This window comes from Anoplopoma fimbria, chromosome 16 (assembly GCF_027596085.1).
Source record: "Anoplopoma fimbria isolate UVic2021 breed Golden Eagle Sablefish chromosome 16, Afim_UVic_2022, whole genome shotgun sequence".
NCBI classification, from domain to species: Eukaryota; Metazoa; Chordata; class Actinopteri; order Perciformes; family Anoplopomatidae; genus Anoplopoma; species Anoplopoma fimbria.
The window spans coordinates 11,526,857-11,650,391 of NC_072464.1; the positions used below are offsets into that span (position 1 = coordinate 11,526,857).

Genomic DNA, 123,535 nt, shown 5'->3' on the forward strand with positions numbered 1-123,535 from the left:
GTTCAAATGGTAAATGTTACCTCCACCGCAGATAACAACCCCAGACACATAATGAAAATGTAGACACATTGTGGTAATGTTTTACCACAAATGTCATATGGGGTATTTGTAGATAGAAGTTTTTTACTACTGTATTTCTGCAGCTCCAACATGCAAGTGAGAAAAACTTCAGCCAGTCGAGCTGAGGTCTGAGGTGTGAGATCCTTCCTGGGGACTCACATGACCAAGCCGTCAGATTAAACCCACAGTAAGGAAGTGCCTTGCACTGTATGCAAACCTCACTCCAAGTCTGTAATGAAAATCACATTTTCTGTGTGTGCAAATATCCAACCAGCAGTTCATTCAGGGACAATAGTATCTAAGATACCGTCACAACAACATCAATGAAGTCAGTCTGATGATGTTTCCCCCTTTTGCACATAACACTGCAGCACCTCCGCCCAATAAAAGCAAGATTCTCCTTTTATGAGATGTACTATTATATGCCTTGTAACTCAGACTGTCCAGGACTCTCGTAAAAAGAAAATGTAACTGTATTTGTTTTTTGAATGCCATCCAGTGAATATTTATTGTGCTAAGCAAAGAGTAAAATTCACATAAGCAACCACCGGTTATGTACAAGACATCCCTGGTGCCACAGCGCTAACGATGAGTCTATAATCAATGGAAATACATTATAGTACAGTGTTTGGTCATAGTGTATCCTAATCAAGGTCTGTTGTCTACCCTATGCTCTGTTATATGTTAGGGTACGTATGATTCAAATGAACACAAGGTGGTAACTTATTGTAGCATGATCTTGGCATAAAATCACATCCTGTTCCCTGTTTAAAAAGCAGTGTCAGATTGGTATTTTAGATCTATGTTACAAGTGACCTTGTATTTTCCATAGGTTAAACATCACTGTGCTCTAATAGAGGTGTACTCACTCGGGGTCTCGGTAGTCTGAGCTGAGATGGAAACCAGAGACATCTGGTTTACATGAAGAGAGCATCAACTCTTATTTCTCACAGTAGAGCAGCATGACCTGTTCCTTGGCTATGGTCCCTCTGGCACATATTTCTTCCCACAGGAGACTGTCCGTTTGCATGGCATGGAACTAAACCTGCTGGTTTTACACTGCAGCACCTTAGCATCCACCTCGTGTCTGATAAGAGGACAAATAAACAGTAGGTGAAATGTAAACATAGGTGGTAAATCATTGCAAATCAATTTAATCAAATGATAACAGGCATTTCTGATCAGCTACTTGTCAAAGGGTATTCCCAGCCTCAGTAGCAAGAAACCTGCAATGAATCATAGAATTCAGTTCACATGAGAATCCACCATGTGTCTCCACTCCAGTCAGAAAGTGTTGGCATACAGTGTGTAAAACACTTAGTTGGAGTGTTCAAGGTGTCATTTAAACTGATAGAAGAAAGGGGTATGAACAGTCTTGGGCTTAGTTATCATATAGACAACGTGTCCGTCTTTACTCTTCCCCCTCTGTGTATCACATTCAAAAATGCAATTGGCCATCAAATAAGAGCAATATGTTTACATTGTTTCAAATTAAATGGACATGCTGACCTGTGGGAGAGGAGATGAACGCGGTTTTATGAGATCATTATGTATTATTTATGGTTTTGAGACACCCACAGAAACAGACATAAACTTTTCAAACTTGCTTTTAAGGCATCCTTACAATATGCACAATCTAGTTAATTTCAGGCATTTTATTAGCAACCTGCAATACCAACAATCTGCCTTGATCTCCTGTTTACATGCTGGTATATTGCACTCTAGAAGTGATCTTGAATTATTTTGGACGCCTGTCATCATCATGACACAAGGCATATGACTGCCCCACTGCAAGTCAATTACTGTGTAATATGACAGGTCGAACCCCTCTCTGATTAATTTGATATAAAAAACAACCATTTAGAGAAATGACTTGGCTAAATACCTGGCTATTTAGAGTAAGTCACTGTAAATAGCCAGAACTGATATGCAACTATAAAATATGTCTCCATTTGCTCAGGTATGTCTTAGGAAGCTAATAAATTGCAGGAACTTATAAAGCCTTTAGAGGGAGCCATTCATCATTCTGTTAATCACTGGAATTAATCACTGGGACAATGATTAAGGTTTAACAGCAGGTGGTATCCAAATATGTGTGCACTCATCTTGTATCAAGCCAAATTGTGACTTACAGTTGTATGTTTTATAAAATGTACATGGCTATTCATTTTGCACTGTTGCAATATGCAGTATAGCATGTAACGTCAACAATAGGTTTTGTTACATGTTAAAGCAACATAGCTTTTGGCCACATATTTCAAATTCATGAATTCACAAATACATAAAAATCTCTTAACCATCCAGGTGTTAGTAGATTCAGATTGATAATTCCACATCATTGATCAAATTTAGCTTTACATTTACATTTTGATTTTGAATGATATGATGCAAAGCTGCAAATTTAGTCCTATAATTGAAATATTTGCTCTATTAAATTTAATTCCATGAAGTATCCCATCATTGGTCCTTGAATATAGTGGTGGAATCAATTGATGATGCAGAGAAAGAAAGTTTGTGCTCAGAGCGCTATGGAGGAGAAAACAGTTTACTGTTCTGGGGAGCCTAACTAGCTCTTGAATTGAATGAGGATTTCTCCACCCAACTATCCCTTCAAAATGGTTTGTTTCTGTTGGACATGCTGTTTCCTGTTTATCATACCCATGCAGAGCATTAACAACCTCATTCCAGCGCTCCAGAAGGCAAAAGCCACTCAAAGCTTCTCCAGAACCGAATTGAAGAGAAATGTCCAACCAGACTCGTAAAATTGTCCTCAGTCTCACACATAATTTAGAGGAAATCAAAAGTATATAGTTTAGTCATTTTTTTCAGGCTACAGGTGTTCTTAAACATAAACCAGAGGGAGGAAACGCAATCTCTATGGGGAAGGATGACTGCTATTATAATTCTGGTCTCCCATAGCTATATAAATGAATCTGCTGGCATAGCTGTCTGACTGTAATCCATGGTCCTCCTGCACAGGTGTTTTCACTTATGCTGCCTGATTAGACCTCCTTTTAGGACAGGTTCGGTGGTAGACTGTGTCTATTTGGCATCTCCCTCACTGTCTTTTTGCACAAACTGAGGCTCCTATGTGACAAATTAAATCAACGATTTAGCCATCAATTTTACACCTGTAACATCCAAATGTGACGTGTCAAAATGTCTTCCATTAAAAGCCCCCTTTATACTTTTTGGCAATTTTTTACATAGAAGACATTTTGACATGTCACAGTAGAAATCCATTTAGCAGCTTCACTTTCACGGTCTTGATATTGTGCATGCTGGCTCACTGTCACGCTCACTTTTGAAAACAGGGACGCTATTAATGTTATGAGTTACACCTGTGTGTTAACGATTATGACAAGTAATAATATTTGCTGTGAAAACAAAACATTTCCTCTATCTATTTTCAACTTAACAAGAGAGGTCGAACAAAATATCAAACCAAATCACTTAAAACAACTATGTGGATGTGCAGAATCTATAATTTATGTACAGCTACACTGATGTCAATATTTGAGAGTTAAAAAACAATAACTGATAACAGTACAGCAACCAATAGTTGTTCTTTAACATTAACAAGATGTGTACTGAGCAGTTCATTTTACAGTTGAATAAATAACCTTGTCAGTGCTCTCTGGTGGATTAACTATAATATTCATATGTTTTACAGTTCTTTACTGACACCCCTTGTTACTTATAGGACTAGTTTAAATATATGCAGATTAGGATGCCTGCAATAAGCTTAATTATCACCAATACCAGCCTAGTGGATTTAGCAAGCAGTTTTAACTCTTGCTCACTCAGCTTCCATATGACATAATATTATAACCCAGAACACTCCCCACAGTACAGATAAAGACTTATGAGACTTCCATAAACAGTTAGCTATCTGAGTAATAGCAGCAGTTATCTTTTCTTTAAAAGATATCCTTTTTCAGTTCTTTAGTCAAATGTCTGTGTTCAAGACCAGCTGTCCGTTTCCCAAAATTACAGTACCAGTCAAAAGTTTGGACACACCTTCTCATTCAATGGTTTTTCTTTATTTATTTTTCCTACATTGTAGATTAATATTGAAGAAATCCAAACTATGAAGGAACACATATGGAATGATGTGGTAAACAAACAAATGCTCAACAAACCAGAATATGTTTTATATTTTATATTCTTAAAAGTAGTTGAATGAGAAGGTGTGTCCACACTTTTGACTGGTACTGTTCGTGAATACGTGTTCTCACGTAACTCTCTATTGGTGTCTATCTTTAGTAAATGCAGACTGTTAACCTTTTTCTGTCTCTGGACATTAGCCCAGAACTTGCTGTGATTCGCGCGTTTGTTCTCCATGGCAACGGGGTGCAAAGGCTCATGGGAATTGTAGTGTTAAATACTTAAACGCTCTTTCAGGTACCATGATCATATCTCTGCGCTGCTCATAGGCAATACATTGATTTTTTTTTTTAGCGTGACCATGAACCATCGCGTCACGGGAATGTGATGTTCACGTTTAGCTTATTACAGATATTAACATTCAGCTGTTTATCTCTCCAGAGGGGTCACTTTTGTTAACTTATGCCCGTCCCTTCAACCCCTCCCAGTCCATTAATCAGCGCTAATGTTACTCATTTGGACTCCGTCTGTCACCGGGATGTAGCTTAGTGAACTGAATCAGTCTCTGGACCAATTGTAACTGCACGTGGTCTTGAGTGCTGTGTTTATCGGTCATATGGCGTCGGGTCATTTGGTGTCATGATGGATCCACTCCTCAAGAGAAACATCACTTTTCTCGTGAGTAGATGCTGTTTGTCGGGTTGTCTCAGTAGCTTTGCTGTGTGGACGATGAATTAGTTGGCTTCCTGAAAGGTTTCCCAGTAACACAAATAGTTTAGAAAAGTGGAGGAAATAGTTACAGAGATAGTAGACAGGAAAGGAATCCAAGGTTTATTAACCCCTTGCATTATAAGTTGTGATCTGAATTGGTATCTTTCTTTATTCAGTGATTTGTGTATTTTTTTATTTTATTTAAAAGCCTCCCTGATGAGCTCATCCAGATATTAGGCTACTGCATTGACTGAGCTTTTCTGTATTACTGCACACTACTCTGCATCTCCACTTCCTCCCACAGTATGTGTCATACCTACATACCTAGTTCAGTCCTACAAGAACCTTGTTATTAATTATTTGCTGTTGTTAGTTGCCAATTGTTGTTGACATTATCTTGAAAGCAAAGAAAAAAAATAGTACGCAAGTCATGCATTATATGCACCGTGGGTTACTCTGTACATCAGAGGACATTTATCAGTTTACTTATTTTAAGAATAGCAGGATGTGAGTAATTGAAAGATATTTTTTTTGTGTTTGTGTTGGTCTTTTTCAAGCTTTCAAGGACACCCCAATGTTATTTTGGTTTTGTCAATGCTGTTACACATATAGTTGTAAAAAAAAAAAGAGAGGAGAGTGGCTCAAATGTCTGCAATCGAGTGCAGTTTATATACATCTGATACAAAATGGACTGTTAAACTACAAAGTACAGGGGCTCTTGTGGAAAAGTCTTCCCACTGTGCCTCCATTGAACAGCTTCCTGAGTACTGAAGAATATTCATCACCTCACTGGATCCAGTTCAAGTATGGTTGAGTGTAATCTGAGTTTTCAATCTTGCTATTTTGTATGAACTACCTTGCACGTTTCCTCTCATTGTATTCCAGTTAGCACTAAGACAAGCATTGTGTTACAACAAGGTCTCAAATTAGGATGCTGCACAGCCAAATAAGTGTATGATGTGTTTGGCATGTATTCACTTGCACAATAGATTGTTGGGATAATTTGCGAGTTGATACATTTCAATATCTATGCTTACTTTTTTGCTGGCTTTGGTGTTACAGTATAGATGAATGATGAATACAACAAAAAAGGAACCTAAGGAATGAACAAGCTTGTTTCTGTTCAGATGACTCTTGAGGTTGTAGAGAGGCAACCAGGACAAATCTGGTATTTTCATTTTAAAGTTATAAAGCACTGGCTTCATCACTGACCGTTGTAATCGTGAGCTCAGTGCGATAACAAACAATAACTTCATCCATCTTCAGCAATGACCGCTTCTGTAACAACTTGGAGCAGCTGTTTGGGTCTGACTTTCTTCCACTGTGAGAAATATAAAAAACATATAACAAGTTGTGTCAAAAGCCATCCAGAAGTAAAACAAAATATTATTATTTATGATTATTACATTTTCCCATTCACTTATCCATCTTCTGACAGTTATAATAAGTAAAATAGTGGACAATGAGTTTTAATATTGCAGCAAAGTGATCGTGTACTCAAATGTAATGTCTGGACATTGCAAAATCGAGCTTAGATTATGGAATAGCTAAAGAGGTATACATCAAAATGCTGTCGGCCACACCGGTGTTTCCCAAACTCTTACTCTGAGGACCCACTTTTTTAAAAATGATGTAATCGCAAACCCAGTTCACAATAGGCCTTATCTTTATATTATGAGAAGAGCACAATTGTGTGCAAATGAATGTTCCTGACCATTTTTACTGCCATATCCAAATCACCTTATATTATATTGAATGGATAAAAGTTTCATAGAGATATACACTTGACTAACTGCATCTTTGTTTTATGCATGTGATATTGAAAACATACATGTTAATTACTTTTATAAATGAGACCAAATACATGTATTTAGTTGGAGTTAACAGGCTCTCTTTATCAGTAAAATAAACAGAATGTAAGAATATTATATTCATTGTTAAAAGTGGGCTACAATTATCAGTGTGGCTCAAAGATGTGCTGCAGATATAAAAGACAATAGCAGCAATTTAATGGAATAAATTCTGCAAAATGATTTGGCAACCCTAATAAAATCTAGTGCGACCAACCCGTTGGTTGTGACACAGTCTTTGAGAATAATTGGGCAACTCATTCTTGGGATTTCACAAAGAAAGCATAGTAGCTTTTCCTTTGAGTCACAGAGTTTCTCTCACTTCACTGACAGAGTGAAACTGTGGGAACCCAGCTCACCCAACATCAGATAGGGAGAAAGTTTCCACCCCCATACAGTCAAACAAGATGCATGTCTGAACAAAATGTGTAGATAACTGCAAACATGACAATATGGCACTTCTCACAAAACTTTACAGAATTGCAACACAAAGATTGGCACACAGTAAACACTGTTGCTGGTACTTATTTACATTCTTGGCTGTAGAAGGTGCCCGCTTTTGCTTTTATATTCTGATCATCTGTTGCCAGGCTTAAATAACAGTTGTGACAGATTTATGCTGTGTGTGCCCAATATGCCAAGCTTGTGTAGATTTTTGTCCCTGTTTCAGTTTATAAAAATCATTGATACAAAACTGTAGAAACAGAAATAATTTCCAAATATCAAAAGTAAAGCTATTCATCAGTGCAGGGGTTATTATACACGTCTTTAGTATTGAGTGGTTTTTCCTATCCTTTTTTTTCTGATGATGAATAAACCATTTTAAATATGTGATGCACATTTACAGTAAAAAGTGATGTTAGACTGTGTCTGCTGCCAAACCAAAGAGGATGCAAAATGTTGAATTTAACAGGAATCTCCAATGAAAGAATCTTTGCACAATTAATATACAGCACGATCATCATTGCATATAATGTAATGATCCAATCTATCCCAATGTTTCTTAGATACACTGTTTTAAACCAAACTGGAAATGAAAAAGCCTGGGACAGCAAACTGATCTATAAAATGTTTGTTGCTTTTTATTATTATTTATTAATATTTGTCAATTTACAAATTACAATTTGTCACTTTTTTTGAGAACGCAGTTGTTACTGTTATCTGATAGGTCAGTGCCAGGCTGTTAACAGTTTTTTATCCAATCCTCTAAAGTTAACCTGCTCCAGAGCAGGTTACAATGGTGATCATTATATGTATATATCTTTTATACAAACACAAATATTCTAGCTGCATTGTGTCTCTAAATCCTGTCTTTGTGCAGTTATGCATTATTTTCTTGCCAACAGTCCTGATAGAAGACACCAGTTGCTGATCTATTGCTTATTATTTGTCACTTGGTTCACACATGCATATAGGTATAGGTAGGATACTGTACTTTGTCTTACTGTATGTGTAATAGAAAACGGTATGCTACTGTAGCTTAGCCCTAATTCTCCTTTAATGTGAGTGAGCCACTTCGGTGTAAGCCTTATCCTGATAATGAGTTACTAAGCCTCTTTGGAACATGGCTCATATGATTGACTTGACCGTACTGGATCAAAGCTCTGTAATCTCCAGCAACGAGATGCTCAAAGGTGGAGGATTTACAGATTATTTGCCCTGTCATTACCACTGTACTAAATCTTCAGATTTACTCATTTGTAGCAATGTTTACTGATGAATTATCCATAAATCAATTGATATTATGCAGCATCATGCACTTTATTAAGTGGAGCAGGGATAGAATTAAGATGGGGTATTTAACATCTAGGATCATATGATATAGTGTTTGCATTATTAATAAGCCTATTCTTGCTACTTGTAAAATAAGATAATCTACATAAGCAGTATTCTTGCTCCTTTCTCTGATTAGACGGCTGGCCAAATTCTGGGACACAGATGTTCTGTCAGACGGTGCTACTATTGTCAACAACTTACAGTCCTTGCTTCTACACAGTAAAAAAAATTGTGTTAGATTACGTTATCCAAAAAGTACAGCACAAATACTGCATTCTAACATCAAGTAGATCTGAAGTCTTAAACTGTAAACCCTCAGTTTTTGTCATGGGAAACAGATGATCAATGTTGTCATGACTTTTAGCTGGCAGGTGCAGCAAAGGTATTCTTCAGTTCACACAAACTGAGGGTCTGTGGAGGACGGGATTGGTCATAAACGTAGAAGGTGACAGCCTTGATAGATGTAACTGATGTGTGATGTGTGTGTGTGTGTGTGTGTGTTTACAGGGTGACTTCACCTGGAACAGCGTGTCAGGATGTAGCGTTGGCCTGAAGCCCGTCCCCCTGCAAGGCCTCTCAGAGTTGGAGAGGGTTCGTCTCCAGGATGTGGCGTTCAGACGATTGCTTCGGGACTGCGACCCGGGCTGCCACATCACCATCCCTAAATGTATTAAAGCACGCACTCGCACTAACAGCCTCCTACCTTATTTATCAAGTTTCTATTCTGTCTTAAGAAAAATGTTTTCTGAAACACATGCAGACTAACGAAATGACAGAAAGTGTTTTTCTCCGTTTATTTTACATGAAAATAATTATTTTCCTTTTTGTGTAAGGATTTCTTACTTTCCTATTGATTGCAATAAATTCTCGCGGCTTAATAGATTTCATGGTGTGAGATTGTATACCAATGCAATTGCAGACAATTTTTTTGTAAACTAGGTTATTTATTTAGTAAATAGTCTCTTTTTCTGGTTTTGTAGTCTTTTGTTTCATTTATACTTTGTTCTAACAGAAATGATATTGTCAAAATTAACGAATGTTTTTGAAATTTATGATATCATTGTCTTTGCTAAAGCTAATGTACACCTGTATACACCTGGGTTATGAATTAATATTCCAACTCTATTCCTTTATTTTGCCGGTTGGTCAGAATTTGTTTGCTCTTTTTGTAATGAAAATAACTATTATGGAAATGAGCCAAATAATGTCAAAGGGAGCAAGCAAGAGCAGGGGCATATTAACCTTTTTTATTTTTAACTGTGACACCTCTGCTTTGTTTCAGATGGCCACAAGCACAAGAAGTTACTTAGGCGGAAGTTGGATTCATTATCTAAAGAGAAGAGTAAAGACAAAGGTATTGTGGGATATACTGAATTCACTCCATACTGTAAGGGGAGTGTTAGTGCTCTCCATTGGAAATTATATTTAGATAAGAATTTCGAACACTCTCAGTTATATTTTTGTTAGTCTTTCCAAACCAGTGAAGGTAAACAGTTATTTTTAGGCCTGTCGGAGAGCCACGGAGTCCTGTCAGTTTATTCCTCCTACAGTTTCTAATCTAGTCTGCCTAGCCAAGACACATGAAAACATACTCTTTGATCCTTTTGGCTTAAGCGGTATAGACTCACTGAAGCAGACATTCTCAGCTGCTGAGTGATCAGAATCTACAGTTCAGTAAGGAAGTCTCAGAGGGAGCTGTGATCTTCAACCACTGCCCCGCCCCGCTGCAACAATCTAGCAGCAAAGGGATGTTCTCTGTCAGCCAGGCAGTCCAGGGAAATAACAAAAACAATCTTAAGTGGTCGCTCATTCATTACAGCCTGTCCTCCGGCACGGCCAGCCCCCTCTTTCCTCTTTTCCCCTTTTGTTTACAAAGGCACCTCAGAAAGTATGTGCCTTCTGGCTCTGAATGCAGTGCACTGCACACTACTGGTCTAGGCTTTTTTTTTTCTTCTTCTTGTCATATTCATTTTGAGCAGCATTTATGTAATTGTTACTCAAATATTTCTATTGGATTTTTTCCCCTTGATATGCAGACATTCAAACCAAATATAACAAAAGACAGAATGGATTTAAAAGATCAAGTTTGAATATAAAGATTGAATGCAGAGACAAGATAGTTGTAGGCTTTGTACAGAAAATCCAAGCTCCAAAGGTTAACATATATAACGTGCCGACATGAATGTCACATCTTAAATCTAATTCAGCATCTCCCAGTTGACTCGGAGCCAACAAGATGAACTTTGAATCTGTCTGTCTCGCCTTTCTCCTCACACAGAGACTATGCCCCAGGCGTTTGGCATACCACTGTCGCAGGTCATATCCAACGACCGCACACACAAGCAGCGGCACGATCCCCCGCGGGAGGAGCACAGCGAATTGATGCTATCCTTCCTCCACTTCAACTCCAGCTTCAAAAGAGGGAACAAGGACCTCTCCAGCAGCAACTCATCCCTTAGCTCCACTTCTGAGACCCCTAATGAATCACCTCTGCTCGGCACGCCAGACGCAGCCCCGCGGACACGCAGAAGGGTAGGCTTCTCCGTCGATAAAGCCCACAGGCTGTTGTAGAGCAAAGAAAGAATCTGTCAGATTACACTTGCACACTAGATTATTCAGGGAATTTTTGACCTTTTTTGGGGGATATTCATTCAGTGGGTAGCCATTAAAAGGAATGCACCACATGTTATCACAAATATCACTGTACGGGTTTGTCACCCATATGCTCAACAGGGTGGGGTATCAGTGGACTGCATCACTGATCTTGATGATAACCAGTCTCGGCTCTTGGAGGCCCTTCAGCTCTCTTTGCCAGAGGAGGCAGCTGGCAACAGGAAGAAGCGACACGACAAGAAACTCAGCCTTAACCCTATTTACAGGCAGGTGCCCAGGGTAGTGGATCTCTGCTGCCAGCACCTGGAAAAATATGGTACACATTATCAAAGTTGAACAGTAACACTATAGTGTGTAGTATGTGATATAGAAAAATGCCTAACATATCTCTGTGGAATGTTAGGATTCAGTAATAGTGTGCTCATATCCTTGTGAATACAAACAATTTGAATGTCTTAGAGGCTAAATGTATTATCCACAATACTGGCACTAAGTGAGCGTCGTAATCTTTGTTTACAGGCCTGCAGACAGTTGGAATTTTCCGTGTTGGAAGTTCCAAGAAGAGAGTACGACAGGTACAATTTAAACTGTAACACACATCTCGACTTTGATAAATTGTCTCCACTATGAGCAACATTTTGCTATAATAAATGTCACAATGTTTCATCCAGCTTCGCAAGAATTTTGACCAGGGATGGGAGGTACATTTGGGTGAGGAGCCCAGTGTCCATGATGTAGCTGCGTTGCTTAAAGAGTTCCTCAGAGACATGCCTGACCCACTGCTTACAAGAGAACTCTACACAGCCTTCATCAACACAATGAGTGAGGAACACACACATACACACGAACAAACACAAAAATATCACCAAAAAGTCACCATGCTTGTTGAGTTTGATAGAATTTACAGTTTTTTTAATTGACATCAATCTTGTGGCCTTTTTTCTCAGCAGTGCTGGATCATTCATTCCAAGAGAGCGCCATCCAGCTCCTGATATTTCTGCTTCCTCCGTGTAACAGCGACACGCTGCAGCGCCTCCTCTGCTTGTTGTCAACAGTGGCTGCACACGCTGATAACAGCTTGGACAATGACGGACAGGTAAAGAAACTGTACATGCAATGTTTTATGGTAGTATAAAAACAGCTTTTGGTCTGATAATATCAGGTTTACATACACAAGACACAAAACAAGTTCAATATTTTGGCATTGCATCGGGATTATACGGCCATGGACAAACTTTGGCAGTATGTCACACATTTTTCCCACAAGCAAGTACAAAAAATATGTGAAAAAAGTGAGCAGCTATTTAAATAAACTGTTTACAAGTTTACGTGATTGATATGAATCCCAGCAGCCAACTGATTTCAGTAAAACAGACACCTGCAGCCTCTAATTTGAATAAAATGATGTGCCAAGGCGCGGCACATTATGCATGATGATCCATTGTGGGTGTCTTGATTAAATGATGCTCAACTAACACTAACCACACAACACTGACGCTGTGCTTCTACATACATCATACTGTTCAATCATAACTTATCTCCCCAGTTTATGTGTTTCAAACAACAAGTAGTGAAAGTAATTTGCAACGGAGATGCAAACAGTTAATTTCAAAAGCTACATGCAGTATTTGCACCGACAGAAAACACTTTTTTCCTACTCCATGAAGCCAGTCTGGGCCCAACTCATCTTTTCATATGAATTTTACTTTTTAATACAAATCCTCACAGTGGAGAGGAATTGTCTCCCAGGGATCTACAAGCAGTTTATTTTTGGCCTCGCTCCATAAAAGCATACATACTGTAACAGTGAACAAGAGGACTGCTTGGTCTCTTTGAACAAAAGTAGGCAGAGCTGGCCTTATTGATGGTGCAGGGCTGTTTTATGTGCACATTCCCAACATTTCAAGGGTGATAAGGAGGGTTTGACTGCAGAAAAAGACTCTTGAAACCATGATTGCAGTACTCTGTGTGTGTACAAGCTTTCATTCCTGAGTGTAATGTATAAGCAGATTAAAAGATAATGAAGGGTAATTTAGTTCCATTGTTAACTTTCATATAAATTGTTTCCATCTAGAAAACATTTCTTAATAATTGCAAGGGTCAGATATATAATATAATTGCATAAAATAACTTGTGATGTGATGTGAGAGGTTTTGCTTTGAGCTGAAGATTCTGGTTCAAAATTGAAGAAATTTGAAATTAAAGCAATCCTACTAATTTTCTACCATGTAGAAGAGATGCTGGAATTCCTTCTTTACTGAAGCTGAAAAATATTTGACGCCCACAATTTAAAAATATCCTGTGATAGTGTCTGTGAATGTGTGTGTCCAGTAGACTGTCCACACAAATAAATTCTGTCCTCTGTATCGTTAAGATCACAGGAAACAAGATGACATCACTCAATCTAGCAACCATCTTTGGACCCAACCTCTTGCACAAGCAAAAGAACTCGGACAAAGAGTTTGCAGTCCAGAGTTTTGCCCGAGCAGAGGAGAGCACAGCCATCATCAGCGTGGTCCAAAAGATGATCGATACATATGAGACACTTTTTATGGTAAGCCATCCTTACTGCAAACAAAAAGGCATCTTAACAGTTAAAGTTAACAATCTCAAGGTCTTGGGCAGGTCTGGGGGTGATTCTTGAGCTTAATAGAGTGGAGCCACCAAATGAAATGTAAACATTAGCTTTATGGGTTCTGAGAAGGGCTGCGCTCTTATAGTCACCTATAAAACAAAGTAGTGTCACAGTAAAACAGTGAACCTTATGAAATTAAGTTTAGTGAATACTCTTTTTAGTGCATGGGAAATGAGAAGCCTCACTGGAAAGGTCAATGACTGGCATTCCGGCCTCTGTTTTGTTAATAGACAATGATTTTGAGTGATGGCAAGAACCTCATCTGCATTATGTTTTCTGCTTTTCACCAGAAACTTAAGTGCAGATTCACTTAATTGGAGAGTCTTCAAATGAACTGTTAAGGAAGCCAGAGGGCAAAAAAAAGCTCATCACACATTTGCTCTGCGACATTAGTTCAGCCGTTCTTAACTGCTGTTGATTGTTTTCACCTTATACCAAACAGAAATGATGTCTCCGCAGTTTCAAAAACAAAAAAAAGTGCTCTGGTGATATAGTAATGCTGTCATTTGTATGTAGAACAGATGCATTGTATACACTTCTCCATGATATATATTGAGAAGTGTATAATTTATTTTGGGTTCAATACCAGTGTGGTTAATTATTAGGCACAGGGAAATGAATGTACTAAAGAATACAGTTTTACAAGTTTGTCATCCCTTTATCATGAGCTTCAGTGAAACTGGATTTTGACTCTCCTAGGTTCCTGCTGAACTGCAGAATGAGGTGCTGATGAGTGTGAAAGAAACTGATCCTGATGTTGTGGATTACTTGCTGCGGAGGAAGGCCTCCCAGCACTCGTGAGTTTCCACTTTTGTCTCACTGTGTTTGTTTTTGTGGGCTGTCCATCTGCCCAAGCCTCCGAATCATCAAGATGAAAAATGCATTATCCCCCCCCTGGTGATGACGATCTCTAATCTTTATTGCGTGTTCTCTGTTTCTGCAGTGAGCCAGGCCTTCATAGAGCACGGGATTCCTTCTCTCTGGCTAAGAGGTGCGTTTCTAATGACTCCATCAAAGCGTTGAGTGGAGAGGTGTCTCCCTATGACAACAACTCTCCTGTCCTGTCAGACCAACAGCTGTTTAAATACCCAGAGGATAGCAGTCCCCTCTCAGACAGGATGGCCAGACTTTCTGGCCAGTTCAAACTCAGCAGCCATTCTAAAGACGGATCTGGCAGCACCTCTCCTACACTTTCTACAGATAAAGGTGAACAAAAACGTATTGCAACATTTACTTTAGTTTTATAGTTTTTATATCCTATGTTGAATACACTTCCTGTAAGTCGCTTTGGATAAAAGCGTCTGCTAAATGACTGTAATGTAATGTAATGTAATAAAGAATAATTTAAAGGATAGGTTGACATTTCAGAAATACTTATTGACTCTCTGGCTGAAATTTAGATCTAGCTGCTGGCTAGCTTAGCATAGAGACTAAAAACATGGGGAAACGGTTAGCCTAGTTCTGTCTAAGGGTTTTATGAACTCATATATATATATATTAAGTCAGTAATCACTCATCTAAACGTATGTGTGAAATTGTGTGAAACAAACCACAAAAACAGAGCAAACTCAAATATTTAAACAAAGACAAAAAGAAGCAGAATGTTTTATTTACATTTTAAATAGTTTGGCCCCGAAAAAGAATGAAATGATCAAATGGTGTGTTTAGTCAATGTCCCCACAGTGTTGTAACTGCTGCTGTGACCATTTTTTCTTCTTATTAGAGGCTTCAACTGACAATTTCTGGGACACCTGGCATGGACTATTCAGCAAAGAGTTTACTGGCCATCATATCACTGGTAATAAAATCCTCCGCACATGTTGCTACAGATGGTCTTGAGATATGTAATGAATGCTGGATGTTAATGAGTGGTTTCTCCCAGGCTCCCTCGGAGACATGTCGGAATGTGAGTCGTATGGCTCTTCAGAGGGGCTGAGCTGTCACCAAGGTAACAACAAGCTGCCCGTCAGACCAACACAAACCTCATTGGGCGTGCTGGAAATCAGGCCACACCCCCCAGTGACTCGCAGCTGCAGTGGTCCCGATGACCAGAGAGGACAGAGACAACCTCAATCATCATTACATCAGGGATTGAGCAGCCAATCAGCGGCCCGCAGCTCTGATAACTTAGCAGAAAGGACAGGACACCCAGCATGCTCTTCACTTAAGGTCAGGAAGGAGGGTTTGTCTCCCCTTCACTACACCGGACAGCTGAGGGAGACCCATATTTCTTACTCCACACCCTCCCTCTTCACGTTTGAGTCTGACACTCAAACCCCACAGCAGTACCAGCAAAGTCCTGCCCCGCAGACCGTAAATAAAGCAGACACCTCTGGGCCTGGACAAAAAAAGAGCCCAAGTACACCAAACTGGCAGACGGAGAGGTGGCATATATGGCATATACTGTCAAAAGAAAATGCAGACGCCCTGCCTGAGACATTGGTGTGATGCACCCTGTGACTGTGTTGAACAATTCTGAAGAACACTTCAAATAACAGGGGACATTTTCCTGTCACATCATCAGTCACTGAAATGCTACTGTTTGTCCGTATATGCAGTATTAGTTAATGTTTCTCATTGATTCACTGATGGGACTTTACACCAACCAATATTTTTAAATGGTGATGATAGTTCTGTATTATCGCAGGGCAACTGTTTATATATTCATATTGTTGTGTATGTAAACATGATGTAAATTATGTATTTTGTAGTTTATTTTAATAAATTGTAGTCACACAGAGATTATTTGAAATACAACCATCAAAACGAGTATTTAGACCTGAATGTCATAATTACACTTGAATGGTATTCATTTTTTATTTGAGAACATGAATGTTTATAAGCTGAATGTAACTATATAAATCTGTTTATGTTGTCATTGCTTTAGATGTGTACCGTTTTATATACTTTAGCTACTTAAACATTTAGTTTTGTTACCAGCTCCAATTATATGCTACTTGTGGAAATGCTGCAATATGAGAATTTAAGAATTTGTATATCTTCTAAACTGTCGACACATCGTACGTGTAGGAAAACGGCTGAATGAAATGAATTTGAATCAGTTCTGTGGTGTGGTGTTACTAAATGTAACATGAATGGAATAAGTGATTGTAAAGTAATGTAGGTCACATTGTACATTTTTGTTCAAGTTATACCTTGTTTGATATACTTTGGAATTCAGTAAGACCCTCTCTTCCTTCAGGGTTATTCTTTGTTGCCAGTTGGTATTTTTGCCCATTGCCATGTGATTACCTATATCAACAGCTACAAAGTAAAAAATATAATCACCAATGTAGGAAATAAATGTGAAAGTCAGTAGTGTGCATTTTGAATTTCTATAAGGAGCGGTGTTTTCTGGTGCATTGTAACAATCTAATTTGACACTTTTACATAAAAGTTCATTTAGAAATCAGCATGAAGTTTAATCAAATGTTAACTTAATTATAGTGAGCGGGACAGATTCTGCTCTCTAGTCAGAAAAAACTCAAACAATTACCTGAAATGGCCACAAGAGGGAAGTATAAGACCAGGAAATGGTTTTCAGTTTCCTTTTCTTCCCCAAACTGTAATCCTTGTGCATTGTGGGTATACAGTGGGTTTTTTAATGACTCATTACACACTGAACAGCTATTAGTTCAGTTTAATTCTTATTAGACACCTTTTCCCCACTATGATAGTGATGGTGCTGATTTCATGTGTTATGGATGATGACTTTTTTTTATCTAATCTTTCACTCTTGTCTTCTATTGCTACCACTGAGGAGTACATTTTCTTTTATCAACAGTAATCTTGCTTTATCTGAATAAAAAAGAGAGATCAAAGCTGAGACAATAACAGTAACATTTACCACTATGTGCACTTTTAAAGTACTGGAATTGAAAAAAGTACCCACACTAAGTATGCAATTACGCACGAAATGGCTACCATTGAAATCCGGCACAGATTACAGATAGTATATAACAATCTGGGAAAGCAGTTTTGAGGATACAACCGTCTGTTTATTTTCCCTAAAGTGATGGGAATGATCGAGATTACTGAAATTGTGTAATTTAAGTGATTGTGTTATAAATTTGTGTTTTAGAGTGAGTAATCTCACTATGTCTTGACAATAAGCATCCTCTCCCTAATAATGAACTCGTCCCTTGTTAAACAAAGCCTGAAGATTACCTCAACACCAAGACTTATGGTTAAACTTTCGAGGCCATATCAGTCTCCACAGCTGTGTGAGTCAAGCTGCATTTGGCTGCCACACAATCCCATTCTGACGAGACCAAAGAGATGGAACAGGATGTCTGGTCGTGTTTTGCAGAATCATTGCCATTTGCCTACAATTCTGCATCTGCACTGCAAATGTAGCCGTTTCACTAGTTCACTGAATGTTCTAAACACTAACAGGACAAGCGTTGGAAAAAAACAACCTGGAGATGATTTTCTTTTCCCTCCATTTGTGACCTGCCTCTCCAAAGCAAACAATCAAGATCAAATATTTAATTTCCAATCTTATCTTTACAGCACTGATGGATGTAAGTTGATCCTTTGGCAGAGAGCTGCAACTGTTCCCAACAGGGGGTCCATCCTGTCTGAGTCTGCTCTCTGGCATCAGGAGCAGCTGTAGGGAAGACAGAGGAAGGTCACAACCAAAATGAGGCTGCATGTCCAGAAACAAGGGAGCGCTGCCCCTGGTGTTTCAAGGTCGAGATTGATACACAAATCTCTACAAAGGAAAGATAGAGCTGAGTGAGAGCTCATTAAGCTGTTGGTTTTGGCACAAAAACACTCTGAAATCCAATGCTACAAAGCCTCCGTCTATTTCTGTCACTTTGGATACCAACTCTGAGCTACTTAATATGCTGATGTATACTGACATCTTAAGTGCTGAAGGATTTACTCCACAGCCTTCATTTTTTATTCGACTTTGTAACAAAATCGGTGAATTTATCTTTAACAAGTCAAATACAATCATTGCCATCAATCACTGTCGCATCAATGTTGAGTTAATGTGTTGCATTTACATTTCTAAAGTTGAAACAATAAGCTATGTTGTGGTGATTAATGATTTTACTTTTCCTCCACTGTATTTGGAAATGTGCATCCGAAGCCTTTAGTAGTGAGGGACAGTATATGTAAATAATGAGTGAATACAATGGCCATTATTTCACTAATGGAAAAATGTGCAAAACAATGGTCAGCAGACTATTCATGAATGCAAGAGTGACCCAGGACCCAAATGTCAATAACTGTGGCTTATAGGAGTCACGGCCATGACTGGGTAATGAAGTTTATTTCAAGAAAGAGAAATGTTCGAGATTAAAGGATTAACAGTGATTGCATTAAGCCTCTCAGCTTAGTCCAGTTCGACACTTTATGAACAAAATGGGAAGTTTTAGATATCAAGTGTTTCACTGATAAGACAAGTTTAAGCAAGTTGGTGCATTGTGAATTCTGAGTGGTGTAACGCTTGATTGCGACATTTCCAAAATTTTTGATTTAAGTTTAAGACTTTCCAAATCGATTTAATTATATCTGTTTGCAGATAATCAGGCCAGTAAACGAAGAAACATTTTCTCCACTCGCTTGTTTTCTGTCAGTGAAGCACTGCACCCCCCTAAATCTTGTTTCATTCACCTCATCTGCTCTGCCTGCATGCTCCAATTGGAATAAATTTGATCAGTATTTCTCCTTTTGAATCAAGGCCCATATTATACCCAGAAATGTTAGAAAACATGTGGAATTTGTTCATTTTCATGTTTGTGATCACCTGACCAGTGTACAAGAATAGGCTATGAAACAGAGTATGCATGAGGTTGTGCTGTCCCAAATACACCATGGCTTGTAGGGCCCTTCTCTCCTTGAATCTACACGATTAAGTGTGTGTGTGTGTGTGTGTGTGTGTGTGTGTGTGTGTGTGTGTGTGTGTGTGTGTGTGTGTGTGTGTGTGTGTGTGTGTGTGTGTGTGTGTGTGTGTGTGTGTGTGTGTGTGTGTGGGCGGAGGGGGGGCCAAAAGGCACCAAAAGGCAGTTTTCAACAGGCAGTTTGGTTCAGCCTACAAACTTGCGCAACAAACAGAGAATTATGTGGCTGACGCATGACTCCCATGCAACATCAGGAATTTAAGCATCCAGATGTTTTCCTCTAAAGCTTGTTGTTATCAAACATATTTTATGGGACAACTATGAACACATACTGATGCTACCTTCTTAATTTAGCATAAACTTTGCATATATTTTGAGATGTCTGTGAATGTGTTTCCTGTTGTGTTGGGAAAAGGGTGTCAAGTTTGAAAATGTCCATTTTGCAACTGATTAGAGACTGCACTAACAGGTTACATTTGTTTCATAGATGGCTGTGCAACTCTCTGTTCTTTTTATATATTTTTTGCAAAATACAAGCAATCAACCAGAAAATATTCAAGTTGTTGATTTCTTGTAGAGAAACTCAACGTGCTGTAGGCTACATTTGTTAAAATTCCCCTATGTGCGCTGATTGCAAGAGAAGACATGTAGCATTAAGTCAAGCATCAAACGTATAATCATGTTTGTTTTGAGCTTCAAAGAAAATGCCAGCAGTTAATACTTAAGCAGAGGATCAACCTAGGTAATCATCACAGAGTGACTTCAAAAAGGAAACAGTTCTTAGACTTAAAATTCAAACACTTTGGCAATATGGCTGCATTCCCATGAGAGAAGAAAGGCTTTAATCAGCAAATGGAACATTTCACACCATTGTCCGGAGGAAGACAGTGAGCAGCAGTAGAAGTTCTCTCTGAACATTTTCCCCTCCAATCTCCTGCTGACAGATTTTTCTCTCTAGCTGTCTTGGTTTTGCCTTTATTCCCTTTGGTTTTAACAGAATAGATGTTTTCAGAAACATGCTGATTTAGCAGCTTCCTACAATGTGCTGCATCATGCTTGTCATTCTCTCTTCTCTTAGGTTGCTGCTTACCCAACAGTTGAGGATAAATGCTAATTAGGTAATGATCTGTTGTATATTATAGGCAACCATCTAGCAACAACCAATGATGGGCAAAGAACCCCTAAGGCACCCACACTAGAAACCGTTACTCCCTCTTCCCTATCTGAGTCTCAGATAACACATTGAAAACACAAAAAGCATGCAAAAAAAAGCATACAATAGTAAAAAAGTATTGTCAGTTATTTATAATTAAAAAGCGATGAAGGGCGTTAAACTAGTAGTAACAGTAGCTCAACAGTTTGGAAGGGAAAATAAAGACAGTCAAAAAAGTGTTTGAAACATTCCTGTGTAATAATCAACCATTTCATTTTTAAATCTTTAGAAGTTAGTGCCAGCTTTACAGGAGCACAGGGTTTAAAAGCTGTCTTTTCTTCATCGAGTGTGAGCTGGTATTGTGTGGCCGTTAAGGAGGATTGACTTTCCCAGTGAACAGAGAGTTCAAGTATGAATGCAACTCATCACTACAAAAGCAGATACTTCAGTTTACAGGGGTCAAATACGAGAGCACAACACTGAACACTCGTGGGGTATGCAAAACTAAACAGAAACAGTGTTTTGGTTTATTTATTTTATCTTTATTTGAATTTGAATGGTTATCCTTATTGCATTTCTGGCACCAAAAGCATGAAATTGCGAATGTTTCAGAAGTGACTTGTGAATGGTGCTGTGGCCTTCTGGGAACCTTTCTGAAGCTTTCTCTTTTTACTTTTTGTTCTCAGAAAGCCAAAGTGCCAACAATCTTCTATGCAGTCAGAGGCACATTTGTTTCGATCTTCAAAGCTAATGATCGGAAAACGTTCCATTATTCAATCAATCTCAGCAGTGGCAGCCTCAATTCTGTATGATATCTGTATAAAACAAAATGTCAAGTGCAAAGTACAGACGCACCATTCTGTTTGTATATCATTCCCCATCAGTATCAGTCTGATATTGTTTTTATGGGAAAAATACATACACATAAAATACATTTAAGACTATTGGCCCTCGATGGCACATGATTTGATGCTGCAGATTTCCAGTTAACGTGTCAGAGCTCTGCACACCCAAACATTTCAGTCCGACCCATCAGACGTCTGCTGAGGTGGATGTTGGTGGTAAACTTTCCTGGAAATGTGCTGAAGTCATCAAACTGCATATAAATGAATCATGCTGTAAAGGTGTAATCATCCCAACATAACAGGTGTGTCTAAAGTCCCTCTAATCCCCAACTTTTTTTGATTTTATGATATGAAGGCAGAGCCTGGTATCTTAAAAGCTGTGCCAACCTCTTTATGAACAAAAGACACAGTTAGGCCGCATGTGGATGCCATCTTTTCCCTTCAATGATTTAAACTGTAATAAGGCTGAAAATACAAAACAAAGGGGACATTGAAGTTATGTGGAAAAAGTTTTTACCATTCAGCTATCAGGATGCCCCAAACATTGAGGTTGAACAAAAGTGTAGCACTATTCAGGGGTTTGACATCCAGGGTAACTTTTAAGACTTCTGCCACAACACAGCAACACATTGACCTTATCTATAAGGCTTCCTGTGCTGTGACTGGGGTTAATAAGGTAAGAAGTACCTGAATGTGTCTGTGATTTTGTTCACTTCACGAAAAACTACTCATGCACTGCCTTTGTGATTGTGGCAAAAGGTCCCTTAAGCTCATGATGTTGGACTACCTACACACCTTCAGCAGCCTTTTTCCTGAATCTACAAACCAGATTAGGTGTCGGTCAGGGAGAGACCACATTGAGTATCCGTTCAGTAAAAAGTTGCTGAGTTGGTGTTCACTTGTTCAGGTTACCTGCTTTTATACAGCATTTATAGAGTCAAGGGTATAAAGGACGTCTGGCTGTAGAACATGTGCTTTTCAGTGTGACATCCTTTGTTTGAGTTTTACTTAGAGCTTTTGCAATTGATGCACATGATCATTGTTCACCTCATTCACCATTCCATTTTTTCTTATAAAGAGGCTTTAGCAGTTTCTAGATTTCTCAAATCCATTTTTAGTTTAGTTTTTAGTGTGTGTCCTGGCTAAGGCCATCAGACCAGATGCCGAACTCAAGAGCTTTGCCCCAGAAATGATTTTATCCATGTAATTTTTCTGATGTGGTGACTGCTACAGCCTTGCAGCACACTTTCTGACACATAGACACAATACATCTTCATATCCAGCCATTTTATTTTATTAGGAGTTGGAAATTCTTGGTAACCTTGACTTTTTTTCACTTGAGAGATGAACACCCAATTCCTCAAAAATGATCTCATTATTGCAAGTATGGAATTGTGTTTTCTTACTGACTCATCCATCTCACAGGATGAATTCTCATTAGGGTGGAGAAAACCAATTCTATCTTGCTTAATAGCAACGGTTTTTTCCTTGTCTGCCTGCTGGCTGCTGTGGATCCTTAAGCTTGATCCTCATTTCTCTCTGCCCGGTAACGCAATGGAGCTTCCTGCAGTAACAAAGAAAAGCCTGTCATCCCTATTATCTTATACTGACTTGCAGTATATCAGTACCAGGTCCAGACACACAGTTTCACCCATTTTTCTTTCTCTTACATGCACAAAATGTGGAAAGCTTCTCATTAACAGTACCATTACCAATGCTAGTGATATTGGTGCAAGAAAAGAAAAATTCCCTAACTTTTTGTATGATTTGTATGGTAATAAATGGAGATATGAATGTCTTCCTTTATCATTCCATTATTCTAGCCTGTGTAAGGGTTAAGTACTCATCTCTGGAGCTTTCCATACTCTTGTGTGAACCTGTACAGCAGATGAGAAGCAGAGTGTATGTCAGTGAGGTATGTGTGTGTACACACCCCAAGAGTGTATGCGCAGACAGAACACCTTCAACCTCCTGTCTCCTGTCTGTTTTACCTCAGGGGAAGTACCAGCTGCCTAAAAGTCATACTGTGTATTAGCATAGTTTTTATTCACAAGGAGAGACACAAACCACCGCAGCCATGGGGAAGCAGGTAAGATCTGATAAAGAAACACTTAATGGCATCGGTTAAAGGGAGTTTAGTGAGCGCTGTATCGTAAATTTAGTGTCTGTTGCTCAGAGTAGAAATGCTTATCGTTTGAGAGTGAGCAGTGGGACACTTGAGAGAACTACTATCACTTTTTTATTGAGTCAGAAAAAGGTGACTGTGATGGCCTAAATCTTTACACATAAGGTTTCCGCTACATTTAATCTTGAAAAAGATAGTATTACAAATCAATCACTACACGTTATCTATTATACTTTGATGCTGATTTCTCCTACATGAGAATCAACAAACTGCAGGCTGCAAAGTCAGGAATACGTTAGAGACACGCATGCATGGATGCACAAGAGTGAACAACCAGGTTTGTAGGAGAAGAAGCACTGCACTGTATGTGTCTGTCTGTGAGAATTGTAATTTAGAGGTGCGCTGGAATAGGTTGCCTTAACAACAAGTTCATTCTTGTGCGCACATGCAACACATCTGCTGACAGTTAAATATACTCATATCAGCTTCCTCATTAAACAACTCCTGGCAAATTATTGAACCGGCAAAACAATTTAAATATTTCCTGTGCACAGAAAAATAAATATATAAATTGTCATGCTTTTGTCATCCAAGATTTTTAAGTTTTGCATTTTTCACAGAATTTTTTTTTTATGAGTAGCATTATTCCCCTTACTCTTGTTTTGGCGTGAGCTAAAGCAACGCCATGTTGTTCTAAGAAAGAACAGAATGTGTAATTGTGCCAAATAACTGTGGATAGGGAACGCTGGTAAATTCGTTTTGGTTTTCTTTCCCTCCTACAAGCATCTGTTTCTGCTATTGCTCCTAACCGCCCTCCGTCCCACCGGTTTAAGAGACTCAAAGTAAAGCATTCTTTCTTTCTCTTATCAAACTTTTGTGCCTCGGTATCAAATTATTATTGTTCAACCATCCTTTTATCATATTATAAACTGGACGGAGAAGACGCTTCATCTTAAATGTATTGTTATTTCTTTGAGTGCTTTGAATGTGTGGCGATATATTTTACAGTTGCTCTCATTACAAAACTCTGATTCTTCAATCTTCATGCAGAATGTTAACAGAGCTGTCTCCGTCCGGTCAGCAGTGCCAGCTCTACCAGCAGCTGTGAGCTCTCTGGAACTGCTTGTTGTGACAGCCAAAGAGCTGGTTCAGTCACATTGTCAGAGCCAATGAGTGTGGACTGAAATGAGCTGTTTGAGTGTGAGTGTGTGTATGTGAACTCGCCACACTGTACAGCTGAAGAATATTCTTGTATCAGCGATACCCCTGCAGGAAAAGTAAATGTTTAATCCATTTCAAACTCCAGAGAATGTGCGTCACAGGCCAAGATTGAGGAATGTGTCCTGGGCTGTCTTGGAGGAATGCTTTGTTGACATGTGAAGTGAGAATAGTAAGGCCACTCTGAGCCAAGGCTCACAGCAAAGGCAGAAAACTGATCGGTTTGACTGCCTCTTAACCTTTGGAGCATCTGAGACACAGCCCAGACAGGCCTCTTGTATCTCTGTGCATCAAACACTGCTGGTTATCAGTGACAGAGCTAACTGTAACCGTGACAACTCTGTCAAAAGTGTCTCATCCTGAGCGAGATAGTGTTTTTGAAAACCATCCCTCGGTCCACATGCAGCCGACCCAGATCCAAACAGCTGGGCTTCCGCCTTTGGCTCTGACAGTCTCCTTGGACACATGAACACAGGACACCAAAGCAGATGTTCAGTCCTCCTCCAGCATGTCTTGGTGTAGGAGTGCAGTGTAGTCTGTGACTGCAGGATGGAGGAACTGCACAGGTGTTAAAGTAAAGCTTTATACGTCCTATACTTAAGATTAGTTGTGTCTTTAAATGCTAGTGCTACTTTAAAAAAACGCTATTTATTTTAGGGGCTAGGTTTTAGGTGACGTTAGCAGTTGGGAGAGTAATTGAGTGCTTTACTTACGCCATACCGATAAGATAAGTTTAGTGTTGCTGAAGGGAGATTCTTGATAAAGACGTGACAATGTTTTTTTTTACTGTAGATCCCTCAGAAGCTGGAAGCAATTACAGAATGCAGCAGGCGTTCACCGCACCCTTTTAGAAGGATTCATTTCTTCAGGAAGAAATAAAAGCCAAGACTTTCAGGCAACAGGGCTGTGGTGTGGACTAAACATAACACATGACCATACTTTCCCAAAAACTCCTTCACTGTCTTATTTCAGTGAGAAAACACCACGCAGAGGAGTGTTTCATTCTGTTGCTTTCAGCCACAAAGTGTAACTGGTTTTTCGTGAAGAATGATTTTTCCTTTGGTCTTAATTTTCTTTTCTTTTCATAAGATAAAGATTTCTCATCTAATCTTATCTGAATTATCAAAATGTACATCTACATTAAAAAAATGTTAAATTAAATAGTTTTTAGCTTTATGCTAATTCAATCCCACCAGTTAAGTTCATATCTTTTGTTTGTTTACTACACCATATTAGAGAGGACAACTACAAGGACATTTGATTCGGTTATTGGTGAAAACATGAACTCAGCACCAATAAAACTGGAGCACACTCAGAGGAAAATCCATTCCAGGTCAATGCTCACAACAGCCCTATATGTTCTGCCAGCTAATCATAAGCCACATTAAATGCATGCAGACGTTGACTGAAGCAAAGTGCACAGCAGATATGTTATGCACTAAAGCACAGCTGTGTGATAAAAAGTTTTAATAATTAAAAGGGGGGGCTTTTCTCCAAAATTGCACCAAATAACACTTCTGTTGAAAGTTAACGATAGATTGCAGTATGTCTTAATTGGCTTTGTGGTAACGTGTTCATTTATTTTCTTAATGTTTGGATTGATTGCTTAGTTGAGGGCCGTTTGCCTTGGGGATGAAAGCAATTAAAATATTGAACCTTTGCCATGGTGAGGACAGACTACGTGTTCATCTTATTGTTTGTTGGCATAAGGCGGGATGGCTGTTTTGGACTGTCCTAGTTAGTAAAACATTAATTGATGATTAAATCATCGTTCAAAAAGACAATGTTGTTGCCAAAGCATGCTTAACCAGCCAGGTGATTTAATTACAGTAGTTTCTGAGGGCTTACCAGCAAACATAACATGATAAAGATATAATATTTTGTGTGGTTTTGGATGTGGTCTATGATCTGATGAGCCTGTGTAGTGAGCAGCAGAGTGCACCGTTTATTGTGAGGATGCATGGAGCTGTGTATTAAATGCAAGCATACAGCAGGGGCCCTGGAGACTGATCCCATCTGTTTGGGGCCTGGTTGTGTAGGCAGAAACTCATCAAAATGGTCTCCCCAAGGTTCACGCACCCCCCCTTTGTTTCTCCATTTGCTACATCGTAGTCTTTTTGCCGAGAGGGTGGGGAGCCAGGGGCTAGAGCTCAACCCTGGAGAGGACAGGGGGGGAAGGGGGGCTTGATGGACCCGTGCATTAATGAAGACAATATCCATGAAATGACCCAGTGGAAGTGACGCTTCCTGGGCATGTTTTACGCTTGCATGAGCACACGGCTTGGGCTGGGGTAGGGTGGGGATCTCTAGCAACGAGGGAGGGAGTGTGTAAAGAGACTAGCCAGGATGCTACTGAATATTTTGTTTAGTCTTTCAGCCATGTGCTACTAAGCTAGAGTGCTGAGCTGTCAATTGGAGTTGCATCTTCTTGCTGTGTTTTAGAGGATCACACTGGACAAAAGCACGTAAGTAGGGCTAACTGCCTTTCTGTTTGGCTGCTGAATTGAATGGAAAAGTTGTGATGATTTGCTTCAGTGAGCAATTCTGGTGATGTTGTTTTGTCCATATCCTCGTCCTGATTAAATATGACTCTCATCCAGTATAAAACAGTTTTCTCATGCTTTGTTACCTGTTTAAGGCAGTTTTGGGACATTTTCAGGATTCCTTTGTTTAGTGCAAGATGAGTTTGAACTAGCTAGTGGCTGATTACAAAGGTGAAACTCAACCTTCTAACATTATGATGTGTATATACGAAAATACAATAGCTTACAAAGGTCTGCTAGCCTTCTCCCTGAGAGAAATCCTATTTCTTTTTTCCCTTCAAAGTTTATGTAACATCAAATTTCACAGCCTATTTTGTTCAAACATCTTATCTGCTCCTTCAGTAAGGTTCTTCTGGCCCTTTTCAGGTCTTTGTCCAATTAATCGTCTTGATGTGCCAGCCGCCACCAAGAGAACTGCCTCAGGCAGCAAATGGCCTTATTTAGTGGGGATGAATATTCATTTGTTTTGAATAATTATTGTGACAGTGCTGTTACTAATTGATAAAGGGATATCATGTACAGTATAATTCAGTAATTTTTACCAGGATTCTTCCAGGAACTTCAACATTTTATTGTTACTTATACAAATACATAGACAATTGGTATTGCCAGTTTCCCGACCTCTGGACTGGATTTGAATGTGGTTTTGGATTTTATTTTATGCTATGGCCATGATGAAAAATAGTTGAGAAAACAGATGAGAAACAGCCAGTTTCTTTTTTGTCAAAGTTGATATGTTGTGACATAGTAGATGTCACATATTTGGATTCAAAGAATATCATATTTGTTTGGATTGGTGGAAGTTAAACTGCCAATGAGGCACATGAATAAACAAAAAAAAATAAAAATGTTTTTCTCCCGTTTTCCGGACTGGAAGCCACAGAAACTGTGTGTGTGAGCCTGGATCAAGGATCAGATTGTGTTTCCAGTGGGTAAAGTGGGAACAGTTACCTCAAACCGCAGCCCAGACAAGTTTTCTTTTTTGGAATTGTTAAAACAGAAACAGACATTTTTCCACTTTTATTCCACATGTTTATTGCAGTTCAGAAAAGGGGCGTGACTTTGAATTGACCCTGGAGAGGTAAAAGCATTTTCACCTTTAAAATGCACTGGCCTCAAATGTCAGTGTGACTCCACAGTCCATGTAAATGTCATGAGTTTAATGGCATTTTATTGCACTGAAATTAATCTTAGTGCGAGACAGGGACGAGGCAAAGTCATTATTACAAAGTCAATTTCAATGGGTGGCCTTGGGCAGTGGCAATAATGCTCTCTTGTAGATTTTCTTGCTGTTGTAAATTACCACAGAGGTGGCATACATCTGAGGAGTGATGTGAGAATAGTGAAGCATTGCTTTCAATGTGTGTTTTACTTAGGAAATTGATGTGTGCTGTGCTGTTTACAAATCCATTAGTGTGTGGGTAATGTGCAGAATGAGGGGAAGTCATGCTTAATTTGTCTATTGTCTCTCCTTACTTGTCAGCCTCAAGAGTTTAGTTGTGGTCAATGGGAGCAGACCGACCCGTCTCAGGCATTGTTTCCCGGCTAACAGTGTCTTTACACGTTCCTTTTCCTTACAAAATGCAGCAGACTTCAGACTGGATTGGGATGCTGGAAGGAACTGGAGAGTGACAGACAGCAGTAGGCTTGACTGAGAAACAAACAAGCTGTGAAGAGAGAGCTGAAGGTTCGCCAATGAAAAGATTAGAGTGGCATTTGGCACCAGCGCCAAGATGCATCGTTGCTTTTGCCACACTGCCATAGCAACTGAAGCTTTATGCTTTCCTCCCAGTCCCTCCACTTAGTGTCCTGATTGTACCAAAGAGTCATTTAAAGATGTTGTGATTCCTCATGTCGACCCTAGCATATAGCTAGTTAGCTGTGCACAACATAAATGACATTTTCATGAATTCAGCTGTGTTAAATAGACATTTTGTTATGTCAGCTTTGATAACTCACTCATTTGCATAGCTTTATTTTCTTTTGAATTACATGTAAATGAGAGAGCATAGCATTTTATAAATGTGCACATAACCTCAGCTGAGCATCTCCACAAGGCCCATCCATCCCAGTGCTCCCATTTGTCATGCAGGGCACCTCTGTTCCCCGGTGACCAATCAGGACCGCCTCCCTGGCTGCTAAAAACAACCCCCCCCACTCCCACCCTCCCACCACCTCATCATCAGTTGTGATTGACAGCCTCCCACAGGAAGGAGGGGGGTTATTTACCTCCTTATGTTCTCATGGGACTAAGTTAATGATCCCTGCCAACAAAATAATACAAAGAAGGGAAAAAGCTTGAGAAGTCGGTGCCTGGTTGAACCGTTTGGAGCAGTTTCGGCTTCCTTTAGAGAGGATTAGAGAAGAAGAGGTTGTGTGAGGAGAATTTCAGAGATAGCAGTGAGACAGACGAAGCAGCAGAGCCCAGACAGAAAGTAGGAGCTAAAAGGAGGCTTCTGAGGAAAGCCGGTGTTTTTTTAGAAAAATCTCTTCCCGGTCTTTATTTCTGTATTCATCTGTCACCGGGACTATGGACTGTCTGGTTGACTGACTAACAGACTGCAAGGTAAGAGACCATCTGTATTTCCAATGGGCGACTTTACAAGTCCCCTCTAGGTCTCTTTTAGACTTTGAAGTTAGGCTTTGAGAAAGTTTTGGTGTGCTAAAATAATTACGCTTCACAGTATTATGCATGCTCTTTTTTTTATATGTTTGAAATTTAGCAAATGATTCTTGGATTTACAATAAAGTGGAAACAATATATAAATGGCAGCTATGGTCCTTTTTCTAATTAATTTTCCCTTCATCTGAATTAAATTATATTTAAGGCTTCATTGCACAAGATGTACACACTGGCGTAACCTTTGCATTTGCATTGGGTCCCATGCAATTACCAAGATAATTGATAAATATGTTTATTATTTGAAGTTTCTATCTGGCTGAAAAATCCTTAGAATCTAAGTTGTTTTCATTGCTCTCCCATTTATTTTCATATATTGAACCCTGCAGGCTAACCATGAAACACAGGGAGTCCTGGCAGGGGCATTGGGTTACTTCTGATCCAAATCTGTCCATGCCTTATGTGCTATGGTTTTACCGCATAACTTAAACATTTGCTTTACACAAAGATATTGTATCAATAACAGACTTGATGTCTCTAACAAGGTCGTTTGAGGTAATGGCCTCAAACTAAAAACCTCAAACCCTATATATAAACAGTGAACGCAGGCTCGAATCCAGAGCTGAGAATGTGATCAAACTTTATCAGCAGCGCTGTTTGGATGCCAGTCGTGTCGGCCAACACTTTGTGCTGGGAACATATTCCACGTAGCCAAAGAAATCTGAGACAACTTTCAACACTATCTAAGTCAATTGTCACAACCACAATACATTCCTGTGTGTTTCCATTTCAGTGACTTTATTCACATGGATAAACAAAAGGGCTGTTATGGCTCTGAGAAACAAGGTTGCTGAAGATTGTAGATTCCCAACCAAATGTGGTGTGCATGATCACCTTCTGTGCTAACGAGCATGACAACTTGCCAGCAGAGCTTGGTTGCTGTGTGGCAAAGTTAATACGTCTCCGTTCATCCATGTTAGCATGTGCACTGGGACATTGACTCGGAAACAAAGCATTGCTGTCCTTCCTGGAGAGTATAATCATCATTGATTCCAGTGTTTACTTATGCACTACTTCATTTGGCTTCATGGAATTTCGCCTAAGGCATAAATCAATAGAGAATGTGTTATCAATGCACTGAATAATGTTTGGTGTGCAGCTTCAGCTATGTGGATTTTGTTTAGTTGAGGATGATACAAAAAAGAAGGCTTTGTTTAGAGTTATGGCAACACTCAATGCTCTAATAGCCTCCAGTGATAGACCAAACCAGCAGAAGTCCTGCCCCTTTCAAGTGATTGGCCGTTGCAACAACTTGCATCCCACTGTGTGTACATGGGATAGGTACAGAACTCAATGAGAGGAGAGTAGAGGGTGGAAAGTTTCGATCCTGCTGCTGGTTTACAGTGAGCTCAGAGAAAAAGGGTTAGAGGGTCAGAAACTCACAGACAGTGGGAGATACGAGTCATACTCAAAGTTCAGACTGCACTGGATGAGCTTTGGCGGAGCCCAAATCAAATTTCAACGCAGACTTACTTTAAAGGTGGCTCTTTCCTCTCCTGGATGTAATCATGTGGCGGGTAAGTCAGAGGGTCATTCTCAACTCAGTCTGTATTATATGTTACTGCTCCTCTGTGTTTAGCTCCCAAAACATTGAGTCATCATATGTTTCCAAGCCCCAAGGTGGATCTCTGCCGAGGTTGTTTGGCCTTGTTTTGTTCACAGATCCCTTCATGTTTTGAACTGTGAATAATACTTGAGGGATAAGATGACTAAGTGAGAAGGCCGAGGGGTATTTTGTGATTAAAAAGCGTCAACGAGAGTGGGAGTAGCTGAATTAGGTTTCCAGTGTCAAAGCAGCTATTCGGTGTAAGCTTTGTAGAATTTCTTAAGATATATGCATTTGCACAGGCTCTATCTAAAAGGATATAATACAATTTGTTAGAACAATCACTTGAGTGTAGCTCGCAATTTTGTTTCTGGCTTTACCTTTTCTCAGTCCTCATAAAGGTTATTTTTTGTATTATTACCTTTTACTCAAACAGAGAGATCCTCTGCGGCACTGAGGGAGATAAACGCTGCCATTCATCCAGAATCTGCTAGCCTCATCATGACCTACAGAATACCATTAACCCCACTGATAAAATAAAAGATACTGACTTTTCTCTGCTGCTACATCCATATATACTCTGGTAATACATCTGGACACAGCTTGTGACAGGCCTACATGCATAGGAGTGATTTTACATGAAAGCTAATGAAGAGTAAGACTGGGGCACTGCTGTTTGGTCTGTGGTCTCCCTCATTAATTAGTAACTTATCTTGTTCCTGTGAGGAGGAATGTTAGACATCCTCCCACCAGCGTGGCTGCCTTTGATCGCTAGTGTGACAAATATATATAAATCAGGCTGTCTCCATGGCAACACATGTGGTGGTCTTTATTAATAAAAGTTGCACTGGTTTCATTGAGATTGATCGCAGGGTGGATCTGTGAATATTAATGGTTGTCATTTTTGTTGTTGTTGTTGTTCCAATTACTTTGCTTGTAGAATTTGGATTCACATGAAAATAGGATATAATTGCACTGAACTTAATTTAGATTTTTAAATTCATGTTTTCATTTTTTCAATATTATTATGAAAAATGTCACAATATTTTTGGGCATTTTTTTTATGTTAAAAAAATATATATATATATATATATGAAAATACAAATAAACGTGTTTGTTGTATTTTTAAAAATCCACCACATGGTGTCGCTCTTACCCGGCAAAAAAACAAAAAAAAACTCATTCTCATTTACAAATCACTTCCACACACGAGGGAAGACGGATACATCTGCTCGGAACTGATTTGTGCGATTAGATGCTAACCAAACTTCTTCCTCATGATGCTTTTGGGCCCGGTGAGACATTTCTTCTTCGCGGACTAATGAGCAGCAGGCTGCACCGGCATGCTTGGAAAGTCACATTCTGTGAAGTTCCTGTGGTTGGGGAAAGGATGCGGGGTTTTCCCGCCTCTGTCACCTGCCAAGCCGCGGGGAGGAAATGGGAGCTTGGTGAAACTTGCGATGCTGATCAGGGTGACCTGTTGAGCTCAGCCAGTAGAGGAGGGGAAAAAAGCAACCTTAAGACCTCTATTCAAGTTCTCTGTCTGTGTGAAACTCATAAACTACAAACATTATGTGCATTATACATCCTCATCTGGAGCTTCATTATAAAACATCCATTTTCACTCATGAGAGGAAGTTGGAGCTTCTTAATGGATAGTTGATTTGAGTCATCTTTTACTTTCATAACAACTTTTACATCTGCTCACATCAGATTGCCACACTTCTCATAGTACTCCTGTTTGACTGATGAGTTCTAAATGTAGAAGCCTAAATGTTTTTGTAATAAACTTGTCCTCCACAATCCTTTAAACGGTCAGTAATAACGGTCAGGGCCAGGCTTAATGCAGCTTATCTCAGTAATGTGTGCAGCCACAGATCAGGTAGATTTGTCAGTCTAATCAGCTGGCTTGTACTGCCACAGCCGGAAATCACATTAGTCCTGAGTGGGCCGCTGCTGAGCTGGCTGCTTTAGGGAGCAGCAACAGGCCACACATTGGTCACAGCCACGCTGTGAAGACAGGATTACAGATAAATATGTTAGGTGTCTGCCCCAGGAAAGAAGACAAAGAGCAATCACACTGTCTCAGTCGCTGAGTACATGGTTCAGAGCCATCATTAAAGGTGATAAAAGACCATAACCAAAAGGATTAGAAAGTGCTTGAGCAGGAAAATTGTCTTCCTATCTGAGACGATGTAATTGTTTCATCTCCAAATGAGCCATTACTTCCTAATCAAATAAAACTCCAAATGTTAAGTCGGTGCTCAAGTTCATCACTTGACAAAGAGCCGCGCAGTTAAGAGCATATGTCTCACACATGTCATATCTGCAAGTAATAAGCATTAAGCATGTTGAAGCAAGATTGTGAAAAACATAAGCTCCACTTCCATTAAATGGAGCAATTTGTATTCCAAAGATTATTCCTCTAACTATATGCCCACAGCAAACTACTAAAGTATAAAGACATAATTGTTTTATTTATTCATTAGAGACTATTCCGTATGTGATCCTGGGTATTTAAACCATGATATATCTTTGTGTTTCTAGGGGAATGCCTGACACATTCCCATGTGCATCTCCCAAGCAATGTAATTCACTCCCATTGCTTTGTCTGAACTTCGGGCGTCTTTAATATTTACATTGTGTATCTGTCTCTCAGAGAGGATAGCCACTTAGGGGAATCCTTTTGAATGACAGGAGGATTGAAATGGAGCACAGTGGGGATGTGCACATGGCAAGCAGATGGTACATCGGTGATTCCCACATGAGGGCCAACTGGGACCGAGTTGTTCGTAGCAGATGATGTTTGTCAGTGTTTGTCTTCATTTGCAGCTGTCAGAGAGGAGACATAGAGACCTTCAACTGTTGCTGTCAGGAAGTTGAATGGAGATTTTATAAAATATACATAGTTTTACGTTACTAGTATTTTGAGCAATGTCTATTTTTTTTTTTTAATGAGGCGTTTTACATACACCAGCCTCTGAAGACACAGACAAACAAATGTGATGCAATTCCAACTCATTTTGCTCACGGAGTCGCAGGCCTCTGTTCCACGTTTACAGATTAATCTAAGGGCGCCTCCCACCTGTGTTTGTGTGTTCAGCTTTCCTCTGTGAGTCCCCGGTAGCATAGCCAAGAAAAGTTCCGATCTACAGCATTGTTCTGCTAGAGAGTAGAGAGACGATCACACAAGGAAACCCGAAACTGATCCCGACCCCTTTGAATTTCTGAATGGGCAGGGCTGAGAGGACACTATCCTGCCTGTGAGGGCATGGGCCGGGGCTCTGCACAATCCTGTGCCTCCGCTTTGCTGATTTTGCCCTCTCTCTCTCCCTCTCTCTCTCTCTCTCTCTCTCTGTGTCTGACTCACACACACACTCTCGCTGTTGTCTGCTCTCTCGCTCTCTCGCTCTCTCTCTTCTTCCAGTACTGGCCAGCGCTCCAGCTGTAGGTGGAGCTGGCTTTCCTGGAATTGTCGGGCAACTTTTCCTGTTGTGCTCTCTACCTCTTGCTCAATCTCTCGCTTATTGACAGCTCTGCTGCAGGACTACTGGGGCCGTGAAGACTTGTGTCATCTGGAAGCCCATTTCCACAGACAGCTGGGGTTTTATGGCTGGTGCACGTGTTGTCATAAATATGTTTTCATGATTTAGGACAGAAGTTTCCCTTCAGCAGAAATGTCTCGGCATTGCAAAGTGGGGCGAAATCCATCGGTGGGTAAAGTAAACTGTGTATGAATGGAGGAGCTTTCAGGAGTGCGTAATGTACTTGGGGGCTGTAATGCAGTTTGCAGCGGCTCTTAGCCATAGTGTTGTTTTACGAGTTCTTTGTAACTTATGGTATTTAATACCCCAGGCGATGACATCAGAGTATTAGCGTTTTTGCATTGTGTTGGTCATACAAAGCTCTTTATTCATTTTGTGTTAAGGACAGCCTGGTTGAAGTAACAACTAAACCTGTTTGGCCGGTACAGTAAACGCTATACTGTAGCTGGCTGCTTTGCTAAAAATTATATAATTCTAGTCTTGTGTGTTAAAGTAAAAACATGTCAAACCAATGGCTAAAGTTGACATGTAGGTTTGTAGTTTCATGTTTCAAAGTTTGGTTACTCTATAGTTTGGTTTAAGGCTACTTATATATATATATATATATATATATATATATATATATATATATATATATATGCGCATGTTAAGCATTATCACTTCAAGCAGTATCTGAAACTTTAAAGAGAAAATGTTAATGAATGATAAAACACAAACTTTTAAACAATATCAGTGCCAAAATGCTTGATATTTAGCATATTTGGTTAAAGACTGAAGGGCTTGCATAGTGCAGAGGTTGTGTTTGATCCCCTGTGATAACTTCTACTTACATACATTCGCCGCTTTGTCTTTAAAGAACAAAAAAGCAAAGAAACAAAGGCCCACAGATTCATCACCGTCACTAGAGACAAGCGCAACAATCGCCTCTTGTCTTGGACAGTGCAGTGCAATAGCTGCATGTCTGTGACGATTTGAATAGAATGGAAAGAACAAACCCAGGTCTGTAGCTTTCAGTATCCTCACAACTTCAAAAGGCTACTTGTGCCCGGCTGTTCTGATAATGAGCTTTTGCCTTCTTCACACATAATGAGTGGAGGTAGATAGACGCTGTGAGCACAGTGTGTCCACTCGCAGCTGGGGTGTCTGACTGGCCGGGAACAAAGGCTCAGTGTCTGTGATAGTGTGGAGCCCCAGCCATCAGCAAGCAGGCCAATACACTTCTGCTTGGCTGAGCTGTCAGTCCTCGCTGGCCTGCTGGCCTCCGGACTACAGTATAGAAAGGAACACATGGGGATAGGCTAAACTATTCCTGTGCCAAATTGAAATGAGCCACTGCTTCACTCTCAAAAGTTGTAAGTTCAGCCAGATAGACGATACAGAAGTTTGATACATGTATAAAATGCAGACAAATGTTGTTGTCTGAGATTCCGCCTGTTTGCTTGTTTTATTTTCCCAGTTTGCTTCATTTCCATAATCAGATATCTCTTACAAATATTTACACAGTGTAATATTTAAATTCATGTTTTCATATTCAATTTGCAATGGAAATCGAATTAAACTCAAGCTAGGGATGAATAATTTTGGTTCTATTGTCACAAGTAATTATGATAATAAATATTGACAGAATATGCATATGTCTCTTTTTATTCATTTTCACGCTGTCTGAACCTAGGCAAGGATTATTTTCCTCATTAATCGGTGTAAAGAATCTCTGAAAATAGCGACAAATGCTGGTTACAATTTCCTAAAGCCAAAAGTGATGTCTTAAGATACCTAGTTGTGTCAGACCAGCGGTCTAAACACCAAAGATATTCATTTCACGATCACATAAGATAAACTAAAGCTGAAAACCCCCACAAGTGACAAACTGAAACAAAGGAATGTTTGGTATTTTTTACTTGTTATCATTTACACCTATTCGAGGAGTGTTTACAACTTCCCATTTTCTCATCATCTTTACAGATAGCTGATCAGCTTCCCTGGATTTCGCTGACGACCCCACTTTGTTTCGCCTGAAAATGGAAACGCTGGAGTCTGAACTGACCTGCCCAATCTGTCTGGAGCTCTTCGAGGACCCGCTGCTCTTGCCCTGCGCTCACAGCCTTTGTTTCAACTGTGCCCATCGTATTCTGGTCTCACACTGCACGCCCAGCGAGCCAATTCACTCCATCAGCGCCTTTCAGTGCCCGACCTGTCGCTATGTCATCACCCTCAACCAGAGGGGCCTAGAGGGACTCAAACGCAACGTAACATTACAGAACATCATCGACCGCTACCAGAAGGCTTCTCTAAGCGGACCTAATTCTCCTAACGAGACCCGGCGCGAGCGCGCCGTCCCCGACAGCAAAGCCATGACTTGTCCCGGTGACCGGGTGCAGTGTCAGTTCTGTGAGCAGGATCCTCCTCAGGAGGCCGTGAAGACCTGCGTCACCTGTGAGGTGTCATACTGTGACGAGTGTCTCAAGGCCACCCACCCCAACAAGAAGCCTTTCACGGGCCACCGTCTAATCGAGCCCCTGCTTGACTCCCATCTGCGAGGGCTTATGTGTCTTGAGCATGAGGATGAGAAGGTCAACATGTACTGTGTGACAGATGAACAGTTGATCTGTGCATTGTGTAAGCTGGTTGGCCGACACCGGGACCACCACGTTGCAGCCCTCGGTGACCGATTTGACAAACTCAAGGTAAGAAATGATCTGAAGTTTGAGGAATGCTTGTAGGATTAAGATGCACTGAAGAAGACTGCTCCTACTTATTGTAGTCCCACAGAATCCAAAGCTGATTCATATATTTGCTCAAAATCTTGGTTCGTCTTATACAGTTATTAAAGTAAAGTATGACATTGTAACATTGTAACATTGGTCATTAGTTGTTTTTCACTGCAACTTAGCTGAACCATACTTTTTTTTAGGGAACAGTTTCAAATGCTCATTCCATTTAGGATCCGCTCCCCATTCCAAAGGGAATTTGACACAGAATTTGGACTCTTTTATTTTGTTAGAATAACCCCTAAAATCCAATGTGATGTTCCTTGCAAGTACAACCTAGTTAATACTGCTCAATGTTATGGCAAGTGAGATGCATTTGTGTTTATTATCGTAAATCAAATGTGAAACAAGCATTATCTTTTAGCAAATCTGCGCTCTATATGCTAATAACTTCAGATAAGAAACTACAAAATGACCTCACTCAATTAGATTTTTACAATAATGTGAGCAACTGGTGATATTCTATATTTTTCTCATTTTAAACAACATAATGGGGAATTCATTGGTTCTTCTAACAAGTCTGTGCCTGATATAGCTTAGTCGTCAGCTCCTCAGACCTCCATTGTTGTCCAAACACGCATAAATGAGCCACTCCATTGCACTGGGTGCCTTCTTCCCTCGTAACGATGAGCATGAACTCTGAGTTTGTTTTTAATCAAACTTGAACAAATCGTCCCTCTGCTGTGAATAATCGCAGGCGTAATTAAAATATTTTCTGACAAAGACACTATTTCATCTGTTTGAGAAGAGTTTAAACATTTATTGTTGTGTAAGGAAGTTATCTTGACTTGTTTTTAAAGATTTACATATTCAATATGGGCTTGGGGCTTGATTCTAAGCCTTTTCACAGGATTTGTTTACAATACAAAAGTATAAAATATTGCCAGCCTTATCCTTTTAGACCAGATGTATCATAAGCCCTTAAAAAATAGTATAAATGAAGTGAGTTTGAGGTGTTTTCTCTCTCGACCAGTCTAAATATAATGACACCCGATGCATGAGAATGCTTTCATAGTTTTTAGGTTAAGTGGAAGTGCTCACTTTCAGCAGATGGGCCGATATCAATAAGGAATGAGAGGACGCTGTTAGCTGGAGCATATGAAAAGGTGGCTCCGCATTCCTTCCATTATACGTGAATCAGCTTTTATCATAAGACTAAGAATTCGGCTTAGCGGGTCAGTGCTTTGTCTACACAATGTTGGTCTCTATCATGTCTCCAGTAACCTCAGGAGATGATGTTATATTCAGCAACAACGTAATCATGCAGCAGAGCTTTATGCGAACCCTTTGACTTGGCAAAAACAACTTTGACCTACTATATGTAACGTAATTTAAGCAAGATAAACTCTCTGCTCATCAAAATATTTATCATCAAATATATCGTAAATTTTGAGCTTTCCAGTTCCGTCAAAGTTCACCCTTAAGTGTATCCTAAACATTGCATGGCATCTGCTGCATGAAATAAAAATGAGGGTTTATGTTTGCACAAACACTCACTTTGTCCATGCATGACACAAAAGGGGGGGTTTACTGTATCACAGGTAACACTCCAAACCCTTTTGTGTGCCTTCCCCTCTCTTTCACAATGCCTGGGATTGCAAGCATCTTTTGCAACAGTTTTGGAAAGTTAGGTCAGAGGACCAGTCTTAACCCGTCTCCTTTGTCTGATCATGCTGTCATTGTGCAGAAATCTTCTGGCCGCTCTCTCTGTGTGGTGGGGCGTGGTCATTCACACCAGGAGGAGGACCAGGTGATCAGCATCATTTCTTTAATTCCACATTCAGGGACAGATTAATTTTCATGGAGAAAAACAAAACAAAACAATGTTGCTTTTCAAGGGCTTAATCCTTGAAAACCAACAGAATTGCATCTGGTCAGCCACAGAGTAATGTAGCCTTGGTGGTTATTAATGTGACAGTTTTAGTATTCTGCTTTGTTTTATTATTATCGGTTGGAGAATAGAGTCCTTGATCCTTTATCTTCTTAAAATACGAACTAGCTTTGTATTGTTTCTCTTCTTTAATATCCTCAGTTGCTTGATGTCATTTTGGCAATGAGACATATTCTACCAATTAGTTTTTTTTTTCAAATGATCATTTTGCTTGTATTTTAATCTTGTTGCCCTCATATTACATGCACTTAGCTGCATTGTTAGAAGCCTCAAGTGACAGAAGAGGAAATAGCATTTCCAATCATAGAGAGAAATAGTTTTTTTTTCTCATGGCACGCAGGATAGGACCCAGGTGGAGCGCAGCTGAGCTTGTTGATAGTTGCTGGTTTTTTTCTAAACACATGTTTACAGCAGCAGTGCCTCAGATTTCTCAGAAATTCCCGCACAAGGGGATGTTGTGACAGTGTGTTTGTGTATGAAAGCATGCATAATGCAGTAATTATTTCAGTCTGTTTTGGCACTATGTGACATGATCCTGGTCTGATATAACATCTGTTATTATCCATCCATCATACATTGTCAATGTTCAATGTATATATTCATATTTAGGGTCAGATAAGTGGCTCGGGGATATATCCCAGCATGCAATGGGGGAAATGCCTTTATTCCGTTCAGAAAAAAGGTGGCCAGTTTTTTTTCTGTTGAAAGGCTGATTATGTAAAATAAATGAAAATAGAAATGTCATAGAGTAATGTGTATACCACTTTATAAAGTGTTATTCAAAAACACAGAAGAAGAAACATACACTATATTAACAAGCTTGACCTTTCAAAAGGTGGGGAACCACAACATTAACAGGTTTGGAACCCGCCTTCATCCACACCCTAACTGACAAGTCTTTTAATCACTGGTGTTTTTCACAGGATACTTTTTGACTTGTCATAGTTGGTAAAGCACAGATGTTACTACAAATGTTTCAAGATGGCTCTGTTCTACTCAAGTATCCGAGTAAGGAAGACATTTGACACTCAAACCATGGTTCATTTTATTATTTAAAAGAGTGATTTTTCCTACTTTGACATGTCAAAATGTCCTATACTAGAGAATATAAACCAATTTATTGATGTTTGTTTGGATAAGTAATGTTTTTGAAACAGAAACATATTTGAAATTATTATCAGATGAGAAGATGCAGCAAACTAGTCAATTACAAATGTAAATATACCTATAATATAACAAACATAAAAATACCAGCTGGGCCTTTTATGAAGTGCATTTGGTGTTGAGTTAACGGATACTTGATAATAGTGTGTATTTGCACACTAGAATATTACACTATGATGTGTTTCTGATTGAATGAAAGCCTTTAAAAGCCCTCCAACAAAGTAAAAACCACAGATGTGTACCGGGGCCTGTGGTGTTCACAGGATGAAGTTACAAACTCTGACAATGGATAGAATTTCTAATGTTGACACAGGATAAAACTCAAAGTCCTGTCAGTGACCTGACAGGACTTTGAGAGGAAGGAAGAGAGACTGGCCAAAGCAAAGGTGTGGGACCAGAAGCATTCACATACAAAAGGAAGCTGCTATTCTTTCCTCTCATCAGCTGTTAATGACTCTCGGAGAGTGACCTCCATTAGATAGAGCTGTCTAAACACAAGAATAAGATTATTAATGTTGCATGAGAAGCCGTATTTTAGGAGCAGTGAGAAATACAGGACACCAAAAATGTCTCTTGCGCTTTCTTCTTTTTCCATTTGCTCTGCCTCTCTTTGGCTTCATGTGATACTTGATATATTCAAACAACACCATTGTAGGGGGAGAGTTTTAACCGGGTACATGTGGCTATATTCAACATTGGTTTAAATAATATGTTATGTTTCATGCGTCCATTTTAAAAGTTTTGAACCCACCTCACCTGTACCTTCATCTCAGCATCTGTAAAAGCTTTCATCACCTTCTCTTCCGTATAAATAAATCATATTTGTGAGAGCGGTAAAATAAAGCTTCTGCTATCTTAGTACACAGTGACGCACCCACCTTATGAAATCACAATGTGAGACGTCTAAGCTGAAAGAGGTCTAACCACTATGGGTCACAGACTTTGGCTCTTCACATGCCTCTCCTAACCATTTGTTCTTTTCTTTTGACTGTTTTCATTTTTTTGTCTTTGATAAAGGGAAATCAGGCACTATGCTCACAATTATATTTTTTCTAATTGGTTCATTAGAAAAGTTAAAATACTAGGCTGCGTTTTTCATTTGGATATACTTACTCTTGCTTTTTTTCTCAAGATTACCAGCCCTAGCTTTAGCAATAATTCAAGGCAAATATTTTCTGCTTCTAACTTTATCAATTAAAATGTGGGCCTCTTACTGTGTCATACATAACTAATAATTAAGACACACCTCTGCTTTTAATGGGACGACACGTTTGTTTTAAATTAATTCATTGATAGCACAATGTAATAACACATTAATCTTCTATTTTAGAAGAATAATTGGTCAAATATGAAGATGTTGTGTACTACCACAGTACACAGTCATCAATTACAGTAAGAGATTAAGTGTGAAACATAAGCCTTTGATCTCAGTCAGTGATTAACACAGCCGGGCTTAGTTGTCGAAATCACTGGCAGATGCTCTGCTAAGCTCTGTGGCCTCAGCAGGCAGTATGATGGGATCTCTGGCACACAGGGAGGACTGGGGCCCCTACACGACCGGAGCCCAAATGGGACCAGTCATATCCAGTGGCAGCCTTGTGTGTCCTCTCCTGTGCCCGTTACACTCCAGCTGGATACGCTCCTTATGTTCCCATTCACCTAACTCTCCAAGTTGTATTCAGCTATTTTCAGTTTGATGGGGGGGGGGGGGGGGCAGTGGGTAATGAAATACTCATTTTCAATTTTGTTTTGCAGCAAGCTTTGGATTCCAACCTAAGCAGTCTAATCAAGAGGACCAGTGAGTTGGAAAGTCTTATGGGGAAACTCATCCAAACCTGCCAAAATGTGGAGGTGAGGGTTTATCTGTTCGCTTTCAGGTGCCTCTTTGCTTCTGTGGCACTTCATACAATTTATTATATTATTAACACAGTGAAGAATTACTGTATCCGAGTGTGGCTTTTCATCACGTCAAAAAGCTCTTTAGTCTATAGATTAATAATTTCTGTAACGTGCATGCAGTTTGCTCCAAATTGAGTATTTTCAGAACATGAACTTGGAAATAAACGTATAAAGTAGATATTATGTGAATCCTCAAAAAGCATATTATGTACATGTTCATCGCAATGGCTGTGATTGGGATAAAAGACGAACTGTGCACAAGGTGGACTAATTGCCGCTCTGCTTGCCCAACAATAAAAGCCATAATTATCCTCTAATGTAGTTTTCCTGTCAAATGTAGTTTGCATAAATGAATTGTCCTGTGTAATGTATTTAAAAATAATTTAATCAAATGAACCTGCAGCAGCGCAGTTAAACATTTTGTCAAAGCAATTGAATTACAAAAACGCTTCCAGAATTGACACTGTCTCTAATATTTGCTTCTGTCCTGTCCAGCTAAATGCGTCCCGACAAGAAAACAAGCTGCTGGAGGAGTGTGACCTGCTGATTAATATCATACAGCAACGGAGACAAATCATAGGAACCAAGATAAAGGAGGGAAAGGTTCTGTTTATAAGCTTTTGTGTCTTGATAAACTTTGTTTGTTTATCACCTTGTGCGTGTTGATAACCTTGCCTCCCCCCAGGACAACACCGCAAACAACCAAAGACAGTCCAGATAGGAGAGAGAGTCGCTTTCCTGTTTCTGTGTCATGTTGGTTTCACCCCTGAGTCTATAACTCCAATGGGAGAAGTGAACGTGAGCATAGATTATGAGTGATTATTTCACCACATAGTTTCCAAAGTACATATTGAAACAATTTTTCACAAGCCACATATCTTCCTATCATTTTGACACTAAAATAACAATTTTTAGACAGTCAAATCTGGAGAACATTAACTTTGTTCAAGACCTTTCTCTGTCTCAGCAGACTCTCGAAAGATCTGGCAATTTATTAGCAACTTTTACATCTCTTGTGGACGTGTGCTACACTATGTCCCAGATTAGCTCCAGTTTACATTTGCGTCACAGAGCTAAACTTCCTATCTTCCTCAAAATAAATACCTGGTGATCTTTAAAAAAACAAAACAGTTCATTTCAAGTAATTTACTGCTGTTCTGCAGGTATTTCTAACTTTGTTGCCCTGGGTAACCTACTGTAGGTGGTATGAAAAACATACAATGCAATAATGTTTCAGAAAAAGCTTTCTGACATCTCAGCTGATTTAAAACTGCTCATCCTCTTTTTCTGACCTTAAAGCTCAGACTGGGGGCTGGTGGCAACACGTCCTCAGATCTGTTTGTGGGTTTTTACAAAACAAGCTACGTACTCTGAATTAGTCACCAGACTGCAGAGTCTATTGCTGTATTTTGTCTTCAGTATCAGCCCTGAGCGCCAGATTTCTTCTGGCACAGTGTCCATACATTTAATGAGCTTATTATGTGCCTCTTAAATCATTTCCCTTGCTTTTCCCATGTTATATGCCATTAGAGAGGCAGTGGCATGCTGTGCCATGCTCAGTGTCAGAGTAAGATCAGCCCTGCTTCCTGTGACCGCCCTCTGAGGAGGGGGACTCTTTCCTTCCTCACCCCGTGCCTCATGTCAGGTTCTGCTTATGCTTTCAACCTCTAAGCCAATATGGCACAGATGCGGGATAGGAGGGTCTGGTTACTATGGCAGTGTCATAAAAACACTTCTCACGCCAGAGTAGCTTGTAGAACAGGTCGAAGATCAAAATATTGTGGGTATTACACAACTGAAAAATCAAAAGGTGTAAATCACATTTTCCCCAGTAGGATGTTCTAATTGGTGAGGTAAAATCAAATCTAACATCTGGCAGGTTGGTGCCTCATACAGTAAACAGGACATTGGTTGGGTATTTACCAAGCTTTTCATCACCAACATTTCCTTATTTTTTTTCTGTCTAGTCTATGCGGCTGAGGAAGCTAGCCCAGCAGATAGCCAGCTGCAAGCAGTGCATCGAGAGGTCTTCCTCCCTCATCACTCAGGCCGACCAAACTCTCAAGGAGACGGACCACACTCGCTTCCTCCAAACGGCTAAAAGCACCTGTGAGAGGTGAGGCTACAAAGATAGCCAACACTACCAACTGACAACAGATAAGGTGTATACAACTGTGACTATGTATTAATATACTTCTTTATTACAGAGTTTCCATGGCAACGGCCTCCTCTCAAATCTTTTTACCAGAAATCAACCTGAATGACACCTTTGATACTTTTGCTTTGGACTTCACAAGGGAGAAAAAAATGCTTGAAAGCTTGGATTACCTCACAGGTGAGTGTGGTCTTATACTGCCAGATACGTTTAATCACATTACAGCTTTTGGGTAGTTTCTCCCTTTGTAATTTTAAAAACTAGATGATTTGTTAGGTATGTTTTATCAAAACAAAGCATTTTAAAAGATCTTAATTTTGTCCTTCAAATAGGGATTCCTCGATTCGACTTTTTCAGTCCCAATATAAACACCTCGGCTTTGGGGATTGGCCGATACCAAGTGCTGACCCCGTACCAGTGTTTCATTAATAAGCTGTATATCTCACTGTGCTGAATGACTGAGATCTTTATTTTATGTGAAAGGCATAAATAGGCTTGATTCAAATATTACTTAACTTTGTAAAACTAAATGTAACAAATATAAACATAGTTATAAATGTACAAATTGTTATCTATTAAAATAATAGTATCCAGCTATTTTCGTTAGTATTGGACGGATATCCGATATTAGTATCGGTATTGTTGCTTCTTTGCCTTCAAATATAGATTTATGTAATTAAAAGCCTTTGGCAGGGATATGAGTAGTAACTTTACATTATAACCGCATGCCTCTTAGCGACAGAAAACTAAAAAGCTTACAAATGTGAGGCTTCAATTTTCTGCCAAATGAAACAGGTTTGATTGTGCTCGGCTCCTGTTGTGCAGCGTGAATTTACCTCTGCATGGGGGCTGCATGGGAGAACTGCAACCTAGGTTAATTACACTTGTCAGAATAAAACGGCACAAATGGATAGTGCTATCATATTGTGAGTGTTTTTTTTATGTTTTTGTGTGCAGAAGATAATCCGCTCAGCTTTCATTCCTGTCTCAGAAAAACATTTGTCTTTTGTTTTCTGATTGCAGCACCAAATCCACCAGTAATCCGTGAGGAATTATGTACAGCTTCATACGACACGATCACAGTTCACTGGACATCAGATGATGAATTCTCTGTTGTATCATATGAACTTCAGTACGCCATCTTCACCAGCCAATCCAATGTTGTCAGTAAGTCTATATGCAGCTGTCTGGTGGAGAGCAGTGTAATGTTTGTGGTGGGAAACAATGATGGAGAGATTTGAAAGGGATTTTACTTAAGGACTTTAAATTGTTTGGGGGCTATGCCACAATATCAATACATAATATTCTACTGTAGCAGCAGGAGAGGCTGGCGCTGTCCTGCCTCTCCTGGGTAATGAGATGTTACCAAAGTTCACTGCAATTTTTGCAGGGTCTAGGAGGGGATTTTGGGAAAGAAATACCAGCTCAGTCAGCCTGGATTTGCATCAGGATGCACATCATAAATTCAATCTTATCTTGGGGTTGAAATGAGCAGCAGACTGGTTGAATTGATTGCTCTAACAAGGTCACAACATGCTCGATCAAGCAATCTATTCTCATCTGCCTCAGTGCTCAATCATACTGGATGAGTTGTAATGCGACTGTATTTGATGAGTTAAAAACCGCAGCTATAGATTGCAAGACTGTATACAATTACACTGTATTGTCCAATTGAATGAGGCTCTAACTCAACAGTTAGGGATATTTTCAAATTGGTTTGTTCTTTGTCAGTGACTATTTGTTTGTCTGGGCTGCAGGTTTGTGTAACTCTGCTGACAGCTGGATGATTGTACCAAACATCAAGCAAAATCACTACACTGTCCACGGGCTCCAGTGTGGCACCAAGTACATTTTCTTAGTGAAGGCCATAAACCAGGCTGGAAGCCGCAGCAGTGAACCAGGGAAACTCAAGACCAACAGTATGTCAAGAGCATGTTCCATGATTAATTTCCCATTGGAATTGAAATGCATAGAAACTAGCATTTTTCCTCCTTTCTTCAAGGTCAACCATTCAAGTTAGACCCAAAATCAGCTCACCGGAAGCTGAGGGTGTCCCATGACAACCTGACAGTGGAGAGAGACGAGACGTCATCCAAGAAGAGCCACAGCCAGGACCGCTTCTCCACCCACAGCAGCTATGGTGTCACAGGAAATGTCTACATTGACAGCGGCCGCCATTACTGGGAAGCTCTGATTGGAGGAAGCTCATGGTAAAATAATTTAGTTTTTCAATCCTCTGGCTCTTGCGCAAACACGTTTGTGGTTTTGAGTGAAATGTCTTGACGCCTATCTAATGTTCTTCCATTAAACTTGGTACAGACATCAAGGTTCCCTACAGAAGGAATTGTAATAACTAAGGTTTTTCCTTAACTTAAGGTCAAAATCTGAAATCCGTCCAATGTTTTTGGTTTATGGCCAAATACCTACAAAAATAATGACATTTCCATCAGTCTCAGCTTTTCTTTGTGTTTATTGCTAACAAGCAGATGTTACCATGCCAACAAGCTAAACTAAGATGGTGAATATAGTGAGCATTATACCTTCTACACAGCAGCATGCTAACATTGCCATTGTGAGCCTGTTAACATGCATTTAGCTCAAAGCCCTGCTGTGCATAAGTACAGCCATTCAGAGCCCCTGGCATACTTTATTGATAATGGGTCGGGTTTACAATGCTAGAAATGTACAGGTAATTAATGACAATTTTTTTTTCTCCATTGGGCATTCAGGTTTGCAGTGGGCATTGCATACAAGTCAGCACCAAAACATGAGTGGGTCGGCAAAAACTCTTCCTCCTGGGTACTGTCTCGATGCAACAACTCGTGGGTGGTGCGCCACAACAGTAAGGAGATGCCCATCGAGCCCTCACCCCACCTGCGTCGTCTCGGAGTGCTGTTGGACTATGACACTGGATCTCTGTCATTCTACGACGCTGTCGGCACTCAGCACTTGCATACATTCGATATCTCCTTCGCTCAGCCAGTCTGCCCAGTGTTCAATGTGTGGAACAGGTGTTTAACGGTCCTCACCGGACTGCCCATCCCAGATCACTTAGAGGGGACAGACTACAACTGACAAAACCTGTCCTGCTGGATTTTCTTTGTGTACCCAGAAAGAAACCAGACTGCCTGTGCCCCATTGACTGTGACGCCCACAAACATGTTGACAAACAACAAAAAAACTATAACTGATCGAGATGCAATTAATAGCCCAGGTGTACATTCCTAATCAAACCTATGTTGAAATTAATAGGAGTTATTTAAGAAATGATTTACAAGCATCTGTAGATGTATTTCTTTGCTTTGCACATGTATGTACATTACACTGCTGGATGGTTTTAAGGGTTTGCTTACAGTTTGAAATTCATTTTTAAATAGGCTCTAGGTTATTTTTCTTTCTTAAGATTATTACATGCCGTTCCATTCATGTTTGATGATAAACCTTTAGGTGCAAGTGACAAACAGACTCTGTCGTTAATGTTTCTGGAGGGTTTGTATTATTGGCTATTTTAAATGTAACGTCTTTGAAAGATTATTTAAATCATAGCACTTTGAGAAGTTGTCACTATAAAATGTATTTCAAAGCCACTTGTACCGTAATGCAAACGTTTCCTTGTCACTGTATTGTAAGGAAAAAGCACTAAATAGATCAGATAACAAAGATAAACAAGCGTTTTACACTAATGTGAAATCAGGCAATTCAGCCATTTTCAGATATTTATTATCTGTTAATGTGTGCAGTTCAGCATTATGAGATCATTCATCACAAGTTTTTCTCTAAAAAGCTGTAATAAAAGAGACTTAATTTGATTAGCTGTGTGATTTGTCCTGGTTTTATGACGTGCTGCATGCTAAACATGTGTCTCAGTATGATGATTTAATATGCTGTACAATTGTTGTTTACACTCATTTATACTTGATCTCTCATTAAAGCTTTAACATGCTCTCACAACCCCACAGTAGGGAGAAAACAACAGCACCACCGTAGAGAAAAGTATCAGTGTTGCTTTACAGGACTCACTCTGACCCACACTAAGCTGAAATGTAACTTTTGACAAGATCCGCTCTGACATCTCTTTTTGTTCTGGAGTAACATGCCTTGAATTCTACAGCATCCCCTTTCAACTAAAGTAGACAGGAGCAAAAAAGAAAAATTCTGAACTCTGTGTGACCTCCTCATGAGACACCCTGCAGACAGAGCAGTACTATGCGAACACTACCTCTTCCTTGACATGCCAACAGGATTTTGAGATGTATTCACGTTTTTTGAAGAAATACTGGAAGTTGTTTGTGTAATCACAATGGATCACTACACAGGTCTGGTTTTGACTACAATTTTAGCTCTAAGTTAAGTTTTAAGTGAAAATAAACACATTTTAAAATGATTTAAACAACAAACAATTTGACAGGGAAATAAAGAAAATATTTTGTAAAAAAAAGATTCAAACTAAAACATTTGATCATAATCAAGGGATAAAATATTGGTGTGCATAAGTTGATACATATAATTTTGTTGATTAAATAAAAAGCCATATGATCACAGTGTCACTGTAAACAACAAAATCAGATATTTGTAATATATTTGTTTATAATATAGCGAGCATATTGTGAAAAAAATAAAATAATTATCCAGACATTGGAGCATTGATAGAGGGGTGTTTGCAATGATTTCATCATTGTCAGTATTTTAAACAAAACACAAAAAATAAATAAACTGTAAACATATTTGTCCAGTGTCTACTTTACATAATGAGATAGTAAAATGCCTAGAAAACATCTAAACCAAAAACACCCAAAAATATTTTTGTTCCAAACAAAAACAGGCATTGTAGAGTTGGCAGGAATTAAAGTTAAGGCTCTGTATTTTGGATGATAAGACAAATTGTCTCTGTGCGACTACAACACTTTTTTTTCACAATTGGCAAATCGTCATCAAGTGCTTTACTCTGAATGTGCATTTAGAGAAAAGAAAGCAGTTTGCAGACATAATGAACAAGAGATGGAAATCTCATTTCAAATATTAAAAATGAGCCCAGGGGCTCCACCTGCTGGATTTATTTTTTTTGTGATAAATGATTGTGCTGCTAGATAACATATCTGTCACTCCAAGCAATTCCACCTATCATGTTGCTCTATTTGTCTTGCAGTGTTAGCTTTGTAATAATGATATAGTGGGCCTCAGATAAGATGAGATAAGATAAGATAAATGATAACAGAGACTGTATCTGCATCCCTCTGTGCAGCACATGGAGGAACATGATTGTGTTTCCCTGGTCCTTGGAGCAAAACATTTTTATTTTTATTTTGCAGCCATCAGTGTCATCCAGGTAAGAGCACATGTCAATTTGACTCAATGGAAATACACAGGGAAAAAAAACTTTGTCAGGAATAATCAAAGTTAGACAATGTTAAGTGAATAATTTATGGAAATACTTCAATTCTTAAACATAAAAACACAATTTTGTTCTAACATTTCTCTCTGCTTTATTTGTTCATTTACTTATTTATTTCTGTTTCATTTTTCAATTTTAACCTGCTAACATTTAAATGGAATGACTGATTTGAATCTAGCCATAACCAACACACCCATAACTTATTAGTACGAGTAATGATAATTGCAGAAAAGTAATGAAAAGAACAGACAACACCAAACACAAACATTGTATCCAACATTAGACAAATAAAAACAAGATAAAAAAAGGAACTAAAAAAAGAAAAAAATACCATGAATAAAAAACATGGTATACATCAAATTATGATTTATGATGGACACAAAATAATTATAATAAACACTTAACACACTATTATTTTTATTTTATTGTATAATATGTTTTATTTATGATCTTAATCTGTTTCTCTGTACTTCAGCTGCTGCAACACCCGAATTTCCCCCATGGGGATCAATAAAATAATATCTATCTATCTAAAGTTTCTGTTATTAGCATGATTTATGGCAGGCGGGGATCACTATCAAAAGTATTCAAATCAAATATCCCCTTTAATAAATGAAACTATTTGTAAAACTCATTTTTAACTTCACTAGCTGCATCAGACAGCCAGTCCCCCTAAGCCCCGCCCACAATCCCGGAACAGGAAGTACCTGCGCGTTATTGCTGCTGACGTTGGTGCTGCACAGAGTGACGATGGCGTCCACAGATCAGTCCCTCCTGGACCTGACGGATAAAGAAACACGGGAGAAGCTGTCGTTTTGGGACCGCCGCACCGACGCCATGGCTCCCTTAACCGAGAAACAAATGGACGCTGTCCTGGAGATCCGAGCCGCGGCCGAGACGCTGTCTGTCCCGTCGGAGGTGAGCTGTGACTCCAGCTAGCATGCTAACAGGGCTGCTAACTTACTTTCCTAACGCCAGTGCTGCTGGCCAACCTGGACGTGCCTCTCTGCCTGTTGAAATGTTGGAAGTGTCCACGTCACAGGGTGTTAGCTTGGAGGCTAACTAGCGAGCTTGCACGGGTACTTTGCTACGTCAAGCCTCGTCAAGTGCGTGTGAGGTTTAAAGAGCCCTGCTTTTGTTTTGCAGCTGCCCATTGAGGACTTGTGCAGCCTTTCGTCGCGCACCTTGCAGTCTCCCTTCTCAGCCACGGTGCCCGCGTCAACAGAGGACGTCCTGCTGAAGGGTTTCCAGATGCTGGATATGGGGAATGACCGGATAGAGACTGCACAACAGGTGACTGTCAATGGCTTCAGTAAACAGTGCTGTACGCCAGTCAGACTCTATCACAATCAGGTGCATGGTTGTAATACATTGCCAACTTGTGTTGCAGTTTTTCGCCTGGTTTGCCAATTTGCAGGCAAACATGGACCAGGAGGAGAGCTCAAAATACAGGTGCATACACGTTTAAAAGTGCTTTACCCTACACTACACTGTACTGTACTGAATGTATTCGCCATATGCTTGTTTAGAGGAGGGCAGGCTTAGAGTAAGCTCTCTGAAAGGGTTGATCACAAACAAACCACTTTTAAAAGACAAAGAAGTGATCTTACAGTTGACATAACACTGACACCAATACACTGTGCAATACAATAGTTATAATAGTTTCTGTCTGTATATATAATATTTCAGTTACTGTGGATTCTCTACTGTTTTTTACTGTTTTTTTTATTGCTCATTTGCTTATTTATAATACTTAATTTGATCTTGTTTGTTTTTTTACTATATCTCTTGTTTGCACTATCCTCTATGCTGCTGTAATCCTGTAAATTTCCCCGCTGTGGGACTAATAAAGGATTATCTTATCTTATCTTCTAAATATATCAATACAAGTTAACTTAATGTGCTTTAAATTAAAAGGCTTGTTCGTCATCACACACCCCAAACTCTTCATAAACTAGCCTGGTTTCAGACCCCTGAATCGCTGCCCACATCTCACATTTGGTCTGCAATGAATGAATGAATGAATTAAATAGAAAAAAATAGCAATTCAGTCTGATATAATAGGCAAGCTAGTCACAAACCACAGACACCAACATGCACAGACATAGAACAAGTAACCAATCACAGGCCAACGAAGAAGGCAAATCCTCTGGATGTGTATTCTACAGCGTATGACTAGAAATCAGAAAAGCAAGGCAGAAATCTGCTGCTATGCTGCTCTATATAGGCTAAACTGGTCTGCTCTACCTCTGGCCACACCTCAATAAGGTGTCAGAAGTTTTCTGCCCAGTGTTAAAACATTGTCAAATGGCTCTGCAAACCTGGAGGTAGCTTCACTGTATCATCTAGCATTTGCATAAGCACACAGATGATATATCCGCTTTCACTTCAGGAAAACCAGAGATGATCTAAACTGCTACCAGGAACAATGTGACGCTATCCTGGAAGATGTTAGTACTGCTCTGGCGCACTTGGACTCCCTCCAGAAACAGTATTTGTTTGTGTCCAATAAGACTGGAACCTTACACGAGGCCTGCGAACAGCTCTTAAAAGAGCAGGTAAGCTGCACGCTGTATCTATTAACCCAAGCCACATAAGAAGCGAATCATTGAGACTTGATCAATAGAATATGTTTAAATTGTATTCTCACTAAATGTAGTTTTCCTATAGTCCAGGACAGGCTTAGTAACAACTATCAGCAAACATGAACTTCACTCCAAAACCCAGAAAACTACAGAATTTGCTGTCTGTTTGGTCTAAACTCTGGAGCTGCTATTAAATATAAATTGGGAAATGTGTAAAAACAACTGTGGTAACATCAAAAAAAAGTCACCAGAGATGAATGGAAAATCTGTCCGCTATCTAGTTCAGAACAGTGTGACATAAATAGAAGCTTGTCTAAATTGTAGACAGGCTTTCTGCAGGTCAAAATCTGTGTGCTGCTAATTTCTTCTGTGATATATTTCATATCTTATTGGCACTGTAGTGTACTGAAAGCCGCTGCTTAAGGTCATAAATAGATTGGACCATTCGAGGAACTAGGGCTGAATTGAACTTGAACTGAAATTAAACTGTCATGTTGTATTGTGTCAGCTGTGTTGTTTTTTTTTTCTCTCTCTGCAGTCGGAGCTTGTTGACCTGGCAGAGAGCATACAGCAGAAACTGTCATATTTTAATGAGTTAGAAAACATAAACACGGTAGGCTTTATTTTGGTTCTCTACATCTTAAAAGCTCAATCTATGTATTGTAGATAATGTGCATGTTGATTGCTCATTAGATATTAACATCAACCCTTTAAACCTTAAGATCATCAGTTATTTCTCAGATTAAAAACACAATTCTGAAGAATTTGGACGTGAGCCACATTCCTACTTCATTATTTCTAAAAAAAGTTTTATAAAATGCACTCATCAAATTATGTTTCATCTCCGAAACCTTTCAAACATCAAAGCCAAATCTGTACAACTGGTTTTATAGATTTTACTTTGGCATTGTTTCAAATAGAAAGAAGACATTTCTGGCAGTGGTAACTGCCAAAAGAAAGTACAAATGTTTTGATTAAGAATCTGGACGACTACAATTGTTTATGTTTGGAATTACTTCAAACCTAGCTTTTTCTTTGTCTTTGCAGAAACTGAACTCACCAACCTTGTCTGTAAATAGTGAAGGCTTTATACCAATGCTGTCAAAATTGGATGACTGCATTGAATATGTTTCTTCACATGTAAGTAGCTCGCACTCTCAATGAAATTTCAATTCTGTTTGTGCAAAGTTCATTTTAATACCAGCGATACAATATTTAAACTCTAGATAATTGAATGCTTCCTAATTAATGCATATTTATATACCAGTTGGATGTTTAAATGAATATCATGGCAATATAATTTTGATTTTGTAAAGCTGTATGATTTATTCATTGCAATATGTGATACGTGATCACAATTAAAGCTGTCTCTAATCTAATCTCTAATAATTGCAGCCCAATTTCAAGGACTATCCAGTTTATTTGGCCAAGTTCAAACAATGTCTTTCTAAAGCTATGCACTTCATGAAGATCCACATTGTTAACACAATGCAGCATCTCACAAGCCAGTTAACGAAAAGGGTAAGGAAAAGCCGCATTTCCTCCTCCTACAAATTCGACAATGGTGAAAGGAGACAATCATACGGAGCAGTGTACGTCCCTAGTTCAATGTCAATATTGATTTGATTGTTTTGTCTCCCCCAGGATCCAATGGGCTTGACCAACGCAGACAATGCCTTTACACTGTACTATGTCAAGTACAGAGCAGCTGCACCTAAAGTTAGAGTGAGTATACTGTTTGTATCACCCACTGATATTATGCATGGATCATTTTCTGTAATAAAATACATCTTTCTTTCTTTTTTTTTCTTCTCTCAGTCACTGATTGAGCAGATAGAACAGCGAGCAGAGAAGATTCCTGAGTGAGTGTTGGCATTTCTCCAGATTAAAGTAGCTGCATTCCTGCTTTATATTTTTCCTTGTACTAAATTAACTCATTCCTCCTTATATTAATGTGAGCAGATACCATCAGCTGCTTGATGAAATCCATCAGTGCTACCTTGACCAGAGAGAGCTGCTCCTCAGTCCCAGCATTACATCCACCATTACTGACCTGACCAACCAAAACAGCAAAGACCACTGTGCTCTGGTAAGGGACCACTTGTTTAAAGCAGTAGTGCCCTTTGGAAATAAGGTGACATTTAGAGAGAATGCACAGTATGGTTCCTCTGGGATATTTTTTTTCTGGAGTGTTGGTGCAGACTCAAAGCTGTGCACATGATGAATGAGTTTGTGCACAGCATGCATCCAAAGCTTACTCTTGTTTTGTTCACAAGTGAATTACTGTGCAGTGTTGTTTGTATACTCTGTCAAACCTCATCTATAAAGAAGTGACTATTGTGCGGCTTTCCTCTACGGTTTAAAAATGTACATGACCTAAAGGTTGGCCCAATAATTCATGGTCAAATATTTTCATTTTAATTTGATACTTCAGAAATCATTTTGTCACCCAGACAGACTATGTATGTTGAAGCTGTTGTGGCATTTAAAAACAATTCACTAATTGGCCTAATGGGGATGCTATAATTAAAGGTCAGAATTTCATACAACAAACGTCATAACAGCCGCACCACCTGTCCGAGATTTTCCTTTTTAATGAAACTTGAAAGGTTATGCATCTTGTTAATGATTGCTGTAATGGGTGCCTGCATCATTTATGTGGGAGGATGTGTTTGCTTGTTTGAAGTGGCGCATTAGCAAAGTACTGGAAGGCACTACAGCAGGTGATTATTATGTGTTTTTGTACAGGTTCGCAGTGGCTGTGCCTTTATGGTTCACGTCTGCCAGGATGAACACCAACTGTACAATGAGTTCTTCTCAAAACCCACACCTAAACTAGAGTGAGTAGCGCCCGCCTCCGCAGTATTATGATCATTAAACACACAGTCATAATCTAGTAGCACACATGCAGGCAGAATGTGTTTATTTAAGGCGTGTCAAGTTGTCAAATGCTTGAAATACCAATTTACACAGCATGTGCAGACAACTTCTGTTACCGTTTTATAAGCAAAACAGTTTTTAACAGTTTGCACAATTATTTTTAGTCATTACTTTATTCCTTAACTTGAAGGAAAAGTCAAAGCTTTAATTGAGCAGAAAGTATAATTTTAGACTGTTCTTAGTTGTACAAAGCAATTAAATGGCGTTTAATCTTTGACAGCGAGCTGCTAGAGAAGTTATGTTTGTCCCTGTATGACGTCCTCCGGCCTCTAATCATCCACATCGTCCACCTGGAAACCCTGTCTGAGCTCTGCAGTATCCTGAAGAATGAGATGCTGGAAGACCATGTTCATAACAATGGTAGGTTACAGCCTTTGCTCTCCTCAAAAGCTTATCACTTGTCACATGGAGTTTTAACTGTTGAGTTATTAAGATACAAGTTAGAGTTTGGGGACTGATATAGTACCAAAACGACTTTTGGTGTTGTGTTCTTTTCGCAAAAATATTGGACATTTTTAGCTTAGAATCACTAAATATGTATAAAATGTATAAAATCCAAAGTGTACCAACTCCAAATTGCTTTTTTTTTTTTTTCATTTTTTTTTTTTAACACAATTCCTTACGGATTAAACAAGATACAACATGTTAATAAGTGAGCTTTAGAGGTGCTGGAAGGCTGATGTTGTTTCTTTCAAACATAGAGACTTCCTGGTATAGCACCTTGCTTTTTTTTGTGTACCTTCTCAATCAGCCCATCCACTAATCTGTCATCTTCATACTTAAGACCAAGTGTGACTTAAGACCGTGTTGTGATGTTGATTGAGGTTCAACAGTAAACTGACCTCTGAGCTCTTTTTATTTAGCTACTCAGTTGGGGGCCTTTGATACAGTAGTGAAGCAGATGCTGGAGGATGTCCAGGAGAGGCTGGTCTACAGGACTCACATTTACATACAGACTGATATCACGGGCTACAACCCGGCTCCAGGGGATCTGGCCTATCCTGAGAAACTAGAGATGATGGAGGTGAGTCTTGTGAGCTAAAAGGGATGTCATTTTCTCTTTGTAAAGTCTTCAGAAGAAAAAAAAAAAAAAAAAAAAAAACTCCACCAATTGTTATCAGTTTAGCTTTTACTCAACCAGCTTTGCAGGAAATGTAACTACGGTTGCAATTCATTCATATTTTCATTCCCTTTTATTGTATTTGCCATTTTTAGATACATTGTTTTGTCTTTGAAATGTCAAAAATAGGGAAAACTGGCCATCAAAAGTTCCCAGAGCGTAGGCTAATGGTTAAAATGATTGGTATGTCTGACGTTAGAAGAACATTTGGTCTGAAGTCAATTTAAGCTTAATGCTACTGAATGTCTGCACATGTAGTAAAATACGACTTTGCGTCTTCACCAATGTTCCAAAGCTCTTAAATGTTTCTTTCATGTACCCTATGACTTCGATGTCAGATCGAAATCTTTTTGTTTGTTATAGCAAGTTTAATTCTATTTCATGAAAAGCTTTTAAAAACCTGTTGATGTCCTATTGAAGCAAAAGGGAAAAAAAGTGACTTTCCAACATGTAACACTTTCTACCTACATGTCCTTGAAAAGCACAATTCATTATGCAAATTGAAGACCTTGGTCTTTGGGCTTGTGAAAATCTGCGCCTGTTATTAAATACTTTTTGAGTTTAAAGTGTTACCCTCTATTAATTTAGTCTTTTGTTAAAGCAAATAGAAAAAGTACAAGCTAACATTTTCTATCTTCTAACTCTTGCCAATAGAGAATTGCTCAGAGCTTGAAGGAGGAGCAGATCAAGCAGATGTCACAAGAGTCCATGTTTTCTGATGTTCAGCTTGAGGATCCTGATGGTAGAAGAAACAGTAATGCTGGTCTGTTTTTACAGTTTTGACGCTTTCTTTTATATATATATATGTATATATTTATATATGTATATATTTATATACACACAAACACACAAACAACCTTTGGTGTAACTGTAGCCTGAGAGCTCTCTTCTTCCTTTGTACAATGAATACAGGCAATGTAGAAGCATCCCGCCTACAGGCATCTATCTCTCCTGCTGATCTGCACGGCATGTGGTACCCTACTGTCAGACGAACGCTGGTTTGTCTGTCAAAGCTCTACAGATGTATAGATGTGAGTGTCCAATTTTTAATTTAATTTATAGTCTCCTATCCATTAATATTGTAAGATGTGTGCTAAATAGTTTTTTCCTCTTTGCATTTCTTAGTCCTGTGTTTCTCACTGTGACTTGGTCTTTTTCCAGAGAGCAGTCTTCCAGGGTTTATCTCAAGAAGCCTTATCTGCCTGCATCCAGTCCCTGCTTAAAGCTTCAGATATCATCCTTAAAAACAAGGTTGGCACACATAGTTAAGAGTAGAGGATGGTTTTTATATTTTTACTGAACTTTTTCAGAATTTTATTATTTTAAGAATAGCTGGAAATGAGCCTTTCTTGTGTCATATAATGAGATCAGTTCCCTCTTAGATAGATGTGCTCTGTTATTCAAATTCCTTCTGGCTACCGGATCTCTAACTAAAGCAGCTGGGATGTCATTTAAAGTTTATTTTAATGGGTGCTTTATTATGCTCTACAGAGTGTTCAGCAGACCATCCTTTATTTATGGGCTTCTCTCACCTTCAAATTTGCTGTCTGTCTGTGCTAACTGGCCCGTTTCAACCTAACACTTCAAATTAAAGCAGCAGCATCAATCTCAGAGGATGTGTTCCCACCCCATGTTGATGTCTTTTTACAATGTTTTAGTCGCAAGCTGAGCAAGTAATGGTTTCAGCTGCCTTTTTTTTTGTCACAGTTATATCCCTTTCCAGCTATGGTTAATCAGCGGTTATCAATTAGACATATTCCCTTATCGTCTCTAAGCTTATGCCTTTTATGTTCTCTGTATCTTGGATAGTCAGCAGATGCCCTTTTGTGTTGGCAGCCTGCAGTGTGGATATAACAGTGTGCTATCACTTTCTGTAGACGCAAATAGATGGGCAACTTTTCCTGATCAAGCACCTGCTGATAGTGCGTGAACAGATTGCCCCATTTCACACCGATTTTGCCATCAAGGAAATCTCACTGGATCTGAAGAAAACGCGAGGTGAGATAATTAAAGGTGGAGGGAACATTGGTGTTCAGCTCCATAAAGCCAGTCATTACATTCTCATGCTCATTAAGCAACTTCTGCCTATCACATGCACCGGTGGCAACAATTAATGTGGAAATTACAGTGTAATCCAACACCATAATGTATATTAACCGATGGCTCACAGGGCAGATTCGCTCCTCCTATCACCCCCCCATCTCAGTCAAGGTCATATTCAATTTGTAGCACTAGAGGGCACTCTCATTCTACATCAGCCAAGATTTAATCTCTCTGCTTTGTGTGAAGATGCTGCCTTCAAAATCCTGAATCCTAAGGCTGTTCCCAAATTCTTCCGACTTAACAGTCACAACGCCATACTTGAATTCCTCTTGGAGGTAGTGTTTTTATTTTTAACCTGTTTTATTTAACCTTCCATACACTTTGTGTACTTTGATACCACCCTGTCTCAGAGAAACAGCTCTTGATAGTACTAAACCCTTCGTCTATGTGGCCCTAAGGGAACTCCAGAGATAAAGGAGCACTACATTGACTCTAAGAAGGATGTGGACCGGCACCTGAAGTTCAGTTGTGAGCAGTTCATCCAGCAGCAGACTCAGATCTTTGTGGGGAACCTTGAGGAGTTTCTCACCAAGGTAACTGTGAAGGAAGTCTTTGCCTCAGGCATCGATGGCTCATCCTGACCTTCATTTTTTCCGCCTTTTACTTTTTAAAAGAACCTTTAAAAAAAAATGATTTGCTTATTCAGTGATCACTGAAGGTCTCGGTACATTACTGACAACTGAAGATAAAATGTCTGTTTTTCATCTTACTTATCTAATACGACTGCTAGTTAGTGCGCATGTGTGTTGATATTTCATTGTGTTCTGAAATCTTTCAATGCACTAATTGTGCTGCAATAATTTGTTGCCGGTCCTTCTTTTTTTTTCTACCCACCTCACTCAGTTATTTATTCATAAAGTAAATACTACCCTTTGTTGAATTCAAGTCCTAGTTGAATTGACCAAATTTGCATCACTTTTACTTTTGCTTCTTTGCATGGCTTATAGTAACACCAGTACCATTCAAGTCGTTTCAGATTATGAGGTTTTCTTTTGACTCTGTCTGCTCCCAGGTTGCAGCTCTTAAAACTATGGCTATCCAAGGTGGTCCCACCTACAGTCTGTCTCAGCAACCTTGGGCACAGCCAGGTAAGATTTGTCTCAGGAAACACCACCGGCATCATACTGTAATTCATCAAAACTTGTATGGCTCATGCTAGAGGGCATGTCAATGTTTTTTGTTTTTTTCTACGGCTTGTCCTTTTTTCTCTTTTCAGCAAAGATCAATGATATAGTGATGACTACCTACCGTGTGATGAAGAGCAAGCTGCCAAGCACTTTACAGAGCATGTCCTTGTACCTAGCCAATAGAGACACGGAGTTCATCCTTTTCAAGCCTGTCCGGGTGGGTGGTGGAAACGCTAGGATATAGCATGTGCTGCATTTGTCAGTTTCCTTGCAAGTTCTTGTTAAGCTCAAATAACTCGTTCACACAGTAGTGAAAAAGCAGGAATCCCATGTGTTTTCACTCAAAGGTCAAATCAGTAATTTTCTGACATAATGTTAATTGAAAGTTATTCACATGTGTCACTGAGAGGAGCATTTTAGTTTTTCTCCTCCCATTGATAAGAAAGTGTAGACCTGCTGTGCAGTGGTGTGTGCAGGCATAACCATGTAAACAAACCTCTCACAGCATCAGAAATCCTCCTTTTACTTATTTCTTCATTAGCAAGGCTTAGTCACTGTAGTAAAATACCTGTCAATCAATTTGGAGAGACATACAGTCTTGGGCTGACCCTCTTGTTTACGTTTGGCTTTAAGATTGTCCCTTTAGCTATAAATGATCTGTGACTGAACTCTAATAGAGAAATATTTGTGCCGCCTGTGTACTGTTCATCAAGGTGCTAGGTGAGGCTGAATGAGAGGGAAACTAAATTCTGCGGTTGACATGGAAACAAGATAGTGAGGGGACGTAGGCCAGATGCAAATGTAGTATTAATTTCTCTCCAGCACTCAGTAATAGGATGGCTTTTTCCACAGAATAACATCCAGCAGGTATTCCAAAGACTGCATGCCTCGCTTCAGGAGGAATACAGCGGAGAAGACCTTCAAATCATTGCATGTCCATCGATGGAGCAGGTACATTACTGTGGGATTATCACAGCCCAAGGGCACCCTGACATAGTTTTAACGATAACATCCAAAAAACTGCTGAGAGCAACTTACGTTAGATAACGCATGCCAGCTAAGTCACGGTGAGCACTCATCATTTTTTTACGGCTCTTTTTCAGATTAACTTGCTGCTGTCTGTGAATAAGTAATGTCCAAGTTCGCCGTTGCAGTGCTGGTGAAACACCCGCTGGATAGCAATGGGATATTGCAACTTTAACCATGACCAGAAGCTGTGAGGCTGAGTATGCGAGACGACCAGAGAAGCTCTCCCTGCAAGCTTGACCCGGAGCGCAGAATCGACGGCGGAATTAAAAAATCCTGCACAAGACCAAAGATCCTCTGACGGCAGCTCAAGTAGCTGCAAGTATGTTAAGGTTCAGGTATTCATCTTGAAGTCCTTAACAAACTGGGAAGTGGAAGGTATTATTTTGGTTACAGAGTTGATGATTTAGTTTGAATTAAACTGAAGTTGGGTTTGTTGGGGTGGATTTGTGATCACGTTTGCAAATGATGGCCAGCGGTGGGGGATGTATTGATAGGTGTTAAGACAAGGACACTTTCGGGGTGCAAACAGAGGCACTGGAGGGTCTTTCATCAGCCTGGTAGGTTTTGGCCAGTAAGGGGGATTTCATACAGATGCCTCGATTCCCTGGATGGTTTGGAAGGCGAAGGAAAAAAATGCTGCAAAATAGCTTATTCCTCCATTTGAAAATGTCACAGCATTTGTAACATTCAGTAGCACTCTATCGTGGCCTGATGTGCTACAGGACTCTCAGGTCAAACAGGTTTTCCCCCTCTGATCAAGTCCACTCAGTTGTTCTTTCCTTGTCCTATGTGTTCTTAACGATTCTTCTTGTGAATGTTTTTGTTATTCTGTTGCAAATATGTAAAAAAATACAATGACATGTTTTATACTTTTCCCTTTTATACATAGGTTGATTACAACTAATATGCTTTTACTCCATTGACCTTGGCAGATTTGCACTGTATACTTTATGATTTAAGTGTATGTTTCCTAATGGTCTTCTCAGAGTACAAAAAACGAACACTTGCAATGTGACGTTTGCTTTAGTGTGTCCCATGTAAAATGATGTGTACAGGTGTACTATTTATGAATACACTGATTAAAAATGAAAGGTTCATGATGTTTTACGATTTCATTGCTAGAAAGCACTTTGTTATTGAATACAAATTCTCTCAATGATAAAATAAGAGTCACTTCAAACAAATGAGAAACTGCCATTCAAGGACATCATCGGTTTTAGGGGGTCTTCTTGGCAGACTGCTGCTGTTTCTTTGGCAGCTGCTGTCTTTCCATCTGTGAGATGGGGCTTGGCTGGGGCTTGACCTTCTGTGGACTGACAGTCTTTTGATAGGTGATGAGGGACTGGATGTTCTGGAGCAGGACATTGATCTCTGCACTCTTCTGCTGGAGATACTTCTGAAGCATGTCAGGCCCCGGCAGCGTTAGACCTATGCCTTGATTCGACTGCGACAGCAAGGAAATATTAAGTAAAGAAGGATCAAGGATTTGCCCTAAAATTAGGTCTACTTATCACATCTTTTCTATTTCTGCTACTATGAATATTGATACTAAAAGCCACAATAACTTACTTTCAATTTTGCCCCTACATTAAGGCATACACTAAATTTCCCAGAGGTGAAAGCGATGCGGATGTGCTCTTGGGATTGGATGTGGATGTGGAGGTTAGGGCCCAGTGACAGGCGGAGGGGCTGGTAGGGCGGAGCATGAACATGATGCTGATTGTCCAGCCAGCCCCACTGTTTCTTCAAATCTCCTGTGTCACTGCAGTAGGTGCCTCCCCATGGAGTCAGATTCACCCTGATAAAGAGAAGCAGCTTGTGAACAATCAGCCCTGCAGGGGTTTAATTCTTTCTCACAGACAGATTTTCATTTCTGTCTGCTGCCAATTTCATTGATGAAGAAAATAAACTAGAAATGCTTCTCATTTACAAAATAATATGGCGGTTTGATGTTGGTTATATTTATGAAATCGAATGATTAAACAATCATACCAAATACAGCCATTGTTGTGATAGCAGGTACCCTGTCCTCTGGTGTTGAAAACTGCCTGAATGTGAGGCTGCAGTTGTTTGTCCTCTAGGACCACAGAACACCAGCCATTAGATTGTGCAGCAGAGAGAAGAATGGCAAGCCTTCCCGATGGATAGCTTTTAAATACGATTAAGGCGAACAAATCAAACGTTACGTATTAATGATAAGTCAGTTAGATTAACTTTAAAGGATACTGAACTTGCCCAGTTCCATCTGGAAAAATAACAATAAATGTTTGACCGTTGTTGTAGTATTTGACAAGTGGTGTTGTCCTCTGTTGAACCAAACATAGTTCTTAGTTAATTTATGCTTCTCTATTCTCAGCTGTAGTCATATTAGGACATTCTACAGTGATTTCAACATAGCACAGTACCTTCGGTCCAGAATTTCTTCCATTGAAAGAGAAAGCGTTCTCAGAATCCATGATTTCTATGGCAGACCAAGCATCATCTGATAAGGCATTGTGTAGGCTGGCAGATCCTTGTTGTTCGTGTCCTGTAATGTAGTTAAAGCTGTTACAGCACGGAGGAACAAATGGGAAAGCAAAGTAAATTGAATCTGCATGAGAGATCTGTCTGTGGTAGATGGTGTGTGTAACCTGCTTTAGGGGTCTGATGATCTGAGCTGCTTTCAAATTCCAAACCTTTCAACCTGTGGTGTATCATGTAAAATGTAGCATCAGAGATTCAATAGCATAGACGTATTTTATTTGAAAACCATTTAATGGTGAAAGCCAATAATGTAACAGAGCGATCCTGACCTTTGATCTTTCTGCATTGCTGGGTCCTTATCAGTCACGGTTTCCTTAGTGATAACCGCTGCACCCTCCAGCACAATGTGGAATAACTTCCATGCCTTCTCACAGCAGAAAAACTGACACAAAGAGAGGAAAAGAGAGAGAAGAAAGACTAGTTTGAATGTCAAAATACTTAAAAATTCATATGCATTATAATTACTCCTCTCCTATGGAAGCACATAGAAGGCGAATAGTAAAATCTAACCATTACTATATTCTTAATGTAAAATAGGTCATTTCATTTGGTTCTTGGAAAAATAAAATAAACTATAAAGTTCACAAATACAGAGAGAAAATTCATGTGTCCAAAAATAAATATTCAATTTGCTCAATGAGTCAAATTCTGATCTAATCAAATAATCAGGTTACCCAAATTGGATTAGTGAAATTCAGACAAAAAAATACAAGATAAAAACCGTGCTACCCAGGATACTTTTTCCTCTTGTATTTTAGGCAGGTCAGCTGCTTGAAATGCTGAAAGAAATTATGATCCATTCAGGCCTCATCTCTTGACTTAAACCACTGATCGGACATGTGAATTTGTAATCTCTTACAAAACCAAACAAAAAAGATGTCTACAGCCATGCTAGCGGCTTTGAGGCTAAATGCTAACATCAACATGCTAAACATTATCACAATCACAATCCTAACATTGCCATATTCAACATGTCTGATAATTACCACATTCAACACATTAGTTCAGCATGTTAGCATGACAACATTACCTAATAAACAACATAGCTGAGGCTGATTTGAATGTCGTAAACCATACTCTTTAGACAGATTTAAACTTTGATGTGGGGAAATTCAGAATATCATCAATGTCATAAGAATTTATATAATCTGCGCCATGGATATTTTTACCAAATTTTACAACAATCCATCCAATAGTCAACCAGATATTTCACTCTGAAACACAAACGTCAACCTCATGATGGCACTGACAACTACTGGATGGGGTATCCATCATCTTCGGGTGGTCCCGAAGATGATGGATACCCCATCCAGTAGTTGTGGGGGCATTTCAATCTGGACTTAAGCGGTTGACAGACCAACATAGCTATCCCTCATGATTTTAGCATGGCTAAATATGCTACTACTAGCCAAGTAGCATAAATTAGTACCCGGAAATTTCGGGGAGGGAGATTAAAATCCTCTAATCTCAGAAGGAATTTGTTGTTAAATAGTTAAATGTTATTATTTAATTTAAATCAAGTATTCAGAGGTGGATGAATGTCACATGTTTGTTATAAGATTCAAATGATCATGGCCATTATTTGCTTCCATAATCATCTAAAGTCCCAGCTGCACACATTGACACTGAATGTAACTTCATTCAGCAAAATGAGCAAAGTCACACTCTTTTCCAGTTCCGTTGGCATGTCACCATATTAATAGAAGTGTTAGCTGCACACTCTCTGTCTCACCTCTTTTGGTTCAACACTGTTGGCCATCTGATCACTGGTCACTGGTGGTTTCTTCAGCTGCTGGCAATGCTCGCAGCAAATGTTCCACCCAGTCTGCACAGTCTCTTTTGAAGACTCTGATCCACTTGAGGATGGGATCTGAAAATGTTGTTGGAGTAGAAATGTATTTCTTTAAAAAAGAAAATCACATTTTCTTTCTCAAAAAGAGACTATCACAAATACATAGTATCCAAGTATTCCAGTTAATGAGGTATTCAAAAAGCATGTTACTGTCTGGCATGTTTTGAAACAAGCGGCAACAGTGACAGGCAAGTTTTGATACAAGACAAACGCAGACTAATTGCATGTCCCATAAATGTATTCATATTTATCGAGGAAGAGGAAAAAGAAGCAGTCTAAAAGTGGCATTTTCCTCCATACCTTGTCCAGATTAGTTAAAGACTCCTCAGTTTCTCCTTGGCAGGCTGAAGGAGTTTGGGGAATTTCCTTGCTGAGTGAATCCAACACTTCATTATCTGGGGATATCTCCAACTTCATGTTTTTAGGAACGCTCTGAGGAGAAAAAAACAAAGACACTTCATAATATATTAACTTCTTTGAGGTCTTTAACGTGTGCTTCATGAATAAATCAAAACCATGTCTCTGGATACCATGTCATATCATCTCTCACAAGATAAAACCTACACTGTGACAAGGATAGACAAGGAAATGAAAACTTTGGTATTTCTTTGGCAATAGTAAAATTATCTCTAAAACACACAAAAAGGCCTCATATATGCTAACTGCATCTATTCACCATTTGTCTAAGGTCTCTCAACAAAGTGTATTTCAAATGTTAGTTTAACGACATAAAGATACTCAGTCAAGTTCAGAGAAGCCTCTCTTACTCTTGAGTGTCATTGCAAAGCTTTTTACTTTGTCAAGGACATCATCACTACAGTTGATAGAGGGGGGGAGATTTTGCAAGCGAGAATACCTCATTGTGAGTTAGTCGTTGTAAACCATCTTCTGGGTATTGACTGCACCCTACACTCATCTCCTCAGATGTCAACCCCAAATTCACGTGAGGAGCTTTTGATGTTTCTTGATTTGGGTATTTAAAATCTGCAAATGCATAAAAGAAAATGATCATGATAATTATCTCGGACATTTCCATGTACCAACCAAGGTCAGAGATAAATAAATCGCATGAAACTACCTTGACTGCACTCTTCCTCGTCTCCCCAGTCGGTCTGTGTATGAACGCTGACTCTGGTGACAACTCTCCCATCAAATGCATGGATCGTCAGATATTCAGTAGAGCTTAAGCTGGAACCAGGTCTTTATTATTATCATTTTAATAAACACACATATGTTCTGAGGGTGGATGCAATAGTTCAAACACATGCACATTATAATACAACCCAATACAACTACCCTTCAATAAGCCAATACTAGCTACTGTATTGGAAGCATGATTCTTTTTTTTTATTGTATCAGAATACTTCATATTTATACGAGATTTACAATGGATAAATAAAATAAAAGGTTACCACGCTCCCTTAATTAACCTTTTAAAAGATGAGACAATATGAATTTTTAGCAAGATTTTTGTTTTGTGTCTTGGATCTCTATTGGTTGCTCCGTTTAACTAGTATCTACTGTTCATGATGCTGTCACTAAAGTCAATTTGTGGCATTTCTTTCCAGACCTCTGTTTGTTTACAAGTCCAGGATTTGTTGTGGTATCCATCGCAGTCGATTTTCCTGGCAAGTCAAGTGATTAAATCTTCATCTCCTTGATATCCTTTACTCTTTGTGAAACAGAGGGTGAGCAGAGAAACCACAAAAGAATGAATTAAAACATTTTTTTTATTTTTAAATCAGATACAGAATGTTTTTCTCTGAGTGTACCATAGCAACCATAGAACAATACGCAACTGTGTCTATGGCAGATACTGTACTGAGGTTCTTCAAAATACGCCTCTTCATTTATTCGATTTATTTTCTTCATTCAATTGTTCAAGATAAGCCTTTTATTGATCCTCAGAGGGGAAATTCAGGAGTTGCAGCAGTACAAGTAAATAAATATGTGTGGATAAATAGTGAGATGTAATAAATAAATGATAAGAAGTAATTCAAATAAAACTCAGAATATAAATGAAAATAGAAACCAAGAGCAATTTGACTGAAAATGAGGAGGCAAGCGGTACTCCTACAGCAGAAGCAGTGCTGTACTTAATGACAATAATAAAACTAATGACATAGTTGTGTGATTATTCTGTAGTCATGCCATTTCATCATATATACAGTTTGTTTGTTTATATATATTTTTTTTTTCTTCTTCTTTCCTAGCAATGTGCCTAACATTGTTTTTTTTCTTAAATGTAATCTGAATTATCATTGCTTACTGTAAGTAATTATGCTCATGCCAATAAAGCAAATGTAAATCTTGACTTTGAGAGAAAATGAGGGGAAGAGTACAGTATAAATATCTCTGTAGGGTGTATTTACCATCTGCAATTGCTGTAAAAATCTGAAGTGTTAGTGTTAATCAGCCATTGTATGAGCTCAATAATTTAAAAGTCTGGGGATAACCCAAATTAACAGCCCTCCTGTGGGCCATATATAGTAACTAGATAATGGAGCTTAGTAATTAATTAATAGACTAGTAAAGGAAAGTTACCATAAGCTATCAGTAATCTGAAAAGGCATCAACGAAGAAAGATCAGATTGATTTTTTAAACCTGGATGTGCTTCTTTTTGAAGTACACCCACTGTTGACACACATTAATATGGTGATTGAAAAGCTTGGTGAAGTATAAAACCATGTATTATGTTTTAATAAGGGATGCCATTAATGTTGTTAGTTTATGACAAGAGTTCTGGAGTTATCCCTTGCAGTTTCTCACAGTCACACTTTTTGAACGACTACTAAATAACAACATGTAAAATGATCAATTGATTTAAAAAATATTACATTTATTAAAAATGATGCCTGCAATATGATAAGAAGTTCCAATAGATGAAAAATGCTACTCCTTAAAATCTGTATATTGGTCTATAATGCATTTGCAAATGCATTATGTTACTTCCTGAATAAATAATATACAGAATTTGAATATCTAATCAAAACACTATTTTGATCATTTTACTCATAGGACCCAAAGGAAGCATTTCCTTAGAAAAAGCCTTAGTAATGCAATACAAGGATCATAATAGGTTTGATACTAGATACATGTCTTACTGAAGGTTTTTTTTATGTTTCAACACATTAACGTAACGTCCATGTGGGCAGATAATCAGTTATATGTACTACCGTTTGGTGTTTGTCAGTAGCTGGATTTTATATAAATGCCGTTAGGTTTGATGGGAAAGTGGTGTCAACTGGGAAAACGGCCATGTTGATGATTTTTGAAGATTTGGTATTAGATAGAAGAGGGGATAAACGTTAAATCTGTGTGTTTTTAGTGAAGTGTCTGTTGCTGCTGGCCACTTTGGTGCTTCCTTTGAAGTGAAATATATGTACAACTTGATGTCTTTCTATAACCAAGGACAAGAACTGGCTGCAATAACATTGTAGCGTTTCTCTTTCAGTAAAAATCATCCATTTAGCATTGAATGCCTAGCAGATCTTATTGAAGGTAATGATATCTGGAGGAATTAATTTGTTGCCGGTGATCTTTTAGATACTATGTTTAAGGCATTCAACCTGGGCTTCTTCACTTACAGTTTTTATTTTCTTCAAACCAATTGACCAAATCTTCCTTAAAGCTTTTTTCTATAAAGCTCAAGCTTTTCAGTCTGAATGTAACCGTGAATGATTTTAAGCACCACCAGATACTCAAGAGGTTTTAAATAATATAAGGCTATAAACTGTAACACAGCCAAAAATGATATCCGCTTTTGCCAATTCTGTATTTCTCTCTTAATTTACATGGGCCTTTATCTTTTCAGATGACTACTCCTTTTCCATTTGTCTGCTAAGCTGCTGCGTTCGGGCAATGGAACAGTAATGTGGCTTAATGTTGCTCATGCTTGCAGAGTGGTGGGACATGCAGGTCTGAATCTGGCCAAGCAGAGCGTAAATCTCTGAGCTCTTCATTTGGATATATCTCTTCAGAACGTCTTGCCTCGGCTTGTCATCGCTCTCTGGGTAAATGAGCTGCATTAAAAGAAAAAAAAAAAACGTTTCCCTGTCAAATTCTTTTCCTGTGCAAATATTGAAAATCATTAATGACTGCTGTTATTTGCTGCATAGAGTTTAGCATGAAGGCTCCTAATTGTTTCATGTGTAAGAAAAAGAGAAACACATACAGTTAATGGCTGAAAAGGCATTTAAAGTGCATTTATTAATACCTACCTCAAGCTTTGATCCCACATTGAAGTGCACGCTGTTTTGCTGATATGCAAAGGTGATGTACGTGCGCTCTTGTGAGTGTATGCGCACGCTCATGTGTGGGCCCAGGGCAAAGGTCAGAGGCTTGAAGGGAAGGTTACGCACATGCAGGTCATGACCATACAACCAATTCCAGCGTCTCCTCAAAGCTCCTGTCTCACTGAAGCAGAGACCTCCAACAGGGGTCAAATTCAACCTTCAGACACACCACAGAGATTAGCAATAGACCTGTAGCAGGAGGGCAGCAGGTTAATGCAAAATGTATCTCTGGTCAAAAAGTAATTTAAGAAAATTATGAGGTCTCAGATTTTTGGTGTCTAAGATACAAAACATACAGTTTAGATTTTGATTTGACACTTACATTTGATTCTTAGTAACTGACTGAATTAAAGGATTAGTTTGACATTTTGGGAAATATGCATATTCACAGCATACAGACTGGAAACAGGAGAAAACAGTTAGCTCTAAAGCTCATAGGTAACAAAATATATATACCTCATTTGATTTTATCCACATAAAACAAAATCGAAAAATGGCATTTGCTGTTTTATGGGAATTATGTGCCAGACTATTCTTTGTCTGAAACAAGTAACTTCCTGAATTCTCCATGGTAAATTAACTTGGCAACTGCTGCAACAAATAGTCTACATTTTGTTTTTTGTATGGACCACACAAACAAGATATAACTAATGAAGTTGATTTTGCTGCGTTCAGAAACAGCTTGGCTAGATGTTTACCTTTGTATCCAGTCTTTATGCTAAGCCAAGCTAAACAGCTGCTGGCTATAGCTTCATATACTATGCAGAAAAGAGAGTTGTATCAATCTTCTCATCAAACAATCAAATGCCAGAAAGTAAATAAGCATATTTCCCAAAATGTAGAGCTATTCCTTTAAGGCTTATTTTAACTTTGTTTAAATGGTCATAATAGCAGTTATTATGGAGTAACAATTACCATATCATTCCATTGGGATGATAGCATGTGGCGTGGCCTTTATTTGTGAAAATGCCTTTGATGCTGGGAGCTACGTCCTTGTCCTCCAAGATGATGTAAGTGAAGTCAGCAGCTTCTGCAGAGGATATTATAATGGCTGCTTTCCCAGAAGGATAACTTTGTCTATTAAGGCTCATTAACACTGTGCAAATCTGTTATCAAAAGGAACAAATGTGTACCCTCTCATTAAGTACTTTGACCAAATCCTTGATCTTCCACTTTGTGCATCTCTTAAAAGGATACAAAACATGACCTGTCCCATCTGGACAAAGGGTGAGAAAGCATTTCCCACTTTTGTAGAACCTCTTAATTACTCCTTTGAACTGTGATGCAAAATAGTCCAGTTATTAATGACATTTCTGGTAAATACATTGCTAATAAAACATTATTAAATGAAACATTCCAACATACCTTTGGCTCATCAACAGTTTCTTCTTGTAGGGTAAACAAGTCAGTCATATTTTTTATATGTTGCTGAGGGATGTGCAGCTCATCATTGATATTGGAAATCTCTTTTGCCAGGCTGTAGGACGTTTTATGTTTGACCTCATTATGGCCTGAGCAATAAAAGGATAATATATATTTTGTCAATGACAAACATGAAATACTGCACATTTAATTTCTTCATAATTTGTACTAATTGGACAAGGGCCTCAGGTTGCATACTTACTTGTTACTATCTTCACGTTTTCCTTTTTAGGTTTTCTCTGGAGTTTGAAAAGTCTCAACCTACATTAGAAATGTTAATTATTTTTTCCACAGCAGTGGACAATACAATGCCAAAACCTGAAGGGCATAAAAAAATCTAACTCAGATACCACCTCATATTTAATGCTACTGCAATCACAAAGAGAAATACCGCTCTTTAATGGCATTCAATCTATTACAATCAATATAAACACACAGTACAATTGTATGTCCTTGGCAGTCTTCCCCTCGATCTTACCAACATTTAAAATTAATGTGAAAGGGAACTGGGCATTCATGTTGCTCACCTCTCCTTTGCCTTCGCCTTAGCAGCTTCCCTCTCCTCCTCACTCATGACTGAGGCATGCGGGTTCACATCAATCTTCCTATCTGACTCCTTCTGTGCCAATTTCTCTCTCTCTCTCATTATAAGCTCTCTTATTTGTTTAGCTTGCTCACAACAAAACAGCTGAATAAAAGAAAATTGACAACAAAACACATTTATTTTACTCTTTTACTTGCACTTCTCCTCCCTTATGAGCCTTTTCCCTCCACAAATGGAAATCATTTTGTCAAGGTTAGCTGAACAGTCATTATTTCTAATGATTTTATTTTCAATTTCTTGTTGGAGGTAAACAAGCTACACTCACCCCCTCAAAGTTTGTTTCATTTTCCAACAGTTCACTTTGTATGAAGGGCTGATAGAGCTGCTGGCAATAGTCACAGTGAGCAAGGAGCACAGTCTGTTTAGATTCAACCTCTGGACCCTACAGTGCAGCAACAAAAAGACACAATCACCTCTCCACCTCTGATATTATAGCCTCCACTCGTTATAAAGCTACTGAGGGAAAATGAAAAGGGCTATCACTGTCATTTCAAAACACTATGGGCAATATCCAGATACAGGACTAAGTCGACGGTACCTTTTCAACATGAGGGGGTTGTTTTGGCTCTGGCTTGTATGCAATGAGACGAGGTGGACCCACAAGAGGTATATCATGCTCCACCTTTGGCATCATTGCATCCTCTGGCTCCTGATGTGAATACATAAACCAAGACTTGCACAGATCGTTGGATGTATAAGCTAAATATAACCAATATGCATAGAAGGATCCTTGCAAATTTGTTTCAGAGGGCTTTACAATCTGTATGTTGCTCATATTGTAATGCCTTTATCAAGACAAACTTGAGATTCTGGCAATGGTGACAGAAGTACTCCGATCTTAAAAGCAGGTGTGGAAGCAACAAATTATATTTACTATCGTTACTCAAAAAAGCTTTTTTTGTGCAGGCCAATGTTTAAAAATCAGTTAAAGTATTGTCGTTATGGAGTATAGTTAGCATTTTTGTACCTTGACCCATATCAAATACACCAAGGCTGTGGCTTCACTAGCATTCTGGGTCTGGCCGGCAGTGACATCTATCTTCAGTGTGGTGTTTGTGACAATAATCCCAGATGTGACTGAGAGTCTATTTCAGCTCAACATGTTTTAAATCTTTGGGACTAATTAAAAAAAATTCAGCTAGTTTGTTAATTGTACATACTGCTGGTTACCTTAATCTGTAACAATACAATATCTTTCTTGATTATATTTTGTATTAATCATTTGAATCGCAAAGTAACTAGTGACTAAAGTTATTAGATAAATGTAGTCAAGTAAAGCGTACAATATTTGCCTCTAAAATGTAGTGAAGTAGAAGTATGAAGTAACATAAAATTGAATTAGTTCTCAAGTTAAGTACAAGAATCTTTTAAAGTACAGTAGTTTTACAGTACAGTAAATTACTTTCTACCACCACATTTTGCGTTGTATTAACAAAATTTCCTTCACTTGACTATGCATAAAACACACATTTTGCCATGAGCATGTTACCTCTGAAGAATCATCAATAGTGGTCATTCTCACCACCTCTGCCTGCAACAACTGGGGATCTTCAATTTCCTTTTGAACTGCACAAGAGGGAAATAATTGGGAATTTGACAGATGTCTATGTCATGAGAGGCAAGAGGGGTCAGGAACAGGTGACCCCTTCGCACCCAAACTGATGACATGGCTTACCTTGACAGCTGAAAGAGATTCTCTGCTCCACCCACTCCCAATCTGTCTGGGTCTGAGCTCTCACCAAAGTAATGAATCTACCATCCAGTGCTAGTACCTCCATGAACTCTGGTGAGACCGGTCTGCACAGAAGAACAGAGACAAAAGCAATGCTTTACCAGAAAGTCTTTCTATATCCATCTTTGATCTAGAGTAATAGATTTGTGTTCTCTTGGGGGCCAAACAAGCTGCAGTGACACAGCTTGGACAGACATAATCATCTCATGAAGTTCTTTTGGCAGACCCTTCTTTAAGATTTCATCAGACACGGAGCAACTTTAGCAACAATTTGAGTGATTTGAAGTAATGTTTCTGGTCACCTGATAAATGTAAGTCCAATACTAACTCTACTTTCAGCTCTGTTTTGTTCTTTGTCAACTCTTAAAGAAATATGTTCACGTTTTATCAGTTGATTTTCTTCACCAGCTAGTTAGTCACTAAATTGATTAGTCTGCTGTTAGTTGATGCTGGGATATACATTAAGATTAGCAAGATTTTTTTTTGTTCTACTTAAGCTGATGTCATTATGCAACTTAAGACCACCTTTATCCATGTGAGGGTGTGTTTTCCAACTGTAGTAGACTCAACGCACCATGTATTCAAAAGAAATGCATTCAATTCAACTATGCCACTGCAGTAATGGTGGCTTTAGGGAGCACTATACATAAATCGTATGGCAGAGGCAGTGTTTTTTTTTCTTCTTTTTTTTCTGCAGATTGAAAAGCTTTTCAACCCTTTGACCAGCCGGACCAGCAAAATGTGATTATATGACCATCAAAGAACATTGTAGACCATCGCAAATTGGTTTCTGATCAATGTTACTGAATATCAAAACAAAATACTACAGGAGATTAAAGTGTTTACCATGTAAGTCAATGATATGGTCACTAAAGAAGACATTGACATTGCATTATTGTTATGTTTAAATACATTTCCGTAATGCAATTACAAATAAAAAATGTTCCTTACTGCTCCATTTCTGTAGGTGATGTACTGAAGCATCTGGGTTCTCTCCAATGACCTAAATGGGAAAACAGTTATAATGAAAGTACATAGACAGCCTGGCTGTTAACAATTGTCATACTTTTTAACATCCTAGTCAACCAACTCACTTTTCTTAATCAGTTGTTCTTGTGGAAGCATGCCAGCACAAAGTTTTCCAAGGTCATTTGCCGCTAGCGGAGCACAGATTTGAATGTTCAAAGCAGAGCTGGAGTAGTTGTCGGTTATGATTTTAACAAGGGGATCTTTCTGGTCGTCACATGTCTCCTGCTCCTCCAGGCTCTTCAGGTTGTCGTAAAGCTGTCGAGGGGAGAAGTCACCTTCTTTAGGACTCTCAGGAGATGCAGAGGCAGATTCTCTCTCGTAGGATGGAGACTGACTCATGTTTTAAGAAACGTGATATGTCAACTGAAGCTAAATCTCTAGAGGACACTCTCTGAATATTACGCTGTTCCATTTGTATCATTTCTTTGTTATTGTTCAAGTGCAGTTGCCCGGCAGTAGTTTGGCATCAGACTCATGTACATCCAAAATTTTATATAATTGCAGAAGACTTTTTTCATGTTCCCATTACATTCACTAATGATGACTTGTAAGATTAGTGATAAAGACTCAAGCAAAAGAAAATCATCTCTTCACTAAAATAGACATTTAGATTTTTCTACATTTAGATTTAAATTTGGAAGTTTTTTGTCCAACTAGATGCATCCAACGTTTTGGTGATAAGAGTGGAAAACAACTGTAACATTATATCCCTACTAAAGCCTAGAAAATGATCTCACTCTGTGATAACAGACAGTACACTTCAACGCCATCCTTTCATTGAGAGTGATGCATCAAGGGATGTAATTACAGTCACTACTGACAGATCGATGACTAATGCTGACAACAATACCTTAGTCTATAAAACCCTGATTTCCCTCTGCTGGGTTCTAACATTCACAGCAGGCGCTGCAATAAAGGAGCAGTATAGCAGTCCTTTGTGTTGGACATACAGCCTACTTTGTAGGTATTACAGAGAGTAATTTCATACAGGGTTTGTGTGTTTGCATCTAAAGGTAAGCTGGAATAATTCAATGTACCTTATTATATCAGTGCTTTCTATATACTGTTGTCTTTTGATCAGTGAATTAAATTAATCCTTTTCCTCACCTGAATACTTTGAATCAAATCTCAAGGCTGAGATGCTGTGCTAATTATTTTCACTCCCATTGTTTCCTCAGGGCTGGGGAAAAAACATTTCAGGGCCTTTTGAGGAAATCATCAACAATGTGGACTGTTGCTCTTGTTTTTTGTTTGGCAAATATTCTCATTGGAGGAGAGGCCAGTGATCAGCATTCAGAACCGTTCCCTGTAATTGAACCTTCTGAAACGGCCTCCCCTGGTCTCTTAATCCTGGCAAAACAGAACCCCAACAGCTCAATTCATCCACCTCAAGTAGGGCAAAAAACACCACACCACCCTATGTGCTTGGAGTCAGCTGGAATCAGAGATGCCTTCAAATATGTCCATACGCTGGTCTCTGTTGTTGTTTTTGTTATTGGAATAGTGGGAAATTCAGCCTTACTGAAGATCATATATGTAAACAAATGCATGAGAAGTGGGCCAAACATTCTCATTGCGAGTCTTGCTTTGGGGGATCTGATCCACATTGTGATAGACATTCCAATCAACTCATACAGGGTGAGTTAACTGTTAACCTTGCACTGTGTTGCAATTACAATGTGAAAACAATGTTGCACCTTATTCTGCTCTCTGCCCTCTTTATCCATTTTAAAACTTCAATCTCACCTTGAAGTGATTGTTAGTCTGTTTTGTTTCCACTGAAAATTGTCTTTTTTTTCTCTTTTTTCTACAGCTCATGGCAGAAGATTGGCCATTTGGTTTGTTGCTGTGCAAACTTGTCCCCTTCATACAGAAAACATCTGTTGGAATTACTGTGTTGAGCTTATGTGCTTTGAGTGTTGACAGGTACAGAGATAAGTTGCACTGTCCTGTGCCCTACAAGAAAATAGTGTTTTCTGGCTACTATCTGTATTTCACCAAGCAGACAGATTTGTTTAGTATTAGCCCTTGAAATGTTCTTTAACTAAAAAATTTATTATTGTTCCAGACAATCCCCCAAGCCACAACATTTCCCAATTGATTTTACAGATACCGAGCTGTAGTATCCTGGAATCGAATCAAAGGCATCGGGGTTCCAGTGTGGACAGCAATCGAAATAACTCTGATATGGGTTATTTCTATCCTGCTGGCTGTGCCTGAAGTTGTCGGCTTTGATATGATAACAATGAACTATAAAGACAAGCATCTGAGAATATGTCTGCTTCATCCCATGCAAACCACTCCGTTCATGCAGGTAATGTAATAGTCTCCAGCCAGCGCAACAGGATAGAACAAACAGATCAACATGTGTTTGATTTGTCTTTTCATATCCAGCATACAGCAACATTTATAAGTGTTGACAGGAAATGAAATGCACAAAGGCTCTAATATTACTTATCATAACTCTGTCTAACAGATGCCCACATATTCTTGTAGACGTCCTTGTAAACCTATGTCTTGGATATTGTTTTATGCATGCTGTTACATAGCAACAACGGCACATCATGTCATCTGTAGCACTGACTGACTGTGGGCCTCTGTCATGTTTAATCAACAGTTTTATAAATCAGTAAAGGACTGGTGGCTGTTTGGATTCTATTTTTGCATGCCACTGGCTTGGACTGCCGTCTTCTACACACTCATGGCAAGGAAAATGCTGAAGAATACTGAGAATACATTAAGCGACCACACCAAGCAGGTTATTACTTTTTTGAAAATTTTGCAACTTTTAACTTTTGCACAAATCTCATATTTTGGGCATAACATCCAGCTCGATATTGACAATATTTTCTTTTTTTAAGAGACGAGAAGTCGCAAAAACCGTCTTCTGCCTGGTGATTGTCTTTGCATTTTGTTGGTTACCTCTATACCTAAGCAGAATCTTGAAATCAACCATATATGATGAGAAAGATCCTAAGAGGTGTCAGTTACTGAGGTGAGCCTGCAGGATTACCTTTTTTCTTTGTTCTTTACCTGTTCTGTGCTCTTTTGTCTAATTAGTACCTAATGTTCACCTTCATTTTTCAGTGTCTTTCTTGTGCTGGATTATTTTGGCATTACGATGGCATCACTCAACTCGTGCATCAACCCCATCGCATTGTACACAGTCAGCAAGAGATTTAAAAGCTGTTTCAAGGTAAGATATGCTGTCATGGACATTTTTGTTTTTCCAGATGTTCCTATGTAGGGTCTATTCACTGCTCTTCAGGGGCGAAGCATTGTGATCCACATCGGATGAGCTATCATATGTGTCATCAGGGCCATATGGAGTCATGTCTACAAAATGCCCAGACTGGAGCAAGCAATGACCCGAGGGGGTAATAAGTGAAAATGGTCTGGAAAAAAAGCTTGTCAGAAGAAAAAAAACAGACACTTGGCAATCTACCAGACAGTTTGTCACTGAATTAGAGTGATGTGTTGTGAGGAAGAAGAAAACATAGCTTCAAGGCAATTTCCAAGAAAACATTTCTTTAAAAGCCTTTATTGTATTACTAGCTCAGAAGGACATGTCTAAATTTGTTTGTCTGTCTTTGGGTTTGTGCACACTGTGGCGCATGAAGAACAACTCTTCCTCTGCAATAATGGTTTTTATATCACTTTTTTTACATTTGTAGTGTTTTTCCTTTTAACATATCACTTTTTTTTTAATTAAAGGCAATCCAACTTGAGATTGCTTTCAATGGATAAAAAAACCAACAGCTTTCTATTACACCCTCTCCTTATCAAAGTACCAAGGCTTTTATTGTGGGTCATTATTCAAAAAATACAAGTTGGCAAAACTGCATTCCCCTCAGATTATACCATGAATACCACACACACTGTAATGTGCCATTTTCTCCACTTAAAGCTGATGGTAAATGTTTGTTGTTTTCTCTGACCAAATGTTTGTGTGTGGTCCTTCAGGCATGTCTGTGCAGTCAGTGTCTACCTCTTCAAGCTGTTACCCATGATGAGGCGCAGTCTGTTTTGAAGTCCAGAATGCAGGATCAAGCCTCAGAGCAGAGCTGCAACATCAAAGCTCACGAACCGACTTCCACACCTATACCTGAGAAAACCTTACCTTGTTAACAAAACACGGTATTTCTTTATTAAATATATATATATATATATATATATATATATATATATATATATATATGGTTAACAATACCATTCTATCTGTAGCTTAGCAACCATGACATGCCATCCCGATAATGCAAAATACCTTGTGAATAACAGGCAGCACTGTCTTTTGTACTGCTGTCGTCAGTTGAACATCTGCTTTGGTATGAGCTGGATTCAGACTGTTTGCCCCCGGGTCTTGACTCACTCCCAACCATTACATCAGATTTTACCTAGTACCTATCCTGTATCGCAGTTTTCAAATCACTGTTTTGGGCATGATGCTAGCCTGGCACCCATCACCAGAAATCTTGTCACAGCGCACTGCCTGCATATGTATTATTTTGATTCTGTTTCTGGATTCTGTTAAGCCATCGTGCCATATGGTATCAAGCAAATGAGAATTAAAAAAATATTATGATGGGGTTTCACGGTGTATTATTAGCACATAAATGTGTGTTTTCTTCTCTGTTAAGTTTCCCCATACACAAAGAGTTTGTAGGATTCCTTTCATTCTTGAACCTTGAGAAACACATCAAATTGGTGCCACAAGTAGATTCTGTCTCCGCCACTGAATGACTGATTGATGGTGGCCTATTTTTAATGCATTGTTAAATGTGTAATGCATGGAGACACTTTATAAAAGACCTGAGAGTGGGGAAGAAGGAAAACGAAGATGACAGAATGAGGTCAGGAGGAGAGAAGGATGGGAGGGGTGGGGGTGGTGGGATGGGGGGGGGTGGGGGTGGGGGGTAGAGATGAGCACCTGATAGGTCTTCCTGTCACAGGACAAGGCAAGCACAAATAGAGCGCTGTTCACCCAGCTAATGCTGTATCAGTCGGCAAAACTGTCTTGATGCTGTGCGCAGCAGTGCCTATTAAAAGTTGATCTTGTCTAAGTAAAGAGCACAACACTCAACTGTTTGAAGATATTCAGTTGTTTGTTGGAATAAAAGTGTTTGAATACTTGTGATGTGTGTGATGCTCATATAGAAGAGAAACGTAATAAGGACATGACCTTGTTATATTTTTTTAAAGCTACTTTCCAGTAAAGTACTGTATGTAGCTCCAATTAAACTCTCATCCTATAGTACTTTTTATTATTTTTAAGCACATGTGGCATGATCGCTTCATTATAAATACCTTATTCAAAACCGTAGATAATTGAAGCCCTACACTCTTTTCTTTGATTTGAAATGAAACTATGTATATAAGAATGGCAACTTCGTTTTACATTGTGACTTTGTACAAAGTCTGATAGCTCTTGGCACATCAAATATGGAGCACAAGGAAATGCTGGTTCCACATCACATCACTTCAAACCAGCAGGCTGCCATCTTTATGTACCTAATCGATTATCCTTGCTTTCCTCCACATTCAAACACAAGATTGAGCAAACGACGGTGAGAATCAGGTTTATATTTGTTATTATTAGAGATGAACTAGACTCAATGTAATCCTTTTAAATTTACAAACTATATACCATAGTCCTCACAATTGTATATTTAGCCATGAATCTGATTATTTTTAAGTTGTAAAGACAAATTTGAGCCATCAGAGTCAAAATGTGTTTGTGATTAGATGTGCCAAAAATATGTTTCAAGACAACAGAGAGAGTAACATGCTTGCTTTTCAGCCCACACAGTCATATTGCCTGCTGCGCTACACACTCGTGCACCTCTCTCTGTTCTGACATAAGAGAGACAGTGTCTCTGTGTCTCTTAGGCTTTGACTGTTGGATACAACAGTGTGTTGGACAGAATATGGGAGTTCAATATGCTCTTTCGTATGGAAGCCAATTTTCTCTAGAACAACATGGTCTATGTATTTTATGTGTTTATGTACATAAATATACATATGCATTTTGGAATCTGTGCTGTTTGGTTTCCCTATTTCTTTCTTTGTGTTTGTTAGGCTCATTTCTATTTCATATTAAATTTGCATTGCACTTCAGATGGCTTTGCTTTTTATTTGTACTGTTAACTAACTCACTTAATGGAAATCCAAGGTTTATGTGCAGCAGCACACTTCCTCCGAAGCTTCTGTCAGATACTAATTTGTGTCAAATGCTGTCAAATGCACCAGTCTCCTCAGTTAATGTAAATGCCAGCAGATAATTAACAAATGGTGCAGTGTTATCATGTCCCAAGCAGTAAGAGCTCATAAATGCCAGATGATACTGACACAATCAAGCTCGGGTATCCAGAGAAGGGTGACGTCAGTGTCAACATCAGCAAGAGAAGTGGTGTCTGAGACCTTCTTTAGTAATCTCTGTACACACAAGGCTCAGATAGGGCTCCCCACGGTGCTGCCCAGACTCCCCAGACTGTGGATTTAATTAAACAGTGTGAAATTAATTAATCAGTGGGGTGGCAGGTAAAAGGACTTCTCACTGGAACTGCTCACACAACCAAGACAAGCATTTCATGTGCACTGACAGTTATTAATTTGCTGTATGTTTTATTATATTGTTTCTATATAGAGATGCTGAGAATTCTCGGAGATTAAAAAGCTTGGCAAGGGAAAAAAGTCATGCAGATTATCAAAATAACAGCTCCAGAAAAATCAAAGTGTAAACCTGTGTTTGATCTGTTCTATCAATTAATTAAAAATTTCAGTTCTGTATAATAATGTGGTGCAAATTAGATGGAAATGAGATAAAATATTCATTTAGTTATCTGGGGAATCTGCCTGGAGGGCTTTTTAGTCTTCAGTCTGGCTCAAAATGCTGTCCATATGGCAATTATGTACAGTAGTGTTGCAGGAGGATTGGTCTGATGCCTACTGGCAGAGAGGAGCCTGCCTGTGACAAACTGCTGCTAGGATCTGATGTGAGTTGAGGGAGATAATGAGGCTGTTGTAAGCCTTAAGTATAGAGCCTGCCCCAGGGGTGGCATATCGTGGGGCTCAGGCTCCTTCATTGTTGCATGTGCTGCTGAAGATTAAAAACACATTTACTTTATTCTCATAAACTTTGTCAGTACTTCCCACAACTCTTTGGACAACTTCTGCTTTCATGTGGCAAGCCTCTTGACATTGCTTTGTGCAGGAGCTGTTTTTTTTCACAGTTTCTAGATGTGAAGTCTTGATTTGATTCTGCTTTGAGCTATGTATAGCTCTTTTTAAGCACCCCACCAGAGGACGTGTACGTTCCTGGCTACATACGGTGACTTTGACAAAAGCCATATTTTGATAGAGAACATTTTTTAATAATGATCCCATCAAGCATGGCATGTTTGTTTCAAATTAAATTAACAGGCTAAAAGAAAATGATATGGGTGAGGAAGTATAATTTACATTGTTGGTTTTAAAATGTCCTCTGCCTGCTGTGTTGTAAAGATGACTGTCGACCTCTTGTGAGGAACTCTTGACATCCACTGCAGGTTGGATGCCTCCACCACACTAGCTGTCACATACACGGTGTGTTCCTAAGAAGACATGGTGCAATTCTAGCACTGTGTCCAATTTAGACCCAGACCACACTACAGGTTTTCTGTTTGAGTGTAAGAAGGACACCATGCAACCAAGTGCAACGCACAAAAACAATCTCTGCAGCTTCTGCAGAGTAATTGAGTCACCCGGGTGATTTGCTATAATGTTTCATGACATAGAAAGCATTAATCACTGAATGCAGGTAGCTTTAGACAATATTTACAGTTTTAACTCGGTGAAATAAACAAGGCAGACTTCCTTACAATACCAGCAGGCATTTAATTAATGGCCATTAGTGGCTTGCATACTAAATACCAGGGTGAGGGAGAGAAAGAGGGAGAGGGGGAGAGAGAGAAGGGAGAGAGAAGAGAGAGAGAGAGAGAGAGAGAGAGAGAGAGAGAGAGAGAGAGAGAGAAGGACAGAGAGAGAGAGACAGAGAGAGAGTCAAGTGAATACTCTAGCCAATGGCTGTGAAACTTCAGAGAAACCTGGAAATGGCAGGCAGAGTCAGACTACTGGGCAGAGCTGCAAGTGGTCACTCAACCATGGGATTAAAAACCATTTAAGCCTTGTACCAGCATACCCCCCACCCCCAACCCCCACCCGTTTCGTCCAGCCATGTTATTTCAAGCCATTCATGAGAAGAAAAAAAAAAGACAAATGTTCGGTGCCTGGGTTCTTATTGCCGGTGCAAAACTGCGGGTTACAGGTTCTTCACGACGCCAGCATCTATAAACGTATTGCAGTGCTTTCTTGCAGAAAAACATAATGAGCTAGCCTAAAAGGGTTTCTGTGTTCTGGTTTAGGTGCAAAATGGACTGTCACTACTGCTTATTTCATTCATGTCTGGATGTAATGGAAAACATGCAATCAAATGTAGGACACGATTACTAGAGTGGTTCACTTCACACTTCTATTCACACTTCTAATGCCTCTTGGGCAACAACAGGCAAATTTATGACAGGCTATTGACGTATTTATAGGCAGCTCTAGTGAGTGCATGGGCTTGATTAGCACAAATCCATGCCACGATATAAATCACCAGCTAAGGTATCCCAAATGTATTGTGCTGAGTGTTATTGCCAAGAGGATGTCGGGGAAAACACTTTTGATTCAGTGGTCACCAGAGTACCACAGACTCCATGCCTAGCTGTGGCTGTTTTGATGGGCAATGATGAAAGCACAGGTGGATGTGAGAAATCTCCCCTCCCTCGGCTGCTAGGTACTCCTCTTCTGTGGTTTCCCATTAGCACAGGAGTGGAGGCTTGCAGTCTGGCTACTGGGCACTGTGGGTCAGTGCTCACAGAGCTCTGTTTGTTCCCCGGCCTGCAGGGCTCCCAGGGTAAGCTTGGCTCCAGAGGGGAGACAAACAAAAAGGCACCACTGTCTCAAACACTGAAGCTGCTCTCCAACACATTCGTCTTTACTACTCAATGGGGTACATTGCTCTTCTTAGGAGAGCAATGGCAAAAGGAAACACGTTTTTTTAGAAACAGGGCCTCAGGATAACAAAACTGCTGTTGTTCTGAGCTATGTCTTTTTTTTTTCTCAGTTTAAATGCCATTTTGAGTTGTTGCTTGTGGTGATGTGTTTTTTTCTTCTTTTTGCTTTGTGTTTTTCATCTCCTTTTGTCGAGCTTAGACTCAGCGCTCTTTGTCTTCTGCTGCTGTATCAACACATTCTGAGTTTATCCCAAGGAAACTGCCGACAGCAACAGGCACATAACACATGAAATTTGAATTTAAGCTGTGTCTAACTATAGAGATCATATATAGTCCTGTTGAAACACAGCTGGTGCAGCTGAGATATAAAAAGGTCTTTCAATTAAAATGAATAACTTCAAGGTATCACTTATGTCCATATACATTGTCTGCCTGGGATTTCTAAAGATTAAATAATGTGCCGGGGACTCTTCCAGCTGCTGTCAGTTCAGACATTCACTGTTGTGCTGCAATATTCAGTCCAAGTATAACTCCATTATTGAGGGGACTTAAAAATGGGAGCTGTGTGACACAGAGCAGGATGATTTAGTTTAATGACCATGGCAGTGACAGCACTGTGATGGAAATTGGACTCCCCCTGCAAATTTACATCACTTGAGGGTACTTGGGGCTCTTTTAGCGGCTGCACTCCAGAGCAGGAGCCATCAGGAGGTCCTGGATATGTCATGCTTGTCACCTTCCTTTAAGTGCATCTGTAGACGTGGGAGAGGGATTAATATTATATAGCCTACGGAAGCACAGAGGCCGTCTTATCAGCACTGCAGATGTGATAAGCACCTCTACCCCCATGAAAACCAGGAACGATCTCCAAGCAGAGACAAGCATCTCTTTGTGTTGTTTCCTCACACAGCTTCAGAGTTTCAATGCGGCTTTAGTGGCAGATATGGTGCAATTTCACATCTGTTGTAATTTGATGTGCCTGGATCACCCTCTGTGAAATCGTCTTGATCGCAACATGGCTCCTTTCAATTATTTAGAAAGTTGGCATATGGCTTTAGAGATCGTAATCAGATTTCTTTTGATTTTGAGGTATTCAGAATAGCCTACACCACAAGCCCCCCCAAAAAGGCCCGACTCTGTGATCATGTTATTTGGTAGCTTAGCATCCACACACCTCTCTTTTCATAGAAATAAATAAATAAAATGATAGAATTATTTATTTAATATATGTCACTTTTATGAAAATATTTTCCGTCATTGCCATGACACTCATCCCACATTAGTTCACATCAATGCAGATGTCAGTGTGCACAAATTGAATTGCCCTCAAACTGATTCTGAGCTGTGAATTGAAGTTATGGCAACCGTTGCTGTCACTTCAGTTTTATCAGAAAAGCACCCAGTGGAACCATGGAAACAAGATGTGGCATAAAAAACATCTACATCAAAGCCAGCATATACTGTAATTAGAATTTATTGAAGCCTACTCAGACAGAAAAGGTACATGATCTGCTGAGCCTTTGGATTCAGTCCCATACCTTCGATTAAACATAGTACAGCGCATTAAGCTTCGGTATTACATGATGCAAAAATGGATGTGCTCATTTGTGAATTTGTTGCTGCTAACAGGAATATGGCATTTGTGTGTTCCAGTTTTACTGTCTAAAAAGAAGCAGACTACAAAGAGAAAGCACCTGTTTATATGAAAAATATTTTGTTTTGATGAAAATGTGTCATTGTATAGGCATTATAGTTTAGATTATCATACTATTCATTATGATCTGTATTTCATGCTTACAGACATATTTCTCTAGTATTTAGAGTAAATATCAGGAAAATAAATACCTGCTTGCATAACTACATAGAAACTGAAAGTTTAGAAACATTGGGGGTCTTCATCAAAAAAAAAGATATGTTCCCTTACAAGTGTGCCGTGTCTTCTTACACTAAACCTAAAATGCGTGCCACCCACCAGCGACAGGGCATGATGACTCTGCAAGCTACCTGGCATCCTCTGTAGTTGTAGGGCCAGGGCCAGTATCCACGAAGAGGCTCGCATATTCTCTGACAGTGAGTGTAGCTGCGTTGGCACTCTGAGCAGCAGATCCCCTGGTGGTCTAACATGGTGTCAAAGGTCATGGCACCTTCCTCTCCGGCCCCTCCGCTGCGCTGCAGTTTTGAAGCAATGTTAACTTTGAAGAGCAATCTTTTTTTTTTTTCTTTAAATCTGTACTCATTTGCAATTCAAAATCTTCCCCCCCCAAATGTGTGACTACAGTTATTTTAGGCAACATGAATTTTTATAACCGATGGGAATTTTCACTTCAGTTCAAAACTTCAACTTCATCAACAATTGCAGCTGTTACCCCAATGACCTCCATTCATAGCTAATGATATGACACCTACTCAACAGCCACAGCAGTATATCAGCTGGCAGAGGTTAGTACATGTCCTACTTCTATTTCTGTTAAAAACACATTTTTTAACAAGGCTGGCATTTTACGCATTGGTGTTATGAAGTCATCTGAGAAAGTGTTGACAAAACAGAGAAACTTCAGTTCCTAATGTTACTTTAAGGGTTGCTTCAGGGCTCAGTGTATGCCTCTTGATAGTTAATCAAAGATTCACCAGCTCTGGAGCCTTGTTTATCATAAACAGTGTTGTTGATGAAGTTGGTACTCACATGATAGGGGTTTTCGGGATTGAATGCTGACCCCGCAGCAGACTGGGCCCCCTCCTCTTCTTCCAGGACTCTGGAGGAGTCATCTTCTGTGTGATTCACCGGGCTCCTCTCCTCAGCAGCTGTCTCTATCTCCTCCATGTTAAACTGCCGTTTGGCTCGCTGCGTGTCTCTCTTTCTCCTCTCCCCATCTGTCACAGCAGCCACGAGAGGCAAGAGTTTTGGGTCAACATCCACAAGACGCCATACATGTCCTCAGAGCTCAATCCTACATTGCTGGGGCTGTCTCCGATGTCCTGAATAATTGAATTAGCAGCAGTGATTTCAAGCAGTCTTGCATATTTCAAGATCATTCTTTTTTAATAAAGGACCAGAGCCTTTTTTGGTGTACTCTAAATGTAGAGTATGTTCAAGTTGTTCAAGTGTTTCACCAACTTCTCAGACAAGGCTGTACATTTTACAAGTGTGTCAGCAGATAAGCAGGGCAATCACAACCAAGGTTTGGATAAACTATGAGAGAATGTACATCAATAATTGAAAGTGAATGGACCACGCTCTGTGAAAGCAGGCCAGTTTTACAGACCCTGTAGGTGGATTGAAGCAATACATAATATTGAGAATTGAAAAGAGCAAGGCAACCTTTAGAATAGATAGGTTGGAGCCAGTAAATGGGAAGATCCTCGCAAAGACCCAGAATTTTGTTGCTCAGAAAGCTGGTGTCCTTCAGCGGCTGCTCTGCAGAAACCCATATGAGGAACTCCTCATCAAAACTCACTGGCATGACTTCATCAGTCTGAGAAGAAGAAAAATATTAAATTCAGTTAAATGAGGCACTATTTGCATGAATGTTTCAGAATTTTTTTTTTGTGCCAAAACATCAAAATAAAAAAAAAGTACACCAAAATATTAATGTCCTTGAATTAGAAAAAGAGATGAGGATATGCTTGCTTTCAACCCTGCCATTTCTGGGGGGTTTTCCCCCCCCTTTGCAACGTTCTGTATCAAGTAGTGTGCATATACCAGGTCAAACATCAGCGACTCTTTCTTGTGATCTCCCATGTGTGGAAGATTGGCTTTGATTTGGGATTTTATATAGCACTTTTCTCCTCCAAAGAAGCGGATTCCGGTTATTCCCTGCAACAAATCACAGAGATGCCATATTTACACTCACATCTTTGCTACTTCGCTAAGCACACACAAAGTCCCAGCTGAACTACCTCAGAAAGAGAGAACAAGGACAAACTCACTCACAATTTGAAAGTCATGAATCTCCACAGCTTCCTCAGCTCCACTCCCAGTTTTAAATCTCTCCAGGTTGTTGCCTGAATCAATTTCCACGGAGCCCTGCCTCACCTCCCCATTGATGTTCATACTGTAACGGACATTATAAACCTGGCAGCATTCAAGGTGGAACGTTAAAAGTGGCGGATTAGTCAAATTATGCAAACACAATAGAAATGAGATCCTGAAAAACAAGCTTCCTATTGCTCATGCAATCCTTCTGCACAGTGATTATCGGGGTTACAGAAATCCTGTGTATTTTTAAGCACACTGAGAATTGAGAAAAGCAACACAGGACTTGACCTTGATGGGAATGTTTGCCCTACAGGTGAGCTCAACAGGACACAAAAACATTACACTATTTCATATAAGATGGAGCAGAGTAAATGTAATAATTTATGCCATAACAGACTTAAAAATGCAGTTTCACAGTCGGAATTGTGATGAATATGATTATTAATAGAGCATCCCTAAGCACCCTTGCATTCACCTTAGATATCTATTAGGAGCATTGTAATAACCACGGCATAATCCTCAGTGGACACTTACATTTTTATCGCTGACTTTCCAAATGTAGAGAGCAGCCATCGATGCACACAACATCAACACAGCACCAACAACGAGGGCCACGGCTCCAAATCTCAGGAGGCGACTGACCGCAGCAGAAGTCGGTTTGCTGCTTTGTTCCTTCACAAAGTCCAGAAGATGCAGAGTAAGAAATATCGCACACTAAACAATAAAAACTGATAACATTGTGGAAACCTTAAGAGTTTGCAAAATATGCATGTTTATTAACAATTAATAGAGGTAAATTATCTTACTAATCAAATACTTATTAAGCCTGTGTCTTACCGGTGGCATGCAGCGTTCAAAACAGCCGGATCCATGAGTTTTATAATGGGTTTCGTCCATAGTGTCTCTCGTGATGTCTTCTCTAATTCTTCCACTAATGCTGTTGCTTCTCTTTGGAGCATCAGGTTATCCACCAAGAGGCTTTTTGATATTTGAGTGTGAATGACGCACAGTTGATATAAATTCTTTGAGCTAAGTTTTCCGTCCGAATGTTACCTGTAGGTCCAGCTCGCCTTAAGCAAGGTGGCCATCCTGTGGTTCCAAACTTAAATTAAGACTTTTGAAGCACTTCTATGTAACAGGCAGTGATGTAACTGTTGGTAGAAAGGTTGTTAACTGATAAGTGCTGACTCATTAGTCAGTTATGCTTTACGCCTTTTATTTATTCAACCAACTCTTATAATTGGTTGTCAGTTATGATATCAATTTATATGAATACTGCAAATTTTCCACTCCATGTAGTCAAACCTGTATGCAGAAAGCGAGGCCTCTTTGGTCTTTATATTGCTACAATATGCTAAAATTCAACACTGACTGCACAATTAGAGACACACACAGAAATAACATTTGTTAATTATTAACTTTCTGATTTGACAATGGGAGAAGAGTATTTTCATGGCCAAGGTTACTCAGTCCTTATCATAACTTAGAAAAGAGGAAACATAGTAAGAAAAGAGATTCAAATGTGCAGTGTTGCTGTTGCTTGGAAACAGATTGAACTGCATATTCGGATAATTGGTTAGCTGGGAGGCAATCAGAAAAGGTGAGGGGATTCTTTGACCTTCAAAAAAGATGTAATTGTAAGAGCATTTGATTAGAAATGTTGTATTTGTATGCAAAGTAAGGCAGCCCGGTAACTACATTGTAATGAAAAGAATATGACATTGGCTTATGCTTTCTGTCAATTAAACTGTAATGTTGGAGGACCACATTTTATTTATTGTGGCTTATAAGCCTTTAAGGCAAATAGAAATGCATTCAGCTGGCTAATTGAGGTTATTCGGTGTAATTTTGTGAATATTGTCTCAGGAAAATAGGTTGTACTTAACAATGAGATTACATTTGAGAGCTGTAAGCCCAGATAGCTCACACTTTAAACTGTTTTTTAACTGTTTATTTGTGCAACACTGTGACAAAATCTACCACAATCATGGTAATCTTTCATATTGATTGTTTTCCACAGCAGAGAGGCCCCTTTCAGCCTAAAAGTCCATAAGTCATGCCCTGTAAATAGTAACACATGCTTTTGAAAATTCATAATAAAAGTCTTCTTTACATCGAATCATTATGAAAAATATATTATTAATGTACAAAATCTTGCATATTACACATGGTACAATGAACAGTCTTATATGAGCCAAAAGACACATGACATACTACAAAACACTGCAACAATCCAACACAGATTCAGTTAAGATAAAAGTACTGTACAGTATAAAGTCAGGATCCCTTTTGTTGAAAGTTTGGTCTTTAAGAGTTTGTGTACTCTGGAATGGAAATCTCATCAGCTTCCTGTATTCTGGCCGGTGTTGGTGGACCAACGAGGATATAATCAAATTCCTGGTGTTGGACTTTTTCGTACACACTTTGCAGGGCGTTGGTTTTGGGTATGTGAGCTGGATAGTAGTTTTCCCGTCCAGTGTTCCGAGGAAGTGAGGCAGTCTTGTTGAAGGTCGACAGGTGCGGTCCGCAGGCCATGCTGGTGTTGGGCCTCGTAGCAGAAGGGCTCCAGCATCGGTCCGAGTGTCCCAACACTTTGCACTCGCTAGTACATGCCCAGAGACCTGTGGAAAACAGCAGGGCTGTCAGGGTGTAATACCGAACAATTTGCTGAATCACCTGGTTGAAGGTGTTTGGTGCTGAAAGACCCCAGTGAGCCCAGGTATAAGAGCAATAATAATGTGTCCGGTGTATTTGAAAACACATTATTGTAACTGGATACAATCTGTATTGTACATATAAACCACACTGTGAGAAGCAAAAAGGAATGCATGTCATATAACTACGTGGATTTCACCTCCTCAAATGTGTCTTATTTCTCTGAATTTCCATTGAATTAATTTTTCTCACAATGTGTTTTTGACACTCACTGTTTGTTGGCGGCGACTCTTTTTTGTGCACATCTCCACTTATGTCAGAATCACTGTCATTGAAGTCACTGTCCCCTTTTCCACTGTCCTTGCCACTGATGTGTGGATCTCTTGCTGAGATTGTTGTGAATGAATTACCCTTCCATATTGTTATTGGTCTGACTGTTTCTTTCCCATATCCCGGTAGTGTAGAGTAACCCTGCGAAGAGACAAACACATTCGACACAGATTTTGAGTCAAGTTTCAGAAAATGACAAAGTTGGTGCAAAGAAACTTAAAATATCTCTGAAAAAAATAACGCCTTACCTTTAATTTACCATCCATCACCCTGCTGTTTGAGTCAAACACGCCTGCTGTCTGCCTGCCATCCTCGCAGCCTGTCTCTGTTGTGTTGCTGCTGGCCAATGGAGGTTTCTCTGGAAATGGATGGGCATCAAACACTTTGCCTTTGTGGTTTGCAATCAATGAATCAACATGACCACTTTCCACTTTCTCCACATTTGGTGTCTCTTCTTTATCCTCGTACCCCCCCTCTCTTGTCTCTTTTTTCCGCCGGCTGCAAATGGTTGTGATGAGAATAATAGCCAGCAGGAGGAGAGAGCAGCTCCCTGCCAGGACAATGATTATGGCTATGGACATGTCCCATTCAAAGAGCTCCTCGCTGCCATTTTGAGCCAAGGAAGGCATACTGGGTAGAGATCCTTCTATGAAGCTGAAGTGTATAATGGCTGTGGAGGTAAGTGCCGGGGATCCATTGTCACTGACCGACACTGTGACTTTCACATTGTCTGTGATATCATACGTTAGCTGTCGGCTCACATGCACCTTCCCATTGTCTTTGTTGATAGAGAAACCCAGGTGTCCCCCCTCTGTGATTTTGTAGGACAGCTGTGCATTTATGCCTTCATCGGCATCTGTGGCCTTTATCTGGGTTACAACATAGCCTGCAGGTGCATCTTTGGGCAGGAAAACCTCAGCAGATCCTTTGTAAAGCGGTGGATCTATGATAGACGGTTGGTTGTCATTCTGATCAACTATTTTTAGTCTGATGACCGCTGTGCTCTGCAGCTGTGGTGACCCCCCGTCACTTGCTTGGATGTGTATGTCTAGCAGTTTCATCACTTCGTAGTTAAAACTTCTGAGTGCATATATAGAGCCAGACACTGAATTAAGAGACACAAAGGTGTTCACTGGGGACCCCATGATAAGACTGTCCACAAGTCGGTATGTGATTTTGCCGTTATTGCCCAGATCCGCGTCACTGGCCTCCACTGTGGTGATATAAGCGCCCGGGGCGTTGTTTTCCACCACCGAAACTTCATAGACGGCTTTGGTAAAGTGAGGGGCGTTGTCGTTCTCGTCGCTGAGTCTGATGGTGTACTGAGTGATCTTTCTCAGCGGAGGTGAGCCAAAATCCTCAGCCATGACCGTCAAGTTATACTCACTAATCCTCTCCCTGTCTAGGACTGCCGCCGTAACTATCATGTAGCTGTCCTCGTAAGCCTGCCGGAGTTTGAAATGGTCGTGGCCGTACAATGTGCAGTGGACCTGGCTGTTCACACCCGAGTCTCTGTCCAAGGTGCTGACCAGCGCCACCAGACTGTCCTTGTCTGCCGCCTCGCTGATGTACGCAATGCCCGTGGTGATGGAGGTCATCGGGGTGATGCTGATTTCTGGGACATTGTCATTGACGTCTGTGACGTGAATAATGATTTTGCACACGGAGGGGGTCGGGTTGGGTCCCAGATCGGTCGCCTGCACGTCTAGCTCATAGGTGTTTTTGTCCTCAAAATCCACAGTGCTCCTGAGCGTCAGGCGACCTGATTTATTATCCACTTGGAAAAGTTGTCGGATCTCATGAGAAACCTGTTTCCCGAACCCGTAGACGACCTCTCCGTTTAAGCCCTCATCAGCATCAACTGCGTTCAAGTCCAGAATAACAGCGCCAGCCGGTGCGTCCTCTGGCAGACTGACTGAGAAACTACTCTGGTCAAAAACGGGACTATTGTCGTTAAAGTCAGTCACTTTGATATTTATCTTTGTTGAGCCCGATCTGTAAGGGTTTCCTCCGTCTGTGGCGACCAGCTCCACAATGTATGATGACTGAGTCTCCCTGTCTAGCTCTTTCATTAGCACCAATTCCGCATATTTAACCCCATCCGCTCTCAGGAGCACATCAATGGTGAAATGACTGTTGACAGAAATTTGATAGCTTTGGATGTAGTTTGACCCAACATCAGCGTCTGCAGCCGGGTCTAAAGGGACACGGGACCCCGCTGCTGCGTTCTCTGACATCTCCACTGTGGATTCTTTGTTTGGAAACTCCGGAGAGTTGTCATTGATGTCCTTTATTTCCACCTCAACGTGAATCAATCTGTAGCGGTCTTTGGAGAAATTGACCACGTCAAAAGTGATGAGACACTGGAGAGTGTGTCTGCAGATTCTTTCCCTGTCGATTCGTTCCCCGACAGTGAGTTCCCCGTTGCTTTCTCTCACCCTGATGAACGAGTCGTTGAATTGTTTCATCATCCTGAAATTGGTCTTAGAGGCATGAGACAGACTCAAGGACATGTCCTTGGCAAGGTTTCCGATGACTGTACCTGATGCGTCCTCCTCGTTGGTCTGGTATCGGATAGTGTTTCCCTCGGACTGAGCCAGTGAGGCAAATAACAATTGATGGATTGAGAATATAAAAATCCACCGGTGCCAATAAGTTATAGATTTGCCCTTTATCATCTTCGTGGTAATCCTCCCCTCGGTAGGCAGCCTCATTGTGCGCTGAGCAGATGAACAGATGAACAGATGAGAGCAGTTCACCTCTGGAGTCAGCTCTCCATCCAGCTCCCGCTTTTATGAACTCAACTGTGCTGGAAGTGAAAGTTACTCGCTCCTTGCGCGCAGCCAGACAGCCAGACACGCTTGTTGCCTCGCCTTCAACACAGCTCAAAATTCTGCAGTGGCGAGGTTTATACGGCTCCTCATGCTAATGAGACGAAGTGTGACCAATCCCTCGCTTTAGAATTAAAAAAATACCCCCTTATGAAAAAAAAAGCCTTTTTTTTTTTTTTTTTTTTGCGAGTGTACACTGAAGGAAGTTGCAAAATAGAAGAAAAGGGCAGACAGATATGGCATTGCTTAAAGATAGTCCCTGCACTTGTTATCGTCTTTTTGCAGCCGTCACCGTGTGATGGCTTTATTTAGAAGAAGAAGAAAAAAAGCCTATTTCTTCTTCTTTTAATGTTTAGTTTATTGTCTATTGAGCGTGCCTGAGCAAGAGCAGATGTGTCCATGTGTGCGCTCATTTGCGATTACTTGTGTGCACTCACATGAGCAGCGCCAAGCAAAGTATAGCTTATCAGGGAAAAAACAACAACATAAGAAACAAACAAAGAAAAAACTTGCTTCATTATTAAAAGCATCCACAGCACTTCTGCTGGAGGAGGGATGTTTTATCGATCACTTGGTCTTGCAATACTTGTATATGTTTTATTTTCTTTTTTCCTTTTATTTATCACAAATGATGATCATCTCACATAACCATATCAAACAGCAAGTGAATAAATGAACACTTTCAAGCTTCTCACTGGAGATTATGTTCTCATAAATGAGATCAAGCGGTTGTTTATCTTTCTAACATGAGACCTCACATCCTGCATCTCACCTGGTTAATAGGAAGCATATATTTAGAAGCTACAAATACAAGTTCATCTCTGGGTTTTGACTACAACCCCCCACTCTGAAAACATAATGTCCAACTGTTTGAATTGCTTAAGAAGTACAAATCACATTACATTCATATTCAGAACACCCTGATAAGGACGAGCCATTTGCTGTTGCACCTATAAGTTGTTAATTAATATACTATATTGCCAAAAATATGTGGACAGCACTGTGCACAATGATATTTAAGACAACTTTCAGGCAGGGATTTCCTGCTTCAACACGACAAGCCCACGCTGCGCTTGAATCGAAAGTCCATACAGAAATGGTTTACAGGTTTTGGTGTGGAAGAACTTGACTGGCCTGCACAGAGCCCTCATTTCAGCCCCATCCAGCACCTTTGGGTGGAATTTGACAATGCCTGCAGGTCTTATAGCTAAACAACAGTGACCAACCTCACTAATGCTCTTGTGGCTGACTAAATGAAATTTTTCACAGTTCTATAGAAATTCTATACATTAACTTCCGTGGTTTGGGCATTGCGCATTCTACAATTACATGTGTTGCGATGTAATGCTGGGTTGTTCATGTGCTTTGTTCAGGTCCACATGCCTTTTCATATTTTTTTGTTCTTTACATCTTCTCAAATGTAAAGGTTGGACACGATACACATACCATACCACCATAATATATAGCCTCAAAATCCAACAATGTGATTTAGTCTACACGTCGCTGGCACATTAGACTGATTGCAACAGATGCTCCCATATTGTTGTATTTGGCACAGATTTATGTAAATCCTGGTTAAGCTAATTTCCCAAATATTTGAAATGTGATCATATTGAAAATAAATCTGTAAATCCTCACTAAGGATGTGTTTTAATTTCAACAAAACTTGTGTTCATGCCCATCCCTTCTGTTTCGATGCTCTGTCCAGCCTCTAGCGGTTCTTATTAGATGTGATAGAGTGGTTTCTTTTTCTCCAGTATAATTATGTGTTTTCTCCAATTTTCCTCTGCTGTGGAGACCGCATAGGATAGACTCCGACAGAATAATTGTTCTACTACCCAGCATCTGGATGCAAGTCACCTGTTTGGGGCCTCTGCTCACAATTTATCTCTCACTATTAACTTCTAGCTTCTCCATACCGTATGTTTTAATGGAGTGTGGAGGAGAGTTGTTGACAGTTGGTATGTTTTTTTTTATCAGAACACTTCGTTAGTCAGCCATATAGTCCACAGTGTGCCACGGTAGAAGAAATAACAATAATGTGGAACACAATGCTAACAATATAGCAATTATGATCTGAAACATTGTGAAAAGCCCCCAGAGACACATTGAAAGAACAAGGCTGCAGTTATCAACAAAGGTAGGTGGGCAATTTTACAGTATAAGCCTTCCAGCTAATGAAAAAAACAACTGTGACAGATTTTATTTGTGTCTTTAAACAGAGATTATCACATTTGGGACTGAACTGTGTAAAAATTCCTCTAACTAAAAACAATAACTGATATTTCTACTCTTCTATAGAATCACACCAAGGCTTCCAACATTTCTTGAAGAACAATGAACATATGGTTTGTCGCAACTATCCACTATCCAAAATATACAAATGGACCTAAACAAGTTTTCTGATTTCAAAAGGTGTTGAAAACATGTCGAAACCATGACTAAGTGTGTGGCATTTTCTTTTACTTGTGCTGTCATTAAGAGGTTAAATTTGGAAGTGCCTGACTGAGGGTGAAATTAAGAGAAATGGTGGCGTCAACAACACACTGAGGGGGATTTTGTCAGAATACTGGTTACAATAAAAGCTGCACTAAGCAATATATAAATAGTAACAATGGTTCAAATGACCATGTGACATGTTGCAAGCAGTGACAAGACACAAAATTATCAAGTGACCCTGTTGTGTGTTTCAGCATTTTTAACTTCACTGTTTTGGCTTTATGCTCTCATCAGTGTCGTTTCCAGCAGCTGCAGGCAGCTATTTAGAGCAACAGCAGACAGACACAGTGACTGGGGAACATAGTGGAGTATTTAGCATCAAAGGAGACAGGTGTATTTAGATGGAGTTAGTGAAGACCAGACAGTGATAAAAGGAGAGTAAATATTGGACCTAACTTCATCAGGTGGACACATACATGACTTCAACTGACAACTCATTTTCCAAATCTGCTGGATGTGTAAGTAGACAACATGTTACCATATCATTTTCCCAAATAGCAAAAAAGAAAAATCCAAACTAAACGTTGATATTGCATCAGAAAGCTGGTTTACTATTATACTTGTCAACATAATGAATAAGGAAGAAATATCTGCATAGTTGTGATAATAGTTGTACAACTGATGGCGTCAGATTCAATGATGATGTGGTTCATTAATAAACAGTTTGATAAACACTTGTTTTTTCTCTCAGCTCAATTCAGAGCCACACGTTACTTAGGCTGATTCTTTTCTTTAATGAGATCAGAGGTGATCATAGATTCAGTGTGGGCGGTTCCCTTTGGATTACATTAAACCAGGTCAAATGGCTTTGGTAATAAATGGATTATTATACTACAATACAGACTTAGTTTAACTGGGATGCCAAGGAGTTTATGTCAATTAATGATAAGCAAGTGTTTGTTTATAGTTGAGAAGGTTATTTAACAGATGGTTGTATTCATTGTGGTGTGCAAATTCCACAGTTGGCTGTCAGGTGATCGAAAACATAAAATATATTGAATGATTTTCTGCTCGTAACCTGTCACAGATTCAAGCTGCATGGATGTCGGACTTTCATATATATAGCAGAGAGCAGAATTTTATCCTTAAAAAATATATACTTTATTTTTATATATGAGCTCAAAGTCACTTCCACAGGATGATGTAATAGTGCATTACATGCTCTGAATTCAAGTTGCATTTCATATAAATATTTGATTTTATGTCTTTTTTACCATTTTTATAACTGTTTTCACTCAGGTTGAAAGCAACCAACTATCGAAATCATCAGTCATGAAAAAATTTCATCATGATGCTGACAGAAAATCATGATTACATTTTTCTGATTAATGCAATATAATTGTGTCAAGTGCAGCTACTTCCATTAAAGTTACTGGCAAATTATTCACAGCCTCAAACATATTCACCAACAGAGCAAAGGAAGCAAGCCTGAAACGGAAAGTGTATGAAAAAAACTGTCGCAGGGAAAGATATTTCAAATTTGCTGTTGGCCTACAGACACAATGGGATTGTAAATGCATTCAGTTTCAACGGATGCCTTTGCATTTTAAGTTCTCTAATCACTCTGGTCCATAATGTGCCTGAAGAAATGCCATGATAGTCTGCATTTGTGGAAGGCACTTAGCCTCGCATTCTTTTTACAAAGATTAAAAATCAGAGGCAAATTATACTGTGGTGGGACACTGCTCAACTGAATATTGCTCTAGTGCGAGATCGCTTGCCTTAAAATACTCAAGAAATAGAGGTCTCGACTCTCTTCTTTCCCACTGCATGCCTGTCTCTCTCTCTCTCTCTCTCTCTCTCTCCCTCAAACTCTTTGTGTTTCATGTTCGAGTTGACGTTAAAATGTCACATTTAAGTTACATTTTAGTTTAGGTTGGCCTTCGGAAACATTTGCAACCGATATTACAACATATTTATAAGCAAAACGTGTAGACTACTTAATGGTTATTTTACACTTTAATCACATGTACTCCCTGGCTAGGAAGTATTGCTAAATAAATAGTTTGACATTTTGGGAAATTACTTAATTTGCTTTCTTGCTGAGATATTGATGAGACGATTGTTACCCTCTCATATATATGGGGCGGCTGTGGCACATGAGGTAGAGCGCTTGTCCCGTAACCACAAGGTTGGTGGTTCAAGTTAAACATGCCGAGGTGTCCTTGAGCGAGACACCTAACCCCCAGTTGCTCCCCGGGCGCTTCATTGCAGCCCACTGCTCCTCCGGGATGGGTTAAATGCAGAGAAATAATTTCCCCATTGTGGGACTAATAAAGGATTGATTATTATTATTATTATTATATAAGTTAAATATGAAGCTACCAACAGTAGCGGATTAGCTAAGCGTAGCACAAAGAAAAGGGAAACAGCTAGCCTGGCTTCAGTTTATGTACAAATTAAACTAAAGTTAGTGATCAGTATTGGGGCTGGCAAATCATCTTTGCTCCCTTTGGACAGAGATAGGCTAGCTGTTTCCTGTTTTGTCAAGCCTTGATGCTATGCTAAGCTAACTGGCTGCGGACTGTAGCGTCATATTAACAATGCAGCTATGAGAGGGGTATTGATCTTTTCATCTAACTCTAGACAATAAAAATCTCCTAAAAATCATGTTCCCATAGAACAAAGCTGAATTGTCAATTACATTTTGAGAGAACATACTTTCCCCAAGATAAAATGTGTTCATGACGTAACGTTCATGACGTTAAACAAGTTTAAACCTGCAACACTAATCTGTGAGAAAATACTATTCGCCTCGAAAATTACTTGAGAATACACTTTAGTTGTATTGAAATGTAATTGTGTAGGAGACGGGGTTGTTATAAAACAGTAAGGCTATTGTTATCTACTATCTTTAGCACAAAGGATTTCTATTACAACTAAGATAATGGGGTCACAGTCCCCTCCTATTGAGATGTGTCCTTTGTGTTAGATTGGTACATATGCTGACCTCGTCTGCATAATTGCCCCATTGTATTGCCACAAGTGACACACTTCACAGGGGCTTAACCTTCACATGAAAGTTGTCTTTAAACAAACCATGCAGTGAGGTTATTGAGTCAACACTCATTTCAACAAGTCTTTGAAGTCAGTTTTACTCACCAGGGCAAAAGATCAGGACATTAGATATCTGTGGAAGCCTATCTACGTAAAAAAAGATCAGCTGAGTTTCGTAGACCCGATATGAGAGGCAGTATGGATCGTCTTAGCTTATTATGGACTGTTGAAATGCATTCTTCAAAACATGCTTTTAAATACAGGCTGAAATCTCAGATGGCCACAAATCTCACAGGCAACATCAGATCTTTTTGTTCTGAAGATGCTCTCCGATGATTAATTCAAAACATCAAAATAAAAACTCTGGTGTTTTCATATGCGAGATTAAAGCCTCCGACGTCACATGGGGGTTTCAAACCCCAACGGAAGTCTTAAACTCAGAAAGAAGCCAATGTTATGTTTTATTGATTTTTATCCTGGAGTTTGGAGACAATCAGGCGGGTGAATATTTCATTTCTCTCTTTATGTTTGGACTGAGAGCTGTATCCCAGTGTTCAAGGTGTCTCTCCAGACATGTACCATAGCAGACATAAACAAAGTTATTAGATGAGCAAGACAACATTCAGAGGGAAATTCAATGCTGAGAGCTTTGGAGGGGCCCTCTGACAGTACGTTTTGGCAATGCAGACTGTCATGCTTCATAGTTCTTAGGGGAAGATGGGTGTTGTTTGTCTTTGAATGTTACCATAGAGCTTATAGATTCACCGGTAGTGAGTGTCGTTTTGCAATATTGTGCACGTCAATTAGAATTTATGTTTTGGAATGAGGTGGTACACTATGGGTTTTGCATATTGGAAGCAGATCAACTTAAATATGTACAGTAAGTGCAAAGCATTGTAGAAATGTAGGTCATCTTTCTCAGGCAGTGATATTTTTTTCTCTTTGTGTGTATGTTTTAAGAGGAGGCGGTGTGGTGTGTGTGTGTGTGTGCAACACATATGGGGGGTAGGGGGTCATATCTGTAATGCAGCGAGGCCATCCTGTCTCATGCAATGCAGATGGAGGAGGCGGCTTCAACATTTAGTGTTTTCTTGCCACAAGCATTAATATGGCTGTTTCTCCGCATGCTGTTTTGCTGCGAGCAACATGGTGTTTGAGGCATGTGCTCTACAGGACTGGAAGAGGTATAATTATGTAAATTGCATTCAAAGGGAATCAGCAATAGCTCATGTGGAATGGATGTGTCAACAAGGTGTCCACATTCACTGTGAGAATTTGCTAATTAAACATGACACCGTTTCTCTCTGTGCACATGGGCTCAGTAAAACACTGTGGGATTAAAAACAAATACTGTGGTGTATATTGTGTTCACGGGCGGAAAAATAATCTTCCTTCTGAAAAATAGGCTTTCATTTTGCCACTGGATGTGTTAAAAAAAATGCCCCAGAGTTCACTACTGTACCATTAAACTTTGTTCATGTTGTTGACATGTGTGTAATGAAAGTGCCTAAACTTCAAACAGCCTGTCTGCACAGCAGCCTCTATGATGCCCTACTACACAAAAGGATGATTTATTACACTGATTATTTGACTGACCGACTAAATGCTTGAATTCAATTTGACAGCAAGCGTAAATAAACTACTTTACCCGATAGTTTGAAAAGCACTGTACCTGAAATTCAAAGATTAATCCAGTCCATCAGCAAACATGAAGACATTTCCCCCTTTTTGTGTGAAATCTTTCCCCCAATAAAACTGTGCACACTGTTCCTTTTTTATAGAGAACTTATCAACATTGAGAACAAGACAGAGGGGATGCGCCGAGTAAAGATCTGCTCAGCTTTGGTTGTGATCAAGGCATGTGACGAGGGTGAAGCACTGGGACAATTAATGAAGGAGAGACAAAGTGCTTAGAGAGCTTGTGAATGACACTTGAGTGCTGGCAAGGAGTGAAAAAAAATGACTTTTGAAGTTTTTCGTTTACTCCCTCCTCCTCTTGCGTTTGCCCAAGATGAATTGGCTTTTCAGATTTAAGAAAGTGCATGGCTGAAATACAAAGAGAGGCTCATCTATCAGCCCCTGAATAGTGAGAGAAAAAATCCTATGGCTGTGTGGAGGGAGGGGGGCTGGAGAGGGGCGCGTTGTTGGTCTCTGATTAGACCGTGGGCCAGTTCTACTCAGGGGCTTGCAGCGCAAACATCAATCCTCTCTTCTTCCACTTCAAATCCTTTGAACCACTTGAGACAATTTCTTCACTGTAAGCCCCCTTTTAAAGATTTCCTCTAGCAAATGTGGCAGCATATGTGACAATGAACACTTATTGCAGATTGCTTGTTTATTATGTAAAAGTCTAACTTGAAAAAGGTTTGAGTAATGGGAGCGAAAAAACAACCTTATCCAGTCTCAATTCTATCACTCGATGCAAAATGTCTTTGGCCCAGTGTGTGAGTGAGTGAAGCTGCAGATGAGGAGCATTGGAAATGCCTCTACAGTATGTGAGGATATGTCAGTCCAAACAGAGGAGAGAAAATACTGATAAAATTTCAAACGTCTGCCATCCTCTCAACACACACACACACACACACACACACACACACACACACACACACACACACACACACACACACACACACACACACACACACACACACACACACACACACACACACAAAGAACATAGCACAATTACACACATAGCAGCATTATAGAAAGCTTTTATGATGTTTCCAGGGCGCCAAGATCTTAATTTTTGATGCGCTTTATGTGCATCCAGAGTATAAATTGGCCTCCCCAGTTTTTCTGAAGTGATAAGAGGTAAACACCAAAAACCAATAACTGTCAGCCCAACATTAAATCAAACTGACAAGTCTCTTAAAAGGTACGGCCATGAAAAATTAACTGCAGGATTTTTGAGGAGACCGAAATGTGGAGGTTTTTTTTCTTTTTTCATCTATCTCAACTGGTGTGATCTACATTTTTTCACACTGGCTGGCTTCAGTCTGAGCTGGAATACAAACAATTTCAATAGCAGAGCTTCATTCAATTTCAACTCTAACAAAGTTAATTTAAAAAACTCTTTATTTTATTTCAGACAAGATATTAAGGTTATTTCTCTTCTCTCATTTACTATGTGACAGTTGAATATTACCTCATGTCTTATTCTCATATTCCACAGTAGCAAGTCAAAGGAGGCTATCTTGACATGGATATACTGACTCAGGTCGAAATGGTCATCTTGACTTCCTGTTATACAGCCTTAGAACATCCTGTCTAATTCTGTAACCCATGAGTGAGGACTTTAAAGATTTTAGGGGCTCAGTAATTCTCAGCTGTGTCCCGAGTTCAGGAAAACTGAGAGAGAATCAAATCTAACCCTCTACATACGTACGAGTGACATTAAATCCTAAATAGTTATTGGTAAGATATTAAGGGATTAAAGCACCATGGGGTACTGAGACCGAATGGGAAAATATCTGTCAAAAATCCTCTCTCAGATTACCATGTTACATGCTGATGCGTCTAGCAGCCTTTCTGTATGTACCCTAAATCTCATCAAAATGTGCTTATATGGCAGTTCTGGAAATGCAGACTAAATTTAGAGAAGGGAGAACTTCATTGCCCTGACACATGTAGGTCTTGAGTCACTTGGCTTTGCGCAGTTTCCAGAGAGCAATCACACAAAGATTGAGCAAAGGTGCGGCAAACTTAAAACATGTCAGCCAATTTCAGATGTGTGAAGCAACAGAGTGCTTCAGCAGCGCTAGCGGCTCATGGCCTTGGGCCTTGGGCTGTCTGAATCTGAAATTCACAGTTCAGAGCACACCCGGAGATGGAGCCGTAGAAATCCTTGATGCCCTGCACAATGAGGCCATTTCATAGTAGATCACGGTAGTCTCTTGCTGGTGTTGAAGGGAGAGGAAAAGCATTTGACAGGCCAATGAAGAATTTATTTGAAATGTCTTGTGGTGTTGAAAAAGATTTGCGTGCTCTTCAAAGAGCTATGAGGGGAAAAATTGGAGGGCACACAGATATGAGTTTGTACAAACGTTCCTCCAGCCTGGTTAGAGTGCTTCATCAACACTTACACAAACTAGGATTTGAAGATGATCAGTCATTTATCCGCAGAATCTTGGGGGATTTTTTTGTACGTCTGACTTGTCAGTTTGATTCAACGCAGCACTTCTGACAGTGTGTCCACATAGCCGAAGCAAACCCCAGAGATTCCAAGGTATCTAGCTGTGCGCAGCAGTTTGTATAGAAACATGCAACCAAGAGAGAGATGCTGAACATGAGGGAGCATCACAGAAAGTGATTTAGGCTGACAAGAGAGTTCTCCACTGGATTTCGTGGTGACAGCCTGTGACAGTGCTCAGGTACGAAGCCACAAATCTGCCGCGAGTATTTTTACAAAGTATACTTCTTGCCAAAGATGAACTGAGGAAAGTGTGTGGCACTTTAAAGGGATGGGTCACCCAAATTATGAAACAATAAAGATTTTGTATTGTTAACAAATCCCCTGAAAAGACCAAAGCCAACAGTGCATTTCTCTCTATACTGTGCCTATAGCATTCAGTCAATAGCCTATTTGTTTCTACTGAAGAGAGAAATTTTCACAAACAGGTCAATATAATGGCCAAATAATTTCCTTTATCAGTTTGTCACAGTAGTTTTTAGCAAACTTAATTCATACCACAGTAAATCAAGGATTTGTTGGGGACTATTTTTTTATAAATATATATAAATAGCACCAATGACCAACAGCAAAAGGAGGAATAAAACAGTTATAAAACAATATAGTTCAAAGGAATAAATACTTAATGATTTACATGGGCTGGATGATTATGTACAGAATATAGAAGGATTTGCCAAAGTTTTGAAACATCCATCCTAGAAATATCTGCCTCTACATGAATTCAATTGAGAGCAGAGGATTTTTACTTGTGGTGCTCACAGCATTGCAAAATTTAATTTAATAAATTCTATAGAACGTGTCATTCCAGAAACAGGGCCTATATTACTTGATAATTCATACATCTGTCCAAAAAACTTGTGAAGGACACTCACTGTGTGAAGGATAATGCTTTGCAGGATGCTACATACATTTCAAAGGTAAAGTTTGAATAGTGAACCTTTACTTACCTTAAGAAAGCATCGGGTTACCTTGGCAAAAAAAACTGATAATAATAATTTGATGGGAGTCTGTGAGGAATCAACAGCAAGCATTTAAAATCTGTGAAAAACCTGGACATGCATTTATCTCAGTCATGAGATATTTTGTGGAAGTACAGCGACATTTTTGTTAATTTGTTGCAAATGTAAAGCATGGGTTGGCTGATTGTATTGTTTCTTGTCTAGTGATGAGTGAATTGCTGTGCCTTGAGGACACTCAGACCTGTGGCTGGCTTGGCTGGGTGAATATCTGCGAAACAGACAGTATGTACAAGCCAGAGGGCAGTGAGAATAATTTGCTTTCATGCTGTACTCCTGTTTAACTGTCACTGTCTTTTATTCCCAGTCAAGCGCAGATAATCATCTGCTCTATTGTTTTTTAGCATTGTGGGTTTTTAATATTTTAAGAGTGGTTCTTCTGTTGGGATTCCTGGTGGCAGACTGTGGGTGCACTGGGGACAGTTTATATTTAGGTGTGGCAAATGGTATTTACAGAGGAGAGGTGTGAGGTGGTAAATTCAGTCTCACACAGGATGAGTGTTTTTGATTCATTGTGGTACACCTCCTGGTCTGTCTCTTTTTTTTCCTCTTTTTCTGCAGAACCTGCCGATTTTTTCCTCTTTGTGAATCTAATCAATAAAACTGCTAGTAACCGTGCTTCAGTCGACTATCTGATTGCTGTATTCATTAATACATTAATGCATTAAAGGTACTAGGCCCAGGCTATTGATGTTTAGATCACTGCTTCTCTACCTCAAAAGTTAACTAAATGTTCTTCATGTTCGGTTAAGTCTAACATTTTGTAGTAGCAGCCAAGTGCATGGCATATGTCCCTGGTTTCGTCCTCAGCCCTATCTCTACTCCGACTCACACACACAGATGGGCACACACACACACACACACACACACACACACACACACACACACACACACACACACACACACACACACACACACACACACACACACACACACACAAAGGTTCATTAGGCACAGGTGTGCTTCGTTGACCTGCTGGATTGCTCATGGCTCTCTATGTGAGCCCTGCTGGCCATAAGGCTTTAACTAGAGACACCTGCTCCAAGCAAAGATTGAGGCAGCCAATGAAATCATTCACTGCAACCATCAGATTTCTCTGGAAATACAAACTAAGTCTTCCACCACAGCACTAGAGAATTAATAGTGCTCTCTATATTTTCATTCATTCAGTCACAGGAGTAAAATCTGCACTGTATCCGTTGCAGCAATACTAGAATGAATGCATATCTATAAATTCTACATGCATTCTATTTCTATTCTAAAACACTGGCTCACTGAAACAGAATTTTGAATGCATTATGTATGGAAGTCGATAGCTTTTCTCGTCTGCATTTTATTTGTCAGTGCAATTGATTGTCATGTCATGGTTTCTCAATGTACTGGGCACCATTGCCCTGTTAACATGAGGAATACAAGGAGGTATTGTGGAGTAACACTGAGACGTATACTGAAAGCTCCAGACTGTAGAAAAGGTTTAAATATTAAACCAGAATTCCGCCTGTACTCAAAACATAAAATAGATCTCCCTCTGTTCGCTGTCTCTGTGTGTTGTTAAATATATTCATATGGGCTGGCTGACTGTGCTGATAGCAGGTGCATTAAAAATCTAAAGTTTATAAATGATAGATTGGCGAGCAGGAAGCTGTTCAGATTTCCATTTCATAAGTTGAACAGAATCAGCCTGTGCGCTTATTATTGTTCTCTCCCTTGAACTAATATCTTCTCAGGGCTCCGCTTATGGTCAAGGACAAAACATAGTAGCATAGTCTATTCTTTGGATTGAATTAAATATTTATTCTGTTTTGTGAGGAGGGTCATTTCAATTTTGCTCCTGCAGGCTCCTCTAGCGGTTCTATTACATAACTCACAATGGAAACGCTAACAATAGTTAATTTCCTGCTCCTGAAGCACCAGAATGTACTCTCGCTCTTACCTGGGTTTCAGCATGAACGTTGATCTCATTCTTGCAGACTGACTGACTCCCGCTCTTTGTCCGTACTCTCTGCTGCACTCCATACTATAGTTACCCCTATAACTCATAGCCCAAAGGAACAGAGAAGCATTGCATTACACATTCAGCTTTGGTAGGGCAACAGAAATTGATTGTGCGGAGGGAAAAAGAAATGTGATGGCGCTGAAATGCACTGCGCGCTTCGATTGCTCTTATGCAGCGAAGGTTTGCATTTGGAATGTAAACAGTTCAGAAAACAAACCACGAATACACCTACATTTCCAGATTTGTTAAACATTGTGTTTTTGGCTCAGGATTCAACATACTAATTAACCCCTAGGAGATCCATCTAACAGTTTGTGATTTTCCCCTGATTTTTAATCAGTCTAATTTCTCTCTCCAACACACAGGCACGTTCAGCGCCATACACACAAAGCCTCTGTTTGCATAATGTGCTCACTGTCTGCTCCTCTGAGACTAAGCACTGTTTGTGCCTCTCTGCATATGTGTATCTACCGCTGTGTGTGTAGGGGTGTGTGTGTGTGTGTGTGTGTGTGTGTGTGTGTGTGTGTGTGTGTGTGTGTGTGTGTGTGTGTGTGTGTGTGCAAGCATGAGATTGTTCAAGTTCATTTGTATGTGTTTTGGGAAAGAGGGCTCAACCCCCCCAACCCTTCTCCTTTTAGTCTGCTGCCCTGACTGTAGCTCGACCATGATTGCTCTGACAATTCAACAGTAAAAAAAAAAAAAAAAAAAAAAAAAAGAAAAGGAAAACACCTTCTGCCAGACTGTTTTCCCTGTTCTGTTATGGAAATGAGATTTTCCATCTCACTTTATCTTCAGTACTTAAATACCTCTTTGCTGAGAATAGGACTGTCTAGCCTGTTAACACATTTCCTCCCATATAAGTGCTCTGTTGTTCTGCAAAGCCTAGCTGAATTTTAGCATCTGTGCCTTCACAAAGAAATTAAATTTTCTACAAATTGTGTGAAATGTGAACTGTCCTATTAGGCGTACGTTTATTGCTCTCTAAATCACAGTTAGTGTATGTTGTCTTGACAGCAGACTGCTGAATCTCCTGTTTGTATTATTCCCCCAAGTCATGTCTTATTGTCGTCTTCATTCACTTTGCTACTCAGACATGCTACATTGCGATTTGTATTGTGACTCCTGGTAAATGTTCTCCATCCCAAAAGCACATTGTGTAATTGTAGCCTTCATCATGCCCTTTTATTTATAGTGCACTCTTCAAATTGTATTTTAAAGTGCTTTACCAGATAAATGAAAAAGACAAAAAGACATGAGCGAGAATGAAAAAATGGCAAAAAGCAAATAAATAAAGGGGTAAAAGCAATAAAAAACTGAAAGTCTGGCAATAGTCGACAGTCAGTGGTTCAAACCCTCAGATGGGTAGCCTACAGGATATCAGGTACACTGTCATAAATCTGCATGACCATCAGACAAACAGCATAATTTACCAGCCTCCTAATCTATAAGATTTACAACTGAGTGTTTGAGTAGAGGCATGTCAGCGGTGTTGTCAAGTAGGTGCCTCCCTTTACTAATGTTTCATAGCAGCCCAAGAAAAACCAAATAGTGCATTCCAGCGTCCTGGAACCAAACACAACCATGTTCAGTGATCCTCTGCCTACCACATGCGTGTGTTTATGTGTCTAGGGTTGAGAGTCTATGAATCAAAATAAATAGTGTACACCCTAAGGTCATGCTTCCAACCTAGGTTATCAACAAAGCTATTAATTGAGCTACAAGACATAGAAATGACAGGATAACTTGTAACAAATTGAACATATAGTCATGAGCTAAAACAAAAGAAGGCCTACAAAGGATATTTGGCAATCCTGGTTTAACGAGAGACCGATAACATGCTTGCCAATCTGTGCAAGCAAATGTCATTGACTCACAATATGAAATTAATTTAAAACTTTAAAAAAATCAATTAAGATAATCTGCCTTTTAGAGCAAACAAAGCAGACATGGGACAAATCGCTGCAGTGCTGGAAACCTAATCTCACATAATTAATAACTAGGCCCCCATAAAACAGTCATTCGGGTTTTGCTCTAGAGAATGTGGAATCTCCTCAAATGTAGACCAACAATATTCTTTATCAGGCCTTGTTCTGTAAAAGCACAGAGCCCAGCTTCATTTTTTACGAGAGCTTACAGTATTCTATTCATAGAGCCCTTTAGAAATAGCAAGCATTCATAATGGAGCTGGGATCTGATTAACCTCCTCGCTTGCCGGCACAATTGCAGGCTACCCTGAGACTCAGCCCCGTAATGGAGTCCGCTATCACCAAGCACACTCCAAACATTCTTCGCACCGCAGGACCCGACGACCAGATTGGAATCCCTTAACTCCCTTCTGCACTCGGCACACAGTAGGGAAACAAAACATCCTCTAAGCTGATGCCCCTCAACATTAATCTATCTCTCTGCTCCACTCATGCACTTGTGCACATGCACACACACACACATTTTACACCGTGGGCATCCTTTACAGTGCCTTTGTTGCAGTTTTGCATTTTTCTAATGTAAACTCTTATGAGTAAAGGGTGGAAAATAAGGGGGTTTTGTCTTTATTTCTTTAAAAAATTCCAATCTATGAGGGTTTTGTCATTGAACGTGTACCCTTACTATACAATATGGTGTGTGTGTGTGTCCACTCACTGTAAAATGTAATGCAGTAAAATGTGATGTGCTGCAACAGGTTTTTTTTACTATGTCTTTTAAGCTTTTGTTATTTCTATTTACTGCTGAAACGTCTGAGTAATATTTTGTTCAGTTATTATATCACAATAAATATTATATTGTATTTCCTGGTGTGTTGTTCTCCTTGCGAACACAACAACAGCTAATGCCCTATTTTCTCCACAAGGTAGACATATAACATCTGCATTAATACAATACAACAGAGGACAATTCAGTGGAAATACTCCATAAATGCTGTTTTTAGCCTCTCATATGACATGAACCATTACAGGGGTTGATGTGTTTCAAATGTTTATCCCTCACCTCAATATTGCCATCTCCTGGCCTAACAGGATTAAGCAAGACGCTCACACAGACTGTTCTATTGTGGAGCAAATAGTTATCTTGTGCCAAATATGTCAGAGGGAGTGATTACACCCCTCAGTGGCCAGTTGGCCCAACAGTCCGCCCCCAGTGGCCAGCCCTGTGGGGGCTGTCAGGACCAGGCAGACTGGAGCTTGGTAAGGAGCCAGTCTCACGTTTAACAGCCAGCTCTTGCCCAGCCCAAGTGTCATCTGCACCTGCCAATGGGAAACAGTTCTCACCCATCAGATAATGGCTGAGAGGAAATTGCTTCAAGGAGGCGACATCCTAGGATGGCAATATGGAGATGTGAAATATATTTAAAGAAAGAAGACGAGGAGAGGGACCTGGTCCTTGAAAAGGCAAACATTTGCATTGACATACACATACACACCCACACACACACACACACACACACACACACACACACACACACACACAGTGTCACACATAAATATACTCATGCACCCGCACACACAAGCTAGGAGGCTATACTTAATCTTCCCTGCTTCGAATAATAGAACCGTCCAAAGAGAGAATCAAATTTATTCACAGCCTAGACTACCAAGTAAATTCTTATTTACCTCACCTGATATAGTAACAGCCAACATGCTACAGGAATATGGATTGCAAGTGTGTGCATCATCGCTGAAAGACACACTGAAACGAGGAGATTTTAAGCACTGCAGTATCTGCAATGACCAGTTCATGGGTGACGTGGAAAATGAAAATCAAAGTGAAAGTCGGATAAGGAGATGTCAAGTCAAATATGTGCCTGCAATCATCACACACAGAATATCACTGGAGGTTAATGTGCAGGCCTGCTGATCTTTTGGGGCCCTCTTCCATGTAGCTTAAGGCGGTGAAATTCAATATGAAACATAAATGGTGAAGTAGTCATCATAATTGGATTGAAACCCGCAGTGGATCCTTTACCAACAGAAAGTACAAAGCACGTACCGAGGCCACACTTCACGCTAAGAGGAGGGGACTATGCACTGCGCTATTTTTGTGGTCGCTCGTCTCTGCCCTAATTAGACGGTTATCCACTGTCAGGACTACATGTTCCCTCAATCAGGTGGCGCAAAACATTCATTTATTATCTATTAGCAAGAGAGAAAATGGCCTGTGTCTGAAACATGCACATGCTTTCAGGATGTGTTATTGATGCAAGTCTTCTGATGTTAATAAGGCTAAATTTCAACCTGTAGATGGCAGTCTCTTCCCTGGTTTTAATCCAAACCTGGTTAACTCCCGATTTTAAAATGACTGGCCTCAATTCCAAAAACCTGTTCTGCTTTGTTTGTCTTTATGATCCTTTAGCAGGTATTTTGTTAACGGCGGAGAGACAGGATTTTGTGTTTTTTTCTCACTCAGTGCTTAAGTTCTAATGATGAATATGCTTTTGTGCAACAGGAGCATACCTGATGGTACATATGGTCAAAGCTTATTCAAAAACACTTATGCATAATGAAGTGCAGCTAGCAACTGTTGTTCCAATCGTTCTCAGGCAGCGAGCATTAGTTACACAGTGGGGAATGGTTGGAGTTGAGTGGGGGTAGAGGAACCTCAGCCAAACATGATTTGTCTCTGAATACTAATGCGTCTTTTGATCTGCCTCGGCTTTTAGGAGATTTAAACAACAAAATCTGTCTTTCCAAATTTCTTAATAGACTCAGCCTTTTGTGGCCAACATGAAAAAAAATCCTAGAAACATGTTTACACGGCATCCATATTAATGTTCTGGATTTGTTTAAAACATGTAGAGTCCACTGAGATCGTATTACAGGGAAACCCTGTATTATTCATGCTTATTCAGGCCCTAATAGACTAATTATTTTATCATAAAGTAGTAAGCCAGTTTTATGATTTTCTTATGTTATGCATTTATTTCCATAATTGATCTTTGTTTTACAAATATATCTTTTTAGTTTCTCCTCACATGTCCTAAATTCAGTAGCTGTGCAAAAGAAATTGCATCCCTACTGAAATGATCTGAATGCATTAATTACAGAGCTGAGGAAAAAAAAAAAAAAAAAAAAAAAAAAAAGGAAACTAACAGGAAGAGAAAAACAATTACACCTAATAACATCAAGGCTAAAAGTACCTATGTGAGTTATATGGCCCTTAAAGCTATTTAGGGGCATATTGTGACAGAATGTGAAGTGTGATTAGGGACAGTATGTTAAACATTTGGCCAGTTTGTAATCAGTTGGAGAGCGATGAGGATGAGCTGTGGTTGGGGGGTTATCTGTGCCGGTAGCGCCACATGAGGTGCCAAAAGCAACAGAGACCACTAGCCAGTCTGGGCATTTGGCACCTCCACAGCTGCTGCTCACATGCTTCCACCCTCTCGTTTCACCAAAGGCCAATACCAAGCACAGGATAATCTTGTTTTATCTGCCTTTCAGACAGCACAAATGGCTGAGATTAAACCCTCCACATGACCCTCACGGCCAGAACAGTGACATGTATACCCCCAGTTTATTAGAGCACCTAAGGTTAAAGTGAGATGAGGAAACTGATAAGGGGATGGCCTGGAAATGGCTGGCTGAGTTTCCAGCCTTAACAAAAAGCCTATCTAAATTTAATAAACGCTGTGTGATGAATACAAGTCTATCTCACTTCAAGGTTGCATTGTTATTAGAAAGACCCGCTTAGGTATTTAGCAGCACGGCTTATGTATACAAGAATATTTACAGGTTTAACCTTCATTTTATAAACTGGAGTCCCGGCAAACTCCAGATGTATACTTTTTGTTACATCACAAAGAAAATTTATTCTATCATTCCAATTTTATCATGACTTTATCTTTTTAATCCTAATGACTTCATATATTTGTTTTCTATGTCTGTTAATTTGTGTTTTTTAAAATGTATCAGGGACCTGGGGGATCCCAGTCAAAAGCACATTTGCAGCCTATTGAGTTTTAATAGTTGGATAAAATAGAATAGATAGAAATGTTTGACATGGTTCCTAATTCAACACTAGGGGAATAGGGACCCTCTGTCAGTCATTTTGAAAACTTCCTCAGATTTCATCATGTGCTCTGTCTTTTTTCGTTTTACACAATATGCAAATTAACTGTAACTTTCCTAGAACAATAGCATTCTGTTTTTTTTTCTCCTTCAGATGACATTTACGGTGATGGTAGGTAGTGTAGCTAACAGGATGATGTTATGATGAGTTTGATGAGTGTAAAAACCTTTCAATTCTGCAAATGGAATGACATGAAATGAGTGAATTTCTGTATTATTTGAACTGCAAGACATGCATCTGTGACAGCTTGCAACAACTGTTGTTACTAAATTGAGTTGCCACATACAACTGTCATTCAAGAACATGGTGTTATATGTAACACAGCAGCATTTGTTGTTCTCTAACTCAAACCAAAACGTTGGAAACGAAGCTGATTCATGTTTTTATTCTGTTTCATGTTGTATGCATAATAGCTACTTTGTGCGTCATGCTCATTTTCTATTTTGCACATATGGCTCCCTGTAACTGTGCCACTCTGCCTTTTGGTGTGCTGAGTAGTTATTAGCAGGTTTAGGATTTATATAGTTTATGTCAGAATAAATCCAGACAAACCAAAACTCATTGATAAAACACTTATTTTAACCAGTTCACCCGTTGATCACTAAAATTGCATATTTTGATATTGCTAGACAAACCCCCACCGTTACCTCGGTGAGACTGTAAAACATGCAAATTAAAAAACAATGAATTCATCAAAAATATAAATATTTTCATAAAGCCTAACATTTTTCTGTATCTAAAATACTGGGAACCTTGAAACTATGGAGGTGAAAACACCCTGGCCTACAATTTACTAGCAGTGGGTGACATAGTGGCTATTATAAAAGGTGGGCCTTTGAGACATTTGTTCCCAGTAGCATATGCCAGGATTACTGCTCCCGGTGTCACCAGATGCTTTTCCTGCCTTCCTACCTGGTGGCATGTGAGGTGGAGAATCTTCAAATGGCCTTCAAATGATGTCAAAGACTGGCTGACATTTGACTGATTTCTTACCATTATTGTTTTTTTCTGTAATGTTGACAGCCAAGGCAAGATTAACAATATTCTTACCATTAATTAAAATCACCTCAGTGAGAGAACAGATGGCCAAACCCGTTAATCTGCGGTAATGCTCTTACTGTCACCACACATGTCTTAATCAAGCTGTGATTTGCATTAATCACCTGACTTAGGTGACAAACAAGTATAACTCCTGTGTTAGCCATGCTTTGTTTGTGGTTTAGTCCTCTGGTGACCTTATAGTGATGTAATTTATACTGAGGCAGTTGGCTCAAACACAACATAGGATATATGAAGAAAATCACAAATGAAAAAGTCATCACTACCTGTGTAGCTGCTGTTTTAATCATTGTGTTTGCGCTTTATTTTTAGACTGAAATGTTTTCATCTACAGCTCAGCTGTTACCTTAAACTTGTTGCAACACAAAGTGGTAAGTGCGTGATAAGATTAAAGCATAATCCTCTTAGTGGCAAACAACTAATTTGGCTAATAATTCTGCTTTACCTTTTGACTCCTCAGAGCCACAAAATCCTGGATTTCCACACCCAGCCAGCATGGGACTGTTGTGCTGAAGGCTTTGTGTGTCTGGTAATGGCAGAAAAGTATCTTACGTTTGATCCCCCTCTGGCTCGATGTTCATATGTTCAGCGTGATCGTGTTTTAAATAAAATAGAGATAGAGAGCAGAAAAAATAACCAAGGAAGGAGAGGATAATGAGCGAGAGAGGCAACACTTCTTGTTTACACTCAACATCAGAAGATTTCTCACTCGATGCTGAGAATCACAAGTGAGGATGCAATGCTGTAGCACCTCTGAGATTAAGGATATTTAATTGTACTGGCCTGCTTAGCGTATAGCCCAGAATAACACTTAATTTGATGATTTGTGGCGAAAAAACATGCTTCAGCATTTGTGAGGAAAAAACACTTGTTGGTTTGAGGTCTTGTGGATTTGAAAACAAACTCGTAGCACTTCTGCTGTAATGTGATGCAACTGAAGCACGTTATAAGTTCAATAGACAAACACTGCAGCTATCCATGGCATGCATTATAAATTGACTTACTCTGCAGCATAGTGTTTAACAGTTTGTCATTATCTTGTGTTCACATTGCTTGGTATTCACACCAGGAATACAGCAGGCAACATTATCTGAAAAGAAAATATATTTGTACATTTAGAATGCTAAATATGCCCTATTGTGCTTTTCTTATGGGACTTCTGTGCCACTCATGGATTTGACATAGCAAACACCATGTTCTAGCATAAATGTACTTGGTACCAGAACACCTGAGGCCAACGATCAATGGTTGCCTTGGTGGTCGTATCATCAGATCTGGTGGTTGGGGACATGAATCTTGAATTCGCCATGCTCAGAGTTGTGGTCAGTAGGTCGTCTGTGCTTGTCATGGGGGCCACCTGAGAACCTGGTGAGGAGGCTGTCAAGCTGAAGAAGCAGGCTTGGTTGACCCAGGGGTCTCCTGAACAGCACACAAGAGCGTCACCTTGAATGAAGCGGGGAGATGGAGAGAAGAATTGTTTCGGTGTCAGCAGTGATGTGAGCATTGTGGTGAAGAGGGAGCTGAACCGGAAGGCCAAAGCTATTGATTCACCGGTCAAGGTTTTTTCCAACCCTCATCTGGGTGGTTATGGTTAAAAGCTTTGGGTAAAGACAGAAAGAATGAGAGCGGCTGCAATGAGTTCCCTCTGTAGGGTGGCTGTGCTCACCCTAAGAGATGAGGTGAGGAGCTCTGATATCCTGAGGGAGCTTGGAATAGAGTCAGCTAAGTGGTTTAGAGGATGTGATCTGAATGATTTTCATTTGGAGGTTTTCCTGGCTTGTCCAAATGGTAGGAGACCTTGGGGTGGACCCAGAACACACTGGTAAGATTATATCACTCATCTACCTTGGAAACAGCTTGATATCCTCCAGGAGGAGCTGAAAAACGTTGCTGGGGAGACATCTGGACTACCTTCCTTTGCCTGCTGCCACTGCAACCTGGCACTGGATAAGTGTCAGAAATTGGATTGGATGGGTGGACATTTAGTATAAAAGCAAAATTGGGCTTGTATTACACCATAATTGTTTCAGGACAGAGCTACCCCATCTCCCCTGGCTGACACAGTATCACGTAGTATCTCTGGGCCCTGTGGCTGTCGTGTGCTTTTTCACACCTCCCTGTATGTGCCCTCTTGGGGGCTCAGACGGCTTTAACCTAAACTTTTGTGAGGTGTCAAGACCCTTTGAAGGCCCACAGACGGCTTTTAATCAGCAAAAGCTAATCACCCATATGGTTGACAACGGTCTGGTTGACTCATGCTCGTTTGTTATCACTATGGGAGCTGTTGCTAGTGAGTGTGCCTGTGTGTGTGTGTGTGTGTGTGTGTGTGTGTGTGTGTGTGTGTGTGTGTGTGTGTGTGTGTGTGTGTGTGTGTGTGTGTGTGTGTGTGAGGTGGAAGGGGGAATCATTCAATGCAGTTTATTCCCCTGACTTCTTTGTTCTTCTGACTTTGAAGACCATTGTTTTAGAACATTTGTTGAAAAGGGTACATTAAGTGCATTTGGGTGTTTATTACAGTGGATGGTCCTGATTATGGGGTTTTCCTCCAACATGGAGCTACACTGGTGTTCTATGTCTCATTAACATTGTGGGTGTCCAAACCAGTACACTAATCATATTGCACTTGTCTGACTTTGTGGGTTTTTCTTTACAGCATTATACTTAAATTCCTCCTCCGCTATTTGAACAGATGAGAGAATGTAACTGGCTGCACGACAGTCAGAGAGAGTTCTCCCTTCCTTTATTATGTAAATCTTTAAAAATGATCTAAGGGCAATATTTATAATATTATTCTGAGAGAAAAATAAAGAAATACATATTTATGGATTCATAGTTCGGGTTTTATTGCACTTAAATGTCAGGGTAAGGCTTTTGATTACACAGTGTTTGATTATAAATAGTTGTATAGGAATTACAATGAAAGTAAACAGGCCCTAAGATCATCCATTATTAGATATCTTTCTCCAGTTTCCTATTTCACATTTCTCACTGCTTTTATCCAGTGGTGGAGTGTAACTAAGTATATTATTAAAAACATTAGAGAAATATATTTTATGTTGCTTATAACAGCTGACAATAATAGTTACTAATTAGCTGCTAGTTAGATGATACAGTAAAAATATGATACAAAGTTAAAGACCCAGAACAGTCATTTTGCATTATATGTTGATACTTTATGTACATTTTGTTGATAGTCGTTGTACTTTTAATTAAGTAGAGTTTTGAATGCAGGATTTTTACTTGGAACTGAGTATTTTTACATTGTGGTATTAATCCTTATGCCTTACATTTTGAAGAAGTTTATCTACATTTAAGGTAACGATGGTGCTCATGGTAGTGACTACAATAGATGTTGTGACCGCTTGTTTACTCTTGCAGCAATTATGAGCTCATTTATCTCATTTTTCCCCCTCTGCTTTTTGTTTCTCTTTCCACCTCAACTTTTACATTATCTCCTCTAACTGATAGACACAACTAATCACTCTTACATGCTTTTAATAGGTAGACTTCAGCTTCCTCTGATGGCACTGTAGTCCTATTACAGTTCCCTAAATGATTAAGTCAGTTAATTAATTGCCGTGTGCAGATTTATTTAAGTCACACTGATTTATCAGCCCGATTAAAGCCACACAATGAGTTCATCTCATAAACCATTTGCTCCCACAAAAGTGATCAGCAGTTTGCTGCAGAGCCAAACGTTCCCCTGTTGGTGCATGGACCACTGGCAGGCCATTGGTCGATGGGTGCAGGCTATTTGCATATACCGGGGCTTATAGTCCCACAGCAAAGTCAGAGTTGAACACAGTTGTGATCCGACCTGACATAGCACAGGTGGTGGACTCTTTGCATCATTTATGACTCTTTTTTAGCAGCACTTTGTAACCCCTCAACATGGGATTTTGCAAGATGGCAGGACTTGGGCTGTGCATGTTGCTTTCTTTATTTGTATACTCTGCTCAGTGTACAACTACAAGGTATGTCACCTACGAAGAGGATGCACCCGGAACGGAGATAGGCAATCTGTCCCAAGATTTAAAGATTGATCCAGCTGATGACCCCGACACATCGTTCCGCTTCATGCAAGAAAACAACTCTTCCGCGATTGACATGAGGGAGATGGACGGACTCCTGAGCGTGTCGGAAACCATCGACAGAGAGCAGCTCTGCCCCAGGTCTCCTCGCTGCTTCATCAGCTTCGACGTCGTGGCCTTCTCCAAAGAAAAGTTTCAACTCATCCACGTGGAGATCGAAGTGAAAGACATCAACGACCACTCTCCTCATTTCCTGCGGAACGAGACACATCTGGAGATAGTGGAGAATGTCCCGCTGGACTCCAGATTCCCTCTGCAGATTGCTCTGGACCAGGACGTGGGTGAGAACTACATCCAGAGCTACAACATTTCAGCCTCCAGTCATTTTGCAGTTGAAGTGCGTAATCGGGATGATGGCGTGAAGTTCGCTGAGCTGGTGCTGGTGAGGGAGCTCGACAGGGAAGTGGAGGACTGCTTCACGATCCAAGTCACGGCCACGGACGGAGGAGTGCCTGCAAAGTCCGGGTCAATGGTTGTAACTATCAGCGTGCTGGACTTTAATGACAACAGCCCGACTTTTGAGCACAGCTCTCTGAAAGTTGAGCTGAATGAGGACTCCCCTGTTGGGCACAGGGTGCTCAAAGTGCATGCTTTTGACCCTGACGGCGGGTTGAACGGTGAGGTGACGTACGCCTTTGCTGACGGGCTATCCGCAGAAGCTGGCCGCCTTTTCCACGTCGACCCTTATTCCGGGGACGTGACCTTAAAGGCGCTGGTTGATTTTGAGAAAAGGAGGTCGTACGAGCTGAACATCAAAGCCTCAGATTCAGGCACTAACTCTGTCCCGTCCAGCTGCAAAGTTGTGATAGAGATCGTGGACGTGAATGACAACGCCCCTGAAATCAGCATCAAACCGATGACCTCCAGCAGTGATGGAGTCGCCTACATCACAGAAGCTGCGGCCACTGAGAGCTTCGTGGCTCTGATCAGCACCTCGGACAGAGACTCTGGCTCCAACGGGTACGTGCGCATCAGCCTGCTCGGGCACGAGCATTTCACCCTACAGCAGGCATACGGGGACTCCTTCATGATAATCACCAGCACTACTTTAGACAGAGAGAAGATCCCAGAGTATAACTTGACTGTGATTGCAGAGGACCTTGGAAGCCCGCCCTTCAAAACTGTCAGACAGTACACCATCCGTGTGACCGATGAGAATGACAACCCCCCTCTCTTCAGTAAGTCACTTTTTGAAGTTTCAGTCCTGGAAAATAACATTCCAGGTTCATATGTAACCACCGTTGTCGCTCGTGATCCTGATGTGGGAAAGAATGCCAAAGTGTCTTACAAACTCATAGATTCAGAGGTGCCAGGAGGATCTTCAATGTCCACTTATGTTTCTGTGGATTCACTCTCAGGCTCTTTGTACACTTTGAGGTCTTTTGATTATGAGACACTCCAGCAGATTGAGCTAGTCATCCAAGCTGAAGACAGAGGTTCCCCCTCTCTTTCAAGCACATCAACAATCAGAATTAAAGTCGTGGATCTGAATGACAATTATCCATACTTCACCTTCCCCGTCCTTGTAAACGACTCTGCTGATATCCCTCTGCCTTTTAATGCACCCACTGGCTATCTTGCCCTTCGCGTCTCAGCTGAAGACGAGGACGAGGGAGTGAATGGCGAGCTCTACTACCAAATTGTACAAGGTGACCCACAGCTCTTCACAATGAACAAAGACACTGGAGAAATTGCTTTGAAACAATGGCTGACTTCTGAAATTGGAGACGTGCTGGAAATGAAAGTCGCTGTGAGTGACAATGGCAGATCCCCGCTCGCTAGCAGTGCCACCATTAGGTTTGTCGTCTCAGACACGCAGCCCTCTGAAGACCAAGTTGTCATTGTGTTGCGGTCAAGTGATGAAGAAGGATCCGGTTTGGATGGCTCGCTAATTGTCATTATTATGCTCAGCGGGGGCTGTGCATTGTTGCTGATTGCAATAATGGTTGTTGTTGTGACATGCAAACTCAGCCGTGGAGGGAGAAGTCGTGGCTCCAAGAGAGAAGTGCATCACAGCCTGTTCGACGGAGGGCCCATGCCCATGCTCTGCTCAACAGAACCGAACATATACACCGGACAACAAGGCTTCTTCCACGAGAGAACCTCCTCCTCCTTGGCTGATTCCTGCCTGTATGAGGAGAGGAGTGGGGACTCAGAGACAAAGGTGAGTCAACTACAGGAGTTTTTTTTTATTTTATTTGATCTCTTATTTTCATATGCATATGATGTTCCCAAGTGCTGCCTTGATCTCTGTGCCAGAAATGGAAACTGAACTCTCTGCTGTCATTCTGTTTGTTCTCTTAGATGTTCCTGCCCTCCAAGCATTTCCAAGCAACATCTGTCTGGCAAGGTGACAAATTCTGCTTGCAAGTGAGGTAAGACAACTAAATGTAATTTCTTTTCTCAGATAGGATATGCTTCTTTCACAGTCGAATCTGGCTGAACGCAGTGGGTACTTAACATGCACCATGCATGCATTTTGTTGCTAGTGGCAATCCTGTGGAATGAGGTTAGATGGGAAGGATAGAGACAGGCCTTGTATGTGAAAAAAAGACATCAATAATCAAGCTAATGTGGTGCGGTGGTGGCTCATACTGTATCTGTCGATTATATTTGCAGTGGCATTGGCAACAGCGACCAGCTGAGCGTGAAGGACAGTGGCAAAGGGGACAGTGACTTTAACGACAGTGACTCTGATATCAGTGGCGACGGAGGCAAAAAGAACTTCAGCACCTTCCAACCAAGGCTTAAAAGTAAGTTTTCTTCTCTCAAGATTTGACATTTCACACTACTGAGTTAAACATTAATATTCACCAGAATAAATGTGGTTTGTAATTTCTGCATCGACAAGTTCTCATCCATATTCTTCTATCTTTTTCATTTTGATTTCAGGTTCATCCAGCACTGCGAACAGCTTGTCTGGGGATTGCCAAAGCATGTACTCTGCAGTACCACCACAGAGCTTCAGAGGCCCCAGAGACAATGCATACACAATAGGATTCTCCCCAGTACCAGTCTTCAACAATCCTCATGGCTATCCTCACTTTTGGAAGGACTCTGGTTACGGCACAAATCGCCAAAAATTGAGGAGCAGCATGCAGACCTGGACCGGGACCCTCCCGTCTTACTTTCATGAGCAGCAGCGTGAGGCAGGTGTTGAGGGTCTTGAAATCCACAACCAGAGTCCATCTATTGTTACAGTGGCTACAGAATCAGAAGTTGCCACTATCTTTTAAAAACTGTGTTTATAAGCTAATTAAGATGTACCTTGAGGATGTTAATATTTGTAAAAACTTTTTATTGCTATAAAGTCAACAGGTGTACATATTTTTCTTTTAGTTGAAAGTAATTATCATAAAATGTATTGTGTTTATTCATGTAACATTATTTTAGTATACTGTATTATATGATGCACACTGGTGTTTCTTTGCCCAATAAAACTGTACTTGAAATCATAAAAAGGTCTTATTTTGAATTTTTTTCTCAAATTAGATGATTTTACTAATATAGCATGATCAAAAATATATCAGTTTAACTGAGAAATGTTGCATTTTGAATATTTGATATGATTCCCTTGCTAGTCGAACTCCAGTCTGAATTTGTAAACACGTAGAACTCTCCCTCCAGTTAGAATCTACATGATCAGTCAGTGATGATCAGATGTAAAATCTCAAGCTGCTGCATTACCTGGGAGACTGCCTTTGAAGACTCCTAGGTTGCTCGCTTGAGTTTCTTGCATGCAAATGAGAGAGTAGAGCCGGTACTCAAGTGGAAAATAAAGTATAAACCATTATTGTCACAAAACCATGCTGGGTGCTGTCACACCTGCTTCGAATCTTCTAAATAATCATCATCCATGTGAACATCATAGTACAGCATGTATTAGGATGCTTGACAAATTCCCGACTGCGCTTGTGCTTTGTTGCCACGAGGGGCGAATGCTTAGCTGTAAAATGGGATAACATATACACATGTTGAAATACAGTTTTCTTGTGTCATTTTTTCTCTGAATACTCTGATATTGATAAGGCACTCGTCTGCCTAGCTTTACTGTCCTATTTGCAGAATAGGTCACTTTTATTAAGTTCAATACAACCATGAGTATGTAGGGCAAGTGCAAACTGTCCCTGGTCCTGAATGATTTATTGAGTGTAAAAACCATAACCAACACTGAAAAAAGCATCACCCAGAATACTGGTTAGTAGTTATTGAGCTTTTATATGTAGCTGCAGCATACACATTACACAACATTTGCATTATTTTCTCACTTACATCTACTGAAATAAAGCAGCAACATCATTTCAGTAAATCCAGGACACAGAGAGGCAAGAAACCAGAAAGTCTAACTAAATTATGCAAGATAAAATCAATTAAATACATACCTCAATCAAGGGACCATGCCCGTGGGGAGGTTCATGGGTTTTCATGAGCAACTTCAAATAAACAGGCCCGCTGCTTTTCATCAACATTTAAGTTGAGTAAGTGAAAGGCTAGTTTAAAATATGCATTTTAAATAATATTAAATACCTGCTGAATTTCATCCGCTTATGTACCATGTAACAGTATTTTGTCCTCATTATTTTTAAGGTCACTTTAAATGAGCCTTTGATGCATAAAAGCAAATGAGACAAGAGAAAAGGGTTGTTGCAAACTACATAAAAGCTATCTAAGGGCCAGTCCTGAAGAGAAAATAAATAGTTTCCAAAACTGCTGCCAAGGAAGAGCTATCAGTGGAAGCTGACGACAGACTGAGCCATTATGTTTTTTTTCTGCTTTCTGTTCTTCCGCAGGAAAAGGGGACTAAGAGCAGTGCTCATTTGCATAAGCATAAATACCTGCTTTTTTGATAGCTGTGATAAAAGCTGGACTAGAGTGGATTAGATACCTTTTTAACTGTGAAGCACTAAACAGAGCTCTCACACGTTACCACAATATGCCTCATGAATAGGGGACAGTGTTCAACATTTTTTTCTTTCTTTTTTCAGTAGTTTTGATCACAATTCTTTTTTTTATTTAATACTCACTGCAGTTTGTGTTAACTTTATTTTAGGCACAAAATCCACTGAGGATTCAAGGCCATGTGCTACAAAAGGCAAGCAATAAGAAAGAAGGTCATATTTGTGCACCCAGTGATGTGCACTGGTCTGACAGAGCCAATTCTACAGAGAGGGAAAATGCATTTATCAATCAATACAATATGATTCCCTTCATAACTGCTTTATATGCTCCTTGTAGGTCAAATAGTTGTGCATTGACCTGACAATTTGTGCCAGAAGGTTTATTCATCTGCACAGTTTGGTATAAAATGTGTGGCCGTTCGAAAAAATTCACTGCTGGCAGACACTGTGTTCATTCCTATCCAAATGGAGTTCACATTAATGTCCTGCAGCAGCTCCCACAACACATTTTAAATCTCCCGAGGTAATAGAAAAAGAGTGTTTTAGAGGCGGTTTTCAGCTCATCAGTAGTCCGCTGACAAAAGAGTCAAATGTGCACACGTCATTTCTAGCCTCTGTACCTGTTGGTGTTCGGTTTATTTTTGATAAATGGCTAGCTGTATGACTGTGATAATGTTGTTATGGCCTCTCAGCATCTCAACTTTAGATTCCCAGGGTACCAAGTGTGTTAAGATGGAGTCTTTGTGAATCGATGTCATTTAATGCTTCAGGGCCATCCCACAATGCAATGTTTTGCACTAGTCGCACCTCATCTCCATCTTTGTCTCAATTGCCAAGTGTGTATTATTGACTTTTGGATGTTTTGAATTGTGGGGCTGGTGTGTGAACAAAAAACAACACCATTTGTTTTCCAGTTGACAGTTTGTTTGGAAGGTAAAGTTGTTTATCCACCATTAAGATGTGAGCTTCATTTACAATAAGCTATACCAAACCAAGTTTACTTTATG

At 39.7% G+C, this 123,535-nt stretch overlaps 8 protein-coding genes across 12 annotated transcripts; 5 read left to right on the forward strand and 3 right to left on the reverse strand.

The window, feature by feature from the left end:
• Window positions 1-4,473: 4,473 nt before the first annotated feature.
• LOC129104448 (rho GTPase-activating protein 6-like) lies at window positions 4,474-17,058 on the forward strand. 2 transcript variants are annotated; one of them, XM_054615135.1, is made up of 13 exons: window positions 4,474-4,845; window positions 9,012-9,171; window positions 9,787-9,858; window positions 10,783-11,036; window positions 11,238-11,433; window positions 11,637-11,692; window positions 11,789-11,939; window positions 12,065-12,213; window positions 13,492-13,671; window positions 14,452-14,549; window positions 14,696-14,958; window positions 15,476-15,550; window positions 15,635-17,058. In XM_054615135.1, exons 1-13 carry the CDS (start codon window positions 4,807-4,809, stop codon window positions 16,198-16,200), a joined length of 2,259 nt encoding a protein of 752 aa, XP_054471110.1. In that variant the 5' UTR covers window positions 4,474-4,806; the 3' UTR covers window positions 16,201-17,058. The 2 variants fall into 2 exon arrangements, with proteins under 2 accessions (XP_054471110.1, XP_054471111.1); XM_054615136.1 differs by having other exon boundaries at window positions 12,068-12,213.
• A 6,571-nt stretch (window positions 17,059-23,629) lies between these two features.
• On the forward strand, window positions 23,630-48,937 carry mid1 (midline 1). Of its 4 annotated transcripts, none has more exons than XM_054614751.1 (11): window positions 23,630-23,691; window positions 37,222-37,943; window positions 39,715-39,777; window positions 42,838-42,933; window positions 43,477-43,584; window positions 44,949-45,097; window positions 45,189-45,316; window positions 46,160-46,303; window positions 46,894-47,055; window positions 47,139-47,346; window positions 47,866-48,937. In XM_054614751.1, exons 2-11 carry the CDS (start codon window positions 37,278-37,280, stop codon window positions 48,209-48,211), a joined length of 2,070 nt encoding a protein of 689 aa, XP_054470726.1. In that variant the 5' UTR covers window positions 23,630-23,691; window positions 37,222-37,277; the 3' UTR covers window positions 48,212-48,937. The 4 variants fall into 4 exon arrangements, with proteins under 4 accessions (XP_054470726.1, XP_054470724.1, XP_054470728.1 ...); XM_054614749.1 differs by lacking the exon at window positions 23,630-23,691 and adding an exon at window positions 31,563-31,685; XM_054614750.1 differs by lacking the exon at window positions 23,630-23,691 and adding an exon at window positions 35,252-35,427.
• A 2,275-nt stretch (window positions 48,938-51,212) lies between these two features.
• cog3 (component of oligomeric golgi complex 3) lies at window positions 51,213-62,520 on the forward strand. Its single transcript, XM_054614748.1, has 23 exons — window positions 51,213-51,446; window positions 51,675-51,821; window positions 51,919-51,980; window positions 52,921-53,086; window positions 53,652-53,726; window positions 54,161-54,253; window positions 54,509-54,634; window positions 54,758-54,838; window positions 54,932-54,975; window positions 55,076-55,202; window positions 55,862-55,953; window positions 56,274-56,413; window positions 56,917-57,077; window positions 57,828-57,936; window positions 58,086-58,204; window positions 58,335-58,424; window positions 59,051-59,171; window positions 59,463-59,551; window positions 59,675-59,809; window positions 60,289-60,364; window positions 60,493-60,620; window positions 61,256-61,354; window positions 61,507-62,520. Exons 1-23 carry the CDS (start codon window positions 51,279-51,281, stop codon window positions 61,534-61,536), a joined length of 2,478 nt encoding a protein of 825 aa, XP_054470723.1. The 5' UTR covers window positions 51,213-51,278; the 3' UTR covers window positions 61,537-62,520.
• Window positions 62,521-69,626: 7,106 nt separating this feature from the next.
• On the reverse strand, window positions 69,627-75,229 carry LOC129104721 (glutamate-rich protein 6-like). The gene is made up of 13 exons (XM_054615535.1): window positions 74,956-75,229; window positions 74,813-74,864; window positions 73,805-73,926; window positions 73,652-73,695; window positions 72,668-72,778; window positions 72,395-72,511; window positions 72,053-72,213; window positions 71,728-71,786; window positions 71,469-71,614; window positions 71,301-71,362; window positions 71,019-71,174; window positions 70,029-70,260; window positions 69,627-69,830 (listed from the first exon to the last, which is right to left on the reverse strand). The coding sequence occupies exons 1-13, from the start codon at window positions 75,227-75,229 to the stop codon at window positions 69,627-69,629; spliced, it is 1,740 nt and encodes a 579-aa protein (XP_054471510.1).
• Window positions 75,230-76,114: 885 nt separating this feature from the next.
• On the forward strand, window positions 76,115-79,018 carry ednrbb (endothelin receptor type Bb). Its single transcript, XM_054615536.1, has 7 exons — window positions 76,115-76,528; window positions 76,704-76,816; window positions 77,000-77,204; window positions 77,508-77,648; window positions 77,752-77,885; window positions 77,978-78,086; window positions 78,854-79,018. The coding sequence occupies exons 1-7, from the start codon at window positions 76,115-76,117 to the stop codon at window positions 79,016-79,018; spliced, it is 1,281 nt and encodes a 426-aa protein (XP_054471511.1).
• Window positions 79,019-85,866: 6,848 nt separating this feature from the next.
• Window positions 85,867-88,989, reverse strand: cnmd (chondromodulin). The gene is made up of 8 exons (XM_054615782.1): window positions 88,955-88,989; window positions 88,739-88,847; window positions 88,436-88,573; window positions 87,857-87,997; window positions 87,626-87,739; window positions 87,245-87,398; window positions 86,609-86,796; window positions 85,867-86,094 (listed from the first exon to the last, which is right to left on the reverse strand). Exons 1-8 carry the CDS (start codon window positions 88,987-88,989, stop codon window positions 85,867-85,869), a joined length of 1,107 nt encoding a protein of 368 aa, XP_054471757.1.
• A 1,219-nt stretch (window positions 88,990-90,208) lies between these two features.
• si:ch211-199f5.1 (protocadherin-8) lies at window positions 90,209-93,600 on the reverse strand. Its single transcript, XM_054615965.1, has 3 exons — window positions 91,135-93,600; window positions 90,829-91,027; window positions 90,209-90,522 (listed from the first exon to the last, which is right to left on the reverse strand). The coding sequence occupies exons 1-3, from the start codon at window positions 93,598-93,600 to the stop codon at window positions 90,209-90,211; spliced, it is 2,979 nt and encodes a 992-aa protein (XP_054471940.1).
• A 23,830-nt stretch (window positions 93,601-117,430) lies between these two features.
• Window positions 117,431-120,866, forward strand: pcdh8 (protocadherin 8). Its single transcript, XM_054615970.1, has 4 exons — window positions 117,431-119,794; window positions 119,935-120,005; window positions 120,250-120,383; window positions 120,523-120,866. Exons 1-4 carry the CDS (start codon window positions 117,431-117,433, stop codon window positions 120,864-120,866), a joined length of 2,913 nt encoding a protein of 970 aa, XP_054471945.1.
• Window positions 120,867-123,535: the final 2,669 nt, after the last annotated feature.

What these genes read in the sequence shown, in the direction of transcription:
- LOC129104448 (XM_054615135.1), top strand. Translation starts at nt 4,807, where the DNA reads ATGATGGATCCACTCCTCAAGAGAAACATCACTTTTCTC. An exon ending in GCTTGGACAATGACGGACAG is followed by an intron (nt 12,214 to 13,491) that starts GTAAAGAAACTG and finishes TGTATCGTTAAG; the next exon opens with ATCACAGGAAACAAGATGAC. An exon ending in TACTGGCCATCATATCACTG is followed by an intron (nt 15,551 to 15,634) that starts GTAATAAAATCC and finishes GGTTTCTCCCAG; the next exon opens with GCTCCCTCGGAGACATGTCG.
- mid1 (XM_054614751.1), top strand. Translation starts at nt 37,278, where the DNA reads ATGGAAACGCTGGAGTCTGAACTGACCTGCCCAATCTGTCTGGAGCTC. An exon ending in AAACCTGCCAAAATGTGGAG is followed by an intron (nt 42,934 to 43,476) that starts GTGAGGGTTTAT and finishes TGTCCTGTCCAG; the next exon opens with CTAAATGCGTCCCGACAAGA. An exon ending in CAGCCAATCCAATGTTGTCA is followed by an intron (nt 46,304 to 46,893) that starts GTAAGTCTATAT and finishes TCTGGGCTGCAG; the next exon opens with GTTTGTGTAACTCTGCTGAC.
- cog3 (XM_054614748.1), top strand. Translation starts at nt 51,279, where the DNA reads ATGGCGTCCACAGATCAGTCCCTCCTGGACCTGACGGATAAAGAAACA. An exon ending in AGCTCTACAGATGTATAGAT is followed by an intron (nt 58,205 to 58,334) that starts GTGAGTGTCCAA and finishes GTCTTTTTCCAG; the next exon opens with AGAGCAGTCTTCCAGGGTTT. An exon ending in GCAACCTTGGGCACAGCCAG is followed by an intron (nt 60,365 to 60,492) that starts GTAAGATTTGTC and finishes TTCTCTTTTCAG; the next exon opens with CAAAGATCAATGATATAGTG.
- LOC129104721 (XM_054615535.1), bottom strand. Translation starts at nt 75,229, where the DNA reads ATGAGTCAGTCTCCATCCTACGAGAGAGAATCTGCCTCTGCATCTCCT. An exon ending in AGAACAACTGATTAAGAAAA is followed by an intron (nt 74,865 to 74,955) that starts GTGAGTTGGTTG and finishes TTTCCCATTTAG; the next exon opens with GTCATTGGAGAGAACCCAGA. An exon ending in GATGGGACAGGTCATGTTTT is followed by an intron (nt 71,175 to 71,300) that starts GTATCCTTTTAA and finishes TAATAGACAAAG; the next exon opens with TTATCCTTCTGGGAAAGCAG.
- ednrbb (XM_054615536.1), top strand. Translation starts at nt 76,115, where the DNA reads ATGTGGACTGTTGCTCTTGTTTTTTGTTTGGCAAATATTCTCATTGGA. An exon ending in TTCCAATCAACTCATACAGG is followed by an intron (nt 76,529 to 76,703) that starts GTGAGTTAACTG and finishes TTTTTTCTACAG; the next exon opens with CTCATGGCAGAAGATTGGCC. An exon ending in TGTGCTTTGAGTGTTGACAG is followed by an intron (nt 76,817 to 76,999) that starts GTACAGAGATAA and finishes TTGATTTTACAG; the next exon opens with ATACCGAGCTGTAGTATCCT.
- cnmd (XM_054615782.1), bottom strand. Translation starts at nt 88,989, where the DNA reads ATGGCCACCTTGCTTAAGGCGAGCTGGACCTACAG. An exon ending in TTGAACGCTGCATGCCACCG is followed by an intron (nt 88,574 to 88,738) that starts GTAAGACACAGG and finishes GACTTTGTGAAG; the next exon opens with GAACAAAGCAGCAAACCGAC. An exon ending in AGATTCATGACTTTCAAATT is followed by an intron (nt 87,740 to 87,856) that starts GTGAGTGAGTTT and finishes GATTTGTTGCAG; the next exon opens with GGAATAACCGGAATCCGCTT.
- si:ch211-199f5.1 (XM_054615965.1), bottom strand. Translation starts at nt 93,600, where the DNA reads ATGAGGCTGCCTACCGAGGGGAGGATTACCACGAAGATGATAAAGGGC. An exon ending in TGATGGATGGTAAATTAAAG is followed by an intron (nt 91,028 to 91,134) that starts GTAAGGCGTTAT and finishes GTCTCTTCGCAG; the next exon opens with GGTTACTCTACACTACCGGG. An exon ending in AGAGTCGCCGCCAACAAACA is followed by an intron (nt 90,523 to 90,828) that starts GTGAGTGTCAAA and finishes TGTTTTCCACAG; the next exon opens with GTCTCTGGGCATGTACTAGC.
- pcdh8 (XM_054615970.1), top strand. Translation starts at nt 117,431, where the DNA reads ATGGGATTTTGCAAGATGGCAGGACTTGGGCTGTGCATGTTGCTTTCT. An exon ending in GTGGGGACTCAGAGACAAAG is followed by an intron (nt 119,795 to 119,934) that starts GTGAGTCAACTA and finishes TTGTTCTCTTAG; the next exon opens with ATGTTCCTGCCCTCCAAGCA. An exon ending in AAATTCTGCTTGCAAGTGAG is followed by an intron (nt 120,006 to 120,249) that starts GTAAGACAACTA and finishes TTATATTTGCAG; the next exon opens with TGGCATTGGCAACAGCGACC.